This window comes from Mytilus trossulus, chromosome 8 (genome assembly GCF_036588685.1).
Source record: "Mytilus trossulus isolate FHL-02 chromosome 8, PNRI_Mtr1.1.1.hap1, whole genome shotgun sequence".
Taxonomy (NCBI): Eukaryota; Metazoa; Mollusca; class Bivalvia; order Mytilida; family Mytilidae; genus Mytilus; species Mytilus trossulus.
The window spans coordinates 4,410,847-4,534,797 of NC_086380.1; the positions used below are offsets into that span (position 1 = coordinate 4,410,847).

A 123,951-nucleotide genomic window follows, 5' to 3' on the forward strand; every position below is an offset into this window, starting at 1 on the left:
CTTTAATATTATACACCAAATTTGGAAATAGGATGAACGTTTTTGAATTGAAGAGACAACAATTTCTTTTTTATTACCCCGGTAACTCTCATAAGGATGTTCCATGTGCTGCTATCAGGAAGTTTAATTAAAGATATGGAATGATATATGCTAGTTCTGCCAACTGAAGAGTCACTTATCTTTAATTAGTATTCATTTACTAAATATAGAGAAATTAGGGGAGTAATGTCTTTACTGAACTTCCCTGGAGTACCTTCAAATCAAACGATTAAATTGCAAATAGGAAACATCAAATATCATGAATGGGTTTTGCAGTGTACAATTATATTTGAAGACCATAAAAGTTCATATTAATACTATTGAGAAGCATATGATATAATTTGCAATTATAACTAAATATAGATAAGCCATAGAAGTAATAGTCTTAGTTAATAGAATACTTTCAAAACATAAGATTGAAGTTCATGATTTTTTTTTACTTTACCTTAGAATTGATTATTTTTGTTAAATTATACACACAATATGTTTTTTTTTCTAAATGGCTGTAATGTCCCTTGCTGAACTTGCCTAAAATACTTTAAAATCAAATTATTTATTTTATTTTTAATTTTACTTCGGAATTCGTTGTTTTTGGTAAGCTGCACGCACAAAAAAGCAATAACCAAAAAGCAAACAGTGTGCATTGTCAGGCAAATATATTATTCGTATAAGCTTTGGAAGCAGAAACAGTAAAGTTTATGTTGTTACTCCAGGATCTATGATTGACATAATTTTTTTAATGATTAAATATGCATGGATCAGCCAATGTAGTAACTTGCAATAAGACTTTGAAAAAAACCCGAATATATTTAAATCATATTCCAGTCAATAGTCCATAGTTTCAAGGACTATTACCTCGGTCAATAGTTCAATAAATAGATTTACCGTACTTTGGCATACTGATTTGTTATTGAATGTTCTGCTTGGATGTGTTCCCTTGGCAACGTTAAACTCTGAAATAGCGTAAGTGGTTTAATCTGTTTTCTGTTATTTATCAATTACTTACCAAAAGCAATTAAAAATAAAATCTACATAACATACAATTAATTTTAAATATATAATAAATATATGGTAGTGGTTTATTGTCGTCTTCATTATCTGGTATAACTTTGGTGTACGGATGGTAACATTTTTAACTTATGTGTATTATATGCAAAGGAATTTCTACACCAGGATTCTTGATCTTGATAAATAGTAAATAAAATATTGAAAAATACCACACCGGCAAAAAAATATTAAGATAGTTCATCTGTGCATGTTTATGTGACTATTTGTTATTTTTTCTTAAGTGCTGTATGTAGTCTTGTGAAAGAGGTTGTGTTCGGTTTTATAAAAAAAAATACTCAATAACATGTAATGAATATAATGACAGGTTTTTGTCCTTTGATACCAACTATTGCCATCGACTTCGCCTTAAACCATAGTTGGTACTTCAGAGACAACAGACGTGCTATCATACTCATAACAAGTCAATAAGTGTATACTAATGCCTGCTCCATGCTGTATGTTGCTCACTGTAAGTAGAAATCCGGCGAAACAATAATTACATGTTTACACAATCGAGTTAAAGAGCGGGATTGAGGTTACGACAATTTAAACATTTTCGTATTATGATAATATAGTAAACACCTTTTTTCCATAGTACTACAATCAATAGTGTACTATCTTGCAGGCCGTACGGTGACCTCTAGTTGTTAATTTCTGTGTCATTTAGTCTCTTGTGGAAAATTGTCTCATTGGCAATCATATCGCATCTTCTTGTTTTATTTTTTTTTTATAGATATTGGCATTCATTGCTTATATTCAACCAATACATGTATTATTTGAACAACATGGTACTAATTCATAGATCTAGCACTTACTTATAAACGTATTTCTCTTCATTTGCCTGTTTGGAGTTGGGGTTTTCGAACTTGTTCAAATGAAGATTTAAATATATATATCTTATCAGAGACATGTATAATATATATAATTCTGATCTTATATAGTTTAATACATACATATATATCATAGGATCATTTAAGATGAATCAAAACCATATGACGAAATTAAATATGATCTTGTTAACTGGTGTTATTCTTCCTTTGATAACATACCTGATGATTAGCGTATACCCAATCAGATGAAACATGTTATTTTCTTAAAAGAACTCATAACTTGTTCTTTAAGATATATGTTCTCTCCGAAAAATGTTTGAACACAGGTTTTCTTAGAAGCTTCGTATCTTTGGATTGGAATTGAATCATTGTTTGCATTATTATTTTTAGGGTTGTATAACATGTGTTTGCAGGCTGAGCAAATTATTTTGGCGGACACTAATATAGATATTTTGGGGGAGCTCTAATTTCAAAAGCATTTTTATTTGGTTGCTTTATTGAAAGCTTTGACTTTTGCTCATGCATACGTTCAAATATGCTTGAAGTTGTCTATATCATGCGTTGTCCCTTATACTTTTTTTGCAACTCTGTCATTTTACATAATGTAATTATAAACACTTTTGAATATTTCACATACGTGTCTACTGATCTCTCGCATTGAACTTTTTATCGAAACATAAATGCTGTTTATATTGTTTTTCTTCAAAACAAAGTTGTTCTGTATTTTTGTTGCTATTATAAATCCAATAAGACATGTCAGATGGATCAATATTTCCACGCAGCCCAAAATTTGTACTACTTCTGACTTTTACGAAAATATGTATCTCATGAAAACAGTTAATAGCAATATGGCAATATTTCATTTAAAAAGCATTTGTTTGTGTCATTTTCGTTTAAGCAGAGTCATAATTATATTCGCATAGAATTGTCCATTACTATGTCTCACTCTTAAATTGTTACGATCTAGAAGTTTTAAATTGATTTAAGTAATTACACAAAAATAATTGAAACATTTTCATGTAAAATTCTATTGTTGCCGTATGTCCTTCTGTACGATAGTTTTCATTCGTAATGCGTCAATTTAGTTTACTAGAAGGTACTTTTTCCTTTAATTGCTTTTCTAAAAAGTACGGTATCACGGGACAATATGCACTTGGAGGTGGATAAATAATGTAAGATACTATGGAATTTTGAGTCAATCTAAAACTGTTCAAAATGACTAGAAATTACATTTATTATACATTAGAATTCTGCCTTTTTTCTAATGCCACATATGTAAAAAGAACTAAGTTTAATTAGTGATTACGTTATAGTTGAGTTATTAATATGACCTTTTAACCACTGAGTTAAAAGAAAACTTAGTGGAAGTGTCTAATTTATGCACTTTATTTTGTAACGAATATTCAATCAATATATTCAAAATTAGATATGTAATACCATATTGGGTAAAAAAATTAGCTCCAGTTTTGAAATGTTTAAAAGAAATTGCTCTTTGACATACAAAATAACATATCATTTATTCCGGTAAAACATTGCGTTGTGTTGTTATTTAGTGAAACGATCAGTCTTTCAAAATAGTATTAATAATCTGATTAGATAAATAAATAGATGAAGTTTGCACCTTGTCATCAGGAAAATCTGTTTTCTAATATTGTATAGAAATTCATCACTGTAAAGATTGTTGCCAATCTTTAATTTGAAAACAATATCTTTGGTTTCTGGATATTAAATAATGACTAAACAACTTTTTAAAGTATCAGAGATTATTATTATCAATAATAATAAATACAGGTGAATAAAATACAATATGTTAAAACGTTTGATTGTGTTTTTCGTGTATGCGTTATTACCTCTTGGAATCTTTAAAGATCAGTTCAAATTCGTTTCGTTATTAGAAAAGTCCGGTTTTTATAGTTCTTAGCACGCCTTATCCTTGCGTGCACGAATATAGTTCGTTGCCGGTCAATGTCTATCATGTAAATAACTGTCAGTGCGTAAATAAATATGAATTATAAAGAAAGCAAGCACGATGTCATAAGTCTCGACACCGATTCATTAATATAAAGCATGCAAATACAAGTAACTAAGAAGGTATGTAGGATTCATAACAATCTAGAAAACAAAGATGTTATTCGAACGCCACATGTTGGCGGCCTTTCATAACGTTAAATTGGTAACTGTCAAATTTGCCGGGAACGACGTTACGTTTACAAAAAGGTACTGCCGCGATATTTAACGTTCACAACACTGCCCTCCGTCAAAATAGAATTTCGTCTCGAAATTTAAATAACAACGAAAGATTTAATCATTGTATACCATCAAACAAAATAAACAGCACCTGCTGTCTCAATAGAATATTCAAATTAAGAAAATGTGTTTTTGTCTTAATCACGAATAACCTAATATCACGATTCGTGACACGTATAATGGTAAAATTGTACCAACGGCATACAAAACAATATACATATAAATAATGTCAACAAATTTCTATAATTATGTGTCTTTTCAATATAATAAAATGTTTTTAAAATTTTCAAAGTCTTCTCTTTCCAACAGCTCCACTGTATTATTGGTTCGTCTCTTTTGGTATGTCTTTCTGTGTATCTTGTCTTCTTTCTTTCTGTGTTGTTTTTCTGTGTTCTCTACGGCTCCTTTCTTCCTTTTTCTCCAATCTTTTTGTGTGTCTTGAGTTACATATTTTTCATTTTCAAGTTCTTTCTTAGTTTGGTCTAAGTCTGTTTTACGAAAATGTTCTTTCAGTTGACTCATTTTTTCCTCCTGACAGAACAGGTAACGGTCTTCTTCTGTAACTGAAACATTTTCATTTTCTTCTATTCCTAGAACATTCACAATTTCATCTGCAACATTTACGGTTTCTTCTGCAACATATACATCTTCTTCTGCAACATATACGGTTTCTTTTGCAACATTTACGGTTTCTTCTATAACATAATGTAACAGTTCAGGCAACATTTGGACGTCGACCTTGTCCGTCTGTGTACCCTTATAACTTATAACATTTTCTATATATTCGTGCATGTCTTGCGTATTTGCTACCATGGGTTTTCTGTCATCTGCCATAACCGACTCTACCATTGAATACCTGGTTGACAGGAACTCACTTCTTTCCACTTCTTTGTAAATGATAAGCCCAGAATTGGTGTCCTTTTCTCCGACTCTGGCTACTTTCATTTAATCAATTAGGTCACAGCCTAATAACATGTTCTTTTCAATGGGCGCTACATAAACTTGCCATTTGAAGATTTCACTCCCCAGGTTAACTTTCACCTCTGTAATCCCTCCTGTTGTCAAGTTCTTTCCGGCCTCAGCAACTTTAAAATTTCTTGCTGCTCTCTTAAGTTTTGGCCGTTTACTTTCAGGAATCTGATCATACAACTTTTCACTTAGAACAGTCACCTCTGCTCCAGTGTCAGTACAACATTCGTCACAATCTTGTTAATGACCACTGGAACTGCAATGTTAGCTGCTGTCACCCGATCAATGATATAATCTCTTCTATCCTGCTGATAGTTTCTGCACTACCCATCACCTCCTTTGGTGTGTTCTCTGGTGTGTTCTGTTGCATCTCCTTAGACTCCTCAAACAACATCTCTATGCTTAAATCTAGGTCCTGTATATCTAGGCTATCTTCTTCTAATGATCTATTCATAGAAACTATACCTACTGATGTTTTCGGATCAACCAAATGCTCTTTCATTTGGCAAGGTTTCTCTTCATATTTCAAATTATTCTCTTTAATTTTTTCTTCACCATGTTTAGGGCCTGACACTTGGTCGATAGTCTCAACCCTTAGCAGTTTAAAGAGTCTTCAGCTTGGTTTTGACTCCTTTCATCATTCCTTATGATACCACTTCTGTTTTCTTTATGATAGGGGCTTCTCTTTTCTTTTGGACAATCTCTTATGTAATGGCCATCCGCATTATAGTTAAAACATCTGAGATTCTTCATCTTGGTCGTACGGTCTCAATACACGTGCTTATTTTCCCATGAAGTACTGTCATAATCCTGTTGTGTGTAGTACTTTGTCATTTCTTTCTGAATTATCTCCCCTCCTGACTGAGTGATCCCTCTTTCAAATTATGTAGCCTCTCCTCAGTAACATATATTTTCCCACCAACTTTTCTTATTTCAATGTCATCTTCTCTTTCCTCTACATCAACAGTTTCTTGCGTATTAAGTTGACGGATGTTTCTGTCTCTATTCCCTCTTTTATACGTTTCATATAAAGTGACCTGGTGCATAGCTTTAGTCATACTGGTAATCCTCTATGTCAGTAATTCTATGGCAATGCTCTGGTCAGGTAAAATATAATCCTCTTAACATGTACTCTACACTCAATGTACTGTGAGTAGCTGCGTCAATAGTAGGAAATGACCTTCTGGCTAGCATTTCTACTCTAATTGCATATTCATGAATGTTTTTTTTGCCCTGTTTTCTTAATGTGTGCAACTCTTGTCTATACGTTTCTGGATATCCATGGTCACCAAATCTATTCGACATAGCTGCACATAGCCCAATGAAAGATCTTTTGGTCTCTTGTGAGAGGTAGGAAGCATAAACCATTGCCTCATCTTTAAGTGCTGTTACTAATTTAATGGCTTTAGTATCAGTATCCCATCTTTTGATCTCTGCAATAAGCTCGAATTGCATAAAATAGGCATTCCAAGGATCTCTGCCGTTATAAAATGGCACTCTGTTTCTTCTCCTATTATCTATCTCGGAGTTTTCATAATTACGATGCTGTTGCTGTGGTCTGCCATACTGTTGCCTAGGTAACCAGTTTTGTACTGAGGAATTGTTTGGATACTGCTGGTAGTCTGGACGTTGCTGGATTTCAGGCATGATTGTACTCGTACAAGAATAGTTTGGACGATGCTGGATCTCAGGTATTGTCGTATTAGCATAGGCATATGATGGTTGTTGCTGGGTCTCTGACAATGTTGTATCCATGTATGTATGTGTAGAACGTTGCTGGGTGTCTGGAAATGTTGTGTTATTATAGGAGTAGGTTAGACGTTGCTGGGTCTCTGGCAATGTTTTACTATTGCAGGAGTTTGTGGAACGTTGCTGGGTCTCTTGTAATGTTATATTGTTGCAGGAATTTGTTGATCGTTGCTGGGTCTCTGCATAACTATTTTGACTACTGATAAATGGGTCATATTTAATTTGAGTGAAATGTTGAGCATTATTCTTCATCTGAAGGTTTTTCTTAAAATTTCTTAATGCCTCTAACTCTTGTCTCCTCTTTATCATTTCTTCACTCTCATATGGTTTCTAAAGGTTTTCTTTTCTTAAAATGCCTCTAATTCTTGTCTCATCTTTATTACTTCATCACTCTCACATGATTTTCCTCTTGTTATAGTCGCTTTAGCACAATCACTCTTACTTTGAGTTGGGAAAAGAAATGGGTTTGTGCTTACTTCCCTTTGATTATTATTCACAGTACTACTAAATGGCCTGGGGCTTGTATTTATTTCCCTCTGCTTTAAACTAATAGCCTGGTTTGAGGCTCAATAATTATGGGACGTGACATCCCAAAATGAGCAGGTATCAATATTTGTAGATGCAATATACCAACTGGGAATGATTGTACTATCTAAGTGAATTTGAGCCATGTGGTATACGAGATCTGTCTCTTAAATTATACATTTTACTTTTAATTGCTAAATGGAATCAAGAGTTTCAATTTGCTAATCAACTTGGATTATACTTTATCCTTGTTAATCTTGTAAAACAATTTCCTATGTCTTACTTTTAAAACACCTTTTAAAGTTATGAATCTATCCTTACTTTGTGAAATAGACTATATAAATAACAAATTTGAAATAGACTATAAATTTTCCAACTTTGAAATAGACTAAAATTTTTACAACTGGACCCTTTTGAAAAATTATAGCCTTAATACTTAACTTGGATTTAGATTTCTCCTTGTTAATAATAGACTCCTAAATTTAAACTCAACTTGGATTAAAATTTATCCTTGTTGAATATGGTATTTACTTTTATTATATTGAAACTTTCAACTAAGATTAAAATTTATCTTAGTTGAATTGTTCCGTTTACTTTTTTCAACTTGGATTTATATTTATCTTTGTTGATACATGTATATATTCTATTTTTAAAATTATAACCTTTTCAACTTGGATTAGAAGTTATCCTTGTTGATATAGATTTTAACTAACTATTTTATTACTTTTCAACTTGGATTAGAATTTATCCTTGTTGATTTTTAAATTATAACCTTTTCAACTTGGATTATAATTTATCCTTGTTGATATAGATTCTGACTTACTAATATATTTTTCCTTTTCAACTTGGATTAGAATTTATCCTTGTTGAATTTAAAATTACTTAAACATATACGATAATCTAATTTATATTCACCAACTGTACTATTTAATTCTTCCAGCTTTCGTTGAAGTGTCTTTTTTTATGTAAATTTTTTTTTTTTGTAACCAAATATCATAAAATATGGATAGAAACAAGGTATGTACTTTACAATTGCGTGCCTAATAAAATATTCACGTAGATTCTTAAAATTTTCTTAAAAAAGAAAACTAAATTCGCTGCCACCAGTGTAAAGATTGTTGCCAATCTTTAATTTTAAAACAATATCTTTGGTTTCTGGATTTTAAATAATGACTGAACAATTTTTAAAAGTATCAGAGATTGTTATTATCAATAATATTAAATACAGGTAAATGAAATACAATATGTTAAAACGTTTGAATGTGTTTTCCGTGTATGCGTTATTACCTCTTGGAATCTTTAAAGATCAGTTCAAATTCGTTTCGTTATTAGAAAAGTCCGGTTTTTATAGTTCTTAGCACGCCTTATCCTTGCGTGTACTAATATAGTTCGTTGCCGGTCAAGGTCTATCATGTAAATAACTGTCAGTGCGTAAATAAATATGAATTAAAAAGAAAGCAAGCACGATGTCATAAGTCTCGACACCGATTCAACAATATAAAGCATGCAAATACAAGTAACTAAGAAGGTATGTAGGATTCATAACAATCTAGAAAACAAAGATGTTATTCGAATGCCACATGTTGGCGGAATTTCATAACGTTAAATCGGCAACTGTCAAATTTGCCGGGAACGACGTTACGTTTACAAAAATGTACTGCCGCGATATTTAACGTTCACAACAATCACAAATCCTAGTCATATAATGTGATTCTGAACACTTTTTATATTCGTTCCAATATATATTTTAGGGACAATAATAGTTATCATGTTTCAGGTACCAGGATTATAATTTGATACGACAGAGGCGCGTTCGTCTACAGAAGACTCATCAGTGATGCTAAGATCATAATAGTTGTAAAGCCAAACTAGTACAAATTTGAAGAGGATTGAGGACCCAAAATTCCAAAACAAAACGTGCCAAATACGGTTAGGGTAATCAAGCCTGGGATAAGGAAATTCTTATTTTTTCGAAAAATTTAAAGTTTTTTAAACAGGAAATTTATATAAATGACCATATAATTGATATTCATGTCAACACCGAAGTGCTTAGCTAATAATTCTATTTTTGTCGGTGGTTTCTAGCTTAATTTCGTGTCCGAATATTTTAAAGCTTGTGACGCTTAACCTTAAACATATCATTACTTTTCAAATGGGTATAAGTTTTACAAATTTTATAAGTTTAAGAAAAGGACAAAAACCATAGCGAAAAAGATAGATAAAAGCATTAAGACTGTATATCAAACTATCGAAAAAGCTGTAATTGATAGATATTATTTGTGTATGGTTTGAATTGAACGTCTAATTAAATTCTCCCTTGCCCTGCTCGTCCTAATTTAAATTATTTCTACTCTAAATTCAAACAAAACAAACACAGAATAGAGTTAGTTGCTCGCAGTAACAGTATTAACCTCTCTTGCGATACAAATTTTATTTCACTTTATAAAACAGGTTTCTTCGATACAAACAACATAATATAAATACATGTAATAAACATAGCAGCCATTAATGTGACTAACTTCGTACGATTCGACGTATCTGCGAGCACCTGCGATACTAATACATTTTAATGCCAAACTTTATATAGTACCATAAAACTCCACCCGTAGAAACCGTCAAAACTTTTCTCGTGCCTTGTGCACGTAAAATCAAACTTTATAAATAGTACATACTCTTGCAGAACTAGTTCCAGAATTAGTTACACTAGTTCCCATCTATATATAATTACTACAAATACCAAACGGGAAAAACCCAATTTCAAACGAAATGAAATATATCTAAAATCATATCAACATTCATTTACTTAATTGCGATCATCAAAGTATATGGTGTGTGCGTTTCACTTCAAAAATGTCTTTTAATAATGCTTCCTCATTAACACTAGAAACAATGTATGTTTATAAATAAACAAATCAGTCGAGTTTTTTGTCGAAAGAATGTAATAAACTAATATACACCAACTTCCCTGGACAAAGTTGACCTAAGATGAATTAAACTTTTTGTTAAGGTTCGTTTCGCAATGGTTGTGAAGTTCCTCAGATGATCAGGTTCTCAATCAATCTTGGCTTTTGAATATTTAAATTTAAGCGTTCCTGTTGAACGTAACTTAGGATGAATGGAATTAAAACGTTTTGTTTTCTTTTTTAAAGCTTTACGGCAACGGTTAATATCATATTATATTAGTTTAGTGCATTCACTCGATATTTTTTTATTATTTTGTTTATTATATAATTTCTACGTCTGAACTTAATTCTAAATTTTGGACAACTTATGCATTAAATTATACAAATTGTACTAAATAAATGGTTTGTAGTTGGATTCCACAATAACTAAATGTACTTTTCTTTCTGTAAATGCTTCAATTAAAATAAAAACATTAAGACTTGAAGTAAAACATATTAAAAGTTCATGTAACTTCACAATTCTATAGAGCAAAATGAAGATATACATTGTGTCATATTCAATACATGAAATTTTAAGTCTTGAAACGTGACACATTGTCAATAGAAATCACAGGACTTTTGCGCCTTTAACACCGTTATATGATTTTTCAAAAGAATGACGAGTTAACATTTGTATGGAGTGCGTTCGTTGTTCGTTTATCAGGTATAAAACTATCCTATCAGGTATTAAACTATCCAGTGCATAAGCTGATATAATGGTAGAGTTAAGAAAAACAACTTCCATCAACAATTAAATCTAAATAGTAAAAACTTACAGATTATTAATTTAATCATTGTGTGTTAGAATTCAGCAGCTTAGTCTCGAATTTTGGCTCATTATATTAATGATGATCAGATAGATTTGTTTGGAGAGAAAACCAAACTTAATCGAAACTTGTTTGTCATATTTTTTCTTCAAGTATGACCTTGATGTTATGTTTGATAAATAAAAATATACAATTTGTGCCAAGTTATCAGAAAAATCGGTGTCCAATATTGTATGAAAATTTATCACAAATCCTACGTTATATAATACGTGTCGGAACACTTTCAATATCTGTTCCAATATATCTTTATGGGATGATGAAACATGTTTAAATAAAAAAACTGAAAAATGGAAGTTTTATTTCAGTCAGTAATTTCTAGCTTGACCTGTCCGAGTATTCTAAAGCTTGAGAGGCTTAACTTAAAACATTTCATGACTTTTCAAATGGATTTCAGTTTTACAAATATAAATTTTTGCGAAAAGTAAAACAAAAACCTATCGATACAGATAGGTTTTGGCATTTTGACTGCATATCAAACTATCGAAAACAAGTGTTATTGTTCTTACGTTCGAATTGAAAGTCAAATTAAAATCATTCAAATTTCAGTTACGTATTTGCGATAATCAAAGTATTTGTGTGCATCTAACTCCTAAAATGTTAACACAAGAAACAAAGTGTATATACTTGTATGTAGAAATATGTCATAATAAAACAAATAATTGTTAAATGCTTCTTTCTCTTATCAGTCTCAAGAGAAAATGCCATTTTAAGAAATTCAAAAAAATTTATTTAAAACGATGATATTGTTCGACACAGGAAGTTGTCTTTATGATTATTTTCGTATTCAGATTCAGATTGAATGTTAAGGTCTTTATGGTCTGTCATTTTAATATGATATATCATAGAAACCAGGATGGACATCTTCACATTGAAGAGACAATCATTTCTTTTTATTACATGAGTAAGGATGTTCCTTGTGTTGTTATCAGGAAATTTAATTAAAGAAATGGAGTGTTTTATATTCTGATTCTGACAACTGAAGAGTCACTAATCTAAAATTAGTAAACAGTTACTAAATATAGAGTGACTATGAAAGTAATATATTTACTGAACTTCCCTGGAGTACTTCATACCAAAAGGTTTAAATGGAAAAACATGACATCTTTTGCAATGTACAATTATATTGTTAAGACAGCACGTCAATATCAATGACATTGAGTAGCATATTCTATAATTAGTGAAGAATAACTTAACTTAAATCAGCTGTCAAATAAATCATCCTTAGTGAGCTTCCCTTTCAATTGAGTATTCAATTCTACTTCAATTTACCTTTTTTTTTTTTATTCATATTTCTGTTTGACGACAAAAAGGCAATATAGTACCATTGCTAGAATAAGACCTCTTTCTATACATGCATGCAATACCTAATGTATCAGCTTTATGTTTGTTATCATATCAATATAAAGTGTAGACTACATTTGTGAATGTTTCGAAAGTAACATGTTGTAAATTGTCTTGTGAAATTAATTTAAGAAAGCTCTTCAAAATGAATATACTTTATAACTTTATATTTCCTTAACATGAACGTATACACTGTTTTGGTCTCTTCTTTAATCTATGCAATAGTTTATATAACAATTAAAAAAAACAATAATACTTCTTACAACATTATTGTTAGTGTATCAATCCCATGCTTGTCTAGTATCTAACAAAATTAACATATGTTTTCTAATCTCTACACTAGATAACGAGGTTATGTTTCAATAAGTAAAAACTGCACCATTTAACCTGCAGCAAATATGTGAGAATACATTAGCTTTTTGGTTTCCCGCATGGCATTTTTTTATAGCCTTAAGCCTTCTGGAGTCGAGGCGATATTGCCGTCAACACAGCATGCAAATTCCAGCGAATAACTCCATGTCATTTTGAACATGGTCTAAAACAATTTTGTTTGAGATGTAGATTTGAAAAAATAACAGAAAAATGCTTCTTATAAGGTAAGAGGATGCCAATAAAGTAATACAGAGGGAACACAATTACAATGACATTGTTTATAAATATTTTCGGTCCACAGGGACATTGTCATCAATACGATGATTTATTAGAATAAATTTACATGTATTGTAATAGTATTTTTATGAATAAATATTGATGATACTGAAAATAAAACATTTTATTATTTCTGCACATATCATCCTCAATGTGAGGGTTATTACCGCAGTTGTAAGACATAAGCAACACGACGGATGCCACATATGGAGCAGGATGTGCTTACCCTTTAGAAGCACCTGAGATTTCCCCCAGTTTTTTGGTAGGATTCGTGTTGCTTAGTCTTTAGTCTTTTATGTTTTGTCTTCTGTACTATTATTTGTCTGTTTGTTTTTTTTATTTTTAGCCATGGCGTTGTCAGTTTATTTTCAATCTATGAGTTTGACTGATTAAATGTCTGAATTTAAACAATGATAGCGTGTAAAAAGGAGAAACAGAAGGAATTAAATGAGAATCGTACAATATACTTACAGCTTTGGACTATAAAAGTATCTATTGAATCAGCATTAAAAATTAAATTTTATCCCGGCCGTTGTCTTTATTTACATTCCATTGATATTGAAAGGAGACAGCAGTGAAGAAAAAACAAAGAAAATGATCAATAATTCTCACTCTGTTATCGACTGTTCTGCTCTTTTGTAATTAGGTTTGTTCTTTTAAAAACTACAATAATTATTACAATTTATGAAACAGCATAAAAAATAATATAGATATATGAAAATATATAACATATAACACATAATCACTCTATAAATTGGTGGGTAGTTCAATATCAAGAACAAGAAAAAAAAATGTTAGATATAAAACTGGTATTTGATTAACCATTTACAATTCAATTCATCCCAAAGATTGATAGAATAATAAACACCAACTATATCACTCATGATAGATTGGTGATGAGTCTCATTCGATGATAATTAGTTAAGATAAAAGGCTATACCAAACTTAATCTGATCAATACGTATTCTTCAGCAGTCAACACAAAGATCGGTTAACGTTAACAGAAACAAGACCTTTGACAACATACCAACAGTTGTAATGTTGCATTCTAATATGTTGTATCTTTCAATGTTGTGATGTGACGCTATTGTTTTAGGCAAGGGTGAAAGTTTGTATCTATTTAATCTTTGAAACCTGCTGCATTTGTCGCACCAGTGCTAAGTCGGGAACTTGATGATCAGTACAGTCCTTTGATGGTGTAAACTTCCCACTTACACCATACACCATTACACCATACACCATACACCATTACACCATACACCTTGTACCATTATACCATACACGTTACACCTTTGCACCATACACCTTACACATTACACCATGCACCATTCCCCATTCTATCTGCACGATCCGAAATAACCCAAAATGAAATTAAATTTCAATATTAAGATTATTATTATTGTTTATGTTTACAATTCGAAAAAATAAAAGAAAAAGAACTTCGTTTTCAACCAATGAAATGTCGTACACCATCATTCACACCATTCCACGTTACACAATCAAACCATTCCTCAAACACCATTACACCATCCCCCTTACACCATACACCATAGCACCATTCACCTTACACCATTACACCATATGCCAAACACCATTACAGGATACACGTTTTTTTGGAAGTTTACACCATACAAAGGGTGTAATTATCGTTTGTTGATGTAGTTCATAATTATTTCTGATTTTTCGTTTTTTATATAGATAAGACCGTTGGCTTCCCTGTTTGAACGGTTTTACTCTACTTATTTTGGGGCCCTTTATAAATTGCTGTTCGAAGTGAGCCAAGGCTCCGGGTTGAAGACCATTTGACCTTAAATGTTAACTTTTACAAGTTGTGACTCGGATTGAGAGTTGTTTTATTGGTACTCATACTACATCTCCTTACATCTATGTGTTAAAATCACACATATACTAAACTCTGTGGTAAAATCAAAGCGGAAAGTTCTGATTCCAATGGCAAAATCATAGGTTCAAATACATCAAACGAATGGACAACAACTGTCACATTCTTGACTTGGTACAGTAATTTTGTTATGTAGGAAATGTTGGATTAAATCTGGTTTGATAGCTAGATTAAACTATCATTTTATAACAGTAGCATAACAACGTGTGAAAAAAACAAACACACATAACAGGTAAAAATGTCAACAAAAAGGGGCACATCAGTCAACATTGTGTTATTTTAATCACAAGTAAAAAATATCAATATATCAACAGAGAAAAACAAAATACACATCTACTTCAGAGGGAGATTGGTTTGTGAGTTTATACCACTGCTGAATGGAGCCGGAGAACATCGGCTAAAGGTAGTATTACCTAATAGAAACCTAAGTTACAGGACAATAACCAAATCAACAAATTCCGTTACTGTAATCAAGCAAAATATGAGTTTCCTTTCCAATAAAAACTGCGTAAACTATTTACATTGAATTCTTAGATCGAGATTGAAAACAACATATATGATGCAAAATCATGTCTTGGATACATTCATTGGTTGTTTTGTGTGATAAGAGATGTTATTTTTAAAAATACATGTTACTTTGTGCTAATGTACGTTAAAAGTACATTTAGCTTACTGTAAAATTAAAATAATGGATAATTCTATATTTTAAATCTATTTTGAGCCTTAAAACAATTTGTTGGATCGTTTCTAGTTGTCATTGATAAACGATAGGAAATATTGAATTAAGCTGTATAATATATCGTTTCTTGTTGTGCTTAATCAAGAGTCTTCTAACAAAAAGGTACTTCTGTAGATATGAACTTTATACCATTAGAACATCAGTTTATAGAGGTTCCAATGCTTTGGAAATGATCTTTTTGCAGAACGACGATTATTTGAAATATTTTGTTTTAATAGAGTGTACAGAAGTATGACTGAGAATTTGTTTTCGATTTTTGTAGACTATTATATAGATTAGTTTATGATAATTTGTATATAAGATGTATTATTAACCCTACATCAGGGCATTAGTTTAAAATATCTATTCATCATATACACGTCGACTTTGGAAAATATCCTTTAAAAACTAACGTTTTTTATCAAAGAATATATCAATCTTAACTCAATTTGTAACTTAAAATAACAACATAAGTTCAAAAGTTATTGCGTGTATTTATCATTTTTATTTCAGGAATAGCCTCAAACAGATATATATGTCAGATATCAAAATGTGAGTTTTTATTGTTGCGATACCCACCCAGTCGCATTTTTTGCATTAATAATAACATCGCAATAAATTTTGAATTTAATTATAAATTACAAATATCTAACAGTGAAATGCTCCAATGTACTGAAACTTTCTAAAGGTTTAACACATGTTTTTTCAACAGGCACTACATCACAATGTTGTAGACCGACATTACTTATCAAATAGTTCATAATTTAGCAGTACTTTCATAATGAACACCAAGGTTTTAACACTTCGACAAATTTGGCTTAGCATTTTTCATTATGTATTGTCCTTTTTTCCAATACCTGTCTATCGACCAGTTAATGCTCAGTTGCACTGACATGGAAACCAGAGGGAAGAAGAAAAGTTGGACGTCCAAAATTCACCTGGAGACGAACTGTCGATAAAGAACGAAAATCACTCGGATGGAACAGCTGGACTACATCAAGGACAGCAACTAAATTCCGTGTGGAAAAGAAAAGGGCCTTAAACGCCGACCGGCATAAAGAGGATAGCCGAGGCGAGGTTTCTCGACCAATTTTGTTACTTTTTGCAATGAAAGCGTACCACTGTTGAAGGCCGTGCAGTGACCTATAGTTGTTCATTTTGTCTCTTGTAAATAGTTGTCTTATTGGCAATCATATAAAATCTTCTTTTATATAAATCAGGTTTTTGCCGATTACCGACGAAATAACTTGCGATAACATTAGGGATTGGCATGTGATATTAACCGGAATAAATAAACTGAGAATGAACGCACAATGAAATTCTATAATCATACTATAAAAATATGCGGCTTTTCTCTTTTTCCCCCCTAAAATATTACTAATTGAATCCTTTCAAAATAGGTGCCTTAGGGGACTGAGACTAACGGAAGGGTACTGATACTTGTCAATATTTGAACAAATTAATAGATAAATAAGTAATATTACCTGTATTTTACCTGAATTTACCTGAGTTTACCTGTCAAAAAAATGCGCGCAAATATAGAACAAAAGCTGCGCGCAAACGTAATGCACCGATACAAATACAAGTCTATGTGTATTATAACTTCTATTATTGTTACGAATTACATCATGTTGCATGTAATATGTCAGGGTTTTTTTAAAGCTCTCACTGTGTTTTACATACAATCGTGGTCCCCTTCCAGAAAATTAGTCGTTTGACTTTCTCTGCTATTCACATAATATTGTTATTGACTCGATTTTAAGTCACAATTGATCATTTTTGTTGTTTTAAGTTCAGGTAAAGTTAATACAAAAGGGGTGTTTTCCTTGCTCATTTATCATAATGATCATTATATTGTTTTCAACGTTTATGAAATTCTTGATTCTAATGCTTTCACACTTGTAGTAATAGTAAAAAATCGACATACCTGCGGTGACAGAATTACGATACTTTGTTGCAGAAAACATATTTACTTTTAGATAATATGACAAAAATGTAACACAATCATCAACTACTAAAAACAAACAAACGAATATAAAAAAAATAAAAATAAACAAAATATATGTAAAAAATAAGTGAAGCAAAAATGCAAACACTAACAAAAAACAACCAGCAACACAATAAAAAATATTTAACTACTGTAGATTCATTATTATTCGTTGAATGCCAATTTTCGTGGATTTCGTGGGTAAAGGTAGGTCTTTCTAAATTCACAAAAATTGATACCCACGAAAAATTGAATCCACAGTTAAGTAAAGAACATAAATACATACTAACATCAAAAGTGTTCCTAGGTATCCAATACGAACCATTTTTTATTTTGTGGTTGAATTTAAATTGCACAGTATCAGTTTCAAAAGTTGAAAAGTTTCTATTAATATTGATGTTTGAATTTTTTTTTACATTATGTATCAATAGCCATTATATATGAGCATAGTTATGTGAAAAATGTTAACCAGAATATAAAACAAGGAGAAATGATAAATAGGAAATTCAGGTCAATAGAACTGATCTATTTGTCCAAGCTTGATATGTAAATGATGTTGAATGAACTGAAGTTCATGTGTTAAACTGTAGTGTTTTATATCCGTTGCCTTGAGTCGGTGAACAAAGTCAAAAAGGTGGGAAATGATCTGATTTGGCGGTTTAGGACACAATGTTTCCTCATCAATCAAAACATCATTTTTTTTTTTGGTAGATGAACTTCGGTAAAAAAAACAATCAATGGCTCCTGAATAGAAACGATTGACAATGTCAATAAAACACTCCTGTGTAATCTTTCCAAAGCATTTGTGATCATGTTCTAGAACTATGTTTTTAATTATATTGGAACTGAGTGACTTAAGTGTAGTGTGATTCTGTATTGCAAAATCAGATTGGCATATATATTTCAGTACCCGATAGCCAGTGATTTTTTTTGTATTGATTTATTTCCTATTTGACATTCAATATCTGAGAACTGGAAAATCCAATAAGGACAAACCCTCTTTGAACATAACCTACAACGCTTATTACTACCGCGTGATGGAGTAACTAAGCGGACTCCTTCTGATTCTGTCCAAATAAACTCCCAACCATCTTTGCGGATATTATCCCGAATGTCAAGAAGTATTTCTTTATCGCACCTAAAAGCAAATACTATATCAATAGATATCTGTGTGACTTTTTTAGATTTAGCTGACATCCACTGCATGTAGACTATTTCATAAGGTCCAGATCCGTCAATTTGGTTTGACGCCAAACTTAGTTCCCCAGAGTCGCGGATTATCTTTTGTTTATCTGAATTTGAATTAATTTCTCCCATAGCTTTTACCAATAGACTCCTAAGAACAGATAACACTTTGAAAGGAATCAGCAAGTTATCGCTCAAATAACCGGAAAAGTCACACATATCTTTCCATTGTTCTTTTGAACCTTCACTGATTGAAATGTGAGCTAGGCATGGATCGTCACCAGCGACTAGTATTATACTATCACTTGGAACGTTTACATGTAAAACAAAGTCAATTTCGTTCAGCTCTTTTATTTTCGTTCCATCGAACGCACTTCCAACACCTATGATTTTATTGTGTTGAAACCTGTTATCGAACTGAGCTACATTTGTCGCTAATAGATACAACATGCTATATGCTGATCGAACGATGTCATTGAATTCCTCTAATTCTAAATCTGGTGTTATCCAGACGTGTATATCGTTGATGAATCTTTGTAAGGGAAGAATGTTTTTCCTTGACCGACGTTTTACGTTATTACTTCCCTTTAAAATAATAAGACTTATAAACAAAGGCTATTCATAAATATCTTGTTCGTCAGTTGATAAAAGGGTAATTACTGCAATGCAAATAACCATATGTCAGTTCAGGCCTTCAAGTCATAAAACCTAAGTGAGTTTTTTATTTTCACACTCCAAAATCAATTAATCAAAATGTTGGATTTCATATTTCAAGAATGATTCCTGTGCTCCAAGCACTGAGCAAAGTTTTATGACTTCAAGTTCAGATGTGGCAATAAGGGGAAATTTGTCCCATCAAAAATTATAGCAAAGCAAGGAAGTCAGCTCTTCTATGTTTTATTCATTGTAGAACTTAAACTTCCATTTTTGTTAGCTTTCTAACGTTTTATATTGTAGCGTATTTGATGAATAACCGTTGACGAAACTTGCATCTGGCGTTCCAATTTTTTATCCTGCTTTCTAATTTGGACCTTTAATCGGAAGTAATTAATTGCTTATTGAAATGTACACATGTATTGTAATAATGTCAACATGAAAGACAAATAGCACGTGTATGTCTCATGGAAAACATATTGTCACTTTTAAATTGTTTGATACAGAATTGCCCAGGTAAAATTAGGTAAATAAAGGTGAAACATTCAGGACTTGTAAGCTTAGATTCTATTTCTACATGTTTGTTAATGCCTGCATTGGTAATTATAGTTATCAAAGGTACCAGGCTAATAATTTAGTTCGCCAGACGCCCGTTTCGTCTTCCTTAGACTCATCAGTGACACTCAGATCAAATAAATACAAAGTTGAAGAGAATTAAGGACCAAAAATTCCCAAAAGTTTGCCAAAACGGCTAAGATAATCTATTTCTGGGGTAAGAAAATCCTTTGTTTTTTGCAAAATTCATCGTTTTGTAAACTGGAAAATTTAAAAAAAATGACCATATGATTGATATTCTTGTCAACACCGAAGTGCCGACTACGGCGCTGGTGATACCATCAACAATAGGGAAATTTAAATTATTTGCATTATCGTAAACCTTATCATAGACAACAGAATTAATATTTCCACAATTGTATTTGAATTTTTACATGACTATCGAATATATTTTGCCATCATTGACTGTAAAATGTGTTGAGATGAGATTGTGTAATACCATTTTAATTTATATATAAATTGGTAATTTTGTATATTTAAATAAATGAACATGTATTATAAAATAACGGAATTCTCCCCAAATTTATACTTGTGTATGGTTTTTTTTCTGTACTTCGAGTAATGTAATTGAGGAAAACAAAATAAAGGTTAGATACAGGCTTCTTTCTGGCGTATGTTCATGTACGTCTTACTTGTCAGGACTCTTATCAGCTGATGTCGCTGTTTGAAATTTGAAGTGTTTTATACTATTCAATATGTAGTGCTGATCAGAAATTGTTTGTTTGCTATGCAACATACATGTCTTTCATATGGATTTTCATGGTTGATGAAGAAGATGATTTTGTTGAACTTTACAGATTGTAAAATATCAATCGTTCTCATATTAAAACTAATTGTTTGTACTAAAAAATCTTTTTATTTTATTTGTTTGTGATTTCAAACACAAACATAGACTCTAATGAATACGAAACTTGCATCTAAGAAATAATTATATCAGAACTATATGCTGCATATATAGATGTATATGATTATCATATTATACCACAAAGTTGTTCGTAGAAATGCATCCTCCCATATTATCTTTTATATTTTGCAGAACTGCAAAACAAAAAATATTTACATTCATAAAAATCACAAATTGTTATATATCCAGTTTACATCGTTTATCCATTTATAACAATTTGAGTATATAATAATGTTTTCATGTCGATACGAACAGTTTTCGACCTGTAAGAAGTACTAGTAGATCAACCGAGGACGAGGTTTATTTGGTTAAAATAATTATTATATGAGACGTTTACAAAGGCTACAATTGCTTTATTATTAATTTTCAATATCATTTGTAGCAATACCGGCAATGCATTAGATTAACTATAATGAATAATCTACATTAATATTATATTCGTTCTTCTGTGAAATAAATCTATGATTTTTCTTGTTTACATTAACATGATTTAGATATACAAATATGACGTTGCGGTGGGACAACTCACCACAAGAGACCAAAACAACATAGAAGTTAGCAAATGTGGTAACCGTTAAGCCTTCAACAAGGAGCAAAATCAATATACAAAGCTCTAAAATGACAATTTATATACAACAAACACTGTATTTAAATGTTTAATATATAAATAACTTTATGATTGATTTTGTATCTATACTATTAAACGAGAAGACCTCATTTTGTGTGTCGCTTCTCTTCCTACCACGATAAATTAATCATCATGCCTCTGTGTTCTATAAGTAACATGCATAGTCGCATTTGTCATTTATTCTTATGATTATTCAGATTTAGTTATTTTTGGAGAAAAACTACAAAAAAGGAGTCCGGATATTGATTCCGTCATTAGACTGACTTTTAGTCAGAGATAAGACTTCCGGTTTAAAGCATTCACAGGTAAAACCAATCGTATGATAGATAACAAAAGTGAAAAATAAATAAGCGAATCATAGCGTTCTCCATAGCATGGTGTTTAGATCGCAAGAACCATTACTTTTATACCTCCTCAGAGAGGACAATTAATTTTCGCGTTTATCTACATGTAAACTACGATTATACTACTTTAATATATAGCTATAGAGACTCTCTGTATTCTGTCTACTGTTTTCTTTGAATTGTTTACTATTTAAGGGTTCATACCAGTTGCATACATATTAAAGTAAGTAAAACATGTGGAAACAAGAATGTGTCCATAGTACACGGATTCCACATCGGCGCTATATTTACTAAGTTTCGAGTTAATTGGACTTCAACTTCATCAAAAACTACCTCGACCAAAAACTTTAACCTAAAGCGGGACAGACGGACAGACGATCGAACGAACGAACGAACGGATGCATAGACTAGAAAATATAATTCCCAAAAATTGGGCATAAAAACTTAATGTTGAAACTGAAAGTAGTGATTTGGCAAAAATGAAAGAAGGGTAGAGATTAGAGGGAGGCAGTACCTTTTTCAGGACGTCGGGATCGGGTGTTTTTAAGCTCGGGATTTGGGGATTGGTACTTACGGGATCCGGGAATATATTTTTCGATTTCTGGATTTCTGGATATGAATTTCTTTAAATTCTGCATCTCGGGATTTCATATTTTTAAGCCCGGGATTTCGGGATCAGGACCCCTCCGACCACCTCTCGAATTAGCCTTAATCGGTCTAAGTCATTAATACAAGATTCATATCCTATCATTGGCATGTTAACAAGGCTCTTAAAAGAAAAAGCACTTATGGATTGTCCTAGAAGAATATTTTAGTAGACTATTAATGGTCTATATATAAGCAGTTACATTTATTTCATGTTTGAAGCGGTGCAAATTTTTAATTTAATTTGACTTTTACCAAAAGATGCATTGTAGCTAAGGAGAAGACAAATTATGGTCTGAGGCCAGAAACACGACAATAATTGAATTTAACAGAAGGTAATCAAAGATCGGACTTTGGAAAAAGGTAGAGGGCTTTTCATACCTTTTATGAAATTCTCCATATATAATATCTTTAAAAAAATCATCCTACAACAGTTCACAAGCTGTATATGCCCGCGATTTCGCGGGTGTGTTCTAGTTGGTTAATAAATTGATGATGTAAAAGGAAGACTAAAACATTACATACATATTTAAAAAAAATCAACCGTTGATATTTTCATTATTTTCTTTCCGATAATAAAATCAAGAGGAATGAAATTTTATGTCACCCATGCTGTTTTTGACTGATTATTATATCTTATTTTACACCTCTTAAAACTGTATATGAAATACAACAATATTTTTCATTTCATGTACATGTATGTTCCTCCTTACAGTGTCATAAGGAGAGATCGTTCTTTTTAATTTTTCTGGAAAAACTCGACTTTTTATTAAAAAAGCTTTAAAACTTGAGATGCCTCTTAAAAACACATAGACTTCTTCATTAACATCTGATCATACAAATCATTGATAATAAGGTTTAAGTAATCCTTAGCATGACGACATTACCATCAACGCACTTCAGTGAAGTTAACAAATAAACTCATTATATTTACGCCAGACGCTCGTTTCGTCTACAAAGACTCATCAGTAACGCTCGAATAAAAAAATGTTAAAAAGGCCAAATAAAGTACGAAGTTGGAGAGCATTGAGGACCAAGAAAATAGCGTCATAATGCCACTATTGCACTTCGGCGTGATCAATCCATTTTTAACGTCCAATCATTGCACCTCAGCTTTACCATAATTTTGCAGTTCGGAGTAGCATCGTGATTGAGAGTCGCACATATATATATTTTCTCATTATAAACCGTCGTTCTCTCAAAAGAAAAATCCATTTTTATATTTGCTACATTGGGTTTGTTTTGCACTCCTTTTTCTTTATGTTAAAATGATATCAATCTAATCAAACCATCATGTTTCCTTTTGTATTTGTAATTCAAAAATCGAAATTCACAAATTGTATTTTGTGACAACAAATTGAATAGAATAACGTTAATAGTTATCAAAGGTACCAGGATTATAATTAAGTACGCCAGACGCGCGTTTCGTCTACATAAGACTCATCAGTGACGCTCAAATCAAAAACATTTATAAACCCAAACAAGTACAAAGTTGAAGAGCATTCAGGATCCAAAATTTCAAAAAGTTGTGTTAAATGTTAAACTGATCAGATATATCCTGCACATATAAATTACTTACAGTTTACTCGATCTTGTTGATAAACATATTAAAGACTGATACATAGTATATCTAGTCAGTATCGTCAATGTGGGTTGAATCATTATATCTAAAGGAAATCACAAAAACTAAATATGTCCAAATTTCATAACGCGATAACAATCTATTTTTAATTTTGAAAAATTTTGAAAAATATTTGCGTTGTAAACGGCAATAGATTCACATAAATTACCACAGTTTATGCAAAAGACCTTTGACATACACAAATGAATTTGTTTGCCAATCGACCCATACCATATATGCCTAAATATCAGTACAACAGTTTGAAATCTTCAACTTTGTGGAAGAACATTTTACCATTTCATCAAGTGTGATATGAAATGCCTACATTCGAGATAGTCATATTTTCAGCGCTAAGATTGCTAAGCTTTTCGAATATTTGAACAAAAAGAATTATATTGCAAGAAAACTGGCATATATCGTCATCAATTATGACGTCACAGTAAGATTTTCTGTATACTGAAGGAATAAACAATCATAAATAAACCAATAAACATGAAAAAGAACTGAGATCACGTCGTTGAAAAAATAATTAACTGGTCGGGAAAATATGAGACAGGAAAGAATTAGAAAAATTGTATACAAATTTGAAGAATGGATCGACCAGGCCTCCTTAAATATAACACTTCAGTTTTTAAAGGGTTTTATAGGTATTTGAATCTTTACTATAACGTAATCATCGTTAGATGGTGTAAGATGAAACCAAACTTTTATAAACTTCCTGCGTCCGATGAATTTCTCTATAGTTAGTAGTTCATAAATATCAAACAAAGAGGACATAATGCTACGCAGTCAATTGAAATGTTAAAATAAACAATTTATTATGTCTCAGAATAAGTTTAATCACAACAAGTTCTAACAATTTTGAAACTCATATTTTAAAAAAAGTGATAATGGCTTTAGGAACATACTTTATCTCAAATATTCTGTACCTTTTGCTTATTGTTGAAGACCGAGTAGTGACATATATAAAAAAGAAGATGTGGTATGATTGCCAATGAGAGAACTTTCCTCAAGTTGTAAACTTCTATGTCATTTGTTATTGGCGGAGATGTGTCTCATTGGAAATCATACCACATCGTCTTATCTGTACATCAGTACATGACAAGAATCTTTACTATTCACCATTAATGGAATTGCCAAGTAAGTAATCAATTTCAAAAAAAGAGTCAAAATATATGAAAAATTTCAATGAAATCATGAAATAACCGCAAAAAGGATACAAAATTAGGAAATATTTACTGCAGTTATTCCTTTTTGTTCATACGTTTGTAACATTTGTACATGTTAAGGAATGAAGTACATGTTTCATTCATGTACATTTGTTTGCATTACATTTTTGTTTCGATTGCCCTTAATAACATGTTGCAAAATTGTTTACTCCTGCAACATAAGAAAAAACTAACACTACAAAGTCTTAGAAGCTTTTGTAAGCAAGACGAATACCGAATAAATTGCATATTCAGGACGTAAGCATGTTTTTCAATATAAAATCAATAGCAATACTGCATTGAAGCATACAGACATACTGACCAGTTAAAAGTTTAAAGTAAACAGGAAGACATGTCACTTTACCTTGGACCTTATTCTGACTCTAAACGCACCAATCTTTGTTCTTACTACTACATGCCTTCTGCTAATCGGACATGCAGCAAGCACCAGTTATATTTCTTTTGGGCAATTTTTCAAAATGATAAGATATGCGGCCTCAAAGCCTCACCAATTTACAGTTGTAAGATCAAATAACTATTCACCACATAAAGTATGATTATTTTTTCGAATCTAACACCTGCCCTGATTATCGAAAACCAAAAAAAATGGGCATGTTCTCTTATGTTGATGTCACATTGGTGAAGAACAAGACCAAGATACACACGGATAGACCATCATTAAACTTAAGATTGAATCTATTCTCATCAGAGAAGAAAACATGTACTCTTTGATGTGCATTTCAGGGAAAATTGTCTGCACCACTCCAAGCTCAACCTTTTATGACGTCTAGTTAAGAGGAAACGTGGAGCCTTTTTGTTGTGGCTCGGGGCCTTCTTGGAATGGTGATTGGAATATCCAACAGCATGTCGTGCTGACAGAACTGCCTGAAGCATGCCACAAGCCGTTGTCGGTTGTCAAAGAACGCCTTCTAGTCAAAACTTCATATCATCTTAAATGTTATGAACTGTGGACAAAATAATAATGTGGCACAATTATGACGTCACCTTATGCAAGTCCATTGAAAATATGAAGTTAAATTTTTATATATATATATAAGAGACACTATTGTTAATGAATCAAACCATTTACAAATAATTGTGTCCCATATACAACTTAAACATTCAGTTAGAAAGTAGTAGGCGTTTGAAAATTGTACTTGGATGTATATGTAGCCTTATAGTATGTTTTTAAAACAAAAGCAGAAAAAACGCACAAGTAGAAAAAGCCAACACACAACAAAAAAGCAAACACAAAAAAGGAGATCATGAACACACAAGTGTTATTAATATTAAACAAGTCCATAGGTGTACAACTAGTTTCTTATAGTGCGTTTCCTCCTGGTTTTTTTTTCGATGTTTTTGTTAACATGCGGTATATTAAGTCTTGATAGATGCATAATATTTTTATTAGTTGTTACTGGCTTTGAACTAACTGTCAGTAACTGAGAGTGTATTTTTGTTTTTGGAATGTACAAGTACCTGTCAAAGTCTACGTTTTGCTTTTGTTAGATGTATTTCTATTTGCATTCGTCTGATGAGTTTAGCATTTTCAACTTAATTTTATAGTTTGTTCGTATCTTGTACTATTACAACACTATCCCAGAATTTTGGTGAGAGTTGTGCACCCGCAAACATGTTTAATTCAGCCACATTCTTTATGTGTCTTTCCTACGACATGAACCTGTAATTTAGTTGTTGCTGTTTGTCGCTGTGTTACATATTTGTTTCTTGTTCATCATTTTATACATAAATTAGGCCGGTAGGTTTCTCGTTTGAATTGTTTTACATTTGTCATATCGGGGCCTTTCAAACTGACTATACGGAATGAACTGTGCTCTGTTGAAGGCCATACGATGAGCTGTAATTGTTAATTTTTGTGTCATTTGGTCTCTTGTGGAGAGTTGTCTCATTGGCATTAATGATACCACATATTCTTGTTTATATAATATTCATTAAGAAGTGTTTATCTGATTATAAATTATCTGTAGGACTCTTTTTTCGAATCCTTTATTCCTACCGGTTTGTTTGATAATTTTTATAATCTGGAATGTTACAGATGTCATATTTGATCCAATTGAAATTACATTAAAAAAAAAAAAAAATTTGTATAAAAGAGTGTTTTAAATTGATAGTATACATTAATGGAACCAACAGATCAGAGAAGAAACAAGGTTCAAATATTTGTGTTTTGGAAATAAGCCAAATTAATTTTTGCGGAAAAAAATCCTCTCTGAATTTTCATAAATTTTACATTCGCACCTTTTCTTCAAATATGAAAAAATAAATAAGGATATTGTACGTTTTTCAATTATGTTTTTAAAGCTTTATTTGATAAGATTACATGAATGAAAATAAAATGCATGGTAAGCAACTATTCAATTAATTCATTTAAAAAAAATATATATACAAATTCTAATTAAAAGAGTTCTAAGCATTTGAAATATATAAACATTACACGATTAATTTCGAGCTTTTTTCTTCAAACATCGTTTCGCAATAATGAAGGAAAAGATGCATGCAATAATGTATTAAAATATAAAAAGTACCTTAAATGAGTTGGCATAAGAACGCTTCGTTGAAATGAATTAAGAACCGGAAAGGGTTCTACGGATCAAAACATCTCGCCTGCAATTCCTGCAGTGAGTGTAAAAATGTAATGGTGACTGCAAAAAACTGTCAATTTATAATTTAATACGGAAGAAAATTAAACAATAAAAACATTTTACATAGGGTATTCATTGATCATGTAGAAGCCGATGTCTAGATTTCTTAAAATTCAACAAAGGTTGAAGAAAGGCATTTTCGTCTATCTAAACAACCAAAACTATATGTATTTCTTAACTACAAAAAAATAAAATAATCTATTAGTAAATTATTGAAATGAGAAATTTTGCTTTAGATTTTATCCCTTAATCATAAAAAGGCTTTCTTAAAATTTAGAGTTTATGATCATGATGATGGTTTCACTTATTTTCTATATTTGAAAAAGTCTCTTCCTCAGACAAATGTAGAAATATTCACCAAAAAAAAACCAAACAATAAGTACCACCTTGAGCTGTGTTATTATGTTTTTTTATCATTCAAGAAAGTAAACTTAACTACAGTTTCAATATTAAATGGATATTAGAAGATGTGGTATGAGTGCCAATGAGACACCTCTCCATTCCAGTCACAATTTATAAAAGTAAACCATTATAGGCCAAGGTTCGGTCTTCAACAAGGATCCTAGGCTCACACCAAACAGCAAGTTATAAAGGGCCCCAAAAATTACTAGTGTAAAACCATTCAAACGGGAAAACCAACGGTCTAAGCTATATACAAAACGAGAAACACTTATGAACCACATAAACAGACGACCATTCTGCACATCAGATTCCTGAACGCGTGACAATGTTATTTAAGAAACTTAAATGAACCTGTGTGCTATCGACATTGATGACTTTGTTGCATGCTCGATAAAAACATAACAAGTTATGATAAATTTTTAAAAAGCCATCTGGAGAAATTTTTCGGGGACATGCATTTTATTTTCCTTTAATTTTGAAAAAAAGTCATTCATACATTTTAAAACAATGAATTGCATGAATATTGTTTTTTATGTGTGGCTTTAGTTTTGTGTGTTTGAAAAAATTAAATCATATAAAATGCGTATTTTCAGTTCTAGCAACTAAAATCAATTTGATACTTGTTCTATGTCAACTATACATCTCGGTTAAAAAAATATAGGGATTGGTTAGTACCTTTGATTTTGAACAGACAAATTTTTGTAAAAAAGTAGGAAAAACAAATACATGATCATACAATATACATAAACAGCAATGAAGCCAAACATTATAAATTTGTTTACAAATCAAGCACATTTATATGCAAACTTAAAATAAGGGTAAACATTTGAATAAAAATTATGTCCAAGATATCATGCCATATTCAAGTGTTATTTTTCAAATAATCACGAGATTTACCAACTATCTAGTTTTAAAAATCAAGTCTCGTACAAAAACATAATGATCATAATCATAACAACAATAAAAAATACACAAAATCTTGATTTGTTGTTTAATCCTTTTTCAGTTCTACATTTGAAAATGCCTGTAGTTAGTCAGGAATATGACAGTTGTTGTCCATTCGTTTGATGTTTTTTTTCATCTGATTTTTCCATTTTATTAGGTACTTTTCGTTTAGAATTGTACTCGGAGTTTAGTATTTTTGTAATTTTACTTAAATAGATTAAATAAATTTAAAACAGTCTAAATCAACTGAACATTTATTTTATACTAAGTTGCATGGACAAACATGCAGTCGCTTTATAATTCTCAATATGAACTCCTACTGATTCTATCGAAGCATGTGATATATTGCAATTTTAGTGATAACATAAAATACCAAAAATTTTGCAAACTAAACATTGCGATTACAAGCAGAATAAAAAAAATATATCTACATGATATGCAAAAATTGTGACAATCACAAAAATCATAAAAAATAAAGTAGTATATATGTTTTACTTCGTGAAGTGTATCTATTTCATTAAGAAAAAAATAAAGAAACAACCACAGTATTGCTACAAAATCAAAAATAGAGGGTAATGCAGCACGGTTTTACTTCCTATTATTCGCACTAAAATATTTATCTACTGTGGACATTCTGACTCTTTACAGTGACTACTATCCTATTGCTAAAAAGACTAGGATTTATTAACAAAATAACTAATGTTTCTAAAAGCATCTTTTGGCAGAGTGTGCATGATATAATTGGACTTGTAGTAAAGAAAACCGTTTTTTTTTAATTTACTTACACATTTTTTAAGTTCCATTGTGGTTTAAATGTTATTAGATTGCTTTGACTCAAAATATAAATTCATTGATTGATTTAATGCTTTTTCATACTTTGCCTCTTGTATTTATTGTGCATAATATTTTTTAAAATTGATAACAAAAAACGTCTCATATGATATGTTTTAAAAAGCTTGAATATATTAGATATTTCTACGAGGGATCTATAAGACTACAAGAAATATAAGGCTTGTTTCCTATACTACCTTTGTATTTGAACAGACATATCTATATACAATTGACAAAAATATATGGTAATAAAAATATATGCAATACCAGCAAATAGGCCGAACAAAATAATTTGTTCAAAAACAAAGCAAACTTTAAAAAAAGATTACAAAATTAAATGAAAATTATATACTAGAAAATATATGATATCCATTAGTTTGTTTTAAAACAATTACGAGATAAACTAATTGTCCAGTTTTTAACAAACAATTCGTCGTACAAAAACAAGTAAAGTTAAGTTAACATTTTGCTTTAAGAAATAATTTGATTGTTTGGTATCCTTGTACATGTATTTGATCAGGTACATTCTTATAGAATAAAGAAAAAAAATTAAGATTAATAAATATGCATGAACAGCAAAAAAGCCAAACAATATAATTTGTTTAAAAACAAAGGAAACTTTAAAAAAAAAATTAATTTAAATTTAAATTATGTACAATAATTGATACTATATCCATTTCTTAATTTCAAAATTATTACGAGATCAACTAACTATCCAGTTTTTAACATACAATTATCGTACAAAAACACTGATATTGTACAATTCTCATTATAAAATAGTTTTGGTTCTATCAAATCATATGATATTTGACATTATTATACTTCATGTTTAAATCCCATATTTTGATTGGCAAATACGAGGGTGTTAATTTACTCTATCACATGATTTAGCGCGTGACAATTTTTTGGAATGTTACCCTCTTGTCCAGACCCATCAAAAATCGATAAATTAAAGGACAATGAATTGAATTTACATCAAGTAATTTAAAAAAAAACAATGCTTATGTTCTACGTTTTGGCTGAGATTTTATTAATTGACTGTCAAAATAAAAAAAATAAACCATCTTGCTTAACTTAAGTTTTTTTTCTCTAATACTCGTATTAACGTTGTTATGTACGTGACGTCATAGAAAATACTTTTAAAATAAAATTAATCTGTAAAAGACCATAATGATAGGACATTCAGTATAATAAATTGAATAACACATAGCTGAGAGGGTGATAGAGTAGATTGGTACCACTCGAAAAAGCATTGTCAACTTTGGTTGTACCGAGTTGACATTGTTTTCTCTGGGTAACAATGTGAACACTTATTATCAAAACTTATGCAAACCAGGATTTCTACATTTTGTGCATTAATGGTGACAGTCAATGTAATTTGCAAAGAATGAAATATTAAAATTACACATTTACCCTATTGCATACAGAAAAAGTCTTTGTTACAGCCTTCATATTATTTCAATCTAAATTAAAAGTCAAATGTTTTCAAATATAAAATTGTTTATATCATGTATATATATATATATATATAAATAACGTCATAAATTGATTTGAAGCAATGGGACCGAATGCCTCCGATTTGATTTTAGTGGCCGAATTTTAATCCGATTTTTCAATATTCTGGAATTTAAAACTCATAAAGTTTCTTAATGATAGATATTGAAAGGATTTAACATTAATGTTACTTAAATGTATAAAGTGTTTTTGTTTTCATTTATACATAAATATATATGCAGCGCTTGTTGTTGAAGACCGCATTGTTATATTTAACACGTTTTCGATATATTGTTCGTATATCCTCAACCAACATGAATTGATGTGTACCTCAAAGACAAACGATACATTTCCGAAAAAATTTCAGTGTTGGTAAAAAATATCTTTCTCATACATTAGTACGATAACAAAATAAATCTTTTAGATATTTGCATCATACCGATATTTAGGCATTTAAATATTTATATTATTATCGTCTGTTTATTATGTTGCCCAAAAGTTACAAATATAAGGGAGTTATGATGTGAATTTTAGAACAGACTTTAAGACTCTTTTTAAAAATAACACTGGTGTGAATTAAAATCAAGGGAATTGAGTCAAACGGCTTTAAGATTTTCCGAGAATTTTTTTTTGAAAAAACATATCAATTGATTTTACAAAAAAGTTAACTCGAACAATGTTCAATTTGAAATAATGTATGTTACATTAGTATAAAAAAGAAGATGTGGTATGATAGTCTACTGATATTACTTCATCCAGAGTTGGTGTGTGTATTTGTTTTATTCTATTGTCTCATACATCAGACCTTCATCTTTATAATCATCATCATGGCCATCATTGTGGTAAACGACGCAATCGTCTGATCGACCTGGTATCTCTGCTGTTCTGGCTGTACTCCTTCAAACAAAAATGATATGTTTTTAACTTTAATTGGAGATATTTGCGTTTGGAATGATATGTAATTGATACGGAACTTGAAACAAAATAAAAGGGGAAGTGTTTCTATAACAGCTATAGTTTAAACATATTTCAATGTTCAAAAATGACAAATGAATAAGACACATATTTTTCAACTTAGTAATTATAAAGTCATCTCCATTTTGCTCATTATTGATAGGCGAACATTGACTTCTAGCTGTAGTCATCCTTGTAATTTGTTAGACTGATGTCTCATTGGCAATGATTCTCCATCTCCTTTTTTCATATAACAACATGTACAATAAAAAAAGCCTTTGATTACTATTAGGAGAAGCACTTCATTTTTTGTAACAAGTATAGTTTTACACAAAAATGGTCATGACTCCACAACGAAGCAAATGGTGTGTACATGTATAAAAACAAGTACAGATTGCCAAATGTGTAGTAGTTGCCAACAATAATCTGTTAGTTTAATGAAAAAACTTATATTAGGTTTAGGAATGTATATGTCAGATGTTTGGAATCTACAATACTTGTCCCAGAACACCAATGTTTCTTTTCATGTAAGACTTCAATAGCTCATAAAAGGTAATTTAACAAAATTTAAGCAGATTCTAGATTTCTTTTCTTTCAAATCTTTTCTTACATTTTGAAACCTAAGTAATATTAATGCAAACATACATGTAAGGTAAAAGTCCTAGCTTTTCCCGCCATTTGGAAATTTCTCGAAAAGGAGCTTCATAACTTTTCAATAGTTTTAGTGTATTTTGTTTCTGAACTTATGATCTTCTGTCTTATGTTATCAATTTTGAATTCTAGATATTTCACCCTAAAAAAAAATGATTGAAACAAGTATGTATTTCGACTTCCTTCTCGTAATCCTCCTTAAAGTTTGAGTCACGTGGATTTATTATAAAATCTTTTTCCTTATCAGTCAGTCAGTACAATTGTTTGCTAAAATCGATACAAGCAAATGCTTAGCGGGATAAGTTTCTTAAGTATTATCTTTAATATTCAATTTGATTATAGAATAAAGTAAAATCACAAAAATACTGAACTCCGACAAAAATACAAAACAGAAAGTGCTTAATTAAATTGCTAACTCAAAAGCTCAAACACATCAAACGAATGGATAACAACTGTCATATTCCTGACTTGGTACAGGCATTTTCTAATGTAAAAAAAATGTGGATTTAACCTGGTCTTGTAGCTAGCTAAAACCTCTCACTTGTAGGATAGTTGCATCAAATTTTAACTAGAAGCATATGCATGAAACGATGACAAACAATGAAAGATTGTTTATTTTATTATTCATGTTTACATGTTTTAATCAGTAAAGATAAAACTAGTGAAAGTAATACATTTAACATTAGCATACTGAACATTGTATATTCAGACTAAAATACAAGAAAGTAAACTAAAGCAGTATTGTACATGTATGTGTGCGATTTAATATGACTTGACAACAATATAGTAACTATATTTCTTCTGCATAAGTCTGTTTAATGGTAAACGGTATTTAACATATGTGAAATAAAAATTAAACTTACAATGTAGTTGTGTAAGAGTTATCTGTAAAAAAAGACAGGAGATTACAGAAATTATACACAAATTGAAAAAAACCAACGAAATACAAGTGTTTCTTACATTCATAACATGCCTATTCGTTTCAACTGCAAAACCATCTATACATTATGTGTGTTGGGTCAACCATGCTGCTGCTATGTAATACTGAATATATACTTATAGATAAATGCAAAACAAATATATATTTGATTGTTAAATCATTTATTGAAACTTTCGCTGCAGCCTTTCAAACTTCATCGATAGTCACTTTAAAAGTTTCTAATAACATAATTTCACCTACTGTCAAATAAAAAATAAAAGGAAATTTGGGGAAAAAGACTTTCGAGTGATCTTGATATCAAAGTTATGATGTTGAAAGTTGTTTTGATAGATTGGTGTAAGGTAACAGATAATTGTTTTATTTTCGATTTTCCTTTAAACAACACAACATATACATAATTCGTTCATAGATACAAATATTTGGTAAATAAGTTTGTGCTGTACATGCAACACTACTAGACATAAGTATATATTTTATCATTTCAACAAAACTTAAGAAACAGATTCAGTTACCGAATTAGCTTGCAATACGATATTTCTCAAAATTTTAACAATTGATTTTTAATAATAAAACCTCTCAGCAAAAAAAATAGTACAGATATTCCATATTAAATATTCCAGTGAAATGCAAACGTAACGATATTTTGTACTTTATATTTTGGACATATTGTATAGTACTCGTGTGTTTATCGTAAGATATCAAGGTGTTTAAAACATGCTATTGATATAAAAAAAAATAGAGAATACCGCGAACACACTCGCTGACCTATTTTGTTGAAACCCATTTGGTTGTAATGCTTTTAAGGTGGTACCCAACACTTTCACTAAAATAAATTTGGCTCGTTAACTTTTCATGAAATTTTGACAAAGTATTTACTTTGACCCTTTGACAAAAATATAAAAATTTCAAAAATTTTGAACCAACCGTTTTGTCCGAAAAATTACACTGGTTATATAGCTGTTTGACAAATACCAATTTTGATCATTGGGAAGCTTTAAACAGTCCTTTTACAACACAACGTAATTAAAACGTTTAGCTGACTTTACAGAGTTATCTCCCTGTAGTGTTAGGTACCACCTTAAGGATTTTTTGTCAAAGATTTGCAAACCACAACGATGGTTTCTGGTATAGATCATGTTTAGAATTGATTATTAGTTAAACACGACTATGTATAGGTAAAAGCGCTTCTATACAAATGTGACAATTAAAAATCAACATTGAAAGTAGTTTCAACTTCAATTGGTATACATTGATATCTTTTCAACGCTTAAATATAAATAAAAATATATGTGCATTAAACATGTTAAACTACCTTTATTTTGTGTCCTTCTGCGCGAAGCAACATATTTGCACACTAGCACACACACGACAGTTACCACAATGCATCCAGCACCCACACCTACATGACTAAAATACTGGCCACTCCGTTCTGCGCTGGATTCCAATCCTGTAGTTTTTAATTTAAAAAAATAGCGCACGATAAATAAACAATCATAATACGATTAATAAATTCAAAGACATAAAATGTTTGAAAAGAATAAAATAGGATGAGAAAATATTACAAATTCTTTTTCTATTGTTTAGATGATTGTAGTTGGAGTGGGAGTGTCCATTTTCATAAACCTCTGCAACATTGTACGCAGTGTTCTAAAATGAAAGTAAATTAACACTTCTGATGAAGTTGAATACTCAATATATTTGTTTTAGGTCTACTGAATGATGCATAGAAGGAATCCTGGAGACGCATACAATGGAGACATTGTTTCATCCTATCTATGTTTCGTAATATTCATTAACTCCGTTATATTTAACATCATGTAAATGTATCCAATTCACCGAAATAGTTCACGAACAATAGAGATCGAAAACAGACAAAAAATATGTGCTTGCTCACAGCAGATGTGTACTTTTAAAGACACTTTTATTATGTCCGTTTAACAGATTATATTGACGAACTAAGATGCTTTTCAACTATTTTTAAAATCAACTTTCCAAGAAGCAAATATTACGCCGAAAAACAGTTCATATAACGGTCACAAGGCGTTGCATGCAAGGTAAATAAGAAATGAAATACGCGAAAATAAAATAAGTTGCAATCAACCGTTGATTTAAATTATTTCTGAATGACACATGTTGCTTTACCTGATCATAGGGCATACAGAAGTGAAATAGCTGAGTCAATAACAATGACTTGTTTGGAGTTGTTAAGAATTTTAGGCGTGTAATGATTACGCCGGGAAATATGAAAAGTGAAAGTAGTTGATGTTGAGTGTGTTTCAAATCAACAAGTAACTTTTGTTTCATGATGCATTGTCGCTCCATCAAGCTAGAGATCAGTTATTTTAAGTGCAAACAGTCTTGTTTTTAGATTTGATACATTTCTTTTACTCTCATATAGCTATGAAAACTTACCATTCCAATGTTTAAAGAAATGAAGTGCGAATGAGTTATTGATATAGATACTGTTCATGAAAATAAATAGTGCACTCCTCCCTTGTTGACATATATCGGGGTAAATCACCCTGATAAAAGTCGTAAAACGACAAAAATATGTTCATAATACGTATGGGTAGCTCCCTGTATGTGTTCGCCAAATTGTGAAGCATCCAAAAGTAAGTAAATGTTTATATATATAGCGGGACGGCTGCAGTGCAGGCGATTTGGTGTCACGATATCACAGTAGCATGGGTTCGAATCCCGGCGAGGGAAGAACCAAAAATTTGCGAAAGCAAATTTACAGATCTAACATTGTTGGGTTGATGTTTAGACGAGTTGTATATACATTATGTACACAGCCATGTATCACCATCATTGATGGCGATCCTATGGATACATCTGTTGTAGGGTTGTCACTGACTCAGACGTACTTATGTATATAATTATTTTCTGTGACTGTATCTTACATTAATTTGTAGGATCCTTTACTATAGATAATTTAGCTGATCTGTAACAATAACATATTCATGCCTTATATATCATGTACTGTAGTACACCGCTAGATTAAAACTGACGTTGAAAGGTAACACATGCCCACCGAAAGCTCTTTTTTTGAGAGCCCCGGTGGTCTTCTGGTCTAGCGGGACGGCTGCAGTGCAGGCGATTTGGTGTCACGATATCACAGTAGCATGGGTTCGAATCCCGGCGAGGGAAGAACCAAAAATTTGCGAAAGCAAATTTACAGATCTAACATTGTTGGGTTGATGTTTAGACGAGTTGTATATACATTATGTACACAGCCATGTATCACCATCATTGATGGCGATCCTATGGATACATCTGTTGTAGGGTTGTCACTGACTCAGACGTACTTATGAATATAATTATTTTCTGTGACTGTATCTTACATTAATTTGTAGGATCCTTTACTATAGATAATTTAGCTGATCTGTAACAATAACATCTTCATGCCTTATATATCATGTACTGTAGTACGCCGCTAGATTAAAACTGACGTGGAAAGGTAACACATGCCCACCGTAGGCTCTTTTTTTGAGAGCCAAGGTGGTCGTGTGGTCTAGCGGGACGGCTGCAGTGCAGGCGATTTGGTGTCACGATATCACAGTAGCATGGGTTCGAATCTCGGCGAGGGAAGAACCAAAAATTTGCGAAAGCAAATTTACAGATCTAACATTGTTGGGTTGATATTTAGACGAGTTGTATATACATTATGTTCACAGCCATGAATCACCATCATTGATGGCGATCCGATGGATACATCTGTTGTAGAGTTGTCACTGAATCAGACGTACTTTTGTATATATATATATATATATATATAAAGCTAGAAGTCATATGAACAGTGTATCGATTCATTGGTATTTTTTAAGCCAACTTCTTTTTCTAACTTAGGTTGAATAGTGTCGTGTTGGTTAGTAATTTGTTTTGCTTTAAGACATAATAAAAAGGGTATGAAAGAAATTTCTGATACCTATATCTGCAAACAAAATCCTCAATCTCGTTATAAACTGTTAACTTCTAAAGTCACAAAGATGAAATATCTAAGAGCATGAAAAAAGTTAAACCTATCAAATGTTATATAAAGGTCAACTTTGCATTAGTGTAATTAAAGTAGATTGAATAAAATATGTAAATATTCATTACCAAACCAACAAACCAGCGGATATGTTCTAAATCTCTTAACTACAAACATGACAAACCGGCCCTTTTTCTCCTAAAGTGACCTACTGACATAACCAGTTTTGTACTAACATGAGCAACATGACGGGTCCCACATATGGAGCAGGATCTTCTCACACTTGCGGAGTACCTGAGATCCATGGTTTGTGCTGCTCAGTCTTTAGTTTTCTATAATATGTTTTGTGTAATTTATTTGACCTTTTGTCCTTTTTTCTTTTTTAGCCATGGGATTGTAAGTTTATTTTAGATTAATAAGTTTGAATGACCCTTTGATATTTTTCTCCTTTTTTAAAATGATAATAATAATAAATCACTTAACACAAAGCAGTACAAAACCACTTGCTATTCAATGGTGGATGATACCGTTGGACTGCAATTCCAACAGCCGGCGCCTCGACACATAGTAGTAATATCAAAATATTATATATGTGATGTAGCGCACAATTTAACTAGTCGTAGATCGTGTCCGTTTAAAAATATCCCAGTTTGATGAATAAATGCATTTGGTATTTGGGTGAAATTATATTACAGCACAATACTTTTTTTCTTATATGATGATGATTATTTATTTAGGTTTTAGCATTTTCCAATCAGAAAAAAAAAAGAAGGACGAAAGATACCAAAGGGACAGTCAAACTTATAAATCGAAAATAAACCGTCAACCCCATGACTAAAAATGAAAAATGATAAACAGACAAACAATAATACATATGACACAACATAGAAAACTAAAGAATAAGCAACGCGAACCCCACAAAAAACCTAGGGGTGGTCTCAAATGCTCTGGAAGGGTCAGCAGATCCTGCTCCACCCTAATAAATATAAGACGATTTAAACACGAATGCGTTTAAAATACAAGGATGCCACAGTTGCATCATTTTCTATGTTCAGTGGTCCGTAAAATTGTGGTCAAACTAAGTTTCAAGTTGATTTATTTTCTAGTTCATAAAAAAACACTTTGATTAAAACTTTAACACAAGTGGGATGGAGGGATGGAAGAACGGATCGACGGACAAACTGATGCACGGACCGAACATCGTAATGTCCCTAGGTGAGACATTACAACTGTTTTTTGATACAAACCAGGACAGTTTTCAGTATTACAGTAGTTGAAATCATAGTTGTCTATTCCACAATGAGAGCCACCATACAATGGGGAAGGATTATCACAGTGACGAGATCTCCATTGTGTTCCTCCACCACATGTTACGTTGCAAGTATTCCAAATTGACCAGATTCCCCAGCGTCCGTCAACTTGTTGAAAAAAGAGAAATCTTAGCATATTTCAATTGTTGCATGCATCACAACGATTATGTCTTGATATTAATAAAAGCATGTCTTACTGTTATAATATATAGGCTATATACCTGTGTGTTCGTTCAGGTACTGGTCATACAGTTATGAATATGTATTCTAACATTCAAATTAATTCCACTTAACTCTGCAATTAATTTATTTCGCCAAATTGACAAACGTACTACATGTACCAATAAGTGCATAAAAGTTTATTTTAGATTAATAAGTTTGAATGACCCTTTGATATTTTTCTCCTTTTTTAAAATGATAATTATAATAAATCACTTAACACAAAGCAGTACAAAACCACTTGCTATTCAATGGTGGATGATACCGTTGGACTGCAATTCCAACAGCCGGCGCCTCGACACATAGTAGTAATATCAAAATATTATATATGTGATGTAGCGCACAATTTAACTAGTCGTAGATTGTGTCCATTTGAAAATATCCCAGTTTGATGAATAAATGCATTTGGTATTTGGGTGAAATTATATTACAGCACAATACTTTTTTTTCTTATATGATGATGATTATTTATTTAGGTTTTAGCATTTTCTAATCAGAAAAAAAAGAAGGACGAAAGATACCAAAGGGACAGTCAAACTCATAAATCGAAAATAAAATGACAACCCCATGACTAAAAATGAAAAATGATAAACAGACAAACAATAATACGTATGACACAACATAGAAAACTAAAGAATAAGCAACGCGAACCCCACAAAAAACCTAGGGGTGGTCTCAAATGCTCTGGAAGGGTCAGCAGATCCTGCTCCATCCTAATAAATATAAGACGATTTAAACACGAATGCGTTTAAAATACAAGGATGCCACAGTTGCATCATTTTCTATGTTCAGTGGTCCGTAAAATTGTGGTCAAACTAAGTTTCAAGTTGATTTATTTTCTAGTTCATAAAAAAAACACTTTGATTAAAACTTTAACACAAGTGGGATGGAGGGATGGAAGAACGGATCGACGGACAAACTGATGCACGGACCGAACATCGTAATGTCCCTAGGTGAGACATTACAACTGTTTTTTGATACAAACCAGGACAGTTTTCAGTATTACAGTAGTTGAAATCATAGTTGTCTATTCCACAATGAGAGCCACCATACAATGGGGAAGGATTATCACAGTGACGAGATCTCCATTGTGTTCCTCCACCACATGTTACGTTGCAAGTATTCCAAATTGACCAGAGTCCCCAGCGTCCGTCAACTAGTTGAAAAAAAGAGAAATCTTAGCATATTTCAATTGTTGCATGCATCACAACGATTATGTCTTGATATTAATAAAAGCATGTCTTACTGTTATAATATATAGGCTATATACCTGTGTGTTCGTTCAGGTACCGGTCATACAGTTATGAATATGTATTCTAACATTCAAATTAATTCCACTTAACTCTGCAATTAATTTATTTCGCCAAATTGACAAACGTACTACATGTACCAATAAGTGCATAAAAGTTTATTTTAGATTAATAAGTTTGAATGGCCCTTTGATATTTTTCTCCTTTTTTAAAATGATAATTATAATAAATCACTTAACACAAAGCAGTACAAAACCACTTGCTATTCAATGGTGGATGATACCGTTGAACTGCAATTCCAACAGCCGGCGCCTCGACACATAGTAGTAATATCAAAATATTATATATGTGATGTAGCGCACAATTTAACTAGTCGTAGATCGTGTCCATTTGAAAATATCCCAGTTTGATGAATAAATGCATTTGGTATTTGGGTGAAATTATATTACAGCACAATACTTTTTTTTCTTATATGATGATGATTATTTATTTAGGTTTTAGCATTTTCTAATCAGACAAAAAAGAAGGACGAAAGATACCAATTGGACAGTCAAACTCATAAATCGAAAATAAACTGACAACCCCATGACTAAAAATGAAAAATGATAAACAGACAAACAATAATACATATGACACAACATAGAAAACTAAAGAATAAGCAACGCGAACCCCACAAAAAACCTAGGGGTGGTCTCAAATGCTCTGGAAGGGTCAGCAGATCCTGCTCCACCCTAAGAAATATAAGACGATTTAAACACGAATGCGTTTAAAATACAAGGATGCCACAGTTGCATCATTTTCTATGTTCAGTGGTCCGTAAAATTGTGGTCAAACTAAGTTTCAAGTTGATTTATTTTCTAGTTCATAAAAAAACACTTTGATTAAAACTTTAACACAAGTGGGATGGAGGGATGGAAGAACGGATCGACGGACAAACTGATGCACGGACCGAACATCGCAATGTCCCTAGGTGAGACATTACAACTGTTTTTTGATACAAACCAGGACAGTTTTCAGTATTACAGTAGTTGAAATCATAGTTGTCTATTCCACAATGAGAGCCACCATACAATGGGGAAGGATTATCACAGTGACGAGATCTCCATTGTGTTCCTCCACCACATGTTACGTTGCAAGTATTCCAAATTGACCAGAGTCCCCAGCGTCCGTCAACTAGTTGAAAAAAAGAGAAATCTTAGCATATTTCAATTGTTGCATGCATCACAACGATTATGTCTTGATATTAATAAAAGCATGTCTTACTGTTTGACTCAAACTCTAAACTTAAAACTATTCTAGATCCCAATAAAGATATTTTGTCTAGTGTTGTAGACTATATAAAGCAATCTATGGAATTGCGAAAATAAGGTCCACATTGGTCAATTATTATATACATCTATATATAGATATATGTTATTAATATCAACTTCACTTTTTAAAAACATTTATCATGTATAGTTATGTTTCTTGTCACTTGTGTATACATTGTACTATGTTTGCATTTTAACCCGTCAGGGTTTCATGTTTTTTGCAATAAAGATAATATAGTATCTAATGATAGAGAGGTTATAATATATAGGCTATATACCTGTGTGTTCGTTCAGGTCATATAGTTATGAATATGTATTCTAACATTCAAATTAATTCCACGTTATTTCGGCCAGGATGCATTATTCTTTCCAGGACAGTTTGAATGATTATAACAGAAATAAAATGATTGCAAAATAGTGGTCATTGCAACAGAATTACTTAATAGCAAACTCAACCAAAATTGTACACAGTGATCAAAGTTTCTATTACGATTTAAACAAAGTTACTTTTATAAATTCAAAAACTTATAATTAAGTTTGAGAGCTGCATCAGTGGCTTTGATAAGTGACCTATTCGATAGTTGTTGTTGATACCTAGATATTACATGCATTTCGACTGAATAATTAATTATCATGGAAGTACTGAATTCCAATAAAAACCTTTCCGGTTTACTAGTAGATAACAGTCTCAAAAGGTATATGTAACACACAAGAAAAGAAAAAGAAATGAAGGAACATACATACAGGAAAAATATTTGCAATTAATTCGGGTTTTAAAAAAAATAAATAACAAAACTCGTTCAAGATACATACCAGGACAATTGTCAGTATTACAGTCGTTGAAATCATAGTTGTCAGTTCCACAATTAGAGCCACCATACAATGGGGAAGGATTATCACAGTGACGAGATCTCCATTGTGTTCCTCCACCACATGTTACGTTGCAAGTTTTCCAAATTGACCAGTGTCCCCAGCTTCCGTCAACTACGTAAAAAAAGAGTTCTCTCTTATTTTGTCTAATTTGCAATTGTATCATGCACCAAAATGATCATTCCTTGATATTCACAATAGTCTGTCTGACTCTTCAAATGTTAAGCCTATAAACCTATTGTTTCAACCCCAACATACAGTATATAATTCCTTATGAGCATTGGATCTGTATGTTAGAATTAAAAATATGTTCACTTTAACCTGCTCTTAATCTCTATTTCATCAAATGCACCAAACTACTACCAAATAATGCATAAAATATAAAAAAAAAAAAAAGAAGATGTGGTATGATTGCCAATGAGACAACTATCCACAAAAGACCAAAATGACATAAACATTAACAACTATAGGTCACCGTCCGGCCTTCAACAATGAGAAAAGCCCATACCGAATAGTCAGCTATAAAAAGCCCCGATAAGACAATGTGAAACAATTCAAACGAGAAAACTAACGGCCTTCTTTACGTAAAAATGAACGAAAAACAAATATAACAACATAACACATAAACAAGCGATAACCACTACAGGCTCCTGACTTGGGCCAGGCTAATACATAAATAATGTGGCGGGGTTAAACATGTTAGCGGGATCGCAACCCTCCCCCTAACCTGGGACAGTGGTCTAACAGTATAAGAGCATGTCAGCAAATAAATAAAGGCAACAGTAGTATACCACTGTTCAAAACTCATAAATCCATGGACAAAAAACAAAATCAGGGTAACAAACTTAAACTGTGGGAAACGCATTAAATATAAGAGGAGAACAACGACATAATACTAAAATGTAACATACACAGAAACGGACCGAGCATCAGACAAAATCCTACGAGAATAACAAATATAACATGAAAACCAAATACATGAATTTGGGATAGATGAGTACCGTGACACGTCTTATCACAACGTGAATTTACACTCAAAAATAAGAGAAAACAAACGACGCAACGTTAAAGTGTAACACACAGACACACAGAAACAAACTATAATATAACAATGGCCATATTTCTGACTTGGTACAGGTCATTTTTTAAGAACAAAATGGTGGGTTGAACCTGGTTTTGTAACATGCCAAACCTCGCACTTTTATAGCCAAATGACAACACAACACCACAGGACTACAATATAAATAAATTGGAGAACACAATTGACAAAGAATCACACGAACAACAGCCAACAATAGGCAATAAGTTAAAATTTTAATACGCCAGAAGTGCATTTTGTCCACACAAGACCCACTAGTGACGCCCAGATACAAAAGTTTGAAAGCCGAAACAAGTACAAAGTTGAACAGCATCGAGGACCAAATGATAAAAAAATAAAACAATGTAAAAGTTAGAACAATGCATAGTTTGTAACTTCGCCAAGGAGTCGTTTTTTTTTCGAGGAATATTTTGAGTAAATATTATTGAAACTGCGTTTGTAAAATCCCTCTCATTATCATAGAATTACTTAATAGACATTTCCAAATTCAATTACAACACAATGAGGTCTATCAAGCAGAAGATATGCGACCAAAACATAACTCTAACAACAAAGTTCCTGTTTAGGAAATCCGAATACTTATGATGAAGTACAAAACTACCACTGTGTCCACGATTTATGTTCCGTCTAACAGTTATTTATGATTGTTGCTTAAATAGCAGAAGCATATTTCACAAGTATCACAAATACCTGCTCCTTTGTCAAATTTAAAGAACTTAAGGTGGTATGGGAGTCTAAAATAAAAATGATAGAATTTATTCATACTTTGTCAAAATGTAGTATCCATCGATACATGATCAAAAATATTATAAAAATGATAGGTCACCGTGCATTTTCTAAAGCTACAGGTTGTGACAAAATGACAAATTTTGTATGGATTATACAGGAAAAAGCACCATTTTGTGAATAGAAACTAAACAAAATGATAGAATCGTAAAATAAATTAGGAAAAGATTGCTTTCAGACAATGCTTTGAGAATATCAAAAGAAAAGATAGGGTCACCGTACGTTTTTCCCGGCTAAAAGACAAAAAAGGATAATTTCATGTAGAGTCCTTCAGAAAATGCACTGTTATAGAGTTACCTCCCCTTAAAATGTCAATTTGAAAATATTCAAAAACAACCAAAATTAATCTAAACTTGTAAAAATATTAATATTTTCAATTTATATTTTTATAAATTGGTTCTTTTAAATGAAAATTCACATTAAATTTCTGCATTCCTGCACCAAATTTTGCTAACTTGATAGAAAATATGGACCTTAGATTCTCTGTCTTTTACAATCCAAGTTGGCGAAAGACACCCATACCACCATATATTTGCAGATAAGAATCATATATCAAGATTCATAAAAGCAAGTATTAGCTTGCGAAGATATCAATAACTATTAGATTGGAACCAAAACATATATGGGAAAAGATCTGTCAGACTTTTTATCTTTTTTAAAAATACATTTTGTTAAAATCAACATAGCTGTCAAATCCATTTTTGTGCAAGATATCTTTAAACGTATTATAAAATGTTCTGAAAACTGCATAAGCGTCTATGCCTGTTTGTTTTATAATTTAATATATGAGTACTTTTAAAGATAGAATATATCAAGATAATTAAGAAGAGATTTATATCGTGATACATAGGATCATGTATTTTATAGCCCAATACTAAAGTTCTTAAATTAAATATATTTGACCCAATTTTGATTTTACTTACCAGTACATACCCTTTCTTCCAAAATTCATGGAAGAATTGACATTTAAGAAAAAAAGTGTTCGTAATCTTCAGTCAGATTACACAAGTCACACATACTTGTGTTTTGTATGTTCGATTGTAATAGTAATTAGTAATAGTTTACATGGGAGGATATAATGGAGTAATTTCCATCTTAACATTTAATATATGTTATTTATAAATAATTAAATGTAAATTGTAACATATTATTAATTGGATTGATCGATTCTAGTTTGAAGTTTTTTTTCCATTTGGAGAATCCTATAGGTCTCTCCACATTTATGTAATTTAAATGGTTGTATATGTCTTTGGATGGTATGTTTTCAATTAACCCTGTTATTTGTTAACAGTCAGTGACAAGTTTAAATTTGTTTTTACAAAAGTCTTCACTGATTTGTCAAATTTTAATGTATTAACCCATGGTTTTGGAATAGAGTTTTTCAATTTCAACAGTTCAGAGATCCAATTTGGTTTTGATGCTAATTTCTCCAATATCAGTTTTTTTGTGAAATATTCCTTTTTTGATCTATAATGTCATTAATAAGATAATACCGTTTTTTATCCAATTGAGGTAAACTAAACTTTTTCCTTTAAATTTATATTTTTATTACCCCACAACATTTGTTGGTGTATTGTTTGCTATATAACAGCTCTTTGATATGTTGAAGTAAAAAGAGGGTAGTGTATTACTTAAGTTAGGTATTGAGTTTATTTATCTGGCGTCATATGCAATATAAGGTTGTTTTTACCAATTTTGTTGAAATGATATGTTGGAATGACTTTCAAATTGACAAATTCCTTTGCCGTTAATGGTTTAACCCATGAAATTTGTAATGAATTTAAGAAATTATCAATTGTCTGTCATCTTCAGACCTCCATTTGTATAATCTTTGGTAAGTGTTGAACGTTTCACCTTTTCTTGTTTGTTATTTCATATAAAATTGTATACATTTTTTTTAATCTTTTATGTAGATTTGGGGTATCGAAACCACCGAAGCTAAAAAAGTTATATTGGGTAAAATAAGTGACTTAACAACTGTTATTTGACCTTTCATTGTTAAATTTCTTTTTTCCCAATCAAGTATTATTTTTTTTTACTGTTTCATTGATTTTTTCAATATTGAATTTATCACATTTATTTTTATTTAATCCAAAGTAGACACCTACACTTTTGATTGGTTCTTTACTCCAGTGTATATTTTCAATGTTTTCTTTGCAATGTTTAAGTCTACCTAACCATATACCTTCTGTTTTAGATTTATTCAGTTTTAAACCAGAAAGCGTTCCAAATATTTCTATTAGGTTCAATTCTTGGTGAATTTAATTTTTTGAATTGGGAAAGAGGGTTGTATCATCAGCCAATTGGGAAATTTTAAGACTATGTGTTTTTTCATCAAGTTTAATTTGAAATCCTTTAATGTTAGAATCTTGTCTTACTCTACAGGCCAATATTTCCACTGCTATTAAAAAAACTAGAGGCTCTAAAGAGCCTGTGTCGCTCACCTTGGTATATGTGAATTAAACAAAGGAAGCAGACAGTTCATGACAAAATTGTGTTTAGGTGATTGTGATGTGTTTGTACATCTTACTTTACTGAACATTCTTGCTGCTTACAATTATCTCTATCTATAATGAACTTGTCCGTGTAGTTTCAGTGGAAAATGTTAGTAAAAATTTACAAATTTTATGAAAATTGTTAAAAGTTGATTATAAAGGACAAGAACTTCTAAAGGGGTCAATTGACCATTTTGGTCATTTTGACTTATTTTTTAGTCTTACATTGCTGTACATTATTGCTGTTAACAGTTTATCTCTATCTATAATAATATTCAAGATAATAACAGAAAACAGCAAAATTTCCTTAAAATTACCAATTTAGGGGCAGCCACCTAACAAGTTGTCCGATTCATCTAAAGTTGACAAAGATTTACGAAAAATGGTTAAAAATTGATGATAGAGGGCAATAACTCCTAAAGGGGTCAACTGACCATTTTGGTCTAGTTGACTTATTTGTAAATCTTACTTTGCTGAACATTTTTGTTGTTAACAGTTTATCTCTATCCATAATAATATTGAAGATAATATCCAAAAACAGCAAACTTTCCTTAAAATTACAAATTCAGGGGCAGCAACCCAACAACGGGTTGTCCCATTCATCTTAAAATTACAGGGCAAATAGATCTTGACCAGATAAACAATTTTACCCATTGTCAGATTTGCTCTAAATGCTTTGGTTTTTCAGTAATAACCAAAAACTGCATTTAACCTCCATGTTCTATTTTTAGCCGTGGCGGCCATCTTGGTTGGTTGGCCAGGTCAAAAAACACAATTTATAAACTACATACATCAATGATGATTGTGGCCAAGTTTGAATTAATTTGGCCCGGTAGTTTCAGATGAGAACATTTTTGTAAAAGATCATGGAGATTAACGAAAAAAGGTTAAAAATTGACTATAAAGGGCAATAACTCTAAAGGGGTCAACTGACCATTTTGGTCCTGTTGACTTATTTGTAAATCTTACTTTGCTGAACATTATTGCTGTTTACAGTTTATCTCCATCTATAATAATATTCAAGATAATAACCAAAAAGAGTAAAATTTCCTTAAAATTACCAATTTAGGGGCAGCAACCCAACAATGGGTTGTCTGATTCATCTAAAAATTTCAAGGCAGATAGATCTTGACCTGATAAACAAATTTACCCTTGTCAGATTTGTTCTAAATTCTTTGGTTTTTGAGTTATAAGCCAAATACAGCATTTTACCCCTATGTTCTAATTTTAGCCATGGCGGCCATCTTGCTTGGTTGGCCGGGTAAACAAACACAAATTATAAACTAGATACATCAATGATGATTGTGGCCAAGTTTGGTTTTAATTTTGCCCAGTAGTTTCAGAGGAGAAGATTTTTTTTAAAGTATACGACGCCGGACGACGGACGACGACAGACGACGGACGACAGACGACGGACGACGGACGCCAAGTGATGAGAAAAGCTCACTTGGCCTTTTAGGCCAGGTGAGCTAATAAGAGAACTTAACGGACATCCTTGTTTCATACCACGGTGAAGACTATAAGTTTCTGAGACCCAGCCGTTATTAGATAGACATCCTTTAGTATCATTATATAAAGTTTTTACCCATTTTAAGAAGGAACGTGGTACTCCAAATTTTAATAGGGATTCATACATGAAGGGCCATTCTGAAGAATCAAAGGCTTTGGAAAAGTCTATGAACAATAAGATTCCTTCTATATTAATTTTTTCAGAGTAGTCTATTATATTTTGAATCTGATGAATATTAAAACCTATGTACCGATTTTTAATATATCAATTCTGATCACTATGAATAATTTTGGAAAACACTAGCTTTAATCGATGCGCTAAGGCATAGGCCATAAGCTTTGTATCTACATTTAATAAAGTGATTGGCCTATAGTTATCTAATGATAATGGATCATTTTTTTTTAAATAATAAGGATGTATGACCAAAAGGTACGATAAAATTCCACACTTAAACCATATAGTCCTAGGGATTTATTCAGTTTCATATTAAGAATAGCATTTGTACATTCTTCCACTGTTAGGTTGCCACGTGCACCCAATAGTTCACTCTCAGTATTGGATAGTGAGTGATCTATTTTTGTTTCACTTATATAATTTTTTATTTCGGAAGGGTTTGGTTCAGTACTTTTATATAAATTTTGGTAAAAGTTTTTCCCCAAAATAAGAATGTCGGATGCATCTGTAACTATGTTACCTTGATTAATTTTGAGGGCAGAGGATAGTTTTCTTAGTTTGTCTTGATTGTTCAAGACCCAAAAAATATTTTGTGTTTTTTTCCTTTCTTCTGCCCATCTGACTCGGGATCTGATTTGTGCACCTCTAGTTTCTTTTATATATAAATTTTGTAAATCAATTCTGCTTGCAACACTTTCATTGTTTTTCTTCTCCATGTAAACTGGCTGTTGCTTTGATTTAGTTCTCTCCAAATATCAATAAGTTTAGTTTTTTTTATTACTTGCTTTAAACTATTGACAGGTTTATTTTTATTATTAGGGATAACACTTTTTCTCTCATATGAAGTTAAACTTTCATTCATGTCACCACCCATTATTAATATTCCTAAGCGGTTATTATTAATGATATTGTTTACTTTTTTGAATAATAAGTTTCTAATTCGACGAATGTTAGGAGCATACACGTTCAGTAGTGTAAAGATATTACCATCAAGTTCTATATTAATGAGTATTATTCTTCCATCATTATCTGTAGTTTCATTTATAGTTTTAAGCTTTATGTTCTCTTTGATAAGAATTGATACACCTCTCGATTGTGAATTTCCGAAACTATGGTATAATTTGCCTTTTATCTCATTGTTTATAACATTTTTTTTTAATAAAATGTGATTCTTGTATGAATAAAATATTTCACTTTTGAGTTTGGCACCATAGGTTTAATCTTTCTCTTTTTTCTGTTTAGGGAATATATATTTAGTTTTTCACTCATAATAGACGTAAATCATTTCTTTATTACACATATGTTCAGAATTTTACAGTAGAGACAATAGGCTGAGCTTAAATAATAGATAAGCTGATAAGTTGATGTGATATTGTTAATACACAAATTTATAATTTTTTCATACACATATAAATTATACACTTGATTGGCAGTTGTCTCATTATTCAATGAAATGAATGAACAGCATTAAAATCTTTAAACTGTGTAAAAAGCACTTAAAAGTGGCCTTTTACCCCTTCTTATTTAAAAAAAAATATGACACAATAGCAATGTGTTAAGATGGTATTAAATACATTAATTTGGCTCGTTTAATTTTCATTATTTTTTTAACAAATGTTTACTTTTGACCATATCTTTAAAAAAATTTTTAAATTAACCACATATTTGACTTACACCAATTTTGATCATTCAGAATCTCAATGTTTCATGAACAGTAGAACTTAATCAAAACGTTCTGCTGAGTTTACAGATTTATCTACCTGTAGTGTTATGTACCACGTTTAAACGCAAAAGTAAATATACATACCTGGACATTCTATCTTATTACAACGCTGTGTCTCAAATGTATCACCATGGCATGAAAAACGAATATTAGACATCGATGAATCATTACATCTACGGGATCGTGTTTGAAAGCCGTTACCACAACTCATGCTACAGTCCGTCCATTGTGTCCACACAGACCAGTTACCATTTACAACTATATGTATAAACACATAGAAAAGATAGGATAATTTTCCTGTTTGCAAAAGTATAAATATTTCGAAATACTAAAGACTTTCTTGTCCCAGGCATAGATAACCTTAGCCGTATTTGGCACAACTGTTTTTGAAATGTTTGGTCATCAATGCTCTTCAACTTTGTACTTGTTTGAGTTTCCACCTATTTTGATTTGAGCGTCACTGATGATATGCAGACAAAAAGCGCGTCTGGCGTATTAGATTATAAGCCTAGTACCTATGATAACTATTATTATCGCTATTTTTGTTTTTTTGCTTTGATCTTTTTTTGTGATAATTTTCATATCATGCTTTTCGCTTGAGATGAAAACATTATCGCTAAAACTAAGGAGGCCATGTGGCGTTGCTAACGAAATTGACATTGAAATTGACAACGTCGTCATAGGTAAAATAGCGATAAACAGATTATCATTGGTCATCTCAACTCGATTGCTTTTCTCACTTTCGCTGTACCAGACCAAGCGCGAAAGCCAATCTATTTGAGACAATCAACGATAATCTATAATTATTATGCCTTCTAGTGAGATACGCAAGTTAATACTGGTATTGTTTTTTTTTCAAATATTAAAACAAAATACCATGGCAAAATCCAAACCAATGGGTCTCGACGAAGCACTGACAACTTAACGAATTGAGGAAAAGATGAACTTATGATCATTTAGACAGGAAAATTAATCTTGCAATATTATAACCACACAGAAGCGGGAAAACTATGATACTACGGGTGGAAACATATATAAATTTTGACCTTTTTATTTATCAATAATATTTCTTCGCGAATATTTAATTCCACCGACAATACAGATAATTATTTAGCATTTGTATCTGTTAACTATGATATCATATAAGGAGGTTAGGGGATAAGTAATCAATGGCCGATATCATCAAATGATGTAGTTGCTGTGATAGCTTATTTGTCGCTAATGTTTTACAAATGCTTGTTTACGTGAAAACGTCATTCAATTAATGCGTAGCTCTATTTGAAGACGTGAAGAAATAAATCATGTGCATATTTTTTGTTGCATCTTGAACCTTCACCGTCAATATGACAACGTCATCATTTTAAGAAGTGAAGTGTTTAACTAGACTTCACCTTGATAAAAAAAGGGTTTTGCTATAGATTAAAATAAAATACAACTAATAGTATCACAGAATAAATAAAATTTGTTATAAACAAAACTTACTGAAAAGTTGTACACTACATCATGCGGAAGCATGCATTTTAGGTAAATGTAAATGTACATAAAATTGAAAATGGAAATGGGGATTGTGTCAAAGAGACAACAACCCTACCATAGAAAAACCAACAGCAGAAGATCAACAACAGGTCTTCAATGTAGCGAAGAATTCCCGCACCAGGAGGCGTCCTTTAGCTAAACAAATATATACTAGTTCAGTGATAATGAAGGCCATACTAATTTCCAAATTGTAAAACGAAAGAAACTTAAATCAAAATAATACAAGACTAACAAAGGCCAGAGCCTCCTGATTTGTGACAGGCGCAAAAATGCGGCGGGGTTAAACATGTTTATGAGATCTTTACCCTCCCCTATTCCTCTAGCCAAAGTAGAAAAGTAAACGTGTGCATGTCAAATCAGGTTATTATGCAATAAAAATGTATCGTATTTCAAAAATAAAGTTTGATTTACTTATGTTTCACAAACAGAATGAGGGAAAACATAATACAAGAATTCGTATTGATTCTCAAAGAGATTTTCCAAATGATTTAAAAATTAAAAGACATGTTTCAATTTGAACTCTGGAAAAAATATATTTACATACATGTAATGTTTGATAGATATTTTCAAATGTGTTGAATAAGCTTCATTGATATTTTAAATAATAACCGTAAAAAAAGGATAAATAATGGTTTCCATTGTTAATTACAAAGTAGTATTGTGATACAAATACACATACCTGGACATGCCATCTTATTACAAAGTTGTGCTTCCAATGTATCACCTTTGCATGTCAAACCACCATTAGACGGAGATGGATTATTACATGTTCTAGATCTTGTCTGAATCCCATTGCCACAACTCCTGCTACAGTCTCTCCAACTTGCCCATGACAACCATCTACCAGCAACTACTACAATATTATCACTTTATTATAAGACTAGTTAAAGGAGAGGAATACTCATGTAAATACTTGTGCTCATTGTACAATGTTGTATATATGTAACAGAAAATTTGTAAAATCAGGGACTTTGTAAAATCACTGGACTAATCAGTGATTTTGTAAAATCACTAAGTTTCAGTGGTTTTGTAAAATCCCTGAAATTGTTAAGGATTTTACAAAATCACTGAAAATAGAGCTAGGGATTTTTATAAAATCTCTGAATACTATTAAGTATAATAACTTGCTATGAGAAATGTGTTTTTCTTAATAAAAAAAAAGACTATTGACCACTAATGATTTTGAAATATATTCGTTAATAAACACTATGAGCTAGAACTAGTATATAATGATAATGACTAAAAAGGCATAAAAACGGATATTTAGACCACTTTGCATTAACTTATTTTTCCATGACAAGTTAGGGTAACATCTACTGTTACATAATTGCTCTGCTTTTCGATGCATGTCTGTATCAAATCAACTTGGCTTTGGAAAATTTAAATCTTTGCTTATTATAGACTTAACGATAATACCTTTAGTTTGCTGTAGCAGCTCTGCGTTTAGTTTTTTAGTTAGTATTCCTATCAAAGTTTATTAAAGCTTTGTATGAAACATTTGCACACTTTCTATTTTCGTACTTTTAATACCATTGTGTCCCTACCACCATGACCTTTTGATATGTGAATTTTTTTAACTACGCTGTACATGTCTGATAGTACGGTGACCAGACCCACTATTTTTTTATATTTAATCGTCAAACATACTATATGGCTATATTATATATCATTGGATTCGGAAAAATGAGTACTTTTATATTATCGATGTCGTCAAAAATAAATGTGGTAACAGTTTTGCATGAAATAAGGTCAAAGATAAAATTTTGTGTTTTCCTTTTTTTCTTCCATACTTTTAAAATTTGAAGATATATATGTTACAGTGAATTTGTATAATCAGGGATTATGTAGAAGCCCTGACTTTTCAGGGAATATGTCGAATCACTAAAATCATTAGTAATTATATATAATCCCTGAAAATGACCAGTGATTTTACATCATCACTGAACATTTTAATAATTATTCCCTAAATTCCCTAATATGATTTCGGTGATTATGAATAATTTAATGGTCCTTTGTTTAATAAACAAAATTAATAAAAACAAATTATAATTTTAAGTTTCTTTCATTTTCCTTGCCAGATGAAATAATTTAGCTTTTAAACACAGAGGATGATCGAAAAGATATAACCAACACCATGTTTCGAGATATAGTTGAAGACTTCAAAATTAACAAGCATGTTATTTGTGATACATGTAAAGCAAATGGTAAGGTTGATTATGGAACAACTGTTGTGTGTATTTTTTTTTTGTTCAAAGAACAATTTGCAAGAAATTCAAACTGTAAGAACTTAGGCATCTAAATGTAAAGAAAAACAGGCAGAACTTGGGATTGACAAATAAAACAAACTTTAAGAGGAAGCTTGCATATTCTCATAGCAATTCGACAGGACAAAAAAGAAAAGGGAAACCCAAAGAACATTATGGCAATTCTTAAATAAAGGTCTAAAAAGTCTAAAACCAGTTCAAGGTTGTAAATTCCCATTTTTTTTATTTTATTTTTTTTTGGGGGGGGGGGGGGGGTACCTTCGTATGTTTTTACTGAACTTTTTATTTCTCTTCGGCGTGTTGTTAAAATCTGATTCGATATGTGCAGGAAAAGTTTTTTTTAAATGTGGACATTGTGTTAAAAACAGATGTGAAGCATATTATTTTAATATATTGTGTTTAACATTTTAATATAGTGTGCCTAAAAAAAATGTTACAATTTTTGTTACTTTATTATGATGTTTTTAATTGATTTTTTTAGAATAAGTTATTTTATTTTTATTAACATTCCTTATATATACACATATTTCTTCATTTCAGTTATTATGTAGAATCCCTGACGTTTTTTCTAGTGATTATACATAATCTCTGAAAATTTCAGGGATTCTACATAATCACTAAACTAGCCAGTGATTCTGCATAATCCCTGAAAATTTAACGGATTCTATATAATCACTGATTATACAAAGTCACTGTAACATATACACCAATTTAGGTTAAATTTCAGAAACAGACATGTTTTCAAATTAATTAACAATGAATTATCTCGAAAATGTAAAAAAAAAATGAATTGGGAAATCGAATTATTCTTGTAATTGGCGTTTTTCAAACACTTGATCTATTCTACACAATTTCTGTTAAAGCAACAGTTGTTACCTTGCAGACTGACATTAAACCTCAACCATAAAAGATAAATATTATTATTTTATTGGAAGAAGCCTTTTATAATGAAGGCATATTTTGCCTTAGCTCATTCATATAATTCATTAAAACCAAAAAGCACTCAATACCTCGAAAACAGTTACAATTCAAAAATATAATCAAAGAGATCCACACAACAGAATTATCCGAGGAGTATCTTCTGGTTCATCTGTCAAGGAACATGATTTAAAATTTCTACATAATGCTGACCCTTTACAGTAGCAAAGCTGCGGACTTGTAGGGTTTGTTGTGAACAAACACCTGACTTTTTTACATAGAGATTTTCCCTTTAATGAAAAAACAAGATCCTGCAGGAATTCTGCTGACATATGTTCTTTAAAATACACGGGGTGTAATGAATCATATAACTGTCACCAACCGTATTGTAAAACTGACGGAATGGAGGTTTAGCAATGTGTAATGCGGTCCAAATTTTTAGTTTGAAACGTAGTATGTGAAACATGCTGTTTCACTACCGCCTAACAGGGAGGTGATCCGAATAAACTTACATCTTTACTATTGGCAAGTTTTAAAGACAGTTTTCTGATCATAAAGTTTTGAAATGAACGTTCATGCCCAAGCAGGGGGTTTATCTGTGTCAATATTACTGAAACTCTAAAAACCGCTGAAATAGTCGTGCGTGTCCATCAAAATCTTGTAAACAGTGTGTTTACCTACTCCAAACAGATACCAAGTTTTGTCTCATCCGGTAACTGCGTGTACAGCAGCTCATAGTTAACAAATTGTTGGGAAAAAACAGACATAGTTAGTGAATAGGTGAAAATCTCCGTCCATCCTTTACACAGCTAATGTTCCCCATCTGCAATCACAACGCAATCACAACTCGCTTGAATGTGTCATATACTTAAAGTTGTGAACATACAGACCAATCACATTTGTATTAGAGTTATTATGATTGTTCTTCCGCTCTTTTACATTTCTATAAACGTCGTGTCAAAGTTAAAGGCAGTGAGTATCGACCTAGATCTCCTATTGAGTGTTAAGCAAGTTACGCCAGCCATTAACAGTGTTTATATATATGCCTTCGACAATTTCACATCAGGATGACTTATAGGGGATATTTCAAAGTTTTGCAGTCAGGAATACTTCTCCCCCTCAATAGTCTGATACACTTTGGTGGATTCTTAATATCAATACATTGAACCAATGTCATACCATATATAATTTAAGTTGAGAGAGATGGTACAAAGGAAGGTTACATGGTAAGGACCGTGCACAAGAGACTTCAGATTCATATTGCTTCACCAAATAAGACTTGCATGAATTTGAATGGGACCTAAAGGGTGCGACAGAACATGTTCTATGGTAACATCATCTCAACATTTTTCCAAAATCAGCGCATGTCCAAATACAAGTTATGGATTTATGTGACCTAAATGTATTTCCCTCGATTTACATTAAAGGTTATTTTGGTGGTCATGTGTTCAAACGTTTTTAGTTTTGACTTTGATATCGGACTATAAAAACTCCATGACTGGATTTAAAGAAAAAGCACTAGTGATACAATGTTTAGACATATTCCAGCCTTTACAGAAATTCTTAAAAAAATAAATACATTTATTTTACAAATTCCCCGAATTTAATCAGTGAATCTGTAAAAATTATCTTATTACTTCAAGTATTTTGTAAAATCACTAGTAAACATCAGGGAATTTATAAAATCACTAATTAGTTCAGTGATGTTACAAATTACCTGAAATTTCAGTGATTTTACAAAATCCCTCATTTCACAAATTTCCTGTAACATATATAAAAAATAGCAACGGAGTAATTCAAAATAATGACTCGAAAGGTTAATATATTTATGACCTAGATTTGTCTTATATTGATATACATGTACAATCATTATGGATCTTGACCTGATCGGCTAATAAGGCAATAAATTTTCAAGAAAACCTAATGAAAAAGACAGAGGACCAACAAATAATTTACATAAAAATCATCCCTATCAAAGAGCCGACAAATTAAGGTGTTCGAGTTTGGCACGAAGTTCCAGGTCAAATTCGTTTTTTGAATCGCAGTTGACTTTTGAATTAAAAAATCGTTACTTGCAATCTGCAGTCAAATACATCTCATTCTGTTTTGTTTATATCTATAGTTATGAAACCAGATAATCGAGATTTTCAAATAAAATAACGATTGATGATTCATATAAACATCGAAAAGACTGGAATTTGTCACTGATATGTTGTAAGTGCATGCAGCTTGTAGTGTTGAATATCATTTCTAAAATACTATCACAACTTTATACTATTTGAAAGATATTGTTTCAGACTTAATCGTAATGAAAATCTTTGGAACCATTCAAACACCTAGTAAACTATTGAAACATAAAACATACTTGTACTGTCGTTACTGCATCTAATCCCTACGTCATCTCCATGAGAACGAGATGTAGTTCCCCATTTTTCTATAGCGCAATCAGTTAGTTTACTCTCTACGCCTGTGCATTTTATATCATCCAGCCAAATCGTTCCACTGCCATTACGTACTATATTTCCTAAGGATATTCCAGAGCTAAAATGAAAAATTATTTTACATATTTGACGATCAAAACCTATATCCTTTAAATGCCGTATTTTGTGAAATTTGTTGCTAGGTTGCTGTCTTATTGGCGTTGACAACATACACTTTTAGTACACTGGATCATATACCTTAAATCTTGATTTAAAAAAATGTCTACAATATGATTGTGGTAAATCTATTTATCACGAAATATATCACATTCATGAGCATGATGGGTATAACTTTCAAAATATTTGTTCGGTATTGTTCTATTTTGTTATGTACATGTGCGTTGGCTCTATGTTTGTAATGTTTATATGATATTATGTGGGACTAGATGCAAGCGCAAGCAATATCGGATGCTCCGATTTTACATGTATTAGGGAAAAAAATAAAACCTAACACATGAAATTATTCAGACACAAACACATGTAAACTCATTTTTTTTTAAAAGCCTAGATAAAATTAATGTATTACAACTAATGTATGTACCTGTGCCCAAGTTGTCTACAAGCTACCGTGGCAGCATAATCATCAAAGTTACCAGAATAGACTGTACCCCATTGATAGTCGTGAAAAATCTCAAGTCTGCCAGATGTTAATCTAATATCTCCTAAATCTAAACCAAAAAATATACGTTTTTAAAATAAAAGACCATCTTACTAAACACTTGTTTAATACATTTCTAATTTATTCGTTATTCTTGGGTCGTCGTGTTTTTTTTAAGAATTCAAACAATACACAGCACAACTCGTACTACTAACTGGAAGCCGTCAATACTTTTTCAACAATGCTTTTGTACACTTTGCTTTATTGTATGTTTTATCCCTACTCTACTTTTCATATTCATACTAAACAGTACTGTGTGTTCTAGATTATACTTTCAAAAAACCGTTGCAAAAATCTTTCACAGAAACGAGTTGTACTTAACTATTATCATGCAATCAGTCAACTATTGTACAAATAGTTGGTACACATATAAATATTTGCTTTATTTCTTTATTTTATTTGTACAAATAAAGTCTCCTGTTATCCCGCTTCCATGTTGAGAAAGCGGTAATGTGGATATTTCTTTTTTGCGTACCAGTTTATTTTGTTGAGTTCTTTATTGTATGCAATTTATTTGAAGAAGAAAAAATTCTACTCGGCGAGCTTTGCTTTCCGTCCTATTTCTAAAGTTCATACGAACAATGTTTTGTTTTAATTTTCTGGCAATATTCATTTATTTTATATGTATCTCCTATGAAATTCCTATTGTGAAGAGAAAGATAAAACATGGTAACATTTATAAGTTATTAGATTTTCCTCCCCATGCGGTTGACATGGTTGAGTTGAGTGTTAAGAAATTCTTCATGATATTTTGTCAAATATTAGTCAGAGTTTAGATCCAAATTAATAAAGATTCGTTTCACCGTAAAACGGACAGTTTGTTTAAAAACGCCAGTGAAAAAAAGTAGTTACACATATTTTTTGATTGAGTAAGAAGGGGAAAAGACCTTCTTTACCAAATTTGGTGGGCGTAACTAGCAATCCGTACATTATATATTTCTACTTTTGTATGTCTCCAAAGATTTAATTCATACAACCACTGTTTTATTTACCTAAAGTTGCAAAACGTAGCAACTTGTAAAACCAAAATATTTTCCATATTTTTTTACAGGAAAATATATATCTCTTGTTTTATTTCGAACCAGATTTTGTATATGATAAATAAAAAGTTTTGTACGCCCATGATACAGTAACCCAGCTACAAAACTAACAAAACGATATCGAGAGGGCACCGTCGTCAACCCTCCATAGCACAAATTGTTAACATGGACAACAGTAAATTTTATCTTTTTTATAACTATAAATGAAATTACTATTAAAACTACTTACACATATAAAAGTATTGTAAAGTATCATTTAACCCGTTAAAGCCTTTGGTTGTTTTGATGTAAAAAGGTTTCCATTATACTAGAGAAAGTTCTGACAATTTAGTATTCAGTATAATAAATCTTACAATTATTTATTAAATAATTACATTGCATGTATGCTTTACTACAATGGGATATTTTAATAGGCCAACAGATATCACGCGTTTCTCTGAAACTAACCGTCATTACACAATGAAATGCAAAATTCATGATGATACGAGTTCCCAAAATAAAGTTCCATAGTAAAATAAAGAAAAAACTTGTAGGAAATCGTGTTTTGATGATACTATCTATAAAAGGTAGTTACTGAATGTTTCTTTTTGTAATTTCATAGGGGTATAAAACCGTTGACGGTGTGCATATTTTTTAAGAATGAAATGATTCCTTTGTTTCATACAAAATGTACTTCGATCAAAGCTTGTATAGCTATTTCTATTGAATGGTTCAAATCATATTTATCAAACAGGTCTCAAAAAGTAAAAATAAATACTAATATATCTTCAGAAAAAAAATAACATTTGTTGTAACGCAGTGCAGTATTCTAGGCCCTTTATTATTTCTTTTATATATCAATGATCTCCCACTTCAACTAAATCATACAAAGTCTGATTTGTAAGCAGATGACACAACTCTAAAAAACACTTCATATTCCGTTGATGATATATGGGATAAACTTAATGATGAAATAGCAACTTGTAAAATATGTTGTGAAAATAATGATATGATTCTCAATATTAAAAACTCCAAATCAATGTTAGTTGGTTCACATAAAAAGCTTTAGTTTTTTGAGTAAACAACATATTTTAAAGATAAATTATAGAGGAATTCTTTAACAAAATGTAAACAGTGAAAAATTACTTGGCATTATAATCGATGATTGTCTTTCGTGGAATCAACTAATAATCAAGGTATGTACTGTAATAAGTACTAGACTAGGTTTACTTAATCGATTGAAGCATTATATTTCACAAAAAGGTTTATGTTTATTCTATAATGGATATGTACTTTCTCTTTTTGGTAATGGTTGTACAAACATGTAATCAAAATATGGAAAAAATGTTAAAATTGCAATAAAGGGCAGCCAGAATAATTCTTAACAAATCATATGACACACCATCAAACACTTTATTTTTATTCAATTATGATGGTTGACTTTTCAATCAAGAATCATATATCACAAAAGGAGTATTAATTCTATGTTGTGATGTTATGCTATTGTTTCAGAAAAAATGGGGAAAGGTTTGGATCCATTAAAACGTTTAATCCCGCTGCAAATGTTTGCACCTGTCCTAAGTCAGGAATCGATGTACAGTAGTTGTCGTTTGTCTATGTAATATATACTTGTTTCTCGTTTCTCGTTTTGTTTATATAGATTAGAACGTTGGTTTTCCCGTTTGAATGGTTTTACACTAGTAATTTTGGGGCCCTTTATATCTTGTTGTTCGGTGTGAGCCAAGGCTCCGTGTTGAAGGCCGTACTTTAACCTATAATGGTTTACTTTTTAAATTGTTACTTGGATGGAGAGTTGTCTCATTGCCACTCACACCACATCTTCCTGTATCTAATCAATGTATAAGTTTGTAAATAGTCTTGCACCTGATTATCTTTTGTCAATTATTTAATAAAAACCAAAATGTAAATGCAAGATATTATTTGCGTTCATTGGACAATAACTGTCTTTTCATACCACGTCCGGAAACAAATTTTATGAAACATTTCAATATTCCGGTACAGTACTTTGGAACAATATTCCTGTTCGAATAAAAAAGATAGAAACGATAGAACAGTTCAAACAAAGTTTTTATAATTTCTTGTTTCTAAACTAAAAATGTAATTATCAGATGAAATTAACCTATTTTAAAAATAAAAGTCCATATATTTATCTTGTACATCTGACATTAACAAAATATGTTCATGAACCTATTCTGTATGTTTTTCGCCTTTTGTTTTGCATAAAAAGTTTGTATGTAAATGTATATGTTATATTATTGTATATTTTGAATTATTCAGAGGGCATCAGGGGGGATTAATATTGTACTAACTGATTTTACCCACTTTAAATAAAGTATTTATTATTATTATTATAATGTGGATGGGTTAAACTTGTTATCAGGCGCCTCACCTTCACCCTTATCCTGGGGCAGTGGTGCAACATACCGAAACAAGAGATGAACAAATCAAACACCAATCAAAACATATGACCAACAACAACAAAGAGCAACAGAGAGCAACCACTAAATCATAGGCTCCTGACTTAGGCAGGCATATACGGAATGTGGCGGGGTTAAACACGTATAATGTCTGGTTTTGTTTTATTGTGATTTTTCCATCATAGAATACAGGAATCACAAAACTGAACCATGCTGAACATGAACGAAACGATGAAACTTCTGATCCAAATCATGAAACCGTATTTTCAATTATCTAAATGTGTGTGCAATTGTAGTTATTTTTCGGAAAACTTCAGTTTTGGTGATACCATAAAGAAATAAGAATCTTTGAGTTTAAGTGTAAGTTTAAAGAGTACAAAATTAATATATATCCTTAAAGATTATAGTTTAGATGACCAATGATAATTTGTTTATCGCAATTTTACCTATGACGACGTAATTAATTTCTTTGACAACAGCACGTGCACCCTTAATGTCTAGGGATAATTATTCATATCACTCTACTGTGCTGCAAAATGAGATAATCATTCAGTAAGATCAAGGAAAGAAAATTGGTAATATAGCGATAATTAAGATTATCTAGAGCATTACTTTCTGTTCATGACGGCCGATTATACGTATCATCCGTTAACCATCACAATACTATTATTTTGCTTATAGACTTGAATTCAAACTATGATTTGCTCTCCAACTGAAATTTCATGGTCAAATCTATAATTCAATTGATTTGCAACGTCCACATTATTTCAGAATTGAATGCTTCATTTTGTAAATTCATTGGGGTGTAAAAGCGTTTACCGAAGTAAATTTTGTATGAAGCATTCTATAAATGTATTCACGGTCAGTTCTTTTACAACCCTATGAAATTACTAATAGAAGCATTCAATACTCAAAATTACATTTTTTTGCTATGATCATGAAACACGATTAATATCAAGTATTTCTTTTATTTACATGTGCAATTTATTGTAGAAGTTCGTGTCATCATGAATGTTACAATTCAATTTGAAATGAAGATTGATTTCAGAATGACGCGAAATTGCTGTTAGCCAAATTAAAATAACGTAGTATAATGAAACATACATCTAATGTAATTATGTAGGATCAAGAGCAATAAATGGTCTACTAAAAGTCGTATGTATTGCGTCTTGGATGGATTTACATGGTATAGAAGTTTCATTATAATATTAATTGAGAAAACGGAGTTTCTTGATTTGTAGTAGAAAATACCTCGAGACCCAAAAATGTGAGGTTATATGCATAGTCTATGGAATTCCGACCTTTTGAATATTCAGCAAAAACTTTTAAGGAAAAGTAGGTTTTCAAAAATATTGACAAATAAAGGGATTGCCTGCCAAATATTGGAATATATATCCCACAGCAGGCAAGAAGCGTTAAAAGAAACCTGGCTTATGATTGATTTGGTACACCAAAAGCGCGTTTTGTTCAAAATAAGACTATTTGGTGATGACTGAATGAAAAGACTGAAGGTAAAATCTTTACAGTTTTAAAATTTAGGGGAAGATACTACTGCTTCGAACACACTGCTGCTAGTAATCTGTAATTCTGCCAGTGGATTCATTACATTCAAGCAATTAAGCTAAAGGATATTGGATTAAGACAAAAAGTAAACTTATATCGAAGTACATACCAAAAGTTTTGTTACTGCAAGTTATTACAACTCCATAAGTGCAATCATTTTTGCCCCACGTTGCATGTTGACACGAAGCTAAATGTCTTTCTCCTCCCGTGCAGTTTACTTTGCTCAACCATGTTTTTCCATAATAATAAAGTCCTCCTCCATGCTGATCCCCAAGCCTGAAAACACAATAATAACATAAGTTTTTATATTTCACATTGATTATTTAGTTGCTTCAAAGTGGTAATTCATGTAAAGACTAGTGCATTTTTATTAGAGATCTGAAAAAAACATATGTTTTATTTTTTTCAGTATTAAAGTGGTTCATTAACTTAGTGTTTTAATTTGCAGTTTAAAAGTAATGTCTGGAATTAAATATTTAAGACACAATAACTTTTATTAAACCTTCATGTAATATTATGAAAATTTGATAGTAGCGTCTCCATGAACAGGAAAAATCATCTGAAGAAAACACGACACCTACTACATTTTTTGTGAATTATTATCATTTTTATTCAGATTCCACATTTACCCTTAAATACCTTAAGCTTAAATCAGGTAGTTTGAAAAAATTCTTATTGTCGAGAATGGTTTACAAAGTTTTTTTTTACTCCTTAAAGGATAAAGATGGTCTATATTGCCTGGCGTGTAAGCTCTTTCCCGACACCTCTAGACACCGACCACAAAAGATAGTTGCCAAGCAATACCAAAACTGGAAAGACACAATAACTGATTTAAAGCGATATGCACCATCCGAAACACATTAGAACTATATACTCTATAATAAGACGATATAGGCTTCGAGAAACGTATATGACTCCAGAATTGATATAAACACAAATGCAAGGACTGACACTTCAATTGCAAAAAAAAATACATATTTTGAAATCGCTCATCAAATGTCTCGAGTTTTGTGGGAGGCGCGGATCGGCTATTCGGGGCCAACGAGATGACGATCAAACTGGCAATCGAACACAAAGATATTATCGAGGTAAATATAAGGAATCATTCAAATTTCGTGCAGAGGCAGATGACTCCGTCTTGGATGACCATTTTAAACAATGTGCTAAAAATGCATCATATACATCAAACAAAATCTCAAAATGAATTGTTATCATACATCAAGATCTCCCTCAAGGTTCATTTATAAGACAATTTGCCAATGAATAGAGATACAACCGCTGGGTCCACATTTCCAATGTCAATGCGATGAGATGTCAGAGACTAGTAATAGGACCCATTCGTGCTTGTTATCTGATATTATAAGGCCGGTATTCCGGTGGCAGTTTGAATGTCAAATATTTGACTAGTGTTGGATTAGATATCCTGTTTTGTCGCGCGTCGGTAATATGTCTGGTAGGATTCTTGGTTACGCGGTACACTTCACCCGACTGCCACCAAGGATAATTTACCAATAAGCTAGCCCTAACCTTTATCTTGTATTATGATTATTTTACCATGTGCCTTAAATACACTTGATGTAAAATAGCTTAAAACTCCTCGGGATATTTTTAAAGTATTCTTCTAAACAGAGTCGATGTCTCCAAAAAGTCTGTCGACGAAATTAATTCGTCATCAGAACAAGGATCGATTCGCAAAACGAAATAACAAAACTGAAATTTAAGATCTTCTGTGAAACAGGATGGAGTGAAACAATAACGACCCTCAGCAGCTTTTCTGCCATGTACGAGCCAATCCTATCTTGTTTTGAGGAAATCAGCTTTAAAGTCGGACCGACTTTGGACAAGAAAGATGTTATTGACGCTAAAGGGAAACTCACAAAAATTACATATTCTTCTTTTATAGTTAGATTTCAAACCGTCCCTATTTTTCGGGGGATATGTAAGTAGATAGAGTAGAGAACTCGAAGGATCCAGGCATGGGGTAATGCAAATTTGTAATTGTAACGCAGGGTATCCCTTTTTTCCAAGAAATTACATGTTATGTGTAATGCAGCAATTCTTGGATTACATATAATTGTAATTTAATGCATTACTTGAGAAAAAAAGTTGTATAATTTCATGCATTACATTGCTTTACATGGCATAACTTTTTTCACGTTCTATATGTCTTTCACAGATTGTTGGAGATTCAGCTAAAGCAGAATTTGAGTTGTCTGGATTAATTAAGAACATAATCATTTGGATATTTCTTTTTTTCATCTGAAAAATATTACTTTAAAAGTGTTTTATTGTTGTTAAAACTTCAATGAATACCCTGTCATGATTAAATATCCGAAAATTGACCATTGTCATAAACACTAATTAGTTAGTTTGACAATCAATCTTTTCACCATTTTGACACTTGGTTATAAATTTGGCTCTTTGTTTATTCTGTAATTAGAAAAGAAATTCTCAGTTAACATTTTTGATAGGAATTAATAAAACAAATGTATATTTATAAAAGTGAAGTTTACATTAGTTAAGATCAATATTAAACTTCATCTCTGTAATTTCTGTTTAGAGAAAACATAGAGATGTATACCTTGAAACCCTTATGATGTTAAAATGTAATTGTTGAATTGAACAGACTTTGTACTTGATACTTAACTTTAATACTAAGTAGATATACGGAACAGTTATTGTCTATGCTAGAATATTTTGTGACTTTATGCTATTTTTCAAAATGTTTGATTTTTTTTCACTTTATAATAACATTTCCAAATTTAATGTGTAATTCAATGCATAACTTTGCAAAATTAATTGTAATATAATGCATTACTTTGATAAATGCATGTAATTGTAATATTGTAATTTAATGCATGCTTTTGTCAAAGTAATTGTAATATAATGCCTTACATTGAAATGAAATTCACCGCATGCCTGCAAGGGTTTGCACTCGATATTGTTGAAGGGTATACAATGATTGATACAGTCAAATATAAGGGAAATCAACACGAGATGACGAAAAGAAATTTGACAAGTAGTTTGAAAAAGCTACGACAATTGGTAAATTTGCGAACATTGGTGGTATCAAGGCACCAAGACGATGTGGGCGCCAGACCCAGCAAAGTAATGTCCCGTGACCATGATGACGACAATGAGACAAAGTATTTTCGACGTGACGAGTTTCTACCATTCTTAGACTCCATGATTCAGCACTTCAATATTCTGTTTTCTGAACGAAAAGGTCGATGTTAGGGCATTGGCTTTGATTCCAAGTAATATTTATCAAACATCAGATGATACTATCGAAGACATTTTTGGTTACAACGAGGTTATCTTGCCATTTCCTGACTATATCAGACAGGACTTTTGACCATGGAACGAGTTATGGCGGGACCAGACCGACAAACCGTCTACAATAATGTATACCGTAACAGACACGAGAGTGTGTAGCATGATTTTTTTTACAAAAATCGTTAAGGTTCTGAGCTTACTTTCATTTACCAGCGTAGCATCCAATTCCACAGAAAGGGCAAACTCGACGTTAGAGTATATCGACAACTTCTCGCGCAGTATATTGGAGAAGAACGCTTACATGTCATGGTACTTTTGTATGTCAATAAAACATTGAACTTTACTATTAAAAAATCATTGACAATTTTCTCCACGAAATACGAGGAAGATGCTTCTGGTGAACACTATTGTTTAGATGGCAGATTTGCACAATAGTCATCCCTAGAAAATCTCAATACACATGATAAATGTTTTTGTGAATTTATTTTTCATTGATTAGTGATTAAAGTAAAACATCAATTACAATATTATGGATATGGAAAATGTGGTATGAGTGCCAATGTATGACAACAAATTCGCAATGCATTCTTCAGATGCTAGTAGTGATCTCTATTTCAGTAGCTAACTTGGCTAGGGAGAATTTTTCCATGTCCATTTGTTCTGACATATCTCTCATCAAATATATGTACTTAGGTTTATATCCATCCAATCATTTTATAATAGACAATTAATGGGAGGGGGGATTATACGGCATCTAAAATGTCAAACCCTTTCACTTTAACTATAAAATTAATAAACCCCACGTAAGAAACCGTTAAATTAGTGCATTTTACAGTTATTTTTTGTTTTGTAGCAAAAAAAAAGGTCATAAACAAAATTTCTAACGCTCCGCTCGGCGAACTAATCTATGTTACGCCCCTTCTCATAAACCCTGGATCTGCTGCTGCTATGAATAGACTGACCAATAAATAAAAGAATAATGCATAGATATTAAAATGTGATATGATCTGTTATGATCTTTCTTTTTCAAAATGAACATTCTTTGATGGTTTATTGTTGTAATGATTCTTGTAGGACAATGTAGGTGTGCTAAAAACACATGTATGCATGTAACTATGTATTTTATTAGAAAAATCACTTTGAGTTAATCGGCAATAATTAATATATGTGAAACCAATATTCTTGGGTAGGAAAACAAAAATACACAACAAAAAACAATTTCAACATGACCAAAAAATATGAATGGAATGGCATCATCTCATAAATTCTATGTATAACTTTTGAACTAGTTTGAATCTCGGTCTATTTCTGTAATTTATTCTTACATACTTTTGATTTTTTAACTCTGTATGCGTACATTGCCTATGAAAATTTTTTTTTAAATTGTTTGTATGCACATTGAACAACAAATTTATGTGACGTATATAATTTTTCTAACGTCAGACACTCAAATCAATCCATGTGTTCTTAGACAGTAGATGTTATTGTGTCCTGTTAAATTGTTCCCTTTAAAAAGTTTTGGATTCTCATATATTCTATGTATAATTTTTGGACTAGTTTGAATCTCGGTCTATTTCTGTAATTTATTCTTACATACTTTTGATTTTTTAACCCTGTATGCGTACATTGCCTATGTAAATTTTAAAATTGTTTGTATGCACATTGAACGACTAATTTATGTGACGTATATAATTTTTCTGACGTCGGACACTCAAGTAGATCCATGTGTTCGTGGATAGGTTTTTGTGTCCTGTTAAATTGTTCCTTTTAAAAGTTTTGGATTCTCATAAATTCTATGTATAACTTTTGGACTAGTTCGATTTCTGTAATTTATTCTTACATACTTTTGATTTTTTAACCCTGTCTGCGCTCATTGCCTATGTAAAATTTAAAATTGTTTATAATCCAGGTACTTTGGATAACTATTGTATGCACATTGAACGACAAATTTATGTGACGTATATAATTTTTCTGACGTCAGACACTCAAATCAATCCATGTGTTCGTACATAGTAGATGTTGTTGTGTCCTGTTAAATTGTTATACGATGATGACTGATGTTCCCATATTTTGACTATTTTATTGATTGTGACTGTTTATTTAACGCATCATGTAAATGTAACGGAATTTGATGAGACTGTTATTAAAGTGAGAGGGTTAGCGCTATAGAACCAGGTTTAATCCACCATTTTTTACATTTGAAAATGCCTGTACCAAGTCAGGAATATGACAGTTCTTGTCCATTCGTTTTTGATGCGTTTTGTTTTTTGATTTTGCCATGTGATTATGGACTTTCCAAATTGATTTTCCTCTGAGTTCAGTATTTTTGTGATTTTACTTTTTATCATACAGAAGTGAATAAAAATGGTCTAACGGAATGGAAAACTGTTCGTTCATCTGATACCCATAATGTTGGACCCATATTTGCCCAACATAGTATTCATTCACAATATGATTGGCAGTACGTTTTAAATGTTAGATAAAAGTTGTTTGGCCAACATGTAACCAACTGTTGGATGTGTTGTTGGCCCGATGAGCAAATAATTTGTGGTCCAACAATAGCTGTCATCATTGGGCCAACAAAATAGTCCAAACTTGACCAACAAGCATTTAATAACTTGTATTTGATAACTTAACATTTTTTAGCATGCATCTTATCAATTGTAGGTTCATGTCAATATATATTGTGTTCAGTGTTTGCAAAACATTATTCCAAAAAAATAACATATAGTTTTTTATTATTTGAATACCTGTATCCAAGCTGTCGACAGGCCACCGTAGCATCAATATTGTTAAAGTCATAATAACAAACTTTTCCCCATTCGTTGTTGTGAAGTACTTCAAGTTCACTATGTGGACCTAGTATACGTAAATCACCTAGAAAAAGAAAGAAACACCTGTCTATTACACTTGTTTATTTATGAGTAAGAACAGACATAGTCTTTGAGTCGTAAGACTAGCGTCAGGGATGAATAAAATATCAACCTTAATGGGCATTGTACAATGCAAGTTTATCCAATTTAAAACATGGTATCGACCTGAATATATACAAAATATATTTGCCACTGAATTTAATCAATCAATCAATACATACATCTACAAAAAAAGCCAAAAGGTATCCTTTGATTTTCAAAATCTTTGGTAAGATAAATGACAATCCATATGCCAAATTCAATATGTTAGTTTGAATTTCTATATTCAAATAATCAAGTGGTAGTAAAACTCTTGCATAAGTAGGGCAATCTCTATTACAGGATCTATCTATTCTTTATTGTTAAATTGTTCTCGTCCTCAAAATGCATATAACATTCGTCACAGGACGTTAAGTAAACAAAAATAAGTCAATAGCGATCGATCAAGAATTAATGGGAAACCCTAGAGTTTAAGAAAATATTAACACCAGTACAATTTCCTGTAAATAGAACTGATAACAATTGTATTTTGAATAAACATGAATATTATATAATATGTAATAAAAATGCTCGATTGAATTTAGCAATTTGTCACTTTCAATGATCGAATGGTATTCCCAGTTATGTTTATAAATATGTATGTGTATAGCTTTGAAATTATAAGTCTAACGACTATTTTGTCATTAACTTTATTTCTACTACTCCTTTTTTATTTACCTTGGCATTTTGGTCATACTTTTTGATAGAGAGTTAACTGACGGCATAGATCTTTTCACATATTCACATCTTTCTTTGATTTGTAAGGCTTCTACTTTTATTTCAACAACAAATAAACAAAACGGATGATACTCGTCATTGAATTTTAATAAATGCGCACGATTAGGGAGTCGAATTGTCATTTCTGTCATAGTCAGATATATTAAATTTTTGTATGGACAGTTTCTTTCAACCGAAATACTATTAGTGTTTCCATTATGAAAAGGATGATAGCTCCTATGAGAAGTTGACGGTTTCGACCATGATACAATATTTTTAGATATAATTTTGCTACTATTTTTGCTTTACAGTTTCCCTGTTTGAACAAGAGACTCCGCTAAACTACACTCAGAATGGATTTTTTCATTAAATGACAATAATTCCTATAAGCAGTCGACTAATGATTTCAGTAATAGTATTCATAATTTGTATAAATAAGATAATTATGTACCTATCAGTATAACATGGTCCATTTTGTGTTTATATTTTTGTAATGTAACTTGGTCTGCTTATTGAGCTTTTCCTTCAACTCTTAACAGAAAAACTACTTTTGTGAGATCTGGGTTTAGGCATGTTCAGGCAGACTAGCCATGAACAATGCCTATGATGGTTTGAGTTATTGCTGTAGTTGTATAGACAGGCCGGGTTCGATTGGCATCTACTAAGGAGAGGTTTGCATTTTGGCGAGTCAGCTCTCATACAAGCTGGTATAGCAATACGCGCTGATAATATGACAACGTAACTTTCTTACTTAATTATATTCCTGGTACCTTTGATAACTATTTATTAGTTATCATAGCTAAATATTGAAAACATTCGAGCTAATTGTTCAGTTGTTTAAGAACAGAAGCTTATATTATGTCCCAAATTATATATAATGAAGGTTGATCTGCTTATGATGTTAATTTGATTATTATCTGATTAAAGATTTGTTCTTTTAATAGTTAGTTATTCGTTTGTATTTATCTTGTGCTGATAAATATAGTGTACCAAACTATAATTTGTATTAATACAAAGTCTCAAGAGTGTTATATCCCATGAAAAAATATTTTAAAGGTAAATAACAACTTGGCATGAACACCATCAACTTCGACAAACCTAATACTCAAACAAAAGGTTATAAGGTCGTACCGTATATAATCATTAAAATTATTATATATACATGTAATTAAACACAACATCCAAAGCAAATAAATGTTGTTGAATGAAAAGACAGGGAAAATAGGATTACAGGTTGATGAATGTGAGTATTGTTTACCCCCTTTCCATAATTACCCTATGAGTTGCTAATTTGACTAAGTGTAAGCAAGGATGTAATTGTATAGTATGCAAATCATTGGTGCAAGTTATGAAACTAATTACTGAATTATTAAACCCAATTGGATAATGACCTTTGATAATGACTTTACTAATTAAATGCAACTATGGACTAGGTTATGTTGATTTTGTTTGAAAAATGTTACATATAAGATATTAAGAAGGCATTTTGGTTCAATTACATAGGATATTCAATATGTAATTTTATAAGTACAAATTATTAATAGAACTATCTTATGTTTGAATAACTGCTTAAATGTATATTATTTAATAAAGTTAGGTTCAATTCTGTTACGCAATTATATCCTAGTTTTATGCGCAATACCCATTTTTAGCTCACCTGGCCCGAAGGGCCAAGTGAGCTTTTCCCATCACTTTGCGTCCGGCGTCCGTCGTCCGTCGTCTGTCGTCCGTCGTCCGTCGTCCGTCGTCGTTAACTTTTACAAAAATCTTCTCCTCTGAAACTACTGGGCCAAATTGAACCAAACTTGGCCACAATCATCATTGGGGTATCTAGTTTAAAAAATGTGTGGCGTGACCCGGTCATCCAACCAAGATGGCCGCCACGGCAAAAAATAGAACATAGGGGTAAAATGCAGTTTTTGGCTTATAACTCAAAAACCAAAGCATTTAGAGGAAATCTGACATGGAGGTAAAATTGTTTATCAGGTCAAGATCTATCTGCCCTGAAATTTTCAGATGAATCGGTCAACCCGTTGTTGGGTTGCTGCCCCTGAATTGGTAATTTTGTGGAAATTTTGCAGTTTTTGGTTATTATCTTGAATATTATTATAGATAGAGATAAACTGTAAACAGCAATAATGTTTAGTAAAGTAGGATTTACAAATAAGTCAACATGACCGAAATGGTCAGTTGACCCGTTTAGGAGTTATTGCCCTTTATAGTCAATTTTTAACCATTTTTCGTAAATCTTAGTTATCTTTTACAAAAATCTTCTCCTCTGAAACTACTGGGCCAAATTAATCCAGACTTGGCAATCATCATCTTTGGGGTATCTTGTTTTAAAAATGTGTCCGATGACCCGACTTTCAAATCAAGATGGCCGCCACAGCTAAAAATAGAACATAGGGGTAAAATGCAGTTTTTGGCTTATAACTCAAAAACCAAAGCATTTAGAGCAAATCCAACACGGGGTAAAATTATTAATCAGATCAAGATCTATCTGCCCTATAATTTTCAGATGAATCTGACAACCCATTGTTGGGTTGCTGCCCCTGAATCGGTAATTTTAAGGAAATTTTGCTGTTTTTGGTTATTATCTTAAATTTTATTATAGATAGAGATAAACTGTAAACAGCAATTATGTTCAGCAAAGTAAGATTTACAAATAAGTCAACATGACCGAAATTGTCAATTGACCCCCTAAGGAGTTATTATCCTTTATAGTCAATTTTTAACAATTTTCATAAAATTTGTAAATTTTTATTAACATTTTCCACTGAAACTACTGGGCCAAGTTCATTATAGATAGAGATAAATGTAAGCAGCAAGACTAGTAAAGTAAGATTTACAAACACATCACCATCACCAAAACACAATTTTGTCATGAATCCATCTGCTTCCTTTGTTTAATATTCACATAGACCAAGGTGAGCGACACAGGCTCTTTAGAGCCTCTAGTTCTTAAAACCAGTATTTGATATCATTTTAGAATGACCTCTACCCCCTTTTTTCACAAATTCAATGCATGATTGTATGTTTTTCCTTAAATCTTATAAGTTTGCTTATATTGATTTAAATAACTGTTTGTTTACAGAAGGGAAGTTTTTTTTTTTAAATTTTGATGTGTAATTTGTAAGAGATAAATTGGATGTGTTCACATATAACATTGGTATATGTGCAGTTCCTACAAGTATGCTGCAAGTTTTATCAGACAATTGCGGCAAATCCAATTTGCATAATTATGTTGGCATTATAACTAATTTGATATGAGCGTCACTGATGAGTCTTATGTAGACGAAACGCGCGTCTGGCGTACTAAATTATAATCCTGGTACTTTTGATAACTATTGCTGCAAGTTTGTCGCAACCTTCATCATGTTCATTTGCATGGTAAAATGGTTGCGGCAAGTTTTCTGCAAATGTTTTTCAAAAGGTTTATTTTTTGGTAAGGGAAATCCTTATAACTGAACGAAATAAATCACTTCAGTGGAAATTGTTTAAACGTTAATTAAGCTCAAATCAAAAATTGTCTGCTAGCTTCTATAAGTGTAAGATAACTCTGGTTAATTTCCCCAACATTTTATCATAATGTTGGAATATTATAATTTGTTTTTCATATATAGTAGTTTGAAGTTTATGAAAAAAAGTGGTGGTAATCGTGTTCGTTTTTGTGTTAGTGCTTAATTGTATATTGTGTGTGTTTGTATCACAGAATAAATGTACTTGTCTTTACAGAATCAAGTAATGCAATTATTAAGGCAATGCGTCGGCTTCATTTGAAATTCTGACATAATTACATTTATATATACCATATTAAAACAATAAATCCTTTAAAAAGTAGCGTTCAATGCTGTTGTATGTAGGTTAGATGGTGCGGACAAGAATTTGAAATAGTGTATTCTTGACAGCCGACCGACTATAGGTGTCAAATTAAACGTGTGTTTTATATACCTGAATAATTTAACACTCACATTATACATAGACAGAATACTTTTTATATGATATGTTACCATAATTCAAAGTTTAAAGGAAACGCACTATTTGCTCATAATAAGTTGCCTTTTTAAACCACTTTAACCTGATAAAGCGTGAGGTATTTAACAACTTTGACATCCCAAGAGGGTCTTGCACGGTCGGGGAATCTTGTAACTGGAAACTTGAAATGTGATTATATAACTAAATAATATTTAGAAAAAGTAAGAAAGGTTTTATATATTTATTATATAAATAAATGATAAATGTCTTTCATAATCCAATAATAATTCAAAACCAATTGTTCAGTGAACAATTAAAGGTCTTGAAAGTAGGAAAATTCGGTTTCAAAATGTAATTTCCAGTGTCAAATGACAGCTCAGTGGACGCTGATTCCCAACATATATGGTTTCTATACAATATTGTTTTTAAAAGGGGAGATAATTTGGTACTTCCGGTTCAAAAAATGTTACTTCTGGTATTATTTTAATGTTTACTCGACACTGATTCCAAAGATATAACGTTTTATATACTTTAATATTAATAAAGTACAAAAAAAATCCCTACTTCCGGTTTACACAAGTCTCTTCCGGTTGGATTTTTCAATGTTAAATGGCTTGAAATCGAATGCAAAAAGACCCATGGCTTTATCATGTATACATATGAGGTAAGCGTAAAGGTCAAAATCTAGAACGTCAAATTAACCTATCACCTTGAGCTTAATTTCAAGGTATTCAATAAAGGACCTCAAATCAAAAGTCCCTATGCTTTAATTATATTTGGTTAATGATTTTTATATCCATACACATATTTTGAAATACAATGGCGTAGAAAACTCTATTTTAATGTAAGCGTCCCTTGAAATATATGCTTTGGATTTCAAATATTTTGGCCACGAGCATCACTGAAGAGACATGTATTGTCGAAATGCACATCTGGTGCAACAAAATTGGTACCGTTGATTTTATTGAAACCATTTTCCTGTTTACAAAACTGTTTACGAAAAACTAAGGATTTTCTTATCCCAGGCATAGATTACTTTAGCCGTATTTGGCACCACTTTTTGGAATTTTTGATCCTCAATGCTCTTCAACTTTGTTCTTGTTTGGCTTTATAAATGAGCGTCACTGATGAGTCTGATGTAGACGAAACGCGCGTCTGGCGTATTAAATTATAATCCTGGTACATTTGATAACTATTTGTATGTGTTACGACATGTCGCAACTAAAAATTAATTAGAAATATGTTGTCAATATCTTATAACGTGTTTGAAAAGAGGTGAACATAAGTTAAAACCCAAATTTAGAAATGACCTTGACCTTTAACCTCTATCCTGTTTTCTTTTTTTTAACAAGGACCTCAAATCAGAAGACCCTAGGGCTCTATCACTTATGGTTTGCCAATTACAATTACATTTTACTTATTTAAAATATATAAAAGGGGAAATAACTCACATATGGAGTCTCTTGACCGCTTCGGTCCAAAAAAATTTTAAGATCCTAAGGATATAACGAGCAAATTGGTGACATACATTTGTCATAATCTTTTACGGTGGCGAAGGAAATGCGTACACAAGAAAAATAGTGTTGGGGAGATAACTCTTACAATAAAAAGTGTTCGACTTAATAGGGTCAGTTTCAAAAGCGCAATAACTGTTCGATATCATATGATTAAAATCTAAGCAACATCTTGCGAAACCACAGAGCACCGCTGTGGTGGAAGAAGAAAAATTAATAATCAGAAGAAGAAAACCAGTAGGTTTTTCAACAGAAAAGTGGAAAGACCTAATAATAAATCAAATAACCATACGTGGAGATAAAGTTATGAAGCTGTTCAAAGACAATTAACGCATTGATTCAATAGACTTTTGTAAATTGAAACATAGTACAAAGGGAAGTCACTCTTGCAAACAAATGGCACATCAAAATAATGAATTAACACAACATGTGTGCTGCACCTTCAATGAAGATTCTAAGTTACCAATATCACCGTCAGTTGTTAATCTAAATGATAGTTACAGCTAACGAAACAGTTAAATGAAATGTTTGAAATGTTTTTAAACCTTCTCAGAAAATGTTCGAACTTCTAATACATCATGTTTAACATGTTTATAGATTGATATGCTATAGTCGTTAAAGATTATTTGCATTTAATAGTAAACGACACAATACAGATCATTTGCTTGAATCTTCTTACCCAAATAAAGAATTAATTAAAGCCTGACCTATTTTGTTATTGTTAACTATTTCTAACCGTGTCTTTTTTTTAATATTATCAAACTTTTTGTTAAGATTCGACTAAAAACCCATATTCCTAAATATCGTCAGGTAAATACCCTAGGTAATGTAGAACAAATTGACACTGATTGCTGTTAATTAAAAAAATCACTTAATAAAAATTGATGTTGGTTAAAGGCAATACAAATCATATTCACATGGAATACAGAGTAAAGGAGGAGAGTAAACAAATGCTGCTAAAATATAGAAATATGCACTATATCTGTCATACATGCTATTCCTGACTAAGTATATGCAATGTCAATCTTCTCCATCTAAACCTTGACAACTACAAGTCAAATTCAATCAAAACCTACATGGCATTCCAAACTTTATGATGGGTTTTATTATAGAGGGCACATATTACCTTAAAAAATATAACTTAGACTTTGAACATTATATATCGTGGTTCCATTTGGTAATATCTCCCTGTTCAGTTGCTCCGTTATTTTTGTATCAAGACTTTGAGGCGAAGACATAACCAGTGAATTCACATAGTCTGAGGAGATGTTATGTGTAACGTCACCATGTGTGTGAGGAGACATTATCAAGCTTACTCTTGTAAAGCGTTAAATTATTCACTTGTGAGAAAAAGATATAGAACGATAAACAGATTATCGATTTTTTTGGGGTTAAGTTAGAGTGAAATATTAATAAAAAGAGAACCACTTGATTTTATTGATGATCGCAACTAGCAGTTATCAACCATATGGTCATAATTATAAATTAATTGTTTACAAAAAAAAATCTTGAAATATAGGACTCCGAGATATTTTTAATTCAAAACGGTACGAATAAAGATTCAGTTGGTTGCTAATATCTCCCTGTTCAGTTGCTCCGTTATTTTTGTATCAAGATATGGAGGCGAAGACATAACTTACTAGTGACTTCACATAGTCTGAGGAGATGTTATGTGTAACCATATGTGTGAGAAAACATTATCAAGCTTGCTCTTGTAAAGCTTTAAATTGTTCAATTGTGAGAAAAATACATAGAACGATAAACAGATTATCGATTATTGTTGGCGTTAAGTTGGAGTGAAATATTAATGAAAAGAGAACCAAATAATCTTTCATATACATCGGAAGCTCTGAAATTGGTACGAAAAGGATCAAAGTTTTTACGACTTGATTTTATTGATGTTCGAAACAATCTGTTATCATCAATATGGTCATAATTATAAATTAAATGTTTAAAAACTTAATTTTGTTTGAATACTTAGGATTTTTAACCTCGGGAGTCGATAATCTAAGTTGTATTTGGCAAAGTTTTTAGGTATTTATGGTCACCAATGTTCCGCAAATTTGTTCTTTAATTGGCTTTTTTTAGAAAGCTCGTTTTGATTCAATCGTCACTTATAAGTCTTTTGTAGATGAAACGCGCATCTGGCGTAAATATTAAATATTATAATTTGCAGCCCATATGTGCAGTTATCTTCTATATTTTTGGTTCAGTAGTTATGCTGACAAAAATGTAAGCATTGGGGGAGTTTTCTAAGACTTTATATTTGAATGAATAGAACAATATAGACTAAAATAAAGACATTGACTCTAAAAAAGATTACTTACAATGTTTATATATAAAAGCGTGAGGAGTTATAACTTTAAAGTGCTTTTTTTTATTGCATTATATTTTGGAACCAAGTTTAGTTCTTTATTCTATAATCATTGATCAAGGGATAAAAAAAGTCTATACTATTTTATCATGTTTTAAAATGGCAATTAAAGAATTATAGTTATATTAAATTAATATTGGCATTTGCAAACTTTGCTGTGTTGCGTGTCTGCATTCAACGAATAATGCCTGCTAAATTTCGAATAGTTAATAATAGTAAAATTGCTTTGATTTTTAAACAAAATAAATTAAAAAGCCATTACTAACCCTCATTGCCGTTGAAACATTCTATTCCTACGTCGAGGTTGTGAGAACAGTAATAATGTGAGTTACCCCAACCACGATGTGAACAATCAGTCAATGTGCGTTCATTCCCGTTGCAATTCATATGAAAAAGCCAGATTTTGCCAGTTCCAGCATTCTCTCTGTTATCCAAGGACTTCCCATAACTGTAAAAATGCAAACGTCATAAAGTATATTTGAATCGAAAATAATGTTTTGAATTCATCAGGACTTGAATTATAATTCTAATAAACAAAGCCTTATACATTTACTATCCAAAAACAAATTTCCGCTGAAAATTTCCAATGTCACGAACTTTTCAACATTGTTTGTTCTAAGGAAGTTTTTTTCATAATACACTTAATATCATTTCTTCAAACGTTCTATTGAAAAATGCTTCGGCATGTATATATTATGTTACAATTTTAACAACACTCCTCATTTATTTTGGTCATTGTTTATAATGACCCACATGTAAAAAAAACACTCTAAAATTGTCATATTGATAGCTTTTTAACAAATCATGCTCGGCTATTGTGGTCGGTAAAGTATAATTACTATATAAGGAGAATGAATGTGTGAAACGGACACGTTTTGCCTTATGAATTGCAAATATCAAACAGCATTGTGATTTTCTCTTATTAGAGGTTTCTTACAAATTGACGAAAGGTACCTATGCTTGACGAATCATACGTAAGACTCGTTTTAGGGGTCCTTTATTTTTACATATTTGAATAATAGTCGTGGAAATTCGGACAATTATCCTACATGCAACGACACTTATTAAATTTGAGTTTTCTTGAAATATCTTTAGAATTTTGGGATGTACGATAGGTTAAAATATGAAACCACCAGATCGGAGGATATAACACTACAAAATATCCTAAATACATCTAGTAGCAAGACGAATAAAATGTCCCTAAAAGACTTAAAACCGACCCCTTCACTACTCTTTAATATTCCAATGTTGCACTGTTTACCCTCAGAAAATGTCAAAGCAAATGCATTGTCTTCTTCCCTTACAGAAAAATAAGAAAAAGTTAAAACACAAATACTTCCTTGATTCAAAATTTGCAATACTTTGCCATACGCTGGTGCTCGTTTAATAACTTTTGAATCATCGCCTCTCCTCTTGTAATATTCATTGCCCCCGAAATGTGTCTACATGATACACCACAGCAATGGAACGAATATTTTAGCGTATAATTGCGTTTTCTCTATAGTCCTGAACATTCATGAAATATTCATATGCAACTATTACAGTCATAATAACGTTCGATAACTCTGCATGTGACTGGTTCAATTAGGATTTTTTACTGGTTACCTGGTGAATTATTAAAAGAAAATTGAAAAATATATTTAGTTCACCTAGGTTTATATCCATTCGATGTCTTCTTTTATGAAAATAAAATAATATTGCAAAGAATGTCATTGATAATCGGACAACACTAACCGGCATAGGTATTGTCAAAACATGTATCTACATGGGTATTGTCAAAACTTAAATCGTGATTAGGTGCCATATTTCTTTTCTTTGATCACGTTGATGTTATGACTTAATTAATATCTCTTTAATCTAGCTATTTGTCCAAGGCTATTCTTATAGTTACAATAACGTGTCATATTTAATTGCAATATAAACAGTGAAAATAAATTGAATTATGTGCATTAACAGAATAAGTGTCGAACATCCTCTACGTTTGAAAATTATTTGTTCGCCATTTTTCAAAATTTTATAAAAATAACAACAGCATGTTTAAGCTTGATAAAAAGGAACCAATGTTCGATTACATGCTGCTTTAAGGTAAGACAATGACTGAAAATGCGAGCATCCAACAGTTATTTAATTTTCATTGTAAAAATCATACAAATTATATTTTTACCATGTCGCCCTACGCTGTCAATCTGGTCGCCATCTTGAAAAATAATAGCAGATTTTCTGAAAATAGCTTATTTTCAATTCAATTTGGAAGGGACATTAAAGAAAATTAAACTGTTCAATATACGATATTTCAAATATTTATGAATATAATAATAAGCACAAAGACCCACAATTATTCCATCTGTTTTGTTTAAATCGCAATTTAAGGTTAAAGACGACAGAAAATCCAATATTTATCGTAATTGTATAATTTAAGTGTGAACTATCGAGACAACAAGACAAGTTTTCAAAAGCATTTGGAAGGGAGAAGATCAAAATTTAAACTATTCCAAAAGGAATATTTATATTTCTAAATATATGAGGAATTACTATATAGACCCAAACTTTTAGTATCATGAACTTAAAGTAATGTATTTCATCGATTACAGAAAGCCCCTATGCATTTCTATACATTTTACTTGGGCTTGATACGGGTGATGTGTGACGTCACCAAAGTCACGTGATGACTGCTATAGTTGGATATGTAGCCACTGGACGATAAGTGACAACTTCGCGTCTATCTTTCAAACATGTGTACTGTTAAATAGTCATTATACAATCAACAATGTATATGGTGCAACATTGTAGATTTATTTTCTTTATATACAAAATCTATTTTTCTAGATTTATTCAACATTACTTTTTAGACATTGTAGCATCTTTTTTTTCTATCAAATCTCGATATTCCACTTTGACAATTTGCTGAAAGTGTACAATGAAATATAAAAATAAATGTGAATCTCGTCGTTAAATTTAGACTAACCTTCTTCAATAATGCCATTAAAAAGTTAATAGTGAAACTCGTGCCGAAATATTCCCGCGGGAATGTGTTTACTCGTGGTTTACGTAAGTAACGTATCGGACGTAAGTGTATTTGATACTATTTTTCTTTGTTTGAATGTATTGAAATCGTGTAATAATTGCGATATTATCATTTTTGAAAAAAAAACTTGATTTAAAAAAGAATGCTCTTTTACTTGATAAAACAAAGGATAAAAACAAACTCTTTTAACTGTTATTCTGGAAATAAAATACGTGCTCCCTTTACGTTCGTTCGTACCTTTCGTCAATTTGTAAGAAAGCTCTAATATACGTTCACCGGATATTTGTATAACAGATATCAGTATTTAATTAGTTTAATTTTATTTAGCCGTACACATTTGCCTTAAGACTTAAAACTTATTACGTTTAATAAAAACCGGAGAAAAATAACAAATAGCCACAGTCTGTCATAAACATGTTTTGCTATTGTATGTCATTAACAGATATGCTGTTATGTTAATGTCATCTGAATCTCATTCATAACAATTTATGTTAACACTAGTTTGAAAAAGCGAAGGGTAGACTCAAACGTTTGTCGGGAAAGGTAATGATATGGCCGAAGATTATGAGGATACTTATACAGCAATACCATATCTGGTAGAAGAAGCATAAATGGAACACCCTATCAAGAAAATGGCTATATTCAGCCAGGGGTATATGATCAAATGAGATAACACCCTTCAGGGTTTTTGTAAATGTTCCAACAAGATATCGCAGATCAACAGAGCTCGAGAATACGTTTATTATACTACACATATAGATGCTTATACATTGTAGAGCGAGGACACTTTGTATAAATGTACATTAACCGCGAGAACTCTCAGATCTGTACGTAATGTTCTTTTGTTGTTGGGATATACAAGTACCCGACAACGTCTACTGTGTGTAGTATTTCTATTTGTATCCATCTGATGAGTTAAGCCTTTTCAACTGATTTGTATAGTTCGTTCTTATGTCGTAATGTTACACCACTGTCCCAGGTTAGGGGAGTGTTTTGATCCCGATAACATGTTAAACCCCGCCACTTTCTATATGAAGTGCCTGTCTCAAGTCAGAAGCCAGTTATTTAGTAGTTGTCGTTTGTTGATGTGTTACATAGTTGTTTTCGTTCATTTTTGTACATAGATTAGGCCGGTGGGTTTCTCGTTTGAATTGTTTTACATTTATCATTTCGTGGCCTTTTATAGCTGACTATGAGGTATAGGCTTTACTCATTGTTGAAGGCTGTAAGGTGACCTATAGTTATTAATTTCTATGTCATTTGGTGTCTTGTGGAGAGTTGTATCAATGGCAATTATACCACATCTCCTTTTTTTTATATATGTTGAACTAATATAAGCAGAATTTACAGAGCAGACTTTCCCATCCTCACCAGCGGCAAAGGCTGAAAGTAACAGCCTGTAACATATAGAGGGCTAACCGTCAGGTTGTATATAATTTTTGTACATATACAGTAACGTATTCCGCGATTAACCAACTGAATCTTTATTCGTGCCGTTTTGAATTAAAAATATCTCGGAGTCCTTTGCTTGGTTATTAAATATACTTATAACAGCCTTATAACTTGAACGCCATAAGAAGCAACTGTAACAGAAGATAAGAGAGGACTGCAGTAGGAACATGGAGGAAAGTATTACGAAACCGGCACACGTAGAGCTATGAATGTTCATATGTTTTAAAAATATTTCAATATTAATACCAATTAAAACAATATTCAAAGATCTAATTACAGTGTTGAATTGGTAACTTTTAGAATAAGTTTATTTGAAGAATCTATCAGCTTACCCGGATCGTTTCTACATTTCCGACCTCGGGAATAATGTCGACTTTAAAATGATGATTTGCTATCCCGTTTCAAGTAAGTATGGTACAAACAAACTCCAAAACCCAATAATGACATTCAGGGAAGGATTTAGTAAGGTTTAAAAAATATGTGGTAACGAAATACCTGACTGAATACTTCCCAGCAACATTTGGATTTCGATCATTGACTTAGGCATAGCAAAAGCTGTTATGATACATAAACACCGTAAGATAGTGCCAAAGGAATATCATAGGCCAAAAAAAGAAAAGTTAACAATAGACAACTAACAATTATTCCTTTGTGTAGATGTTCTCGTGTAAAGTAAAATAGCTAAATCTAGGAAAGGACAGCTATTACTGTTTATATTTGATTTATTTTAAATTAAGTTCCTTTTGGTCAATTTCGTAAGTATATTTAAGGAAATTAGCAGCTTCAATCATCCCATCACACCTCCAGTAAGTATATCTAGCATATTTACCTTTCTCATTAGAAAAAAGTCTTTAAGTGAGTTGCAGCAATTCCCTGCATTCCGATTAACCAAACGGCTAATTCATTAACAGTGTGTGGAAGTTAAGTGTAAAGAGTTGAAAAGTCAAAATGTTCAACAAAATCAAAAGGACCATCAAAAGCACGTAATTTATCTGAAACATTCAAAGATTTTTTTACAAAAAATATAATTTTAATTGAACATGTTCCTATAGTCTATTACAAAAGTTTATGACAAATTATTTGTAGTAACAAATGAACTAGTTTGAATCACGGAAGAATTATTTGTACAACACTTACCAGAGACCGAGATGAAAGAAATTGTACTGTTTTTGTGAGTTTAGGTAACCAATACATAGTAGTGATTTTCACATCTTCAAAAGAGGCCTTACAATGTGCTTAGGTTATGATATGTTTGTTTACTATATGACTCTCGGTGGAGCGCACATACTTGAATGTAGAAAAAATACAAATTTGTTTTTACGACCGTCCGTGTAATAATTAAGTCTTACCACCATTAAAAAGGTTTTTTAAAGTAAAGGATAAAAACTATTTAAAAGCAGAAGGAAAACATTGTTGTTGCGAACATATATTTTAGCGAGCGTAAACAGGTAACAGAAAAGGCGCTTGGTTTTGTTCTATCACCACGCAAAGATTGGACACGGTAAATGATTTAGCTTACAAATCATATTGAGATGACCCTTAAAGCTTATCTGTATGATTTTAAGTCTTATTCGTACTCGGACTACGAATCCGACCTTTGTTATAGAAGTCCGTTAAACACATACATCAGCACAACACACATGTCCACCATATAATCACTCATATTCTTTAACTACTAGCAAGTACCATAAGCTCCATTACTGTGCTTATCCAGTAACCTCTGTGGTATCACAATAGCAATGGCTAAAATAGTTTACCAAATTGCATAGAATTCTTCTCCCTCCAACTGATCAGCTGGTAAAATATTTTAGCAATTTGCTCAAGTGAAAGGTCGATAGCATGAAGAGAGTGCTGTGAAATAAAAAGGTATACTTATCATCCAGCTCCTGATTGTTGATGTCTCTGACAAACAAATTAATAGATTACAATGTAGTATACTATGAGTCACTGATTTAGATATTTATTTATAGAATATTTTTATAATAGAAGTTTTCATGTCAAAGTTAGACCTTCTTGATCAGTGGCTCATTTTATAGTAAGTCATTGTTTTGTTCTATAGTTATGACAAAGACATCAACAATCAGGAGCTCGATGGTAAGTATAACTTTTTTATTGCACAGCACTCACTTCATACTATAACCTTTCACTTAAGAAATGTAATGAAATATTTTACCAGTTGATCAGTTTTTGAAGAAGAATTCAAACTGTAATTTTGTAAGCTGTTTTAGTTATTGTTATTGGGATACAACAAAGGTTACTTGATAAGCACGGGAACTCAATCTACTAATTCCGATGTTGACATTCTGCAATGGCAGTTATTTTTGGATTTGTAGGAAGTAACCGTATCTACAAACTCGTCACTGATTATCGTTAAGATATTGATTTACTTAAACTCATTGAAACATATGAAGATTTCCAAATCGTAAATGGCTTTGCGCTTACAAATTAAAATTACGAATTCTATGAATTTTTAATGAACTGAATCTGTTCACGAAATAGATGATCAATCCCATCATTTTGGTCATGTGTCTTTCCATTAAGAAAGCAATTGGCAGTTCATTCAGATTTCCCTTAATCCCTGTCTCCTTGGATATGAGTATTGGTATTAAGATAACCGTCAAGGTTGTAAACATTAATTACTTAGTGTCAGACCAAACATTGAAATTAATTTTAATAGCGAAAGAGATACGCATATTGATACAATGCCTCACCTGGTACCTTTGATAACTATTTACACCACTGGGTCGATGCCACTGCTGGTGGACGTTTCGTCCCCGATGGTATCACCAGCCCAGTAGTCAGCACTTCGGTGTTGTCATGAATATCAATTGTATGGTCATTTCTATAAATTTTCTGTTTACAAAACTTTTATTTTTTTCGAAAAACTAAGGATTTTCTTACGCCCAGGAGTAGATTACCTTAGCCGTATTTGGCACAACTTTTAGGAATGTTTGGTTCCTAAATGCTCTTCAACTTTGTATTTGTTTGGCATTTTAACTGTTTTGATCTGAGCGTCACTGATGAGTCTTATGTAGACGAAACGCGCGTCTGGCGTATTAAATTATAATCCTGGTACCTTTGATAACTACTTGGCCCTATCATGCTTCAATATTCTCTGCCAGATAATCCTACTTGCTTACATGTTGCAGTGTTAACTGCAGCACAATGAAATTTAACTAAACTGACTTCTACTTACGTGTATCCAAGTTGCCGACAAGCAACAATGGCATCTCTGTCGTCAAATGCATAATTACAAACTGTTCCCCATGTTCCGTTGTAAAATATTTCAAGTCTGCTAGAGTTAAGACGTACATCACCTATGAATATATATATAAAACGTATCAAAATATGTATCAAGGTATAACATACAAATAATCAATAACTAAAATCTTGTATAAAAAGACATAACCCCGACGCAATTTTGCGCCTGTCCCAAGTCAGGAGCCTCTGGCCTTTGTTAGTCTTGTATGATTTTAAATTTTAGTTTCTTGTGTATAATTCGGAGTTTAGTATGACGTCCATTATCACTGTACTATTATGCATATTTTAGGGGCCAGCTGAAGGACACCTACGGGTGCGGGAATTCTCGCTACATTTAAGACCCATTGGTTGCCTTCGGCTGTTGTTTACTCTATGGTCGGGTGGTTGTCGCTTTGACATATTCACCATGCATTTTCTTTCTCAATTTTATCTCATAATGAAGCAGATTACAATTAAACACCTTAAGAATTATGAAAGAGATTGCTGTAAACTACATTTTCAATATATAAACAGAACTTGCACGTTAAATAACATATAATGAAGTATTCAATACACACTATTACGTCCAAATATAAATATATGACAATGTATAATTCTGGCTGCTGGTGTACATTTTGTATGATATATTAACAAAAGCACCTTGCAATGAATTAATAAACCTTCGGTTTTAAAATTTGATCTGTTCCATTTATAGAAACTTGACTTAATAATTTAAGCTTTTAAATGCAGTCAAAGGCATATTATCTGTGTCAGACGGGCAATATTTATATAAATTATGGTGATACGCAGATATACTGTCTTATCTGTGATTTGATTTTTGACTTCCGAATAGCAGTAAACTACTGATGCTCTTATTTAACCTTCATAACAGACTGAGAGGAATTTGTATGTAACTGATGTTAAACAGATGAACTGGACTGGGATAAACCCTACATATATCGAATGTTGTTACAACTCAACTTGTAGATGCATTTAATATCATGAATCGAATACTAATTACATATTGGGTTAATGTTGTAAATGTTATCTGTTATGAATCGAAGAATCCTCGGTCGCTCACCTGATACTTTTATTTACAATTGATGCATGAAATAATGCAACCGTTAAATTTTTGCTTTAGTTTCAGAGAATATAAATCAACAACAACATTTTTACCTTATTGATTTTATGATCATTATGGATACATCGTATCCTGATGAATATATGTAACTATTGTTAAATTTGCTTTAAATGGTTCGGTGTCAGAGATACAAGTCAAAATCTGCATTTTACCCTATTTATTCTATTTTTAGCAAGGTCGGCCACGTTGGTGCAGGCCGTTATAGGACACGTTGTTTAATCCATATACCCTAATCATGATTATGACCAAGTTTGGTTATATATGTCCCAGTGGTTAAATAATAGAAGATTTTTATAAGTTTTCAAAAGCTAATAAATATTTGTTAAAACTTTTCAAGGACAATAACTCCTTAAGGTGTCAATTGAACATTTTTGTCTTGTTGACTTATTTGTAGATCTTACTTTGCTGAACATTATTGTTGTTAACAGTATATCTATAATAATATTGAGGATAATAAACAGAAACTGCAAAATTTACTTAAAATTACCAAATCCAGGTGCAACAACCCAACAACGGATTGTCCGCTTTTTCTGAATATTTCAGGGCAGATAGATCATGACCTGATAAATAATTTTACCCTATGTCAGATTTTTTTCTCTGAATGCTTTAGTATCAGAGATATTAGCCAAACTCTACATTTTACCCATTATTTTTTTAACTTTATACCCTAGCGATGATTGTATCTAAGTTTGTCTAGATTTTGCCAGTTAGTTTCAGAGAAGAAGATTTTTGTAAAAGTTAACGGACGACGACGAACGCAAAATGAGGAGAAGAGTTCACTTAGCCCTTTTGACTAGGTGAGCTTTAAAAGGGCACTGTTTAATACTCATTAGGTAAAGCGTAATTAACAATGTCTAGGCTCTAGCACATGCCGGTGCACATTGCAACATACCTCAAATACTAACATAAATTTTTACACCAACTACACGTTTGTATATGTCTGTTAGAGATAATATTACAACTATTATGAAGCCACTCGTTGTTTTCGTTCAAAATTGTTCATTGATGAATCTTATACTAAGAAGAAGTACTTATTAATATGCAATTTATTCAAATGTGTAATCAAACATTCTATGAATTTAAAGATTTATATTGTATTAAGTTATCATTCTAACCAAAATTGCCCAAAGTGGCATGATGTTCTAGGACTATTGATGATTTATAATCACGTAAACAAATTATTACAAAACTATACACTCTCATAAAACAATCAATTTCCTTCCGAACAATACTGTAAGTTTATGAAATGAATTATTTGAAATAAAAGATGAACAAAATCAACCATTTAGATGATTCTGTTAGCAGAAGAAGAAGCAGAACATTTGCTAGTTAAGGAACACATAATGTGTCATTAGCAAATCGACATTACCATTTCTGGCTTATTATCTACAAACATTGTAAAACCTTCTTTGAAGAATTGTTTCTTATAATTGTTGTTATGATGCAATATAAGTGCAATGTATATCCATACAAGAAGTTGCAATTCAATAGGTGTGCACCTAATACAGAATATGACATATCAACGCGAATATGAGCTGGTGCATTCCTATTGCATTTTACTGTCACAAACAATTGTTGGCATATACTTTGAGTTTTGAAACTTTTATGCAACGCATTGACTGTATACGTAGAGGGTATTGTGTTTTCTGGTCAGTGTGTCCGTTCGTTTTATCAATGAAACGTCCTTCTTTTATGCTACAGTAGTTTATCAAACAGGTGGTGTTTTTTTTTTACATCAACATGAAACGTAGTATTCAAAATCATTATACCATCCACATACATTCCATTTTGAGGTATCCACCGTGTACATTTCTAAGTAACAACATTCCAGCTGCACCTGCATACGGGGTATATATCTCCCAATCGATACGATATTCCCGTGCTTGCATTTCCTATCATGATTTCCTTGATAGAGGGTTACTGCTCACAAGAAAGCTATCAAACCAAGAGTTCCAAATGGTGAAGTTGAAATCATCCCTTCGTAAATTTTACGGACGCCATCACGAGTTGGTTGATCGTTATGGAATAACCGTTTCACAAATGATATCGGATATGTTCCTTACGTCGTAACTACAATCCCCTTCCCATTCATGATATGACCTACCGAATTATACTATTTACCGGATTTGTAATCACATAAGCAACACGACGGGTGCCACATGTGGAGCAGGATCTGCTTACTCTTCCGCAGCACCTGAGATCACCCCTAGTTTTTGGTGGGGTTCGTGTTGTTTATTCTTTGGTTTTCTATGTTGTGTCATGTGTACTATTGTTTTTCTGTTTGTCTTTTTAATTTTTAGCCATGGTGTAGTCAGTTTGTATTAGATTTTTGAGTTCGACTATCTCTTTGTTATCTTTCGTCCCCCCTTTCACGAAAAAGAAATGAAGGTTTTTAATTTAAACCTCTAAGGTAACATTGTTTTGTTTTTTTTAACAGTAGTTTACAATGAAGTTGTGGTCAACAAAATCTGACCTTAGTCCACTTTCAGCCCATAAATTAAATTCTTTAAATTGTATGTCAATTTATTATTCCATTTTGAATTTCTATATTTATTCAATATTGACAAATAACAATGAGACAGGCCATGGTTTTTAATCGGCCGATATGGTTATTAGTCTATAAAGTATAATTCCTTGGCTTTGAGTGGGGAAATCAAAGGTACCAGGGTTATAATTTAGTACGCCAGACGCGCGTTTCGTCTACATAAAACTCATCAGTGACGCTAATATCAAGATATTTATAACGCCAAACATGTACAAAGTTGAAGACCATTGAGGATCCAAAATTCCAAAAAGTTGTGCCAAATACGGCTACGGTAATCTATGTCTGGCATAAGGAAGATTCACGAAAATACATTACAATACATAGACTAGAAATCTTAACTATTTCTGAACATATGATGACAATTGATGGGTTCGTGATAACTAAAATGTCTGTTGGCTCCAAGTTATAGATTGACTTTACAAGTAAACGTTTACGTAATAAAATTATCTACCCAAGTTGAGATTTTCTTTTTTTTAACATTATTATTATTTATTTTATATGTTTATTGAAATATTCAAAATATATACTTTATGTACTTGTCACGATTTTTCTGATGTACTATGCACTAATTTACTATGATTATTTATATATGTAAAACCTAACAAAATCGAAATTTGGCATATATTTAGAAAATATGATGATTGCCAATGATATAAGTTAACTTTACACAAGAGAACAAATTGAACAGCAATTAACAACTATACAGGTCAACGTGAGGATTCTACAGTTAGCAAAGCCAACACCGCATAGTATGTATAGTTAATAAATAAGTCTCATAACGAATATTTTCACTAAGTATCATATCGGATTAATAAAGAATTTATAGACGTTTAAGCTGTGTTAAGTAATATTTGCAAAGCAGTCACTGCTTATGTATCCAAGCAAATTAATCACCCACTTCAACAAGACATCTAGAGTGAAACCTGTTCAAACCGAACACCCATGGAACTTTCCGTTTTGTTTGGTTTTCTCAGGTGTTCGGATTGTAGAGGTAAACGGATGTCGACACCAAAATAATTTTGGCACTTACTGACAAGGGATAATAGGTGACCCAACAGATGACTACTTATTTTCGAGTTGATATAGATGTAAACGTAAAAATATAAGTAGATAAAGATAATCTTTTGTTACATTTTTGTTTATAAATCAAACGCCACTCTGTCAATCACGCTCGTCGTTCTGAAACTACAATGTATAAATCGTTCAATGATGTCCAACGTGGAGCAATTTTGCTTTTTATAATTATTTTCTCATCCATTAATTCACTGACCAATTCATATTCCAAGTCACTGTCAAATGACGATTCCGTATTTGAATCGAGATCGTCATTGTACACACGAGTTCTCGGACTAAACTTGCCACCCGCTGACTGAAACTTCGCAACACGATAAGAGTGAAAAAACAGCAGGGGTTCAGTTGTGTCCAGTTTATTCTCGGACTGTATCGTTTTTAATAAATAGCTTACGGAAGTCTTCAGGAGCATCCGAATCAAATATATAGGGCCTCTAAAGGGAATCTGGCATTCGAAAGCCATTGACCTTGTCGTGTTGCAAGACTTCCTAATCCAGTGAAAGGGTTTAAAACTTTAAAACTTTTATTTAATTAAACAGTTTAGCTACATAATGACAGTTACGATAATTGTTTGAGTAACGTGCATTTGATTGATCTAAGGTACATGGACACAAACATGCTAATTAGTTTGTCATAACAACTCACCAGTTAATCTAATCTCAAATACCCTCGGGGAACCTCTGTCGTGCTGTGTTTGTTTATTAAATCATGCAAATAATTAAAAATACTTTTTTGTTGTGATTGTTATTGATCGATTTTGACAGGTTATTCTTAAATACATATTTACATTCGAGCCTTCAAAACTTCGGAATTCGGTGTTGAAAGGGTTCATTTTTCAGGTTAGATTTACGTTAATTGATAGAGAAATTTTGTGGGACTTTAAACTGAAATTCGGTTTTATGAGGGTTCGGTTTACCCAGGTTTCACTGTATCTGTTAATGTTTCCTATATACTGCGAATTCATTTATTTACATGGGTACCAATTTTCGTGGATGAATAAAAAAAAATGCATGTAAGTGGATATTTGATTTCGCTAAAGTATGCTCATGAAATAAAGGAAATGTATTATTTGTTGCTTTCCTGATTTACCTGTACCCACGACATTCATGAAACATTGGTATGCAACGAAATATAATAAGTCCATAGTTACTTTTTTTGCATTTGAAACAAAAGGTTCCTTATATGTATATGATATTAACCATCTATGAATTCCCCTACAACACTTCGCTTTGTCAATTATCTGTGACGCGAGAAATGTTATTGTCCTGAATTTGAGCAGGTCTTTTGTCTTCATTTATTTTCCACTAGCGGTAGTTGACGTCTCTATAGCGTATATTATTTAATTAGCTAGTTACATATAGAATTTTATTACAGATAAAACTTACAATAATTTGACGCTATTTGTTATTAACATTTATTCTATTACATTTATTGTTTTTTTTTTAATTACATTTAGAGTTGCAAAACGCCAAAATTGCAACGTTTATAGCCGCAGAGTGCAATACTGATTCAAATGCAAATTCCACTTCAATATTTTCCTTACTTTGTCAATCGTTTTAATATATAAGAAAGACATAACAAACCTTGTCCTTCAGAACAGCGAATTCCAACAACATTTCCATGGCTGCAAGTGTCTGTATTCCAATCAGAATGGGAACAATCCATTAATTTACTTTCGTTTCCATCACATGCCAATATATTCAGCCATATTTTTGATGTGCCAGTCGCAATTGTATTTTCTAGAACGCTTCCATTTCTAACAAAACGGAATCAGTATTTATGTGCCTCTAAGTTACTAAATCATAGCATGTATATATTAAATTGTTAGATCAAATTATTAAAAAAACTCATCATTCAGCCACTATTTATATGAAATATAGTATCATCAATTTGATAATAAAACAATGCTTGAAACAATTTCATTTGAACGTAGTTTTTACAACAGGGAAATAGAACAGATTCGGCAAAATCGCATTAATACATTAAAATATCTATATAACAACATTTGAAACATTATAAAGATTAAGAACGACTGTGAAATCACCTGTAACCAAGCTGCTTGCAAGCAACCTTAGCCTCCATTTGGTTAAAGTTGCTGCTACAAACTGTGCCCCATTCATTGTTGTGCAATATCTCTAGTTTATCAGAAGAATTTCGTAAGTCACCTTAAAAAATATTTATCTTCATATAAAAGTTATTAAGATAATGGTCGTATTAAGCGATTGATTCAATGGAGCAGGCAAAACATTAATGAGCTTTCCAAAAGCACAAACACTCCGCAGATATCCTCTTTTAAGTATTCCTAAAATAATATGCATAACTAAATATCAAATGTTATAGTATTCGTCGCAACAAGTCAAGATAAATTGTAATATATTTTTCAGAGACTACCAAAGGACCAATACATTACAGTTTGTCATGTACCGTCGATTTTCGTAGAGCATATATAGGCCTATGATTTCTCGAAAACTTGAGTCGAATCTGCAATCAAAATGGGAACGATACAATACGAGATAAGAAATAATTACGTACCAATTTCATTTAATTGTTTACCTCACTACAGTAGAGAAAGGAGTAGATCCGGTAAGGGCCAAATTTGGCCTCAGATTTCAGGTACATCTAATAAAAATTAAACACTTTTGAATTGTCTTCTTCAGTCGATCAATTAGTTGATATGAAAAATTTGAGCTGATTGATGTAGTCATTAAATACGCCCGAATTTAAGCGTTAATATGACAAATACATGTGCCATAAAATGTCACTTTTCAGATGTTTTTTTGTTGAAAAATAAATCATAGTGAAAGAGGTCGTATCCGTGTTCAGTCTCAATCTTTTTATATATTATGTATTATCATCCACTACACCATACATTCAAATGAATATATAATTTACCCTGGAGTTCGGAATAATTGTTAACCTTGTTTTAAACTGTCATGTCTGAGGAATTAATTAATAAACAATAGATTATGGAGTGGAAATAAAGAGGCACTGAAAACAAATAATTCTCGTTAGAGCGGTTTTTGGTGTGTTTGACTGCTGCGTCAAGTTGCTTTTCTTTACTCCCAAAAGTTGAAGTAAGGGTGCAAAAAGTATGATACTTAACAAAATAAATGTTGTTGTCTTCTAAAAATAAGATCCAAAATATAATTAAATATATTCCCCATAGTTATTGATTTAATAAGCATACCTCTTTGAAAATGGTAATTTTGTGTGTCTCGGTTTATATCCTCCACTCCCCAAAGTTCGTCCACCTAACGAATATCGCGGTGCATTTTCAGCTACGTTTCCCATATATTCCCGATAATTTGCAGTAATAAAGATTCAATAAAAGTATAATCTTTGACATGAAAAAGAATCAACAGAAGACCGTAGTATAACGGAAATGCAAAAGTGAACACTTACTTGAAATCAATGCCTGTTCTACTTTCGCCCCTCAAGTTCGTCCACCGGATGTACAACCTTGTTACGTCACACAGGTTAGGCCAAACACATTGCATTTTCGCAGTTTTTGTTCAAATTTAATTTAAAAGGGTAAGTATTGACAAAAATCAACAAAAATAAATAAGTAACAATAAAATTTTTAACAAGTAACAATAACAAGAAAATTTGGCAAAATTGTCTATTCCATGTCCTTGCAATGCATGCAGTAAAACTTGGTATTTCTTCTCACAGCCCTCAATTCTGTACAATATTTCAGATGTGTCCAGTGCTTGCACCTATAATTGTCACACTGTACCCATTTGGTAAGTTCAACACCAACCCCAAGTCTAATTTGATTGGGGGTAAACTGTTTACACACACAGCATAATTCGATTTCTGGAATGTCTTCATCGTCTGTATCGCTGAAGTCCATGGAATCATCAATGTATATGAGACTAGGTCCTGGTTTTGGAGACTTGTGACTAGGTCCTGGTTTATCAGATATGTTGCTAGGTCCAAGTTTAGTGTGGCTAGGTCCTGATGTAAGAGATGAAGCAGAAGTGGACGTATTCTTTTTATTTTGTTTTCCAGTTTTCTTACAACTCTGGTTGCTTGGTTTATTTTTTCCTTGGTTTTCAACGTGCTGTTTAACCTTTTCTGCTACCTCACTTTCAGTTATTGGCATACCAGAGACAATCTTTCCAAGTGTTTTTCTTTCTTTCTTGTCATTTTCGGACTTCATTTTTTTTAGTTTGTTTATTCGTTCCGCAAAGAAGTGTGGTACAGCAGTATCATGGTCTTGCATATCTTCAACAACATCAGTCACAGTCACAGCACTTTCAACACCTTCTGTTACTTCTCTATTCATATCAACTTCGACTAATTCGACTTCTTGCATTTGGATCTCATCTGTTTTTGGTTCATCTGTAGTCTCTGTAGTTTCTTTACATTCCTCATTTCTTGTAAATACCTCTGATGGTTTTAGTTGATCTTGGTTGATGACAGTCTTATCCAAGGGGTATATTCCAGTCTTTCTAAATGCTGACTGAAGGTTTTCTGGGCACAGTGCTTTCTGGTATGCTTTGCAGGCTAGTTCACATATATTATATCTGGTTATTACTGAGGGGTTTTTACGTATGGTTTTGTGACATTCATTATCGTAAATACGCTGCAACGGCCTATAACATCCAACATCCAAAGGTTGTAAAATATGTGAGGTATGAGCTGGTAAGACGTGAATGATGATGTGATATCGATGTTCCTGTGCCCATTCAATTATGTCAACTGCTACATGTGATGTATGTCCGTCGAGGAGAAGAAGTACTTTGTCATTATTTCTACCAGGGATGTATTTAAGAAAATGATCTGTTAAATATTGTCTGAATATGTTGGTATTGGACCATCCTGAGTCTGATACTGCACCAACAGCACCAGGTGTTGAACCTTTCATCAATTCATTATTCATTCTTTTCCCTTCAAATACAAAAAATGGAGGAACAGCAAATCCTGAGGCACTGTCACATCCAAGTATGGTGGTAGTACTAGACCTTCAAGATGTTACTGATGATGTGTTACATTCAATTCCAGATACAACATTAGGTGGTTTGTGATTCAGTGTTATACCCTTCTCATCAACATTAAATATGAGATGTGTTTTATCTTGAAGATTGTATTTTAGGACGACTTCCTTTAAGATTGCAAAGTATTTTTCAACATTAGCAACAGAACCACATTTTGCACGAAGAATCTCCAAACTTCTAGGTTTCACCACTCTAAGTTCTGGCCATCTTTTTATGAAACCCTCAAACCATCTCAAGGTAAATTCTTCACTCCTTGGTTTTATTTTGGTTGTGTGGGCAAAATCAGTAGCTAGATCTGTAACTTCTTGTCTAGTGTACCCATATCCATATGAAGCAACGGACTTGACATGTTCCACAATGCGTGCCTCCTCTTCAAGCGAAAAGACAGGTGCCCTTCCAGTGGTGACACAATCTGGACTTATTTTGCCAGTGATTCTATCACGTAGAGTTTGCCTTGGAACATTAAATTGAAGAGCTGCTTTTCTTTGTGACATTTCATTATTCTTTACTGATATATATGCATTTGTCAAAGCCGTGGGACTGTACAATCTGTACTTTTTATCATGTCTGATGAAGGTAGGTTTTGCCTGAAATGTAATGAGATGTCTTTTTTGTTTATTGCTGTATTTTTTGTTTTAACATTGTGTATGTGTGTATATCTATTCTAATTCTTTGTATGTAAAGTGTAAATTCTCAGCTAGATTTTGAGCCCTCTATTGAAAATATTGGTCTGGAATTAACAAAGCCTTACCTTTTTTAGCAGCCATGATGCTGTGGGAAAAATAACATTCGGCAGTAGAAGCCATTTTATAGCGATAATTCATCATTTTTCCCGAATTTTTCATAATCTGTGCAAAAAATTCATTAAAATTTCCATATTTGTAAGGTACGATTTTTACGTATGCTTGGCCTGACATACTTTTAAAGGTCATCAGTCTTGATCACTGGAATGTAAACAAACCGGCAACTCAGTTTAGAAGGGATTTCCCTTGTGTTTTACTATTTAAAAATCCATTTAAAGATAGATAGAAAAGGGAATTAGTAAAAATGGCGGTTTTGACAAAGATTTTTTTATTTTAATGATTATTTACCTGTTTCAATCTCATGTTTTGGTTTCACTTTTCCACGTTGTTCTTTACTATATATAGAACGCTGATCAGCTGGTAATTGACGTCACGGGTCTTCCGCATGCGCAATAAATGAAAACAATGATGGTGGACGAACTTGCGGGTGGGACGAAGTATGGGGGTTGAAGGACATATATTTAGAAAATCGAATTATTTAATAAGTATTTGCATACACATTACAAAATGATAAAACTGGATTATTTGCAGAGACTTTATAAAATAAAAAACATTGTTCTTGTCATATTTGAGATTTGGACTTGTCAAATGTAAAAATAATATTGAGATATGACTAAAATCTCTCATCAGTGAGAATCCAAGCTACTCTGAAGTGTAATATATCAGGATTTGTTTTTAATTTGATAGATCAATGATGATAGTGGACGACCTTAAAACAGCAAAAATGCGATAACAATGAAAGCAAAATATACAGATACATATTAGTACTGTGATTAAAAAGGAATATCTTCGGAATTACCAAACAGTTAAGGTAAACGTTTAGTTAATAGAGTAAACCAAGAATGATCATGTTGTATTTTTGATTCCTGGACAGTACGATATTAAGGATCAGGTAATCACTGGCACGATTGATTTAGCAAAAAATAAACCCTGTTTGTAGCGATAGCACACTTGCTACATTTCTATTTATATTAGTAACAAGACAATCCTTAATATTTAAAATACCCTATATCATCTCATATATTAAGCATAGAAACTAGCAGATATTATAATGTTGATAAGAACAATAGACTATGCACAAATTGTAATACTAGCTCTATTGAGGATGAATACCATTTTATACGTTAATGTAAACATATACTTAAATTCGAGAAAGAAATATATAATAAAGTATTATTGGAGAAATCCTTCCACATACAAACTTATCCAGTTGTTATCTGTTAGATATATTAAAGAATTGAATAACTTAGGTTTTTTTTTTAATCAGCAGAAAAAAAAATTAATTACAGTATATAGTATATTTGTTATCACTTTATTTAAGTATTATGTCATTCTCCGCTCGTTTTTCGTATTTTTTATTATGTATTATATTTTCTTTCATGCACAACTTTATATTGATATCTATTATATATCTCTTGTAAAATTCTTATACTGGTGAAAAGTTGTGTATATGTATCCTATAAGCTGTATTGCTCTCGGAATAAAGTATTATTATAAATGAACTATGTTTCGAACATTTAATTTGTCAAATATAAATCTAAAATTCAGCTCTGATCCACAACACAAATTCTTGAGCAGAGTTGATTACTGTAATTCAAGCTTTCTTTGGTTAGTTTTGTACTTCTAAAAAACGGCAGCCTTAATTTGAACTGAACATTAAAACATTAAGTAAAAATTTGAATTAAGAAAATCTTATTTAAAAGAGGGGAAAAAAATGGAGAATTGAAATGGGGAATGTGTCAAGAGACAACAACCCCACCATAGAAAAAATCAACAACAGAAGGTCACCAACAGGTCTTCAATGTAACTTGGAATTCCCGCACCCGGAGGCGTCCTACAGCTGGCCCCTAAACAAATATATACTAGTTCAGTGGTGATGAACACCATACTAATTTCCAAATTGTACACAAGAAACTAAAATTAAAATAATACAAGACTAACAACAAACAGAGGCTCCTGACTTGGGACAGGCGCAAAAAAGCGGCGGGGTAAAACATGTTTGTGAGATCTCAACCCTCCCCCTATCCCTTTAGCCAATGTAGAAAAGTAAACGCATAACAATACGCACATTTAAAATTCAGTTCAAGAGAAGTCCGAGTCTGATGTCAGAACATGTAACCAAAAAAAAATAAACAAAATGACAATAATGCATAAATAACAACAGACCACTAGCAGTTAACTGACATGCCAGCTTCAGACTTCAATTAAACTGACTGAAAGATTATGATTTCATCATATGAACATTAGACACAATCCTTCCCGTCAGGTGTTTAGTATCATACCATCATAAGATATATGAGAAGAACATAACCCGTGTCATGCCAGCAACTATTTTTTTAATCAATGTGTTTAGTTCCGATGCAAAGACCCTATAAGTGAATCAATATTAACGCCACAATATGCAATCTTATATGACCTGTCAACAGTATCGTAGCTAAATCACTTCTTAATAAGTCTATTCAAAGGTTTTGCTAGTTTCTGAAGTGAATACTGACACATTTGTGCTTAATAAAGAATATTTCCATAAGAAATTGGATGTGAAATACCCGAACGTATAGGAAGTCTGCATGTTGAGCTATATTTACGAATGAGGTCCTTATACCGATGATAAAATTTAGTAAATGTTTTGACTAGTTTGTGATATCGAAAACCCTGGTGTTATAATTTTTCAGTAATACATAAATTTCTCTCGTTTAAATCTAAACCTTTGTTACATACACGAGCGAACCGTACAAGTTGAGATATATAAACACCGTTATATGGTGACAAGGGAACGTCACCATCTAAAAATTGATAATTAACGATAGGAAATGAAAAATCATCTTATCGTCACTGATGAGTCTTATGTAGACGAAACGCGCGTCTGGCGTATAAATTATAATCCTGGTACTTTTGATAACTATTTACACCACTGGGTCGATGCCACTGCTGGTGGACGTTTCGTCCCCGAGGGTATCTACAGCCCGGTAGTCGGCACTTCGGTGTTGACATGAATATCAATTATATGGTAATTTTTATAAATTTTCTGTTCACAAAACTTTGCATTTTTCGAAAAAACAAATGATTTTCTTACCCCAGGAGTAGATTACCATAGCCGTATTTTTGGAATTTTGGGTCCTCAATGCTCTTCAACTTTGTATTTGTTTGGCTTTTTAACTATTTTGATCTGAGCGTCACTGATGAGTCTTATGTAGACGAAACGCGCGTCTGGCGTATAAAATTATAATCCTGGTACTTTTGATAACTATTTACACCACTGGGTCGATGCCACTGCTGGTGGACGTTTCGTCCCCGAGGGTATCACCAGCCCAGTATTCAGCACTTTGGTGTTTACATGAATATCAATTATATGGTCATTTTTATAAATTTTCTCTGTTTACAAAACTTTGAATTTTTCGAAAAAAACTAAGGATTTTCTTACCCCAGGAGTAAATTACCATTGCCGTATTTGGCACATCTTTTTGGAATGTTGGTTCCTCAATGCTCTTCAATTTTGTGTTTTTTTGCTTTTTTACTATTTTGATCTGAGCATCTCTGATGAGTCTTATGTAGACGAAACGCGCGTCTGGCGTATAAAATTATAATCCTGGTACTTTTGATAACTATTTACGCCACTGGTCGATGCCACTGCTGGTGGACGTTTCGTCCCCGAGGGTATCACCAGCCCAGTATTCAGCACTTTGGTGTTTACATGAATATCAATTATATGGTCATTTTTATAAATTTTCTCTGTTTACAAAACTTTGAATTTTTCGAAAAAAACTAAGGATTTTCTTAACCCAGTAGTAAATTTTCATTGCCGTATTTGGCACATCTTTTTGAATTGTTGGTTCCTCAATGCTCTTCAACTTTGTATTTGTTTTGCTTTTTTACTATTTTGATCTGAGCATCTCTGATGAGTCTTATGTAGACGAAACGCGCGTCTGGCGTATAAAATTATAATCCTGGTACTTTTGATAACTATTTACGCCACTGGGTCGATGCCACTGCTGTTGGACGATTCGTCCCCGGGGGTATTACCAGCCCAGTAGTCAGCACTTCGGTGTTGACATGAATATCAATGATATGGTCATTTTTATAAATTTTCTGTTTACAAAACTTTGAATATTTGGAAAAAAAACTAAGGATTTTCTTACCCCAGGAGTAGTTTACCATAGACGTATTTGGCACAACTTTTTGGAATTTTGGGTACGTCCTCAATGCTCTTCAACTTTGTATTTGTTTGGCGTTTTAACTATTTTGATCTGAGCGTCACTGATGAGTCTTATGTAGACGAAACGCGCGTCTGGCATATACAATTATAATCCTGGTACTTTTGATAACTATTTACACCACTGGGTCGATACAACTGCTAGTGGATGTTTCGTCCCCGAGGGTATCACCAGCCCAGTAGCCAGCACTTCGGTGTTCACATGAATTTCAATTTTATGGTCATTTTTATAAATTTTCTGTTTACAAAACTGATTTTTTCGAAAAAAAACTAAGGATTTTCTTACCCCAGGAGAAGATTACCATAGCCGTATTTGACACAACTTTTTGGAATTTTGTGTCCTCAATGCTCTTCAACTTTGTATATGTTTGGCTTTTTAAATATTTTGATCTGAGCGTCACTGATAAGTCTTATGTAGACAAAACGCGCGTCTGGCGTATAAAATTATAATCCTGGTACTTTTGATAACTATTCACACCACTGGGTCGATGCCACTGCTGATGGACGTTTCGTCCCCGATGGTATCACCAGCCCAATAGTTAGCACTTCAGTGTTGACATGAATATCATTTATATGGTCATTTTTATAAATTTTCTGTTTACAAAACTTTAAATTTTTTGAAAAAAACTAAGGATTTTCTTACCCCAATAGTAGATCACCATAGCCGCATTTGGCACAACTTTTTGGAATTTTGGGTCCTCAATGCTCTTCAACTTTTTATTTGTTTGGCTTTTTAACTATTTGATCTGAGCGTCACTGATGAGTTTTATGTAGACGAAACGCGCGTCTGGCGTATAAAATTATAATCCTGGTACTTTTGATAACTATTTACACCACTGGGTCGATGCCACTGCTGGTGGACGTTTCGTCCCCGAGGGTATCACCAGCCCAGTAGTCAGCACTTCGGTGTTGACATGAATATCAATTATATGGTCATTTTTATAAATTTTCTGTTTACAAAACTTTAAATTTTTTTTAAAAAATCTAAGGATTTTCTTACCCGTGGAGAAAATTACTATTGTCGTATTTGGCACAACTTTTTGGAATTTTGTGTCCTCAATGCTCTTCAACTTTGTATTTGTCTGCCTTTTTCACTACATGTATTTGATCTGAGAGTCACTGATGAGTCTTATGTAGACGAAACGCGCGTCTGGCGTATAAAATTATAATCCTGGTACTTTTGATAACTATTTACACCACTGGGTCGATGCCACTGCTGGTGGACGTTTCATCCCCGAGGGTATCACCAGCCTAGTAATCAGCACTTCGGTGTTGACATGTATATCAATTATATGCCATTGGTAATTTTTATAAATTTTCTCTTTACAAAACTTTGAATTTTTCGAAAAAAACTAAGGATTTTCTTACCCCAGGAGTACATTACCATAGCCGTATTTGGCACAACTTTTTGGAATTTTGGGTCCTCAATGCTCTTCAACTTTGTATTTGTTTGTCTTTTTAACTATTTTGATCTGAGCGTCACTGATGAGTCTTATGTAGACGAAACGCGCGTCTCGCGTATAAAATTATAATCCTGGTTAATTTGATAACTATTTACACAACTGGGTCGATGCCACTGCTGGTGGACGTTTCGTCCCCGAGGGTATCACCACCCCAGTAATCAGCACTTCCGTGTTGCCAAGAATATAAATTATATGGTCATTTTTATAAATTTTCTGTTACAAAACTTTAAATTTTTCGAAAAAACTAAGGATTTTCTTACCCCAGGAGTACAATACCATAGCCGTATTTGGCACAACTTTTTGGAATTTTGGGTCCTCAATGCTCTTTAACTTTTTATTTGTTTGGCTTTTTAACTATTTTGATCTGTGCGTCACTGATGAGTCTTATGTAGACGAATCGCGCGTCTGGCGTATAAAATTATAATTCTGGTACTTTTGTAACTATTTACACCACTGGGTCGATGCCACTGCTGGTGGAGGTTTCGTCTCCGAGGGTTTCACCAGCCCAGTAATCAGCACTTCGGTGTTGACATGAATATCAATTATATGGTCATTTTTATAAATTTTCCGTTTACAAAACTTTGAATTTTTCGACAAAAACTAAGGATTTTCTTACCCCAGGAGTAGATTACCATAGTCGTATTTGGCACAACTTTTTGGAATTTTGGGTCCTCAATGCTCTTCAACTTTGTATTTGTTTGGCTTTTTAACTATTTTGATCTGAGCGTAACTGATGAGTCTTATGTAGACGAAACGCGCGTCTGAGGTATAAAATTATAATCCTGGTACTTTTGATAACTATTTACACCACTTGGTCGATGCCACTGCTGTTGGACGTTTCGTCCCCGAGGGTATCACCACCCCAGTAATCAGCACTTCCGTGTTGACAAGAATATAAATTATATGGTCATTTTTATAAATTTTCTGTTACAAAACTTTAAATTTTTCGAAAAAAATAAGGATTTTCTTACCCCAGGAGTACAATACCGTAGCCGTATTTGGCACAACTTTTTGGAAATTTGGGTCCTCAATGCTCTTCAACTTTTTATTTGTTTGGCTTTTTAACTATTTGATCTGAGCGTCACTGATGAGTTTTATGTAGACGAAACGCGCGTTTGGCGTATAAAATTATAAGCCTGGTACTTTTGATTACTATTTACACCACTGGGTGGATTCCACTGCTGGTGGACGTTTCGTCCCCGAGGGTATCACCAGCCTAGTAGTCAGCACTTCGGTGTTGACATGAATATCAATTATATGGTCATTTTTATAAATTTTCTGTTTACAAAACTTTGAATTTTTCGAAAAAACTAAGGGTTTTCTTTCCCCAGGAGTAGATTACCATAGCCGTATTTGGCACAACTTTTTGCAATTTTGGGTCCTCAATGATCTTCAACTTTGCATTTGTTTGGCTTTTTAACTATTTTGATCTGTGCGTCACTGATGAGTCTTATGTAGACGAAACGCGCGTCTGGCGTATAAAATTATAATTCTGGTACTTTTGTAACTATTTACACCACTGGGTCGATGCCACTGCTGGTGGACGTTTCGTCCCCGAGGGTTTCACCAGCCCAGTAATCAGCACTTCGGTGTTGACATGAATATCAATTATATGGTCATTTTTATAAATTTTCCGTTTACAAAACTTTGAATTTTTCGAAAAAACTAAGGATTTTCTTACCCCAGGAGTAAATAACAATAGATAAAAGAAGATGTGGTGTGAGTACCAATGAGACAACTCTCCATCCAAATAACAATTTCAAAAGTAAACCATTATAGGTTAAAGTACGGCCTTCAACACGGAGCCTTGGCTCACACCGAACAACAAGCTATAAAGGGCCCCAAAATTACTAGTGTAAAACCATTCAAACGGGAAAACCAACGGTCTAATCTATATAAACAAAACGAGAAATAGCCTTATTTGGAACAACTTTAGAATTTTGGGTCCTCAATGCTCTTCAACTTTGTATTTATTTGGCTTTTTAACTATTTTGATCTGAGCGTCACTGGTGAGTCTTATGTAGACGAAACGCGCGTCTGGCGTATAAAATTACAATCCTGGTACTTTTGATAACTAATATCATAAATTGTAGTATTCAGCTTTCCGTTAGTGATATAGATATCAAGATCGAGGGAAGGGCAGTTGTCATTGTTTGTATTAGCATTATTTAAAGTAAGTTCAACAGGATAAATTTCTTAAGTATACATACTGAAGTCCTCATTATTGAAAGCCAAAATATCATCCATATATCTTAAAGTATATTCAAATTTGTTTATCAGATATAGTTTCGATAGGTCTTTGCTTATTTTTGTTATCAATTGTAACTTATAGCAATACAAAAACAGGTCCGAATTAAGTGGAGCATGTAACTTGATTGCACATTGGTTTATGTTCGATGCAGTGCAATGTATTTCATTTTTTCCTGACCCGTTAAGGGCATACGATACAATATCGATTCCACATAATTTGTTTACGAAAGTTTGCAGAAAAGCTATTTTTTCACCTGAGCAATTCAGATATGTAATGAAAAATATATATTAAGACATAAAGGGGTAGAAATGTTTTATATTTACTCGAAAAAAAAATATAATTCTATCCTATTGAATGACACACCTAACTTTTTTTTTATTTCAACAGATTAACACTTGCGGATTTTTTTAGAAGCATTATGAAAATATCTTTACAAAAGTATGCTTTTTATATGTACAACATTTTTTGGAAATAATCAATTCTAAAAAAAGATTCAAACTTTGAGGGGAAAACCTGCATTTTTTGCGATTTATTTATCAAATTTACGTATCTTATGTAATTTTGAGAAAGAGGAGTATATGTACTAGTTTTCAAGTGAAATCAGTTTAAATCATTAAAAAAACAGTCGAACAATGCATTTTTTCCTTATATGTCACAGTTTTACGTTGCAAAAATAATTCATTACGTTAGCAACGTCATAACCTCCCCTGTTATTTATCGTATACACTTCAGGCTAATTTTTTGTGGGTAAATGTTTTTGTATTAATGTTTTATTGATATATAAGAAAAAGAAATATTTATGACAATTAGACTCAGTTTAAATGTATGATCTTACAAATATTGGAACATTTCCGAAGGTGACTGAATCATTTGATACATATATGACGTGGATCTGTACTTAAACATCCAGTCATATGCATTGTGTTATGGTAAATTTACGTATTCTTGTCTTTACTTTTTTGGTAGGTTGCTTGGTTTATATGCCTTCCTGTGCTCCTTTGTTAAATATTTGTTTGGTTTTTTTTTGGGTTTTTTTGTGTTTTTGTTTTATTTTATTTTTTGTGATTAAGATTATAACACAATCTTGAATTCTGTACCCTATTTTTTATATTGTTAAATTTTTTATTCTCGTGGGATTCTGTCTGATAATTGGTCCGTTTCTGTGTGTGTTACATTGTAGTGTTGTGTCATTGTTCTCCGTTTATATTTAATGCGTTTCCCTCAGTTTTAGTTTGTTACCCCGATTTTGTTTTCTGTCCATAGATTGATAAAATTTGAACAGCAGTTACTACTGTTGCCTTTAAATGACATCTTTAACCTAAAACGTCCGTTTGTTTTGTTTCCTCATAGTTGTCAATATAAAGTAATTTCATGCTACTGCCATAGAAGTGAAAGATTAAGCTACCTATAAAGCCAGGTTCAAATTACCATTTTCAACATAAGAAAATGCCTGTACCAAGTCAGGAATACAATAGTTGTTATCCATTCGTTTGCAGTGATGAAGCTTTTGATTTTGCCATTTGATTTGGGATTCTGTTTTGAATTTTCCTCAGAGTTCAGTATTTATGAGATTTTAATCTTTGCTAAAAAGGGGAGAACTATTTTTAATATAAAAGATGGGTATAAAAATTTCTACAATTAAACATTAGCTAATTACTAAATGTGTACCTTCACTAGCGTTATTGCATTTAATCTTTACATTTTCTCCCTGGAAACAATTTTCAACACCCCATCCTGCATGAGTGCAATGGGACAGTTTTTTTTCCGCTCCACTGCAATCAACATCGTCAAGCCATATTTTTCCTTTGGAAGATATATATTTGACTCCTATGAATATACCATTGCTACAATAATAACAGATAGGTTGTTATAGATACAACAACGTAGAATTGTGGATTCATCCTTCAATATATAGTTGCAAATGACAAATACTGAACGACATAACTTGAATATATAGAAAAATCAGTTGAAGAAACAAAGTATCATTTTTTTTATTATAAAATAATCACATAATAAAATGCCATACTCTTTTTACTTTTTGAAATTATGTATAACCGTGCTATATGGCTCAACTTCACAGTGAAATGAAATTCAAAAATCTTAATATCAACATTAATGGCCCTCTTCTGTTATATATGAAATGTTACTGTAAATACATGAGGCAAGAAAAAAATCAAGTGTTTCGGTGTAGAAAAAATAGAATTAACTTGGTCAGTTATTATTGTAGTAACATAATTATAGGGAGTGCTATGGGATATTTATATCTTGTTCAGTGATATTTTTACTGAGAATTTTGTTCATTATGTTAATTGAATTATTCCGAATACTTGTGTAATTGTATCTTGCAACACTATTGTTTTCTTTTAAAACAAAATATGGATGAAATGTAAACACTCTTCCCGTAATTCTCCAAGTTAAATTACGCTGTTTTTCACCTTTAAAAAGGAGATAAAAAAGATACCATATACTTTCATAAGTCAAAAATCAACTGACAACATCATGGCAGAAAAACAACAAAAAGACAAATACTCAGAACCAAGATGAGAAACTTACAAGTGTTATTCAATTTTTATATTGAAAAACGAAACAGAACTTGATATCAAATTTACCTGACCTGATCAATATGATCTTTTTATTTATATGCAATGTACGTTATTGTCTTACAAAAAGTCGTACTGGTACATTTTTCAAGAAGATCTTAAATTACTAATAATATTCAAATCAACATTTCACGCAGATTGTTAGTTGTCATACAAAGGAAAAAAAACCAATGTTATCAATCAATACATAGCGGCCCTGAAAACAAGTATATGAAATTTTGAGCAGACAAAATCTAAAATTATCTTTAGAACATTTCTGGTTAAATCGGAGTTTTACGATTTGGAACAGAGCTAAATTCTAGTTTTGCTTTCAGGAGCAGACATATAAAGTTAACTTTTACATCAGTCAATAAAGGTTAACAGTATTTGTACTAATTATGATATCTATGTCAACTTGGCTTTAGTCCTATAATCGATCGGAGCAGTCAATATTTCAGTCACAAATTAATATCGACTACTCAGAGGGAGGGGGCGACAAACATCAGAGGGGCAGTCAAACTCATAGATCGAAAACAAACTGACAATGCCATGGCTAACAAAGTAAAAGACAAACAGACAAATAATTGTACACAAGACACAACATAGAAAACTAACGTATAAGCAAGACGAACCCATCAAAAAATTACAGGGAAAAAAGCAGATCCTGCATCACATAAAGCAACTGCCGTGTTGCTCATGTTATTACAGACCCGGTAATAGGTCTGATTCAGTTTGTGCTGGCATGCATTATAATTGACATTGTCATATTTATAAATTAACTGTTTACAAAACTTCGAACTTTTGAAATACTTTGCCTGTTTTACATCAGGAATAGATAATGTTAGCTGTATTTGGCAAAACGTTTAGGAATTGTGGTCCTCATTGCTTTTAAGTTCGTTCTTCTTCTTTTTCTTCTTCTGAAGTCCACCCTATGTGCAGGGTCACCGCATTAAAAATATCCTAGTTTTATTTATTTTGAAATGCGTAGTTATTATAAAATATTAAAGAAAAATGTAGGTTTAAATATGTACAGAGCAAACTGTCATAAGATTAAAACACTGATTAGATTTAAAATTCAAAAAATGGATAAAACCTAAAATTAATAAGTTTATAAGAGTCCACTTGTAAAGAGATAAAAAATATGTTTAAGGTTTATTTATGGCAGTGAAGATAAAGAGTTAACATCAATCGATATTCCTCATTAGATGTTTATATAAAATCTAAAAAAAACTATTAATTCATGTTGTAAATTTATATTAACATGTATTATAATTTTGTTAAGATAAGAACATTAAGGCTCATTTAAGATTGAAACTTTTTATCTAGCAACAGGTTTAATTCTCGATGATTTCAATGGAGTATGTAGGGTTGGAATGGAACAAAAATATCATTAATAACCATGATGATAAGTTAATATTTATACCCATTCTAATGGGCGTTCTTTATTTGCTCTTTTTATCTTTTTGGATACGATCGTTACTGTTGAGTCTCTTGTGAACGAAACGCGCGTCTTATGTAAATACAAAACTTAAATAAATCTTGGTATATATGATAAGTTTATTCAGATTCCTAAAAAGGGAAGGGGATTGAAGTTAAGACACACGGAACATATCCGATATCATCTGTTGAACGGTTATTCCATGACGGTCGACCAACTCGTGATGACATCAGTTAAACTTACGAAGGAATGACCTCCACTTCACCATTTGCAAATCTTAGTTTAATAGCTTCCATGAGAGCAGCAACCCTCTATCAAGGAAATTCTGATAGGCAATACAGGCCCGGAAATATCATTTAATTTGGGAGATACATACTCTGTATGCAGGTGCTGCAGATATGTTGCTCTATAGAAATGGAAAGCTCACAATTGGGAATCTGAAATCATCTCTTTTGGGGTAAACTTTTGTTTCAACCGACCCTCATTTTCAATTTCTAGATGTATTCGAGACATGAGGCAGACTTAACTTTATATGTTGCATTCGTTATCTCTAGTTCGATGGGATATATGCATTAAACATAGTCACAAAATTTTGAATTATTAATTTAAAGAATATCATCTATATAGCGGGAAGTAAAGTTAAAGGATGTATTTTGCTTTTTATTTTTCGTAAAATTTTTTGTGTTATTAAAATTTGCTGTTACAAAATTATAGAAATTAGTTTAGATTAAGGAATGTATCTCCCTCATGCAAAGCTCTGATTCCTTTCTTGGATTTGGCTATACTTTTTGGGAACTTTTGGATTATAGCTCTTCATCTTTTATATAAGCTTTGGATTTCAAATATTTTGGCCACGAACATCACTGAAGAGACATGTATTGTCGAAATGCGCATCTGGTGCAAGAAAATTGGTACCGTAAATGTTATTACTACCACTGGGTCAATGCCTCTGCTGGTGGACTATAAGTCCCCGAGGGTATCACTAGCCAAGTAGCCAGTACTTCGGTACTGGCATGAAAATACTGATTTTTTGTGTTATTAAAATTTGCTGTTACAAAATATAAGAAATCATTATAAATTAAGGAACGTATCTCACTCATGCAAAGCTCTGTTTCCTTTCACGGTTTGGCTATACTTTTTGCACCTTTTGGATTATAGCTCTTCATCTTTTATATAAGCTTTGGATTTAAAATATTTTGACCACGAGCATCACTGAAGAGACATGTACTATCGAAATGCGCATCTAGTGCAAGAAAATTGGTACCGTGTATTTTATGTTTTCCTTCTTAAAAAAGGGAGGAAATCGTTTGTTCGGTTTTTGGTGTGGTTTTTTTTTTTGTATTCACATTAAGTGGTTTATAAATCAATTAAAAATTACCAACCTCAGGTTTTTCATTTTTATGTTGACGTTGTTTGTGAGAAATCAGTAGGCTCGAGAACATAGTTATTTCGAAGTGCCATTCTTTCAGACAATAAATTCAAATTTAAAAAATCACACCTGTTCTATTTGAAGAAAAATACAAAGTAGTGTACGACTATTGGGAAATATAATATCAAAATTAAAGAAACCTCTACCAGCTCTAACTCAAAATATTGACAATTCTGTGTTGAGGTGGTCAAATTCAGTCTGACAGCTTCAGACGTACTACTTTTTTTTTTATCTTTTTTATATAGACCTAATCACAATCTAATTTTAATTCAATATCCGCACTTGCTTCTCGTTGTGTAAATGAAGAATCTCCCACGTGCGACATAAAAACAACGAGGAGCAAGTGCGAATTTTATTCTAATTAGATTGACCAAATCACTACTTAACATAAAGATTCAGCCCCCAACATGTAATTTTATCCCCTAACTTAATTATTCATGCATTAAATATCGAGAAATATACTGAGAAAGTGTATAAGTTAAATACTGTTCACACCAGGGACTATATTCGTACAAACCAAAGGACGATAACTGTGTTTTTTTTTTACCAAGAATGTTCTTAAACCGATTTATAAATTGCTTTATACAAGTTACAACAAGGCAGTTGTTGTCATAGGGTCTTATTTTGAAATATCTTTTGAGTTAATATGTATAAGATATGATAGAAAGAGAGAGCAGAGCTATGCTATTAAATATATATACAAATACTATGGAGTCATCATTATTCGTTGGATACTAATTTCGTTGGTTTTCTTTGGTACAGGTGAACCACGAATTTTTCATGTTCAACGAACAACAAATAACATAGGATAGGTATTCAACTATCATATACACGGAATTAAATATCCACGAACATGCAAGTTTTTCTCTATCCTCGAAAATTGATACTCACGAAAATAAATGAATCAACACTTTGTATCATTGGATGGTAAACGTAAGGTCTTGTTACAATCTATTAAATATTTACAATACATATTGACTGACGATCTAATGATAACACTTACTTGTATCCTAGTTGTCTACAAGCTACTTGCGCATCAATATCGTCAAAGCTGTCATCGCAAACTGTGCCCCATGTTCCGTTATAAAATATCTTAAGCATTCCATCATATAGTTGTATATCACCTGAAGAAATTAAATTTGATGAACTAGATCTAAGCAATGAAATAAGACCGATATTGCAGATATATAACTGAAACAAAATATAATTAGTTAAGATAAAAAGAAAACGCTGATAAGTCTTTAGATACATTAATAATAATAATAATAGAATTTTATATTACAGAAGCTTTCGAGTGCAACATATGTTCTGCGAGGGACAATTTTACCCAATGTTTTATGCAATAACCCTTGTATTTTATAGCAATATAATATTTGAAAGTGAAAATTTGTTCAAACTAGGATTTTTTCGTTGGTGACGTCATAACTTTGAAGATTGATTAGCAATACTGGAATCATTGCACTTTAACCTTTGGTTTTTTCGGTAGAAAATATTATATTGCTATGCATTTTACTACTTGCTACTGCTCACAAGGAAGCTATTAAACCAAGAGTTCCAAATGGTGAAGTTGAAATCATCCCTTCGTAAATTTTACGGACGCCATCACGAGCTGGTTGACCGTTATGGAATAACCGTTTCACAAATGATATCGAATATGTTCCTTACGTCGTAACTACAATCCCCTTCCCTTTCATGAATTTGACCTACCGAATTAGACTATTTACCGGATTTGTAATCACATAAGCAACACGACGGGTGCCGCATGTGGAGCAGGATCTGCTTACCCTTCCGGAGCACCTGAGATCACCCCTAGTTTTTGGTGGGGTTCGTGTTGTTTATTCTTTAGTTTTCTATGTTGTGTCATGTGTACTATTGTTTTTCTGTTTGTCTTTTTCATTTTTAGCCATGGCGTTGTCAGTTTTGTTTTAGATTTACGAGTTTGACTGTCCCTTTGGTATCCTTCGTCCCTCTTTTAATAGTCATTATAATAATAATAATTAACAATTTCTGTTTTAAGGGAAATGTCTCAATCATATTCGAAAAGATCGATAATTTAACAAGGGAAAGAGTTCCAGTTAAAAATACAGACCAAAGCAAAAACATGTAACTTTAACCACTGAACCCTGAATGGGTCAAGGTCATATCACAGCTGCCAGTTGAACATGCACACCTTACAATCGTTCCATACACCAAATAAAGTAGACATATTGCTTATAGTATCTGAGATATGGACTTAACCACCAAAACTTATATTTGTTGATTTATCCATGAAATGAGGTCGAGATCTAGTGACACTGTCTGACGGACATGAGCTCCTTGCACAATATCTCGCACAAATAAAATGTTGTTAACTAATTACTCATTATTAGAGAGAAATTAACATTACATTTTTTTTTAGTTGTAACTGAACAATGAAAATGAGGTCAAATACATTAGACACGTAACAGTCGTAGACCACATAACATAAGGGATCTATACTAGTATACAAAGAATGCAGCATCCAGGTCTTCCACGTTGTAAAAAGTAAAAATCAGGAAAATACAGAGCTCGAGGAAAGTCTTTTTAATCATTTGGCAAAATCAAAAGCTTAGATCGTCAAACCAACGGACAACTGTCATTTTCCTGAGTTGGTACAGGTATGTTCTAATGTAGAAAATGGTGGATTAAAACTCGTTTTATAGATAGCTAAACCTCTCACTTGTATGAAAGTCGCATAAAATCCATGTATTGATAATGATGTGTGGACAAAACCAAAACAGACATTATAGGTAAAAATGTCAAAAATAGGTTTACAGCAGTCAACATTGTCCTAATCAGAATAGAAACAAACACTTACCATGCACAATAACACAATTATTGGATGTATAAGTACAGAGCCACAACATATGTAAGAAAAAAACACAAGAACGAATGTAGACAACGCACATTTGTAGAAATGAAAGACAAATTTACACCAAATACAGCCTTAACAGTTAAAGTAATATTCATGAAGATAAATAAAAGATGATAAATAACGTCTGTTCCAAGAATATATAATTCAAGACCATCGTGTATAATTTGAGAATTTTATACGGAATATTTTCAAAAAGGTCTTTGTACCTTCCGATTAACTCACGCCGCAACCGTAGCAACCGCTGCAACCGTCGCAACCGCCTCCGCCTGATCACTCTACCTATATCGGGCAGTTTCGACAAAAATGAGTATAAATCACGGGAAAAATAAACAGCAAATTTTGTTAACGATATGGACCTGATTACTTTTACGGAGCAAACGATATCACCTCTGGTTTTTTTTTATAGCGGTTCGTGTTGCAGTTGCTATAGTTTTAAGTGTTAGTTTTCCTGCCTTTAAATCTTTTAATTAATGTATCGTTCATACCGGTAACATTCTTTTATTTCCTTTGTCATTAAAAATGTGCTTCTATTTCAAATTTTCACATTGGCTCAAGTTTCAGGGTTTCAACAATTTTATGATCGATCGTTTTACTAAATTAGTGATATCGTATGTTTAAAAAAAAGTAAGTTTTGTTCCGACTTATGACTTTGAATATTCCTTTGGTATCTTTCGCCTCCCTTGTAGTGGTATTTTTCATATAATCTTCCACTGGGGAAAAGTAAAATTACAAAAACTCCTCCGAGGCAATTCAAAACGGATAGTCCCTTATCAAATGACAAAATCAAAAAATCAAACACACCAAAGGAATTGATAACAACTGTCATATTCCTGACTTGGTACAGACAAATTTTGATGTACAAAGTGGTGGAATAAACCAGATTTAATAGCTAGTTAATTTACATTCTTATTGTAAACGTGTCAGATTCCATTACGATAACAGCGATGTGTGAACAAAGCAGACAGAACATGATAGGTACAAATGTAAGAAAAAAAACTACAGCAGTCAACATACATTGTGTTATAATCTTAGTTCCTATAAAACCTAACAAAATATAACAAAGAAGCACAAAACTAGAACGTATAGACATAACAGAATGATACCTAAAGAACATACATATTCAGAGGATAGCTGTTATCAATAATTTCAATTAATTCATTATTTGAGATAATAGTTTAAAGATAATATGTTGAATGCATTAGAAAGGCAACTTAAACGAAAAGAAAACAAAAACTAAGAAGCTGTTGATCCTTCAATGTTAAATCCATTTGACTCATGATTTGAATGAAGGTTTATGAAACAAAATCCAAAAACCATTTTGTAAGTTGTTAAATACTCAACCGCCAAATTCTATGCTTTTCTGGTACACGCGGAAGTTTTTGTTCCTCAAATTCCCTTTGTTATTGCTAAAAAGTAACGTTTTAAAAATGTTGCACTAGTAGTACATGTATGTATCTAAATTTTATATGTTCTATTGTCATAATAAAGTGCAAATATGGGTAATGAAAGCAGCCAATACACCAAGCGTTTATTTTTAGTTAAATCATTAAAAGGTTTGATTTGAGACTCAAAACAACTTTACAAAACCAAAATATGGACAGAAACAAGAAATTACAGAAGGACTTGTAATTGAAATTTGTAAATGAAAATCACCAGAGAACTGGTTACCAGTGAAATGAGATATGAAAATAAAACAACGAAAAATAACAAGGATGTCAGAATAAGTTTACATTTAAATGATCACGCAGTTGTAAACACACCAATATGTTTCTTACATTTGAGTTTCCATTACAGAACTCAAAACGAATCAAAATAATGCAAAAAATAGAGAGAAATGACTGTGTGATTACATAAAATATATAACAATTAGTGAGTTCCATATTTTTGCAGGAAATGAATGTCTACAATTATTTTTTATATTTAACTTTGAAATGTAAAATGTTCATGACAATTTTGTTTATTTCGCGCTAATTTCATCAAATTAAACTTTAAAATAGGATTATATCATATATGAGGACTATAAAATTCAATAAGAATGATTGAAAAACAGGTATAATCGTATTGAATTTTCAACATTTTATGAGTTTTTTCAGACATGACGCCTTCTTCATCCATATAGAAATATAGGCGTTAAATTTGACGATATACGTTAATCATGTGACCCGATATAGATATAAACAACGAGTTAATATAAAAACCGTTCTGATTATTAAGTATTTGTTGTTGTTCTAATTGTATCCATCACTGGTTATCTGGCTATCAATAACAATGATTTTACTCAATTACAGCATTTCATTGTTATGTTGATATACATAAACATAATGTAGATATAAGAAGATGTGGTATGAGTGCCAATGAGACAAACCTATATCTAAGTCACAATTTATAAAGTAAACCATTATAGGTCAAAGTATGGTCTTCAACGTGTACTTTGTCTAACACCGCACAGCAAGCTATAAAGGGCTAATTAGTTTATGCACATTTTTGAAGAGGGTGATAACTGTTTAGATATGTGTTTTACATATTGTGTTTTTTTTTATTCTTCACGGTGCATTCTACAGAACAATAATTATTTACAGGTCGTATCATCAATACATCTTCATAAAATGGCTCTGATCCGGTCTCAAAATAGGTATATGAAAATACCGTTAGGAAAAGACACTATGAAAGCTGACCAAGACAATCAAATAATATTTTTTTTGTATCAATATTCGTATCTAACTTTATGCAGTGTGGAACAGAATTAAATATATCTTTCTCCGAAAATAGATAACATATCCTGTTAACATAAAATGAAGGATGATTTAATCTTACGAATCGGTTCGTATCCGTGCAAAATGTATAATGATAGGATGTGAGAGTGTGGAACTCACTCGAGGCTCAAAACTGTAATTGAGTTTGATTAGAATAATTACTTAATATTTTATGAAAATTAATGTAACTAACATCTTTTATTAGTCAAAGCGAAACACAAACTCGGAATCAACGATGGAAAATAATATGAGGCTTAACATTGTGTATAACTACAAAAATAACGAAACAGGTAACATGTTACATACATACCATCATTTTGTGCAAATGTTTCAAAACTTGATACTATCATGCACAGAACAACTAGCATGTACATGGTTCTGGAATTAAATAAGAAAATGTCAACAATCAAACAAATACCTTAAGATTTTAGATATAAAACTTCAAAATAAAAGCAGTAATTAAAAGTAATATTTTATTATAAAGTTTACTTAAAACTGAATTCTGAAACTTTCAAAAGTGTGTTTTGTATATCGGAATATAATTTATTTTGATTTGCAGAACACGCTTTTGTGTCAGATAGAAATTCACCTTATATAGAGGGATATCAAAATATCTGTTTACAAATTTTGGATTAATTATAAAAGACCCTATAAAACAGACCAAAAATCACCCTTTATTTCGTATTTTAAAATTAAGGTGGTACCTAACACTACAGGGAGATAACTCTGTAAAGTCAGCTTAACGTTTTAATTGCGTTGTGTTGTAAAAGGAATATTAAACTTCTCAATGATCAAAATTGGTGTTTGTCAAATTGCTATATAACCAGTGTAATTTTTCTGACAAAACGGTTGGTTCTAATCTTTAGATATATATATATATATCAATACTTTGACAAATTTTATGAAAATTAAACGAGCCAAGTTTATTTTAGTGAAAGTGTTGGGTACCACCTTAATCAAAGACTTATATATGTACATGAATACGTGCACTTTCATAAAGTTGATTTCTATTCGTCGAAGCTCATATATAATGCAGCAGTTGCATTAAAAATTTACATTTGATACATTGATTTTCGGGTTTTTTTTTAGAAAGAGAAATGATTTGTAATTGTTGGCTTTTGAACCATTAATTTTGGTAAAGCATGTAACTCCATTGTAAATTGGTGTATTTGATATGGAAAAACTATGTCACAGATGGTAACCGATAGCAATCCCACGTGGAAGTGTTTAATCTAAGGAAATTAACTAACATGAATTCAAAAAGAAAACTCTGTAAAAAAACATTTTCTCACAACAATACCTATTTTTCAGAATTATAGCTTTAAAGAAATCACTGCATATAAGTTTTCTTTTCCAGTACATTTTATACCGCCACCTTTGTTTCAATTATTAAAGAATTTGAAAACAAGACTTTACTAATTGCCAGCTTTTCCTATGTGCATGTTTTCTAACATGAAATATCTAGGAACTGTTTAAAACTATTTTGATAACATATCAAAAGCATTTCAGAATACCATAAATGTAATGTTTAGAAATTGATCATTCCAGCATTAAAGATTGTATAAAGTATTTAATCCTGTCTCTGTTTCCAGTCCACATCTTACTGTATGCCTATTTGTCAATGAAAGTTCAAAATTTCTTCCTCGTATGGTCAGTTCAGAAATATTGTCACAACAGTATCATACATAACCATATATCTAACAGAATTTAGTTAAAGATGAACTAAAAATGTTTAAACAAAGTCATATTTGTAAAAGTCTGATGCCTAAATTCCCTAAAATAAATTTATAGTAATGACTCTTAACATCTGATTTTTGCATAATTGCACACGCACACTTATTACCTACATTATTCTGCTGTTTCTTGCAATATGAAACATTTAGAACCTTTTTATGATATAACACACTGTTATAGATTTATTAGGTATTTTGGACGCAGTCACACAAAAACACATTAAGGTGTTACGGCTTACTTTTGGGTAACGGACAGGACCAAAACACCCCACCAAAAAAACCAGGAAGGACGAAGGATTTTCAATGACTGAAAAGAGTAAATATAAGCCCTTCTTAACAATAAAAAATTACAAATATGCATATCATGAATTTATTTAGCATTCGGGGCTTTAGGTAAACTTTGCATACTGTAAACTGTGAATTTATGCTGAGTCATCAAACTTAAGGTCCAGGTTTTTCTCAATCATTGAAATATTCATAAAACTTCATATTTGAGTTAGTTTCATTACAATTTCTGAGACAAACCAGATTTTGTGAAATTCTGTATGTTCTTTTATTTCACCTAATATAGATTGCAGTTCTGTAAAAATCTATAATGCAATTTCACATAGGAAAAATGTACCACTTTTATTAAGAAAGTTTTAAATAAAATATATATCCTAGAATGCAAATTCCATATGCAGTACTATTTTTTCAAAGATCAAAATATAGGGCTGTGCGGCATATTTTGAAATTTTATTTGCTTTTACGAGTTTAACTTACACTAACGTTCTGTAATCCCCCATGCTAGATTTAAAGGTTCCAACAGATTTCAATGTGACAAAAATATATATGCAGTTACTTTTTTGTATTTTATGATTATTTTTATTCATTTGTTTTAATAGAAAATGTATTATGTTTATAATAAGATACACTTACGTAGAAGCAATTATCCTTAAAATACAGACATAACTATATCAAATATTTGTGTTATGTATTCAACTTTTGTCAAATTATACTTGTATAATGTATATAATACACATATGTCGTCATAATGATTTATGGAAATGAAATCAATGATCTTTCCGCGAACTACCGGGTACTCAATAACAAGTGTGTGTATCCTTTTTCAAAAAGGCATACCAGGTTTATTAATTGTTGAACGACGTACGGTAATTTAAAGTCGCTAATGTTACGTCATGTTGGTCTTTGCTGAAGTGCTGTTTTTCTTCTATTATGAATGTCACCAGATGCGCGAATCGCTAAGACAAAACTTGTCTTTGGTGTCATCACAACAACACTGAAACTATCTGAAAATTAAAGGAACCCCCGTTTCAAATTATTATTTTAAAATGTATCTGTATAATAAAATGTACATATTAATGCTACTGTTGTATCACATTTTTGTTTTCAATAATTTATGGCGTTCGCAATATAATACATTGACTTCATCATTTGTTATGATAGGATGGGTTATCATAGATATAAGTACCTAGATGTGCGTCCATATAGATATAAGTATATATTCCTGTTTAACATAAATTGATTAGATCAGCTATCGTGCATGGTTATAACAAATAAAATTACAATAACAAAAACGTCCTTATTCCTGTTTTGACATATACTAATTAGGTGAGTTATGCGGGAAATAAGTACTTAAACGGCAGTCATTCTTATTTATTTTATTTAGAATCAGTTTATTTCAATATTCGGCAGGTCCTGGTGTTATTAAATAAACAATGGATCGTCCATTATCAGGTCATGAGAAGCATTTTTTTTCAGGACCCAAACTGTATCATTATCAATATACGATACCGAATATGAGAGGGACATTGCATGAAAATCGACAGACTGTGCGTGCATATATACCAGCAGACGGTTTTCTATTGTACGTAACCACCTTAAATTATTTCAGTTTTCCCTTAGTTATAACAAAATTCAAAATCTTAAGATGTGATGTCTTACATTATCACTTATCTCTCAATAGACAAATAGTGCAAAGAATATGCTTCAAGCACAGCGGCAGGTCCTGAAAAAGCGCAGGGATATGTACAATTATCTTGGGAACATTAAGGCAACTATTGATGATAATATATCATTAATCAATTAAAAGGATAAAGCATGGTTATAAAACAAAATTGGAGGAACTACACGAACTCAAAGAAGAGTGGGTATGGGTGTTTCGACAAAGATGACGTCTCCTGGTATTCATGCAAATCAGCACTCAAGTCATAATGTAATAACAGGGAATAGGAAATAAAGGATAAACGTACATATGCGACAACTATTCAACTATTTCAAAATATAAGACTACCATTCGAAAATATTTATCTTAGTTGTATTTGGCAACATATTTAGGAATATTTGGTCCTTGATGCTCTTCAACTTCGTACGTTAGTTTGTCGTTTTAACTTCGAGCGTCACTGATGAGTCTTTTGTATAAGAAAAGCATGTATGGCGCAAATAACAAAATTTTAATCCTGATATCTATGAGTGTATTTACCTAGATAACCAAATAAACTCATCATAGATAACCAGGATTAAAATTTCATATTAACGTCAGACGCGTTTCGTCTACAATAGACGCATCAGAGACGTTTGAATCCAAAAATGTAGAAAAAGCCAAATTAAGTATAAAGTTAAGGAGCATTGAGGACCAAAAAATCCTAAAAGTTTTGCCAAATAATCGACATTTTGTATCAGCAAAATATTCGTTAAACTGCTGTGTGACAGTCGATCTTCCTCATAACTTTGTTGGAGCAGTTTTTGTGAAGGAGCAGGCCGCTCACGCTTTACGATGTCTACATGGTGAGACGGACTCGAGCGTTACTTTAAACTTATTTATGAAAACGCCGTTGGATGTGACTGAGGGAATTTATTGTTGCCAAAATATGAATTTGTTTGTCAAAGATTGTAATTTTAAGGCGCCCATCAATGTCAATATCAAGAGAAAGATCAAGATTGTTTTGATAGTTTTCGTCGTCACAATCGACTGATAAGATTTGAACACCAGTAAAGTACATGTTTCATAACTAGATATGAATCACTACTATATATATATATATAACTAAACAACTGTTAATTTTGGATAGGGTAACTCTAGGTAATGACACTGGATGCATAATAGATAGATATTAGTTTTTTCTCTACTTCTACGGAAATCTAACACTTCCCGAACCAAATGAATAACAATATTTATCAATGTTAGGTTACCGGTGATCTCAAAAGATGATTGGTTAATTTTAAGGGTCGTAACCTCTATCAGCTCATTGATATGGTAACAGTTGGTATTACTGACAACTTTGTGGAAAGTGGAAGGCACTTCGAGGGGATTTTCGTTGAACAAAAAATCATTAGATAAGCAGCTTCTTTCATAGTTACTCATGGATTATCGGATTTATACAATATCGGACTTTTAAAATTGATTTTTTTAACTTTCTCGATTGTATGCATCCGATAATCCACTGATATCAATGCAAGAATATATATACATCCGTTCTAAAAATATCAAATTGATAGGTGATAAGTTACCCATACCATTGTAAGTTAATAAGTTACGAACGAAGAACGACAAAGAAAAAACTGAAGGGGAATACACTTAATATAAAATTCCAGTTCTCAATAGAATAGTGGGTTGCATATTTAGAATGGATGTTAATACAGTTTTGTACTTATTGCTTTTGAACATGTTTATTCTTTCATCAAGTTTCTTTCATATTGTAGAACTATTCTCAAAGGTTGTCTTAATTTCATTGCAGAAATATTCTTTGATTAAATGAAATCTAGTTTTCAGATACAGTTAACTTAATTATCTCATTGGTTGCAATGAGTTACATTGATTTCCCAGCAAAAACCTATAATTTTAAATCCTCTGATATCATAAAAGAATAGACGTTGTCAAGAAGTTGATAACGTCGGATAAAAAAAATTGTGATTGTATAGAAGAAGATATAGTTCCTTACATGTTCTACTTTAATTTCATTTAAAAGACCATTTGCCTTTGTAATAAAAAGAATACCTATTCAAAGAATTTAATTAGAGAAAAATATCCAACGAGTGACCGAGCAACACATTAATTCACGCATGTGTGTAGCGCATGAGTTAATTACTAGTATAAGTGTTGTTTGGTCACCAATTGAATATTTTTCGATAAGTTATGCATTAAGTATTTTGGGAAAAGCCTACAACTACCCAATTGTCAATACAGATATCGATGTTGATAATAGCAGAAGTCTGTCTAGTAATGGACTTCTGATAATAGTCAATAGTAATTAAAGCAGTTGTTTATGAATATTAGCATGTTCATGTGAGAAACTAGATCAAAAAGTAAAATCTCAAAAAATACTGAACTCCGATTAAAGTGCTTACAATAAGGATAATTTAACAAGGTTGACCTTAGATGAATTTGGTTATTTGTTTTATGTATTTTTTTGTCATATAGTTCTTCATCTTCAACAGTTTGTACTTATACATCCTCGGATTTCAAATGTTTGGATTTGAGAGTTCCTGATGAAGGTAAATCCAGAAAGCACTACGGACTCATGAAGTTATTGAACTTGTTGTTTTCAATTTTTTACATAACTGGGTTGATACAATGTACCTCTGACTGCCGGTGGACTATTAGTCCCCAAGGGTATCATCATATCAGTTTGCAGTACTTCGGTAGTGACATAATTTAAAAAAGCTTTCTAGAAATGAAGAGTTTATTTATTTTTAAATCATTAAGAAACTAAGGTTTAAACTCCCTCAGGCAAAATTGACCTAGGTATTTTTGTCATATACATTGTAGCTCATCAACTGTTTTGGTACTTATACATCTTGGGATTTCAAATGTTTTAATTTGAGCGTTCTTGATAAAGGTAAATCCAGAAAGTCACTTCGGACTCACGAAATTATTGAACCTGTTGTTTTCAATGTTTTACATCACTGGGTAGATACCTCTGCTGCTGGACTATTAATCCTCAAAGGTATCATCAGCTAAGCTGTCAGTACTTCGGTACTGACATGATTTAACAAACCTTATAAAATTGACCGTTTATAAATTTTTAAATTATTAAGAAACTAAGGTTTCAACTCCCTCAGGCAAAGTTGATCTTAAAATGAATTTGGCTATTTGTTTTAGGTATTTTTATCATATAGCTCTTCAACAGTTTCGGTACTTTACTAATTACTGATATTATGTTGATATTCCTGAATGTAAAGCTTAATTTCACTTTAACATAAACCAAAAAACCTAAACATTGACCAATGAACCATGAAAATAAGGCAAGGTCAGACGAACCATGCCAGGCAGATATGTACAGCTAACAAATCTTCCATACGACAAATATAGTTGACCTTTTGCTTATAGATTGAGAAAAACAGACCAAAACAAAAAAACTTAACACTGAGCAATTAACCATGAAAATGAAGTCAAGGTCAAATAAAACCAGCATGAATGTCATATAGATCATAAAACATTTACATACACCAAATATAGTTGAACTATTGCATATAGTATTAGAAAAAAAAGCTAAAACTGACAAACTGAATTTTGACCACTGAACCATGCAAATTGGGTCAAATTCAGATGACACCTGCAGCTAGACATGTTAACCTTACCATCATGCCATGCACCAAATATAGTGGACTTATTGCATACAGTATATGAAAACAAAGACCAAACACAAAATCTTTACACTAATCAATGAACCATGAAAATGAGGTCAAGGTCAAATAAAACCGGCACAGACACCAAATATAGTTGACCTGTAGCATATAGTATAAGTAAAAAGACAAAAACTCAAAACTTAAATAAAACCACTGAACAATAAAAATGAGGTCAAGGCCAGATGACACCTGCTAGTAGGACATGTACATCTTACAGTCCTTCCTTATACAAAATATACTAGACCTGTTGCTTATAGTATCTGAGATATGAACTTGACCACCAAATCTTAACTTTGTTCACTTATCCATGAAATGAGGTTGAGGTCAAGTGAAAACTGTTGACCTTGCAATGTATGCACATACCAAATATTACTTATAATGAAAGAGAATTTAACTTTACAAAAAATCTTCACTTTTTTTCAATTAGTCACTGGACACTGAA

At 31.9% G+C, this 123,951-nt stretch overlaps 1 protein-coding gene and 1 pseudogene across 1 annotated transcript; both read right to left on the minus strand.

Annotated features, from left to right (window-relative positions):
* Positions 1-27,675: 27,675 nt before the first annotated feature.
* Positions 27,676-112,708, minus strand: LOC134681532 (scavenger receptor cysteine-rich type 1 protein M130-like). The gene is made up of 18 exons (XM_063541174.1): positions 112,678-112,708; positions 111,506-111,626; positions 106,725-106,900; positions 93,374-93,494; positions 92,913-93,085; positions 86,529-86,649; positions 64,158-64,324; positions 58,912-59,038; positions 58,256-58,431; positions 53,388-53,561; positions 51,257-51,430; positions 43,329-43,499; positions 42,208-42,378; positions 40,941-41,111; positions 39,674-39,844; positions 35,766-35,900; positions 34,377-34,398; positions 27,676-32,805 (listed from the first exon to the last, which is right to left on the minus strand). The coding sequence occupies exons 1-18, from the start codon at positions 112,706-112,708 to the stop codon at positions 32,688-32,690; spliced, it is 2,520 nt and encodes an 839-aa protein (XP_063397244.1). The 3' UTR covers positions 27,676-32,687.
* Positions 94,949-96,823, minus strand: LOC134681456 (uncharacterized; annotated as a pseudogene).
* Positions 112,709-123,951: the final 11,243 nt, after the last annotated feature.

What these genes read in the sequence shown, in the direction of transcription:
- LOC134681532 (XM_063541174.1), bottom strand. Translation starts at nt 112,708, where the DNA reads ATGTCTACTTTATTTGGTGTATGGAACGATT. An exon ending in ATTTGGTGTATGGAACGATT is followed by an intron (nt 111,627 to 112,677) that starts GTAAGGTGTGCA and finishes TAATTTCTTCAG; the next exon opens with GTGATATACAACTATATGAT. An exon ending in TAATACTGAAAACTGTCCTG is followed by an intron (nt 39,845 to 40,940) that starts GTTTGTATCAAA and finishes TTTTTCAACAAG; the next exon opens with TTGACGGACGCTGGGGAATC.